At 41.4% G+C, this 144,179-nt stretch overlaps 2 protein-coding genes across 2 annotated transcripts; both read right to left on the reverse strand.

The window, feature by feature from the left end:
• Positions 1-287: 287 nt before the first annotated feature.
• Positions 288-64,262, reverse strand: TAPT1 (transmembrane anterior posterior transformation 1). Its single transcript, XM_032632817.1, is given in 17 exon segments — positions 288-2,522; positions 5,393-5,553; positions 8,298-8,374; positions 11,925-11,993; positions 12,377-12,436; positions 13,858-13,967; positions 16,393-16,473; positions 22,431-22,500; positions 22,684-22,781; positions 24,326-24,349; positions 24,352-24,394; positions 24,396-24,461; positions 26,855-27,017; positions 37,199-37,317; positions 51,193-51,323; positions 64,066-64,231; positions 64,233-64,262. Coding segments are annotated over 17 exon segments (1,686 nt in total). The 3' UTR covers positions 288-2,304.
• A 78-nt stretch (positions 64,263-64,340) lies between these two features.
• LOC116753929 (translation initiation factor IF-2-like) lies at positions 64,341-64,853 on the reverse strand (the record flags this gene model as incomplete). Its single annotated transcript, XM_032631969.1, has 1 exon — positions 64,341-64,853. A coding segment is annotated over exon 1 (513 nt), but the record flags the coding sequence as incomplete, so codon positions are not given.
• Between the last annotated feature and the right edge of the window lie 79,326 nt (positions 64,854-144,179).

The raw sequence follows: 144,179 nt of genomic DNA on the forward strand, positions 1-144,179 counted from the left end.
TTAAACTTGACTCCCAGATGTGAAAAACACATGGTGTGACATTCAAATAGCTGCAAAATGAAGTACCTTAATTTGCTGAGAGATATTAAATGGTCTATGATCAAGACCCAGCCTATTTTTTTCCTCCAAAGACAAAAATCAAACATTTTTCTCCCATTAAAACCAAAAGAATAATTCAAATTAGACAGTCCTGTCACTTGTGAATTGGAAGTAAATTCTTATTATAGAGTGGGAAATTCACTCCACTGAATACAGTAATAAATATTATTAAAATAAATTCAGTGACCTTTTTAAAAAAGATTATAAAATTGAATTTATTGAGTTTCACACAAGATGCACTTATAAAATTAGTACTGAATGCCATTTTAACAGAAGAAATGAACATTATTCCAAACTCCCAATATATTCTGCCAAAAAAAGATCTTTCAAAAATGACAGCACAGTAACAGAGTAATTCAAGCTGAACTGAAAGATATACCCAAATCATATTTTTGCTCTGATCAGGGCTATGTTTGGCAAAGTTATCCCCAAACTGTTCCCATTCCTCACAGACACTGTTCCTTATGTTGGTGAAGAGAAGATGGAAAAAAGAATAATAATCCTAAAACGGGCCTTCATTGAAACATACACAAAACAATTTAAAGTCTTTCATCTTTAAGTTAAAATAGTTCCTGATTTCACAAAAGCGTTTCTGTACAATTTTCTTTTTTACCCTACATAAACGTTAATTTCAATTTCTTTAGCTTTAATGTGAAACACTAAAATCCACTTTTGTTTTTCAGAGGAACAAGCCAAAGCATTAAAGCTTGCTTTTTCACATTTCACCCAGGAAACAGACAAACCAGCTACAATTTACCTTCTGCACGTCATGTGCTGGAAATATCAGCACAAGAGCTGAACTTTAAAATGAAACCATCAAAGGAAGTTAACAGTTAACGGTTAACACCTGGACATTCTGAAATTAGACCCCGTAAAATTTTCACAGAAGTGCAGAAAGGTTCCTCAAGGTAAAATGTGGTGGAAAATAACCTGTCCTATGACGTGGGCCACAAACCAGTAATTAAGCAGAAATGGAATACTGATCTCAAACAAAACCAAAAAGCACCTTTTGGCCGCTGTTCCCAACATCCCCGCACAAACACCTGTCCACACCCAGGCAGCCAGCTGAACGCCCCGAACACCCCACTTCCCTTCCCCCACACAGCCTGCCCAGCCCGGCACAGGTGCACGTGACAGCCACACCTCCCCACACAACGCAGGCCCGCCCAGGCGCAGGCACACAGACAGACCCACCCATGCACTCCAGAAGCCGGAGCAAGATGCTGCCCCATCCGCTAGAAGATGGACTTCAAAACTGTTGCTTGGAAAACCCACTTGAAGTCGACACCTTTGAATTTTGTATACTGACAGTTCTTCAGCCTGTTCGACACCAAATCCTTTTAACTGTAACAGTTTAGGAAGCAATTAATTAGTTTAAAGTGAAACCAGTTAACTATAGTTAAAGTTAACACTGCTCCGCTTTCTCAGCATAGGAAGTGCCTTTCTGTAAGGGAATTCCTATTTTATCCACTGCAATGAAACAACACACAGCTCACGTTTGCTGTAAAGGGTAAACTGAAAAATTATGAAACATTTTCTCAGTGATGCATAACCTTCATTAATTAATATTTTTAAAATAAACTGGCTTAGGGTCTTTTATTTTTTCTCTATAAAGTGCTACTATTCATCATGTCTTATTTAAGGTAGCTTTTTATTCTGATTAATTCAGGTACATCTTCAAAGATTATTCTGGTGGTAAGAACACTTGACTTAAGTTTAATTATTATTATTATTTTTAATGGTTTGGCAGATGAAGTGACGTTTGAAAACTGTGGAAACAGAGTGAGGCTGGAAAGGGAGCATCGTGCTAAGAGCTTCACAGTTTTCCAGGTATATCCTTATACTGAAGAGGACTCACATCAAAATCCGATCTTCTGGAAGCACAGACTGACAAAGCAAAAGTGATGTCCGTGTTGCTCCTGTCGGGCCCAGAGAGATTCTGCTGCTTTGCCAAGCAGGAGGAACTTTTCCTAATCCGTCAAGTTTTCCAAGGAGTCAAGGCTGGAGGTCACTGTTGGCGGACTCACGTGACCTGACCTTCAGCCAGAGCACACCACTGGAAGAAGGACACTAAGATTTGCTTTCCATTAATAATTTAAGTTCTTAAATAAATATTTAAGTGCCATTTTCAGCATCTGTCCATCCTGGTAGCACAGCATCTGCTGCCCCGGGACTCTGTATCTTTGGCACACGCAGCTACAGAAATCAGTCAATTCGGTTTCCACAAATTGTGAACCTGTCTATCTCTAACAAATCTTTCTTTGAGGATCTGTGTTTTAATTCAGAGTTTTCTTGCGTTATGTCCTTCTCGTCACCATCTGGAGTTGTCAGGAACTGATCAGAATTGCTTGTCACAAGTAGTGGTATGACATTTTCCTTTTGATGAAGAGGCTGGCTGGTGACTGAAGCAGACAGGTTTTCTTCTGTGGAAAAACAGATTCATTTAATTAGAAGAGGGTTTCCCCCCAACTTATAATAACCACAAGCTTACCAATATAGTGGTACTGAAAAGAAATGCTGATTATCCATGCTTTTGAATAAAGCGAATAATAGCCAAATAGCATGCTGTATAAGCCCCAGAGTTTATAATGAAACTCAGAAGCTACACTATTTCTGTTTCCTCATCCAAAATTTTATATAAAAGCTATTACGTGGATCACGTCACACAAATAACACTGTTACCTGATTCTGGAAAGATCAGAACTCCTATGTAACAACCCTCCTCCTATAAAACCAATAATAAGATTGTTGCCAGAGCTGAAAAATTAACATTGTTCCCTAAACTCAGGACATCAGGGCTAAGTAGACTCTAATCCGTTCCACCTCTTATGTGTAGTCACATTAGACATAGTCAGCATTTCATGTCCAGGAAGTCCAAATCAGAAGTAAAAACAAATCAATGGACAAAACCTCTAATGTGTATTTTGGGCCATGGCGATCCTGAGCCTGGCCTGAGGAGCAGTGGTCTGGGGGCCTGGACCCACCAATCTCTGAATCATACATTCAGTCCTTATAAGAGCAGCTTCATCAAGGTAAGGATGACATACCACAAATGATACATATTTAAAATGGATAATCTGATGAGTGTTGACACATATATACACCTGTTGAAACCGTTGCCACGGTTGAGACGATGAATACATTCATCTCTCTTGGTCGTCCCTCCCTCGTGCTGTCCTTTGCTTCTTCTGGAACATGATAGACTCCATGCTGTCTTGACAGCCAGCCCCTCTGTTCATATGCAAATTGTGTCCGAGCTGCCCGACTTGCAATATCTTCCTGAATGGTCTCTGGCCAGTGGTCTCCTGACCTCCAAAACATCCTGACCAGACACAAAGGCACCCGCCCAAAATGCACTTCTTATTACAGGGCTCTGGAGCCAGTGAACTTGAACTGCAGTGTGTGCTACAGGTTTTATTCCCTCTTCAACTGGAGGCTTCTTGAAAGCAAGACTGATGGTTATTAGTTTCTTACTGTGTTGAAGGAGCCTAGCCTAACAGAACACATATGGACCCATTATGAACTACCCAAGTAGCTGAAACGAATGCAATCCCATATCACCAATGGTACTTATGTGTTCTTTAAAATTAAAAATTATTTTCAAGTTAATCACAAGTTTCTGTTCTACTTTAAAATAAAGCATACATGACGAGCATGGCTCTCTCTTCAGACTGGCCTCCGTCCCAGCTCTAGTCTCATCTCTTATTCCTTCCAGAACAAACTTGACGCCTGGAATACTGACCCACTAGTTCTCTTCTGTTTCAGGCCCACGCTGGTCCCTTTCCTAACGTGCCCCGGCTTCACCTGGGCCTATTTCTTCTCGCCCTTCAGGATTTAGTTCAGGCGTCACCACCTCCAGGAAGGGCCCCTCTTCTGTGCCCTCCACGCCCCTGTCTATAACCTCACTCACCAATTTGGATTATCCACTTTTGTTGTCTCCCCTGTCAGTCTGTGAGGCGCTAAAGCATGATTTATTTACCTTTGTATCTCCAGCATCTCATATACTACCTGTCACACACATTGCCCCAGTTCTTCCTCCAAATCTTCCAGGCCAGAAGCCCTGGAATCATCTTCAACTCCTCTCCCACGGCACAACCTCACTGGCAAGCCCTGGGCCCCTCCTAACCCACCCAGAATCTGGTCAGCCTGCCCGCTCACATGCTGACCCATGCACTGAGCCAGGCAGCTCCCCACTGGCCTCCACCTCTGGGCTCACCCTTCTTTTCTTTTTTTAAAAATAAATTTATTTTTGGCTGCATTGGGTCTTTGTTGCCGCACGCAGGCTTTCTCTAGTTGCGGTGAGCGGGGGCTACTCTTCCTTGCGGTGCATGGGCTTCTCACTGCGGTAGCCTCTCGTTGCGGAGCACAGGCTCTAGGCGCGTCGACTTCAGTAGCTGTGGCTCGTGGGCTCTAGAGTGCAGGCTCAGTAGTTGTGACACACGGGCTTAGCTGCTCCACAGCATGTGGGATCTTCCCAGACCAGGGCTCGAACCCGTGTCCCCTGCATTGGCAGGCGGATTCTTAACCACTGCACCACCAGGGAAGCTCTGGGCTCCCCCTTCTTGAGGTTAATTTCCACAAAGACTGAAAACAGTCCTTTTAAAATGTCTGCTGGATCGTGTCACTCCTCCGCTCCAAGCCCTGCAACAACCCCTTCACACAGGAAAAGCTGAGATCCTCACGAGAGCCCACAGGGCCCTGGGTGACCTGGAGCCCTGGGCAGCCTCTTGGACCCCCTTTCAGTCCCTCCCGATCTCGGGGGAGAGGCTATCCCTTGACACGCCAAGCATGTTCCTGCCTGGGGCCTCTGGATGCATGGCCTGTGCCTGGGAGGCTCCTCCCTGGAAGGCTCGGTCTCTGCCCAGATGCCGGCTCCTCACGGCTGGGGAGTGCCCCCAACTCCCACCACAGTCCCTCTCCTGAGTCTGCTTTAGTTTTCTCCACAGCACTTACAGCCACCTGCCATAGTGCACATCCACTCCCTCTCTCTCCCCGATGATCCAGCTCTGCCTGCCCCACTGCTGTATCCCTGGGCCTGTCAGGTAACAGGTGCCCAATAATCATCTACCGAACAACCAACGAAGGAGTGAAAAAGCTCGGAGCACTGCGTTAGGGGCACCTGTGATGAGATCCACAGCATAAACATTAAAAATCAACAGCTAAGCAAAGCGAAATCCAATCTTGAAAGCACTGCTAAACATCGACTGAACAGTGATTTTTTTATTAAGTGGAGTTCAGACAATTAATTCATTATAGAATGATTCATAGAAGTGATAAAAAGAAGCAAACCTACCTTGAGAGGGTTTACATTTATTTTGTGATTTACTGGACGGTTTGCTGGGAGCGCTGGTTGGGGGAGGGTTAAACAACTTTTCTTCCATTTTGGCTTCCTTCACGTACTGGCATGATTTTCCCAGCAGGACAATGCTGTTCAGTACTTTCAGAGAAATCAACCTAAAACCGGAAAGAAACGACCAACTACTGTTGGAGTCCCTCTCAGTCACTGGGCAGGTAGAGGGGAGGGGGAGAGAGGATCACCCAGGCGCCGCAGGGTCCAGTTCCTTATGCAAAACCCGAGTTTCTGGAGGTTTCTTTACCATGGGGGAACATTTTTGAAAAACTCCTTAGTTTTCTTTATAAGAAGAAATTATACTTAGAAGTCTCACCTGGTTCTAAATTGTTTGACATTTATTCTTTTATTACAAAACAAATACATTTAGCAAATGCAGATGAAAAACAACAAAAACTTATAATGCCACACTCCAGTGCAAATCACTGTGACATCTGGTATATTATCCTTCAGTCATTTTTGCTCTGAATGTACATCTATTCATACTTCTCACTGTCCAGAAATGGGGTCTCTTCAGAAGGCAGTAGGGGACTGGAGTTCAGAGCGAGTGCAGAGACTCCAGGGGCCAAGTGTTTGGGTTCGGATCCTGACTCCACTGCTCAGGACCTGTGTGGATCTGAGTGAATTTCCTAACAAGTTAATCCATAAAGAGGTGATTTCAGTAAGGTGCTCAGAACAGTGCTGAGCACACAGAAATGCCGACAAAATTTGTTATTTTATTACCATCGTTGCTGTTGACATGACAATACATCATGAATATTCTCCAGAACCGCTGGTGTTCCTTAATGACATTATCTTAATGGTCTCACAATGCTTCACTATATTGGTTATCATATAACAAAGCCCCTCAAAGCCCTTAATTTCTGGTTACTTAGGCTATTTCTAGTATTTTGCTTCTATTAAAAAGTTTCTGGTTAGGAAAACTTACGTTAAATCCGTGTTTCCTTAAGATAAATTCCAAAACACATAATTACAGAAGTGGGATTTCTGGGCCAAAAGGTATATAACCTTTTCAGGCATTTGAAACAAATCTGGCAAAAATTCTGAAAAAAACTCTTCACACTGGTATCGTCACACAAATAGGGGCCCTTAAATGGCACAACACCAAGGACCTCACGGTCAGTTCTACAGTGAGTGAAGACGGGGGTGGCTATTTCTTAGGCCTGATACGAAATCCTGGTAGTGACACGGAACTACGCTTCAGTGAGGGGAAGTCCGAAGAGGGACGTGGAAGGAGGTCAAACAAGAAGCAAACAGGCTTCCTTCACTCTCCCCGGCCTCCCCACTCCCTACTCCGGAGCACCGAGGGCCTCACATGGACCCAAGGCTGCAAGGACCTTCCGCGTGCACGCGCCACTCTTCCAGGTTTACCGCCGGCCCCAACTTCCCCCGCCCTCCTTACTCAGCCCTTCCACTGCTTCCTTGACACCACTAGGGGATGTCTAGTAGGATCTCAAGCTTACAAAACCCAAACAGGACTCTTGTGCTCACAAGACTCCAGTGGTTCACCTCCCTCAGAGCTGAAGCCCAGGCCCTTCCCGGGGTCTGCCGGACCGCCGGCCATCCTTGCCCACACTCTCTGCCTGGCAGGGTGGAGATAAACAAGGAATGATACTAAGAACTTCGGAGGGCAGTGTGAGCATCTGTGCCAGGGAAGGAGGATCTCACATTTTTTAATGGCAGTAACTGATGAAAGTTACCTTAATACAGTAAAGCATTTCTATGTTCATTCAAACAGTAAATGGTATGCAATCCGAGCAGAACCACATCTTGCTTTGGGCATCACTGACATTGGCCGCGTAGCCTGAACGCGGCACTGAGGGCGTAGAAGGTTTATTTGTAAGTCACATACTTGGTGGAGATGGTGAAAACTGACTGCTCCTGGGATCCTGCATCAGACACCTCTGGAGCACCTGCTGAGTCAGTTAGCAGGCAGACAGCAGTGTAGAAAACACACTCAAAACGTGGAACTGGAAATACCCAGATGTCTCTGGAAAGCGGACCTCATCCCAGGGGCAGATTCTGGGTGAATCTCTGGCTGAGGTCACTACCGCTACGCTTATCCTCTCCTCACTTTCTCCTCTCGAGATACTCAGTTCTGACTGCCGCCCAGAGCACGGCTCCTGATGCACCACCTGGTGCGCCACTGCACGTGAGCACAGGGACCAGGGATGGGGTCCCTTTCTTCTAAAGTAAGTGAACCTAAAGCTAGGCGGGGCTACTTTATCATAAATTCACATCATGAAAAAACTAGCAGTGGCAAAAAATGCCTCTTTATATTATTTTCTTCATACCGCTTACTACTATCTTAAAGTATTTTAGTTGTTAATTTGTTACCCTTTGTCTCTCCCAACAAGATATAAGCCGCATGAGACCAACAAATCTGCGGATAAAAGTTTAACCAGTCACAGGCAGAGAAATGATACACTTCTGCATCTCCTTTGGGTTTATATGACATAGGCCTAGAGCATGCTAAATAATCAGTATGGCAAACATAGTAGAAACAAAGATTTTTTTAAAACACAGAACAATATCTGATTACAATGGCAGATTTTATCATAAAACACGGGTGAAACTTAAGTCCTAGGCAGAAAGGGCTTTAAATGCTTTTACTAAAAGATTAAAATTAAATCTAAAGTGCTATTAATACTACTACCAAACAGCATATTTAATTTAACTAGAATTTAACTGAGTCACAAATACATTTGGAGATACATGCTGTCAAGGGAGACCCAAGACAGTTGGGATGGGTATATTGTTATGATTTAGCTGCTATTAGCTTCCATCACATCTTGCATTTATACTTTACTGTATAACCAAAAACATATTCAAGAATGGTTAATCTTACCCGAAATAGAAGAGTATGACACAGGCGTAAGACAGGATTCCTTGCACTTTAATTGAGCTTGTTACAACTCTGATGAGCTAGCCAGAAAGAAACCAAAACAACAAAACACATAAACAAAACATACAAACAGAGTTATCAGTTAATATTTAAATAAAGATTTCTCCATGTGGATTTTAACACTTTGGGCACATACCTGTGGCCTTTGTCTAAACTGAAGAAAGCAGTTCTAGTTTTGTTGATTCATATCAGAATCTGGCTGCTTGTGAAAGCTTCTGTGGTTGATTTGGATTCTTTAGACAAATCCAGGATGGCTGTGGCTAATGCCACGTTCAACTGCTGACTCTAAAGTCAGACACTATACCTAGTTCATGAATGACATGTTTACCTGTATGTTAATACATAGATGCAAATCAGCTGACTTTTAACATAAAAATTATTCTGGAAGATACAAATGAATTCATCTTGCTGCATGTGTCCCTACCAGAACTAGAAGCATTGAGTGGGCATTTCCCTCACTCCTGCTGTTTCTGTCCTTTTTTCTTTGACTCTCTAAGAACCCCCAATGACTTGCAGGGGGAGAGAGAAAAGGGAACCTTAGGGGGTTTGTACTGTTTAAAAAAACTAAATACTATTACAAAATTAATTACTTAAAGGCCAGAAACGTTCTGCCTCCTTTGGATAGTTACGATGAAACACCTATTTTCTTACTTATCTTACAGAAACATAGGAGTAACAGCACTATCCTTGGAAGTTTGCTGAATAAATCTGGTGGGATCTGTTGCTGGAAAATGTTTACACATTATAGGTTCAGCTTAATAATGAGCCCACATATTAGGGTATAGGGGGACTGCTTGGTGAAAATAGAAAATCAGGGAAAATAACTGACCTTATCTAGTAATGTTATCATCAAATGGAAGGGTCTCTAAATAAATATCATAAGATACATTTTAAATGACATTTTAAAAATGCTTTTAATAGGGCTTCCCTGGTGGCGCAGTGGTTGAGAGTCCGCCTGCCAATGCAGCGGACGTGGGTTCGTGCCCCGGTCCGGGAGGATCCCACATGCCTCGGAGTGGCTGGGCCCGTGGGCCTGCGCGCCCGGAGCCTGTGCTCCGCAACGGGAGGGGTCGCGGCGGTGAGAGGCCCGCGTACCGCCAAAAAAAAAAAAAAAAGCTTTTAATAAAAGAGCAATTGGGAGGAGATAGACAGAATGGACTGCCATATATTCAATAAAATTTCACGATGAGGAAAGATATGGAAGTCGTCATCTCTGTCACAGTCTCTAATGGGGAAATGACCTGTCGTACAAACATCTGTGATGGAAAGTAACATGGTTCTAGAATTTTATTCATTAATATGAAAGGCAAACCAACGATCACATTCCAGGCTTAAACGACTTCATTTTTACCCAGTATATTATTAGGCAACTTTAAGATACATGTGTCCCAAGTCCAATTTCCTTGAGACCTTAACATATGATTTATTTTACTTTTCTTGGATATGAATTCATTCTAGGACCAACGGTAACATTTACAAGGAAACACTGCCACTCTTGGCCTTAATTAAAGAATTATCTTAGTTACTGAGGCCTCAGCTTATTCTTCAGGGCCCCAAGATTTCTGCCAAAGCTAGGGTGTCGTTCTGGCGCTCTGTGAGAAAAGCGCTGCAAAAGAAAACCTGCTGGATCCTCGCATAACTACGTAATCCCCTTTGAAACTACAGGAGGTTTCCCAGAAGTGTTCTGCTAATCAATTATTAAACTTAAATCTTTTCATATAACAACCATAAAAACTTATTTAAAGAGTAAAACAAAGACTGAAGAAAAATCTAAAAAATCTACTAATTTAAAAAATTCATACTAATTATGAATCGAGTTTTCTGGCAAATAAGTTACTAGATAAATAATTATTATTTGGCAAAGCAGGGACACACTTAAATCCAACCACTTAACCAATCCTTTAAAAAAAAAAAAGTCAGGCAACCTAGGTTTATTCTCACACTGTTGTATCCTTTTTCCAGTTGTAGAAAACAAATGTAGAAAAATTTTAAATTCTATTTCATCAATCTCTTAAACCTTTAACAAATAACTTTACTCTTGAAAAATTTTCTGTTTTTCCAAAATTCTAGGAGCTCCTTTTCCCAAGCAAAAGAAAGCCGAATTAGTTAGTACATAATAAAAACAAGCTCCTAATACAACTGAAAACATTTAGGATGTGGTTATTAGAAGAGTCCTGCTGAAGTTTAAATAACATTAAATCTATTAATCATCCATCCTCTAAAAAAAAGTTACGCAAGCTGGTCAAAACTACAGTTAGTATAATCTACAACTTCTTTATACCTCTCTTAGTTAATTTCTATGGGACTCTGCATTATAAGAGAACTTCAGATGTCCTTTGACAAAAAGATGGCATTTGTTTTGATATGAGAATAGGTAGCCAAAAAGGAATATAGGGACTTCCTTGGTGGTGCAGTGGTTAAGAATCTGCCTGCCAGTGCAGGAGACACAGGTTCGAGCCCTGGTCTGGGAAGATCCCACATGCTGTGGAGCAGCTAAGCCCGTGTGTCACAACTACTGAGCCTGCGCTCTAGAGCCCGCGAGCCACAGCTACTGAAGCCCGTGTGCCACAACTACCGAAGCCCACACACCTAGAGCCCATGCTCTGCAACAAGAGAAGCCACTGCAGTGAGAAGCCCATGCACCCCAACTAAGAGTAGAGCCCCCACTTGCTGCAACTAGAGGAAGCCCGTGTGCAACAACGAAGACCCAACACAGCCAAAAATGTTTAAAAAAACAACAAAAAAACCCCCAAAACCCCCCCAGAAAAGAATATAATCATATATAAGTGCAGCCAGCAAATCTTCTTAATTAACATTATTACAGCCTTAATTAAATATTATAGTAACTATATGCAAGGCTGTTCTGAGCAATTCATTAAAATATCAGAAGTTGATGACTAATTTTTTTGGTTGATCTAGTAAATTTCAGTGCTATTATTTAAAAAATATATATGATGTTTCCTGTGTATAACAGTAGAAAATCTCCTTGTAAAAACTTCGGAAAAAATTTAAGAAGTAGTGCTTATAACGAACACAGAGTATTTCTTCATGTGTGCATACCAAATTTATCTATTTCATCTGTTGCCAAATTTTTACTCCTACAAATGCCACTGCAATGCATAACCTTGCCTATAAATCATCATGTGCCTTTTACAACTATTTTCTTAGGATAAATTCCTAGAACTGGAATTACTTCATCAAAGCATAATACCGTCACAGTGCCCTTTAGAAACGCTGGATCAACTTATACTTCCACCAATATGTGTTACAGTGGCCACATCGATGCCTATCACTAGGTATTTCCACTCTAAAAGAAAAATCGTTGCCAAATGAATGAGCTTCTCCTTGTCAGGAAAGCCATTACATAAAATAGAGCCGTAATAGCATTCACCTATTGGATGGCTCAAAATCCAAAAGGGAGATACTATAAAACAAAATTTCCTTCTAAGTCATGTACCTTTAATTTTTATATCAAGTCCTTTTAAAACAAACTTATTGATAATCCATTTGTTAATATTCTATAATGACAGTCATCTCGTCATAAAAAAGGGAAAAGAAGTATGGACTTACTAGAACAGCTAGTGGGAGAGGAATAAACCCCATCCTCCGTGCCACGGAATCACTGTAATCAGTATATGCCTAGACAGAGAAAGGAGAAAAGGATTTACGGGATTCAACAGCATTTAAAAAGTACAATTCACTCATCACCAGCAAATGTTATGAACAGGTGAGGCTGTGAGCGAGAACCTAGCACCTACAGTGTGACGTAGTAAAAAATGATGTGGCCATCTAAGTGTTCATAAGAAGTTTGAAATACAAAGTTGCATAACTGTTACAACACTGCAGAAACCATGCCCTACGTAACGTTACAGATTAGTATTATTTTTATTATTTTGTAAACACTTAGTGTCAAGAACAGAGATAAGTAGGAAGTTTACCTAGCTTTCCCTTAATTAATATCCCATGCTGAATTAAACCATTGTTCAGTTAACTTCAGACTATGTCTTCAATATAATACTCACATTTTTCTGTCGACTGCTAACAAGGTCAAAAGCAAGGCTGGCTCTATATTCACTGTAGACCTGAAGACAAGTAAGAAAGAAATATTACGTAATATAGTGCAAACATACAACGTGGAAAGATTTACCTTGTAGATAAGATGTTCAATAACTAGCCAGAAAGAAGGTGCTACTAACTAAGCGACATCTGGGTAGTTTTTTCTCTTATTTCGTTTTCCTACAATAAAGGTAAAACATAGCCTCAATTCTCCCAACTGGTAAGTTCACAGGCTTTGTAAAGGTTTCTCTTAAAGAGGGATAAATATTCAACGATTATGATCCTGAGAGTTTAGAATTTGGGGAGGAGTGGTTATATTTTAAGTAGTGTAAGGCACAGAAAATAATTCTGAAAATTTAAATTAAATGAACACTTTAAAAATTATTATTACTATATATCTAATGATAATGATGCCTTCTTAGAAAAATGAATGCTAAACATGATATAAAGCTGAGTTAGAGAATATAGTTATGAAGGCACTTGTATTCCACTAAAAACTGCACGAAGTATTAGAATCAAGCCTATTAGTTTTGACTTATGTTGCTGAGAAAATGATCCCATGAAAAGGGATTCTTGTTTGGAGGAAGCCAAGAGAGTAAAGGGTAAAATTACTTTATCACCGTTTATGCAAAAAAGTGCAAAATTATATTTTATTCAAGTATATTAAAACATTCAGAAACCCCATAATCCAATCATCACATTGTAGCAGCTGCAACTGCATTACATTTTAAGCCTTTGCCTTTTGAAATAAAATAAGCATCAGAGTTAAGACAAAGCACAACCAAACCAAATCTAGATAACTGGTGAAATTACTATTCATTTTGGGCCTGAGGTAGGAATGAGGACTGCACTAGAAAACTTGTCTACGTTTTGTTTACAACCAGCCTAAAGCCCCATTTCTATTTCTGGAAATTCTACAGAATACCTGGTTACAATATAAAACAAATCTCTCAAAGTTCCAGCAAATGCTTTCACTAGAAAAATATAAGGCTCTTGTCTTCTAGGACTTATCAGAAACCTATTCATAATCACAGAAAAAGAATCAATTTTTAAATATAAAATATTAAACATCTAGGCAGAGAGAGAAGTTTTGATATCTAATGTTTTAAATAGAAACAATGTGATTTTTAAACAGTTTAAGTAGACAGATTATTATGGTTATTAACAGTTTATAATGGTTTTGAGCTACTGACACCCTGATCTCAACTACTGGTCAATCTATACCTCTACCCAAATGTATGGAACCAGAACTGTTTAATATTGAAATAATGTACTTTCAGTAGTACAATTATTTTTAGAAATTTAAAATTATAATGCTAACTTTAAAGTAGTAGTACTTTTCTATTTTTCTTCATAAATGCAGTAAACTTAAAGTTGCTCTTCTACAACTTTATAATATTAACCAGAAGTCAACAGCAAACACTGAACTGCTTATTAAAATACATACATCTGCAGTAATGTCATTGAACTTTGTGATAAAGGCATGTTTTACAATATCCACAGCGATTTCTGATGTAACCACCATACAGACATCTGGAAACAACACCCAGAGATGATCTATAAAGTAGGGGAGAAGAGAGACAATTAAATCTCTTAATATGAAGAGAATCCATAATATCCTATCACAGGCTACCACAGAAACCTGCAATCTCCACAGGGCAAAACTATAACGTTTTCATTAAGTGATAATAGAGAGAGAACCAGCATTCAATTAATTATCAGAAGAGCCCTATTTTATCCAGAAAAAGGATAAGTCATTCAACAAGTATTTATTCTGTGCTTCCTCTGCGCCAACCCCTACTGAAGGGGGCACGGTGGTGAGCAGAGCCCCCGGCTTCCTTCCGGACCAGCACGGGAGGACTGGCGGGACGGCTAACTAAGCAGGCTCCTTGTAAAACTCTCTGGCTGCCTTAATGTGACAGTGAATAACTACTAGGAACATGTGCTGAAGTCAACTGAACAAATTGTTTTCCCTCCTTGATCACTAAGACTTAAAGATACTGATCAATCATTTATTTCACTGTCATACAGATGTTATTTGTCAGATTTGCTCACCTTTACCATATTTATTAGAATGTCAATTCAGTACCAAGTACCTGACAAAAAAATGCCAACAGATAACCTCCTTAGACCTTGAAGAAGGATATGAGTGGGACAGAGCAAGAAAAGGATCGGAATTGTTGGCAGGGACCTGTAGCAACCCAGCACTGGAAGCTGGAAGGTGGGGTGGAGAGAGCCCAGCTGGGGCTCTGCCTGCTGACAAGATAAGGCAGTCTTAGGGAGTTTCACATCCTGTTGAGGTTTGGGGAATCAGGGAACCTCGTTCAACAATAAACTCTGCCACTGACTGGCTAGATGATGCTGGCAATTACCTAAGTTCCAGTTTCCTCATCTACAAGATAGCAGTATCCACACTTCACCATTATGAGAATTAAATGAGACAATGATGTGAAGTGCATAGCAATGGGCCAGGCATACAGGAAAGCTTGTACTATTTCTATGTTATTCATCATCTTGGGAATTTAGGGTAAGCTTCCGTAAGTGGTATTTGGTTTAAAAAAAATTTTTTTTAAACCTAAAAAAAACAAAGAGTGAAAGAATGATGAATTTACCAACAAAGAAGTGCTCCCTTACCATACTCACAAAGAAAACGAAGACAACTTGTTGAAAATCAAGTACAAATGAGAACACGACTTTAAACATCCAGTTGTCAGCAGGTTTAGGGATTACTATCCTGGGGCGCAACAATACCGCTGTTTAGGGACTGCTGATCCCACGCGGGCTCTGCTGGGACCAGCCACACTCACCCGTTACTGCCTCTCATGGACATCTGTTAGCTGACTTAGTTATAAAGCAAGAATCCAGCTATGCAGAGAATCTAGGGGTGTGTGTGTGTGTGTGTGTGTGTGTGTGTGTGTGTGTGTGTGTGTGTGTGTGTGTGTGTAGGAGGGGCTTTGCTACCACAGGTCAAGTAGCCTTTGGATCTATTCAGATGAGACGTCAAGCCACTGTTAAGATATACCATTTGATTGTATGCTTTCTACAAGAAAATAACTTCTGGAAATATATTTCCAAGATCACATATCTCATTTTACATCTGTTTCTGATGTTTCACACACACCTGAAAACTAACAAGAAGTTATTAAATACCTAGAACATGCACGGCATTGGGGGTACTAAACTGCAAAACATGACCTCGATGCTTAAGAACAAGGTTATACAGAAATGTCAGACGTAAAAAGTTCTAAATTACTTGAGATACCTGATCATTTCCCACCAAGCTGACTTCAGCACCACCAGACTGCGTTATAATTACCTATCTATTTCCTCTATTAGCTTGTGATTCCTACGCACATCTTAGTCCTTCTTCCCTGTGCCAGTGCCCAGCACATAACATATACTTAGTGAATGTCTGCTAGCTGAATGACTGATGAAAATTCATGGAATCTCAACAACTTCCTTGCCAGCCTTGATTCAGAGAGTGTAAGGTAACAAAGTTTACTGCGTTACATTATATTTCTTTAATTTATCTTTATTCAAAATGCTAATTCATAGGCAGTGAATGAGTAAAAGATAAATTTTAGGAAAGAGTAAAAGTTCTTCTGGTGAAACCGTAAAATGAAAAAGATCTGACTGTATTTAGATAACCACAGCACACTACAGTTAGAAAAATCAGCAAAGAGGCTTGGAAGCTGCAGTGCTCGACAGGGTCCACTCACCCACTGGGTACACAGCTCTATAGAGATGCTGTGTGGCTCACAGGAAATGACGGGCCAAACACCACGGCACGTGGTCTGCCTCCCACCATACCACAGAAAGCACACTCAATCTGTCCTACTGGAACGGTTATTTCCAACACCCAAAGAGTTGAACAGCTAAACATTTTGAGTTTTCTGCAATATTCATTTTATTCCATGGAAGAGAATGATTTTTGGTTCAAGAGTAAAATTGGAAGGCACCGTATTTGTTAAGAGTTACTTACCTGGATTCCAAGAAAATTGTTCCATGTTTCTTAGACACACTATTAGCAAAAGCACATAATTTGTAAATCGTTCTTTAATATCTGAAAGAAAATTTAACAAATAGTAGATATATAACAAATTGTATATAAATAACAATTATACAGTATGTATCTAAAGTAACTTTCTTTTAGTCAGAGCATGATGAAATTATATATGTAAATGTGTGTAAAATTAATATATTATAAAATATATATAAAATGTCTGTAAAATTATATATAGGGTGGTGCTACGTTGGTAGGCCATCTACTTCTTTCACCAACATAATTCTAGTATGGAAATTCCGGTTTTCTACAGACTTCAAAAAATATTCAAGCCATCAATCTGCTCATACTGAGTCAGACTGCTCCAGTGGTCTTTGGGAACGTAAGAAAACTATTTTCATTTTATAGAAGAAGAAATAATAGAAGAGTGTAAAATGTAAGACTTTGGGTAACATAAAACCCCTGCTTCCCAGACTATTTCTGATCTGGTAAACAGTAAGCATACAAGTACCGACCTGATGAATCCTTCAGCTAAGAAAGTGCTAGTATTACAATAGCATTACTAAGGATATATGTGGAACTTAGGGGAATAAAACGAGCAAAAAATTAGGTTTCATGATATTTACCGTAAGTTACTAAGTATTCTGAGCTTAGTCTGAATGAATTTAATAAAAGCAAATAAGTAAATTCCTGCTAAAGGCTAGTTTACACATTTCACTTTTGAAGCTGTTATCTTCTTATCAGAGTCTAAGATACTATGTAACCAAAAAATGGAATGAAATAAATCTGTCTGTGGTAGGCTGGTACATCCACGTGTTGGGTCTATGCAATGGTAGGGCCGTGGCTAGAAGCCATCACGCATGTAGTGCCCATCTCAAAAGCCTGTACACATCTGTCATTTCCCTAATAAATCTAATATCTCAGGAATTCAACTGTGGGACCCCCTATAGCCCTCTGCGTTTCACTTTCACTCTGAAGTCCTTCCTGGGACAGCTTTGTCCTTCCTTTCTGATTTCCACCTTACCCTGTCAATCTAGAGCAAATGATTTGGACTTTTGTTCTACAGCTAAACCTTGGCCTCTGTAAGTGAGCTGGCGTTTTCCATGTGTCTTCTTCCCTAAATTCCTGAACTCTCTCTAGTTAGTAGCAGTACCTCTTTTCTAGGGTAGCTTGGCTCCTAGCCCCTATTTGTGAGGCGTCTGAGCTGTACCTTTACTTCTTCAAAGGCTAGGGGTCACAATTTGCTGTTCTATTATGAATCCATAGCGTTATTTCTTATGAAATGCCATGTTTTGGGGTATAAGCTCACAGCACAGTGAGTCTCCAGGTGAAGAGCACAGGCGTGCCCCCTCGAAGGGCACTGCAGAATTGCAAGGAAGCATACTGTGGAGTGTAAAGCACACATGTTGTGACTAGTTCTAGATCACATTTTCAAGTTATTCTGTGATTTCAAACGGGAGTATAGGTTAAAAGAAGCTGAGAAGGCTTCCCTGGTGGCGCAGTGCTTGAGGACTCCGCCTGCTGATGCAGCGGACAGCGGGCTCGTGCCCCGGTCTGGGAAGATCCCACATGCGGAGGAGCGGCTAGGCCCGTGAGCCATGGCCGCTGAGCCTGCGCGTCCGGAGCCTGTGCTCCGCAACGGGAGAGGCCACAAGAGTGAGAGGCCCGCGTACCGCAAAAAAAAAAAAAAAAAAAAAAAAAAAAGAAGTTGAGAAAAGCCTGTCCTAGAATAATTTCCATCATAATCTAAATAAAATGTATTCTCTGCTACTTATGTATAGTTAACTGTGGGACTTAATTTATGGGACTAATTAAATTTGTTCATGTACTTTCAGTTGGAATTCTGTACAGTTATTCACAGAGCTGCATCTATATGTGTGCTAAGCCCTTTGGATTTCTAATTTCCATTAACAAATTTAGCAAAGAAGTGTACTCATTTCTGACCTTTCTACTTTCCATGGTACTGACTTGGTTCACTGCAGAATTATCTGGAAAGAAACTGCCTTGTGAACATTTAAATAGTATTTGAGATAATCCAACATAATTTTTATGAAGTCTTATATAATAAAACAAAAACAAGAGCAGTGCTTAAATTAATCATATCTGATTCTTGGACACATGGTAGCTGCCGGCACAGAGGAAACCTATAATCATTTCAATTGTAAGAATACTGACAAAAGGGGAAAAACTCCTTTTTTTTTTTTTGCGTTATGCGGGCCTCTCACTGTTGTGGCCTCTCCCATTGCAGAGCACAGGCTCCAGATGCACAGGCTCAGCGGGCCACGGGCTCACGGGCCCAGCCGCTCCATGGCATGTGGGATCTTCCCGGACTGGGGCACGAACCAGTGTCCCCATGCATCGGCAGGCGGACTCTCAACCACTGCGCCACCAGGGAAGGCCCAAAACTCCATTTTATTAGGGAGATATTTAAGGTCAAATAGATTTTAGAAAAGCAGACTATTTCAAAATACTGTAGAGATTAATAAAAATTGAGAAATTCTGGTAGATAAATGCATTTTACACTATGAGGGACGTGAAAGGTGGTAAGTTTGAAGATTAAAACACAATAAAAAAAGCACTCATTTATCAATCTAACTATGAAAATGAGGGCTGCTATGTGGCTATTAAAAAATCCACTATGTTTCATTCTTGTACTTTCACAACTTTGTTTTTTGTACATTTAAATAATTTACAGATATGACTTTTAAAATTTGAGCATCACTAAAGTATACCGAAATTCTGACACAGTTCCTCTGCAATAAAATAAAATCTTACATAAAGAAGTAACATTTTTTAGAATAATAGATTCTGATAATGATAAGATGTAAATATGTTGCTGATTGAATGATTTATCTATTTACAATATTAATAATGCAACCCACAACGTATTTACATCATATCTCATCTTCAGAACAGTTTTGACTTGGATTGAACTCGCATTAATCAAAAAGTGAAACTCCTACCAAAATGGGAATGTTTTCTCTTAATCTTTATTAATGAGCTTAAAAAACACGGGTGATTAATGCTTTAAGACTATTTCTGATATTCAATTATTAAGCTCCTTTTTCCTCTTCTAAGTCACCACTAACAGGGATATACTTTAACATATTTACAGTCACAATTTAAATGTGCAGTGAGTGACTCTTTTATTTCCAACAGTCATTCAAATTAATGCAGGTACTCAGGCTTATGTTAAGAGAGTTAAACAGAATCCACCCTGAGCTGGAATCTTACTTCAGAGCAATGTAACTCCTGCAGGATCTTTCTGAACGTACAGTTCACATTGTCAGTGGGTTAACAGCTATGTAAGACATTTCATTTTAAGAACCCAGGTCAGAAAGGTCTAGGTTCCATACTCAGCTGGGGCATACAATGACATGATGTGGAAGAAAGGACAAAATGTTAAAAGTTGGGTTTTATTAACTAAACTCTATTTCGTGTGTCCTCAGGTAATTCCCCTAAAGACAATGTACAGTTAGGCAAGAACTGAAAGGGATAAAGTCACTCTAAAATTTCCAAACCAAGTTTTCAACGTTAAACTAGCATGAGGTACTAAATTTTGATTCCATGAACACGGCAGCTCAGTTTCCCAGTGGAAATTCACAGGGAAAGAAATAGCTGGTGTGTGACCGGCAGCATCCTGTGGACTGGCTCTCATTTCACAGCTGCTAATGCACGTGGAGGAGGCAATAAACCCAGTCACCACGTGAAAGGCAGGCGTTAGGGACTCCTTACCTATTCCTTTAATATCTGAGTACTGCCTGCAACATCAGCGAAATTGTCTACGACAGATTTTTCTTTTTCTTACTTGGGAACAGGTTTTAAATTCTACCTTAGGTAAAAATTAATTTCTTATAAAACTTGAAGGGAGACAGAAGGGGGTACAATGCAGATCACCCCGCATTGTAACGTGAATTATTTTACCTCTAACAAAAGCAAAACTTTTCATGCTGATTACTAATCATTTAAGCCAAAATATACTTCTGAATTCCATTATAGACTCACATGCATTGCTTTATTAATATGCTACTGTTTTCAGAGTTTCTTAGAGCTGAAATATTGAATTCCTTAACTTTCTAAGCTAAGAGGATTAAAATTGGGGGACTTGTTTATAAAAGAAAGGAAAAAGGGATATTAATTATATCAACATACTGGCGATAAGGTTGAAAATAGTTCACAATCTCCTCCTCACGACACATAAAGACTGAAAACCCTTATAACTTAAAGATCTGCACGTCTAGTTTAAAGCTCTACAAAGAGTGCCTACTCAAACCAGGTTATTAATTTAAATACAAATTATATGATTTCTGCTACAAGTGAAATTCTTATAGCTGAAGCAATATATTCTGGAGTTAACTCCTGAAGCTGAGAAGAGCACGCCCCTTCCCTCCTATCCCTCCCCTCCTCTTACATTTCAAATGTAAAAGAGCTTGGCAGCACACATTTGAAAGAATATTACTGCACAGAAGACACCGTGCCAACTGCCCTTCAAGCTCTGAGATCTAAGGTCTATCACTGCTCCACAGAATTATCTAAAGTTTTCATTAGTTCTTTCTGTCCCTCGCCTAGCTATCAAATCTCCTATAATTCTAAAACACTCCTTTGCTTTAATATATTCATATGCCAGTATTTTCTGTCTAATATACGTACAGCAAAATTTATGTACAGTGAAATTTTACTTTTAAGTGTACAATTTGATTGAGTTTTGATGAATGCATAAGCTATGCCACCATTCCCATCACTAAAATATGAACAGCTCCATCACTACAGTAAGTTTCCTTGCTCCCTTCCCCAGTCAACCACCACGGCCAGTCAGTAATCACTCTTTTATTTCTATCATCATAAATTAATTTTATTTGATCATAAACCTCATAAGTATGAAATCACACAGTAGGTACTTATTTGTGTCTGGCCTCTTTTCACTCAGCATGAGGCTTTTGAGATTCATCCATGTAGCTGAATATACGTAGTTCTAAACTGCTGAATAGTGTCCCACAGTGTAGATATACCAAAATTTATTTACCCACAGTGTAGATATACCAAAATTCATTTATCTGCTCTCTTCTTAATGGGAGGATTTGGGTTGTTCCCAGTTTCGGGCTATGAATAAAGCTGCCATTACAATTCTTACAAGTACAAGTCCTTTTGTGAAACTGTGTTCCCGCTGGTGAGTGACAGGGTAGGTCAATGTGTAACTGTGTAAGAAACCGCCAAAAGGTTTCCCAGAGCAGCTGCAGCAATTCACATCCACCATCAGTGCGGGGCACTCCCCAGCGTCACTGACACACACTGGCAGCCACAGGACCAGCCATTCCAGTGGGCGCGTGGTGATCTCTCACTGGCTTTTTCATCCCTGTTTTCCACCATAGTGCAAATGGCAACATGGTGAAAGAGAAAAGTAATGTCTTCATATTCTTATGAAAACAGTTTTGACTTTGCAGACTCCCTGGAAGGGTCTTGGGACTCCCCTCCAGGGTTCCATGGGCCACACCTTGAGAACCAAGACACTGTGCTGCTACGATTATCCTAACTATGTAAGATAAGGTTTCTGGGGATAAATTTTGTGCCCTCACACATCTTAGAATTAGAAAGGAGGCGGTAAGGCACAACTGAAAAAGTCTACAACTGAGAGCCAATCTGAGGTTTATCATCAGAATTCTCTTAGTAGCTAAGTGAGTGACCTCAGGGAAGTCAAATTACTCTCTGTTTCAACTTTCACATCTGTAAAATGGAATAATATCAGCTGCTCCTAAGAAATTTCTGGATCAATGAGAAGCTTCTGAAAGTATGGTAAGGTGAGATACAAATACCTGTAATTTTTTACTATCTTAAACATCCTGAGATTACAATAACCAAAATAATCAAAAAAATACTTAGTAAAGATGTTGAGAGAATAAAAGCAAGCACAGCTTAAGTCAAAGAAAACAGTGACCCATAGGAAAAGTGACATTAGAGTTTCAGAATGAGTTACAAAATAATACTGCATAAAGCTACAAGTAGAATCTGATTGTACATACCGCTATTTGACATTTGAAAAAGATTGTTCTTTTCAAACTTCTTGAAAACACTTCCTTTAATTTCAACAAACTGAAATAGTAAACACAAATATCATCTTCATCATTAACACAGTTTTAAAAATGGACATGCTACATATAAAACTTCTTAGGGAATAAATAACATTTAGAAAAAATAACTTTTTCCCATTCAGAATACTGCTGTTAAATACCATATAACCTCAAATGTAAATGTAAAATAAAATCTCATACTTACATTATTAGACATCATAATAGTAAGCAGGGACTTGTTGTGTGAGTTAAAAGCCACGTTGAGAGTTGTTGCCTGAACCATTATAAGGATCGCATGCAAAACTAGCAGTAAGTGATGTCAAGGAAAAAACTTAAGTTTGTTTTCAGTTTATATTAATAGATAATGCTATAAAATCTTGCAAGTTTATAATGGGGAAAAAATATGACTATGCTTTCTAAATCAAGTCTTAACGTAAGTATTTTATTATCTTTGTAATTCCCCTATTAGCTATAGTTGATATAAATTTGATGGGATAAGATGTATGCAACTCATATGAAACAAAACAAAAGCAGAAATGAATCCAGTCATTTAGACTGTGAGTCCTGGAAAACAGTTGTCTTGTTCTTTCTGGATCTTTGGCATTTGGTACAATGCTTGGGAAATAGGATCTCAGAAAAGTTTATTAAATAAATGGAATAAACTATGGTAAATACTGAAAGAAGAGACCTAGATATATACACTGTGAATTAAGATAATTTGCATTCTAAAATAGAAGAGAACACAAAGTAAAAGTTAGTCTGGAACTGATTTTCCTCTCTGGTTCTGCAGGGGGCAGGGAATATAAGACAATAAGAAATGTCTGATAATTAAGATTCTTCCTCAGATGTCATTTTTGAAGACATCCACAAGCTGCAGAATTATACTCATATTACATATGGAATAGTTTATTTAAATTAGAACAGCAACTTTTTACTTCATTATACTTGGAACAAGCTTTTACTCTCCACAGAAATTTTTCCTACAGTCCTTTAACTTCCCAAATATTAATCCAATTCTTTCAAGCATTGCTCTTTCAGAGACAGTACAGAAAAAAAAAAAATCACACGACACATTCCTTTGAATGAGTCCTGATCCCATATGGACCTTAAGTGTAGGTGTGCATGTGTGTGTATGTATATTTACACACACATGCACACTGTGCTATATAGTAAAGCATTTACTCTCCAAAAGAAAAGCTTTCAGGAGATGAAGGAGGGAGAAATAAAAGCTCAAAAATTCCTCCCTAACCAATTTCAAATTTTATTTCTAGATGAATTGTATACATTTTAAGCTGAGGGTTAAAACAAAGAATTCACAGGTTTAAAGATAACTTCAAAAAAATTCTAATATATGTATGAAAAAGTTATATAGATCTATATAAATCTAAAATATGTATAAACATACTATCCCTTTATTCTAAAATCCTTCCTTATAATCAGTTACACTGAGAACAGAACTATTTTCTAGCAGTTCAAAGGGTCATGTACACATGAGACTCTTTAATTCACAATTACAGTTTGACCCTTGAACACATGGGTTTGAAACGCATGAGCCCACTTATACGCATATATTTTTCAATAGTAAATACTACACTATTAAATGGTCCGTGGCTGCTTGAATCCTGGATACACAGGCTAATTGTAAGTTATACTTGAATTAGCCCCTGTGTTGTTCAAGGGTCAACTGTACTATTATAAGCAATTTCTCAAAAGAAAGCAGAGGGTTTCACATTAGTCTTCAGGATATGGACACACACACACATCTTAATCTGAGAAACAGCTAACCAAATAGAATAATGTAAAATATGCATTGATGGTTGGAATTTCCGAGAAGTCTAAAAGGATACAGACATAGAGAACGGCCATGAAAAGTGAGGAATCACCCCGATGTGGGCTCTTTTTCTTTCTTTGGGCTCCTGTTGCTGTCCAATAGAGAGCATCTAATATATCTTGTCCAAATGATGAAAACAGACGATCTGCTACCTAAAGAGAACAATTTTGTTAAGGTGTTTCTCAATATTCCATTTGAATATGTTACTAAAATTCAGGAGGTGAACTCAAATACTGGAAATCTCACTTTTTAAATCCTACTAGAAGCTAGGCTCCAAAAGAGAGCAGGATCTTTATTTACTTCTTCACTTACATTTCCTTATTCTCTGACACACAGCGAGTGCTCAAGTTTCGTGTTACCTGAATTAGACTTTGTCTAGTAAACTCTGTTTGTAACAAGAAAAGTTTTAGTAGCAAAAATAAAAGGGAGAGGATACATCAAAAATCACAGTTCCTCTGGTTTTAAAACTCTCTGAACTCAAATTCAGGATTCAAACTTAAATCCTTTAGGACAAATATATCATTTGACCCACTCTACTCACACCTGAAGCAGTAAATAACAATAGCTGTAATTTGTTTGAGGTTTATCATATAAGAATATAATAAGCAGATTTTGCTTCCTAAAGACATTTTCAAGTTCTGATCTCCATGAATACAGTATGATAAATAAAGAGAAGCACATAAAAAAAGAAAACAGAAGGGCTTATCATTCAGGATTCAGTCACATTCTAAGACAGGGACCTTCCCAGACCATCCAGTCTTTTGTGTTCCCGTGGTCTCTAACTATTACCGTATTCTTCTTCATCACGGGTTATGTTATTGTTTCCAAATACCTCCCTGTTGACTGCCTCTCTCCCACCTGTAGAATATAAGCTCCAGGGGATTAGGCTTTGTTCATCTCTGGATCTTCGGGATCTTGGCATGTAGGGAGTGTTGGCTGAATATGTGCCGAATGAAGGGATAAATCGCTACCATTTAGGGAGCTCCTACCACATGCCTGGTCTGTGCTAAGCCCCTCTACGGGCTGTCTCGTGTACTCCTGGTAATTCCCCTAGTATCTCCACTTCGCAGATGAGAAGCTGAAGGTTAGAGTCATTCAGCAACCGGCAGCCATGTGCAGGATAACCAGGATTGGACGTAGTTATCTCTATACTAGAGCCTGGACTCTTCTACACTATGCTGAAACCACTCATCAAACTCTAGTCTACAAAGGGAATCAGTACTTAAAGCCACTTTGATCAGCAATTCATGGATCCTTCTGCTTGCCCTGTTTCCTAGTAACGGTAATACCACCACCTTGTAGAGGGCTGTGTAAATCAGGCGGCGTCTGCCTTAAGTTTGGGAATAGGGAGAAGCCCGGTAACCTGCATCCCCGGAGGGAGGGCACGGAGGAGATTAGTGGGTGCTGGCACGGAGAGCCACCCACGCGGCCAGGGAAGAAAGGGGGGCCTGGGCTTTTCCTTCTGTGGGAGGGAGGCGAGAGCAGAAGATGGCTACTCTGCTTCACAACCACACCCCACACTTAACGGGGCAAAGCAAGTGTAGTGGCAACGAGCCTACAACCAGGAAGCTGGGGGTGTGGTTTTTAAATCATCCAGTCAATGAATTAAGGACTAACCAGGACGGCTAGAGTTCTGCGGCTTCTACGAAGAGATGGAAAGCCCCCAGCTGCCCGGGCAGCGCAGCTTCAGGGCAGAAGGCCAGCAGCCTCCACACCACCCCACATGTCTACGCCAGGACAAGCCCGCCTGTGACTACTGAAAAGACAGGTAGACCTTACTTGTGTCCCCAAAGAGTAGTATAGGAAAGTGCAAGTTGAGTCTCAGAGGTTAATTATATAACCCAGGTTGGCTTACCATCTATCTGACTTATTAAGTTTCTGCCTATAAAGCAAAGCACGTTTTCTTTGCTTTGTGTAACTGTTAATTTATGTAAATGCAGATTTTCATATGATGACTGCTTTAAAGCGCAGCGTACTTGGAAGACATATTGTATTCAAAATGTTAAGTACTTAGAGAAATCGGGAAATGGTTTAACTTGCTTGGTGTGAAAATTCAAAACCAACTTAAAATATAAATCTACTATAGCCAACATACACATAACCCTAAAAGTATCTTCATAAATTTAAAAATTCTAGCAAAAAGTATACATAGGTTTCCAATGAATTTGCAAAATAAATTTCTCTACCATTTGACAGTTTACATTCTCAAGGGAGCACTGACTCAGAAATGTCTAGGCAGCAGGTACCCCTCTTCCCTACTTGAGGACACTTTGTGCCCTGAGGACCTGCTACCCTCAGTGTGCCCCAGGGCCGGCAGCACAAGCACCATCTTGTTAGAAAGAGCCAGCCCAGGCCTACTAAATCAGAATGTGCACTTCAACAGGGTCGCCAATGACCGGAGGAAACACTGGAGGCCAGAAGCACCATTACCAGAGCCTGCAGGAAAGTGTTCTGTATTGGAAGGCTCGGAGCCGTGTGCCACCGGCCAGGCCTGTGCAGGCTGGGGCGCTGGACTGCCTGGAGGGTAATGAGGGCCCAGACTCACCTCGAGCATATTGTAGATGATGTAGAGCTTGATGACGGACTGGCCCCTAATCAGGTGATACATCATGGAGTAGTCCACATAGTGCATCATAAAATAGCAGATGACCAAAATGACACCCTTCAAGATGTCACACACCTGGGCAGGCTGAAGCAAACGTCTGTCCCTGAAATATATGAGAAGTAATGAAAATATGAGTTTTACCTTCTGTGTCCCTGAATAAATAATCTTTACTGGACATACAGTGGCAAACAAAGGTAATGGGACCTAGGTTGATCTTTCAAAACTTTCAAACTAACAAGGAAAGTTATGCTGACTACTCAACATTATGAAATTTTCTGCCCAAGGAGAGAATATAAATATTAAACCAGAATTACTGCTAGAAGTGGGGAACCTAAACAAGTGAACACCGAAGGCAGGCGGCTGCTGATAGAGTGCCTGGAAGCAACGGATTTCCACGAAGAAGACACAAGCCTCCCACCGTCATCGGGAAGCCCTGGAGGCCCCACTGGCTCAGCCCTTCTTACGCAGTGCTAGCACTCTACGCATGGTGTTTCTGCACTTTGCACTTTTTATTTAACAGCATAACAGATTTTTCCATATCAGTTCATAAGGAATTCATATTACATGACAGTGCAGTGCCCCACTGTGTGGATGTATCTAATTATGTAACATATCATTGACAGATTTCCAGCCTTCTGCAACTATAAACCACGATGCAATGTACATGTCATGCCATGTCAGTGAAAGTGCATCTATAGGATAAAGTCCTAAACCTGGAATCTCAGGGTTATGTTCACTTGACATTTTGATAATAGCAGCTGCGCTGCCCTCTGCAAGGTTTGTACCAATTTACACTTGCACTAGACACCTGTAAGCCCACGTGCATCAATTAGCATTTGATCAACTTTGGGATCTCTGCCAATGCCACTGGTGAAAAAATTGAATCTAGTAGTTTCAATGTTAATTTCTCTCATTAGGAGACTGACATCTTCTTTATATATTTAAGTTATTTATACTGTGTGTGAATTCTCTCCTCACATCTTTCTCTTACTGGTTTGTAGGACAGCTTTTATATTACAAAAGTTAGCCGTCTATGACATGAGTCGAAAATACAGTTGCTCCTTAAACAACATGGGTTTGAACTGCACGGGTCCACTTATATGTGGATTTTTCAATAAATATGTACTTCAGTACTACGTGCTCTGCGATTGGTTGAGTCCATGGATGAGCAACCATGGATACAGAGGAATCTCGGACACGGAGGGATCGTGTATACGGGGGGGCTGGCTATTGAGCACAGGGTTGGTGCCCTAACCCCCAGTCGCTCAAGTGTCAACTGTGGTTTTTTCATAATTAATACAAGCAGAATCATTCCTTACTTTTGAGATCAGAGTATAAGGAGCTAAACCTAAATTGTGAATGGAAATGTCTTCCTAAAGACACAGCAAAAAAATACATTAGAAAAGAAGAAATTTAAGACTTCTTTCACTGAACGTAAAATTCCTGTGACAAGAATGGGAAAGGTGTTTCTCTAAGTCAACTACAGGCTGATTCCTCAAGATAGAAAATGCTCAGTCTCCTGCTTTGGCAGCTTTTACATATGTATCATACAATCAATAAAAAGCCTGAATACTGGCATTAGGAGCCGCAGAGTCTCTTCATCGCTGCCTGTTGTGGACAACACTTTAGGACCTTCCTAAGGAGTGAGCTCCCTTTCCAGCGGCCTATTGGCGTCCTGAGCTCTCTACTTACTTGTTATTTCCTGGCTCCCTATTCTCTCTGGAGCGCCTTCTTAGCCCTTGTCCACATTCAGATCGGGGGCTCTTTTCTTCCAAAGATCCTTGTAGGGCTCAACAAGGAACCCGTAACTGCTACCCAGAACACTGTTCTATAAGATAACAGTGAGGCATGCAATGCCAATTCTGCCAGATGTGCTACAGAACCTCATACTTGTTTTCTACAATACATACTGCATTGTGTACTACATTGTAGTATGCAGAGGTTTTCAGTCAGGTGTGAATTTGACCTCTTCACAGAGAGAATAGGAAATCTGCAAAAATCCAGAAAAGAGACAAATTCTGAGAAGACTGGGTCCAGGGAGGGCTAGCAGAGGATGAGAAGACACTGGGCTGAACCAACTAGCTAGATGGAGAGACGGGTCAGAATAGTCCAAGTCACGCCACGTGTCCAAGTCATACCACCACGGCACAAGCCGAGGGGAGTTATTCTTAGTAGTTGAAGTTGAAATCTTGGGAAAAACTGCCTCAAGGACAAAGCTGATCAATGTCTATCATCATTTTTCTGTCCCTTTCTGTCTCCAGTGCTGTTCCTCTCTCTCCCTGTAGACTCTGGACCTTTTCCCCTCATGAAATCCAGAGTGAGCTGTGTTTCCCATATCCAAACACCTAGCCCAGAACACAGAACTCTGCCAAGGGCTGTTCAAATATCGAGGTAATTCGCTGCTGGACCCCAAGATAAAAAAATGGAAGCGGTATATTTGTCAAGAGCTGGAGGTAAACATATTTTTAAGTCAAACAATGAGAAGAGGAGACATTCGGAACACTCTTGGCTCCTGGCCCGTGTGCCTGTCTCCCCTGGGATGGCCAGGGTCAACCCGAAGCATCAGCCAGGAGCACACACCCACCTCCCCCTCAGAAGTGCTGCACAGCTGAGCATATGCTGAAAAGCACAGATCACCCATAGTCGGGGGCCTCTGTGTTTTAAGAACTAGAGGTCATGTTTTATGAACTAAAGAAAACGATAGGAACGAAAAGTAGGGTGGTATTAATGAATTTGCATTAATTTACCCAAAAGATTTAGATAACTAATTAAAGTAGAAATCTATACTTAAGAGCTTTTGGTACTAGACTGGCATCTACTTAGTTAAGTGATCTCAGTCAAAGCACTTTATTTAAGAGATAAAAGGATTTTTAATACCTATCTGTCCAATTTTGTTTCTTTATAACATTTACAACAAAGGAACAGTGTGTTAGTATATCTAAGAAGGAATATTATATTCGATACAAGCCATTGTTAGAAATTAGCTACCAAACATTGGAAAGCTGTCCTCCCCAAATAACGTAATACCACACATTTTAAACCAAGATGATAATAAATTTAAATTTTTAAATTTTAAATAAACAACTTTAATTTAGCTTTCTTTGCTTAGGATTAAACCAGGCTGTAAAAAATGGCGGAAGAGTTGAAGAAACACCTTATGCTACAATCCACAGGTCCTATGAGGCAGGCACCATTCTAGGCACTTGGCACGTATCTGTTCTAGTTTCCACGACAATCCTATGAGATCCTATGAGGAAGGTACATCACCATCCCAATTTCACAGATGACGCAAAGAGTATCAAGACGTGCCTGCAGCTGCATGGTCAGGAATCAGATGTGGGGGACCAGGGATCTGACCCTCTGCATCTGGCTCCAGAAGGCATGTTCTCACTCCCATCTACCGTCCTAGACTTTTCTTTAAAAGAACTTTTAAACTTACAGGAATCAGCAACTCGGTATCTTTTATCTTTTCAGCATAATTTAATACTGTATAATTTATCACTGTACTGTCATCTCATATGGAAAAATTATTGTGCTAAAAACCAAAAATAGCTGTAATTTTTCATTTCTAAAAAGAGGGAGAAAAGGACTATTTTCACTGGATCTGTGCACTGCTTTATGTGCACTCTCTGCTTTGGTGAAAATTTTCCATTGCTTACATCATAACTGTACAGAGATGACTCTGATTTTCTCCTTAATTTCAAAATAAGAGGATTTATTCAAATAAAAAAGAAAAAGCATAACTCTTAAGAAACAAGGGTCTTGTTTTCATATAAATTTCCCTGTAAATGAAAGAAGGAAAGTTGCAAAAATAATAAAATCATTTCTAAGGGGGCATCACAGCTTCTCTGAGTAAGAAAAAATCTAACCTCAAAATAAGTCCAGCTGATTAAAACAACTTGAACCAGTTCCAGCATTTGTTTTCCTTCTCTGCCAGGACATTTTTAGATATGATATATGATAAGTATTTCCAACTCCAGAAGAAGCTTCTCTACAGCCCTGCCAATCAACTCTGAATTGGTTTATGAACAATACTTTCAGGCTGAAGCTCTTCCTTATAAATGCCTGTTAAACAGTGGTTACTGGCAATTCGTTTTGCAAGCACTGAAAATCCCACACTAACACATAAACAAGTGGAGGAAGCTGCTGGACAAAGTGAAAAACCCACTAAATCTAATTTACAGCTGGCTGTGAGTTATCACAAGACAAGTAATATTAAACAAGATAGTCAACTTAAATTTTTTTTAATTTTCAAGTTAAGCCACTCTTACAGAAATTAAATTGTCTACATTTCTAAATTTTATCTTTTGGTCTTTCAAATACTTTCCCTGGATTTGCACAATTACCGAATAAAGTGACCCAGTTGTTTCAAGGGCACTTTTGGGGAACAGAATGATGTAGTAAACCAAGATGACCAGGTGTAGGCTTTTTCCGCACCCTGTTCAGCAGAAGGTACTATGCCAACTAAGATTACAGTAAAAACTGATAGTGAACAGAAAAAGATCAGGAAAGAAGAGGAGGCAACACAAATGACTAAGAGAACTGGGATAAGCCCTGCCTAGTTAATTTTCAAACTGGTGTTGAAACATGCCAAGGTACCAGCATGAGCTACTTCATTACAAAATACGCAGGTGGGATTTCTTTTTTTCTCTCTTTCTCTTTTAACAGTTTTAGCTATTTGTGGTATAAGTGAAAGAATGAAGATATATAAGCACTATTGAAAAAAACGTGAGCTATTAAAAATGGTCTCCATTTTTGAAAGAGAAGTCGTTTTATAATTTTAGAGTAAACTGGAATAAAGTATTAAGATTAAGATATTTTCCTTAATTAGGAGACTGAAAATTTTAAATCTTAAGTTTTTGTGACAGACAGTAGAAAAATAATTATAAAAGCTTAAACTGAATGACTAAAGCGTTCCTTGGGCTTTGAAAATAATTTCAAACTATACTAGGAAAAAACCACTGGTTTTATAAGCTATGTTTGGTGCCTGGAGGATGCAAAATAAAAACTGCTCACACTGAAGGGCTCAGCTGACTGATGTGGCATTGGGAATAAAGTACTTGATGTCAGGTCTAGTCCGACATGTATAATTAAAGATCATTTTATCAAGTGATTTTCTTATGTTAGATGAGATCACGGTGAAATCCTGCACAAATGTGGACAAAGCTCTATGACCAAGTAAGGACAGGGAACCACATTTTCTTCAGTATGTGTCCATCTCCAAATGGTTATGTCTATATTTTTTCATTATAATCAGTATTCGTTTGTACTGATGTCAATTTGGCCGAGAGTATAGAAGGAAAAATCAGGGTTTACTCACCACGAGGAGTCCCTGTGACACCACATTCCATTCTATAAAGGAAGTGAAAGTGCTCCTCCCTTCGGTCTGATTTACGAGAGAGAAAGAAAGAGAGAAGGTTGTAATGTTGCTACGCTACTTAGAGCGTCATGGTGAGGAAACAGCGGACAATAAAACTGAGGTTAGGAAGACTCTCTGACAAATATATTGCTCTCTACAAATCAGCCACGTAGACCAGCCCTGGTAAGAGGAAATGACAGACGTACTTGTTTCCCCAGAGAAAGTTACCAAGAGCTCTCCCTACATGCGCGACAGGGGTGGCACGAATCACTCAGGCCAAAAATAAGGCTTATATCTAAAAAGAGAAAAATCTATTATGTATATGTGTGTGTGTTCATATGTGTGCAGTTAATTTTAAGTAGAACTACCTTGGAGGAGGTAAGGCATACGGAAGAAACCCAATGGGTTAAGAAACTCTCAAGCATTGAAATTCATAATTCTTCGGGAGATGAGAGCTTTCTGTGGGGTAAATTCTCAAAAGAAAAAGACACCATTGCCTCTGAAAAACAAAAAAGTACATAAAGCCCAAGTAAGAGTTATGCCTAAAACCGAGGTGAGAAATCAGTAAAATTTACTTGCACATATTTTATTTGCTCCAATAGTAAAAGAAAATTACTCTAGCATTTATTACTTAAACCTACTCTACACTTATTACTGTCTAAAATATTTTAGCAAAGTTTTCAAAACTATCAGTTCCTGGCACCAGCTAGTACTGCTTTTCTCTACAATCTCCCTCAACTTTTAACTCAAATGTGACTGAGGCTTCTACAACACAAAATGAAGCCACAGGCAGGAGGAGGAAAAAGGATCCAGAAAAAATGCCAGGTGAATTAAAAACACACATACAACTGGTTATTATTTATTTATTCTATAAGTAAATTTGGAAAAAATAATGTTGGATACCTCTTTAGCATAATATAGAGCAGTCTACTTTTCTAAACAACAAAATACTTTCATTCTTCCAAGAAACAAAGACACTTCATATAATAAATCAAAACAATTCTGATTTTCATGTCCTCATCATTAAAAAAAATTATCCTAATTCAAGAAGTTTCTCAAATGTTTTTAAAAAATTATACTATCCTGAGAAAGAGGGAAGACATACATAAATCAGTTGGCTTTTAAAGAATCTGGGTGTATTTCTTTACTTTAGTCTACAACAAAATAGTTAAGGGCAAAGGCTTTTCAAGACTGTAAATTCATTAGCAATAGTTTTCACCTAAATATTCTTGAAATTACTAAGGACAGGTGTAAACTTTTTATGCAAGCAGTACACCCTTTGCAGATAACACACACACAACTACCGAGTCAAGAAAATTACCCTGCCAACATCTCAAAATGAAAAATATTTTAACAGGGTCAAAAGCTGGCAAAATGTCCACCAGGGGAGCAATCACGATAAAGGCTGGTTTCTTAAGGGCTGCAGATTTGCCCTGGCCCTCAGGCTTAGTGAAAGGCAGAAAGTCTATTTAGTTTGTCAGTACTGACAAACACCCCCAAACCAAAACCCACAGCAAGTCTGCAGAAGATTTAGAAGTAGGTTCAAAAAATCAATTCTAAAGCAGAAAACCCGGGAGGCTGTCAGCTTTCGGAAGCCTCTCACAAATGCTGTACCAGATACAACTCTGCACGTAGAGGAGGTGAGAACACCAATCCCATTTCTGAAAAGAGGGCAATAATAGTACTCTGCTATGATGTGACACTGAAACCACAGCACTAGAGCCTGCAAACTGTTGCTGTTTTCATGTCAGCATCTTGATTACTTTGACAAATATCCCTTCCCACCCCTCACCTGGCTTTTGGGGAATAATTTCAAACAACTAAGAGACTAGGAAGATATCAATAGTAACTTTCTTTTTTTTTTTTTTAATAGAAAGAAAACTAAAATACAGGAGAGTGAGAAAAAGAAAACAGAAAAAAGAATGCAATTAACCTCTTTGCTGGTCTCTTTAATTTCTTCTTACCTCGTTGAAAAAATAAAGTCAGACTGAAGGAAAGAGCACTTTTTGTTTGCTTAAGAAGATGGGACATGATACAGCTACAGGCAAGACAAATCAAATAATCTTGAATGGAAGTAGAGAATGCTGGAAGAAAAGCTGTGAGATGACAAAACTTGGCTGATTAATAATTTTGTAAAAATAAAATGTAGTTTTACATTCCTAAAATATCTGAAAGGTCTTAGACTTAATATTAACAATAGTTTTGCTAATTCTGATAAAGTATACTTAAGGCACTAAGACAGGAAGGCAGTATCTTCATATTCTGTATAATCTGCCTGTTACACTCACAGAGTATTTAAAGTGCTGAAGTTCTGTTATGTAATTTTAACTGCACTTCACGTTTTATATATACACATATTTATTAGTGATGGCATAAAATGTAATTTTTCAGTTGATCCAAACTGCAGAAATAGCAAGAACTGCTTGCCCAGGAAAACTTAGCGGAGTCTTCACTGTAGTGTGATGGGCTGCCCTCTAGTGTCAGTTTGGCCATAAAAACTTGAAAATAGAACGGACTTGAATTCTGTTTTAAAATGTTATTCAAATTAATTTAGATTGAAAAGTATTTTAAAGTAATATACGAAAGTTATCACCTTTACTTTTTATGCCAAAAAAAACCCCCTTAAAATACCTAGAAAAGGTTGGCTCTACGGACCACTGACCACTCACACTAAAGCCAACAAGGAGTAGAGGGATGAAGTCTTCCCAGCTCTCTGCAATATCTCTCCCAGTTTTTAGAACAAACACTGAAAGACTTCCCTAATGCTACTTTGGTGCCTTGCTCCCCAAGTGACAAGGGACACAGTTTAGATACCTGTGTAACAAGATGGCTCTTGTTGATTTTAGGTTACAATCCTTTTAATGCTATATCTCATAGTGCCAACAGCCACGGAGAACATGCTCTGTCTTTAAAAGCCATTCGCTTAAAGGCAGCTGGAGCACGAACTTGCCTCACATTGTTGATCAAAGAATAACTAAAAAATAATCTAGCTCATAGTGTAGACACGAGCTATTTTATGTCAGATAGCCTCACCTGGGCTTTATCCAACTTTCCATGCGTCTATTCTTGTTAGGCAATCACACATGAAGACTTCCATTTAGTAATGTCTTATATTTTTTTTCTTGGTCTTCTGAAAAGGTAACTGAAATAACCATGATTCTACTGAGCTCCCAACAGTGATAAAGGAATAGTGATAGTATACAAGGTTAGGCTTTCTGAATATTGGAGTACCATGCTACAAATGTCTGAAAAAAAAAGGTTTGCTGATACGAATAAAGTCTTCTTAAAAATTCTCCCAAAGGCATAAAGCACGTACTTGAATATCTTAAAGTTGATGGTAAACTCCTAAAAAAGATACTCCCGTTTGATTAACAAGAAATTAATAAAATATATAACATAATTCTTTCATTCTGGAAGGAGAGGAAGATTATAGAATATGAAGTATCACATATAACAATGATGTGACCTTAATTCTTATAATCTACCCCATGCCATCTTGCAAAGAAGAGCCTTTACTCTTATCACAATATGATCATCACGATCGATAAATCCTTCCAGTTTACACTGGAGGGATTTCTTCCGTATTAAGACTGATTAAGGCCATTTTTAAAAGGACTGTTATGTGTTATTCAGTACATACTAAATATCAAGTATATGCTTGTTTATTACTTTAAAAGAGACTCTTCCATGACTTTGGTCTTAAAAAAAAATCAACATATAATTCTGTATGTTGATCAATAATTTTATAAGTCAGTTTCCATGGTTACTGATGACAATGTTATTATTCATATATTTAATATACCATGGAAGAGTTACCTCTTTTATAGTTAAATAAAGTTTCACATATTATTGTCCATTTCAGTATTTTGTAACTTTTTCGGAATGAAACGTATTTAGAAAAATGACGCATGTGAGAAACGTAAATTGGGCAACTATGCTAAGAACACTGTAATGATGTTACAGAGAGTGACCACACAGAGCAGAGGCATGTTGATGTAACCACAGAGAAAAAAACTGTAAAATCCAAATTTCTAACTTCAAGACCAAAAAAGCAATAAGATTCACATAAGCTTTACATTTTCATCTTCCTGTTCCCAGTTTTGGAAGAGAAGGAAGGAAGGAAACTAGTATTTATTCCTGTCTACTACAAACCAGGCACTACACTAGGTATTCTTTGCACATCTCTCAGTCTTTGTGGTAAAAGATGCTGGCTCTAAACATCCCCTTTTTACTGATGGGGACACAAGCTTAGAGAAGTTAGTAGTTGCTCGTGACTCGTCGGTTAATCAATGCTGGGCCAGACTGTCTGATCCTTCCCACCAGGACAATGGTCTTCAAGAGCTTTCCCCTCTCACAAATCAGAGGGGGGTCTCACCTGTAAGCAGTAACTAAGGCTAGCTAGGCCATGAAGATAGAGACTCACAAATGAGACAGAGGAGGAACCCTGTACTAAGAGCTCCCTAGGAGATTCTGATGCCAGCCGCCACCTACCTCCCAGCCTAGCACCTGGTCCTCACTTTACAGATGATGCCCAGGAGGCCAAAGGACTTGAAGAAAATAAAAGTACAGGCTGAGCTAGCACAGTGGCAATGTGGTTGGTCCTTGACTCTCAGTGCTAGGCCTTTTCTATTCTTCTACACAGCCTCCTGCATTATTAACATTTGTTTACTGGCCAAAGCAAAGTTCTGGTCCAAAACCATTTGGAAAAAAAAAGTACATATAAAAAGTACAAATATTATATAAGCATATTATATAACATTCATTAAAAAGATAAACAGTATTCATTTATGCATTAAGGGCCAAAGTGTGAAAGAAACTTAATGATTATCCCTATTCTAAAAAATCTATGCAAGTGGTTATTTAGCTCAACTACAAGTAGTAAAAATAACTTAAATGTTTAAAATAGTTCATAATCTTAAACTTACCTTAAGCCATAGCAAGGCAGTGTGAAGAGCCTGAACAGCGCCAGGAAAACTCTTAAAGGAAGCAGGGTGAACACATACAGAAATGCATCCAGGCACAGAAAGATTCCAAAGACCATGAGCTGGATTTTAAAAGCAGAGAAGAACATAAAAAACAAAATGTAAAATAAATATTCTTTAAAATATTACAGATGAAAATTTCAAACAATCAAGGAATTTCTAAGCTTTGTAGGAAATTCATTTCTTATAACTTATCCATGGAATAACAAGTTAGTACTTCTCCTTGTGTATACAAGCCATATTCTAATGAAAAATCCCTTTTCAAAATGCAAGTTTGTAGTTCTTCTTCCAGAGTCTTTGGTTTACCACCTACACAAGTCAATTAAAACACAAGTTGCCCTTGACCACAGCATCTGATGTAGCTTTCTGGGTACTTCCTCAAACTTTAGATATTATAGAAAACCTTTCAGACAAAACTTGTAAAGTCTAACCTTACTCTTATGTAAAGAGATTACTAATTTTAACAAAATTTCATGTATACTTTAACTTGTTGTACAGAGAAGGCATTATTCTTAATTGGAGGAATAGCTGCTAATATCTGTAATGTTTCCCCCTTTCTTGTATACTTGCCACATAAGGAGGACAGAATCTTTTGATGGCTTAGAGAAGTAGCCATACCCAGGCTACTAAACTTCCCTATTTTAAGAGTGGTGACTTTCTGTATGTCTGACACACAAACATGGTATGATATATACACCCTCACACACAGCACTTGATGTATTCTTAGTCAGTAAACTGTCCTACATATATATATTAAGCAGTTAAAATCTACACTGTTACTGGTAGAATCGTATCCCTCCCCACCAAATTCAGATGTTGAAGGCCTAGCCCTTGGCACCTCAGAATGTGACCGTATTTGGAGATGAGAGTTAATTAAGTTAAAATGAGGTCATTAGGGTAGGCCCTAATGCAATATGACTGGTATGCTTATAAGAAGAGGAAATTTGGACACAGACAAGACACCGAGGGAAGACAACACAAAGACACAGGGAGAAGACAACCACCTACAAGCCAAGGAGAGAGGCCTCAGAAGAAACCAACTCTGCTGACACTTTGATCTTGGACTTTTAGCATCCAGAACTGTGAGAAAACAAATTTCTGTTGTTTAAGACACCCAGTTCATGGTACTTTGTTACTGCAACCCTAGCAAACTAACACACCTTTATAAGAAAGGACACATTTTATTAATTTTTTGCAAGAATGTCCCAAAGGAAAAAAATATATATATACACACACACACGTATGTGTATGTATACATATATGTGCCAGGTTTCTTAGTAGTTGGTCTGAGTCAGTCACCCTGTCGTCAGCAGTCACAGTTCTGTCTGTCCCCTTGTTTTACACACAAAGGAGTGCTATAAAAGACTGAGCAAGGTCCACCTAAAGCTAGTGGTCCTTACTCTCCTGTCACCAAGAATCCTTTCCCTGTTTGCTGGTGATCTGTTGTTTACACTCCAAAGGCAGAAAATGACAGAAACCTGACATTCCCAGAAGGTATTTTGCTGTGTCCGCGTAAGTGGCTGTCTTTCTCGTGACCTTACGCTGGGGATTAACACATCACTCATTCATCAGCATCTACTAAGCCGTTAATACGGGCCAAGTAAGATGCTCAGCCTGGCGGGCACAGAGCCTGGCAGGACCTCATGATGGGGTTCCTGCCCTCAGCAAGCTTATTCGCATTTTCACAGAGAGAGACACCAGCATGTAGATAAAGGAGGTCAATGCAGAGGTAACGGCTGCTATGGTAGAACTAAGTATACAAGGAACAGAGGAGCCCTGAGAAAGAATGGCCAACCCAACTTTGGGAGATTTAGAAAAAGCTCCATAGGAGGAGACTCTTAATGACATCTGAGATGAGGGCTACTGACACCTGGAGAGGGTAAACTGGGAGGGGGTGGAGGGGTGGGAACAGGGGAAGGAAGCTTTCCAGGGGAGGAAGAAGTGTGAACAAGAACACCGATGAGAAAAGTAATCATGACGAAAACTGTCTCTTAAAGAATCAAACCTTCTTTTAAAGAACAGTCACCTTTCTTAGGCTTAGAGGAATGTGTATTAGTATCATGGTAAACAACAGTAACAGAAGTCTAATGGGCCTTCCCTTCACTTTTTTTTTCAATTTTTCTTTTTATTGAAGTAGAGTTGATGTACAATGTTGTGTCAATCTCTGCTGTGCAGCAAAGTGACTCAGTTATACACATAGACATTTTTCATACTTTTTTTGTTGTTGTTAATTAATTAATTTATTTATTTATTTATTTTTGGCTGCTTTTGGTTCTTTGTTGCTGTGTGCAGCTTTCTCTAGTTGCGGCGAGCGGGGACTACTCTTCGTTCCGGCGCATGGGCTTCTCATTGCAGTGGCTTCTCTTGTTGCAGAGCACGGGTTCTAGGTGCGTGGGCTTCAGTAGTTGCGTCATGCGGGCTCAGTAGTTGTGGCTCGCGGGCTCTAGAGCGCAGGCTCAGTAGTTGTGGTGCACGGGATTAGTTGCTCCGTGGCATGTGGGATCTTCCTGGACCAGGGCTCAAACCCGTGTCCCCTGCATTGGCAGGCGGATTCTTAACCACTGCACCACCAGGGAAGCCCTCTTTTTTCATATTCTTTTCCATTATGGTTTATCACAGTCTTCTGAGTATAGTTCCCTGTGCTATACAGTAGGACCTTGTTGTGTATCCTCCCCTTCACATTTTAAACCAGCCCAGTAGACTCAGTGGGCAAGAAAAAATCTTCCCTGCACTGTGTGCTGACCACATAAAGACCACCTGGAGCTGTCAATATAACAGATCTCAATATTAAAATGGAAGGAGGGACTTCTCTGGCGGCACAGTTGTTTAAGAATCCGCCTGCCAATGCAGGGGACACGAGTTCGAGCCCTGGTCTGAGAAGATCCCACATGCCGCAGAACAACTAAGCCCGCGCGCCACAACTACTGAGCCTGCGCTCTAGAGCCCGCGAGCCACAACTACTGAGCCTGCATATCACAACTACTGAAGCCCGCGCACCTAGAGTCCATGCTCCACAACGAGAAGCCACCACAATGAGAAGCCTGTGCACCGCAACAAAGAGTAGCCCCCGCTCGCTGCAACTAGAGGAAGCCTGCGTGCAGCAATGAAGACCCAACGCAGCCAAAAATAAATTAATAAATAAAATTTAAAAAATAAAAAATAAAATGGAAGGAAAGCAAGTGGCTGTGATCTAAAGAAACTTCAGCTGGGCGGAAAGAAGGGATCCATCTATGTGAGAACATGCAATACACAAGTAAAGCAAAAGAGATGCCTTTCAGGGTTTAGAAACATGGAAAAGTGACCCAACTCCTCTATCTACTGTTCAGGTGTTAACTTTTTTCACAAAGCACAGCATTCTCTTAAATTCTTTACAAATGAAAATGAGAAAACTTCCAAAAAAAGTAAACAAGATGTAATCCTGAAAACATTCATCCTTGAGGGAGGTAAAGAAACCCCTGCTGGGCTGAGAGTGAGCCTGGCGCCCTACTGGGCGCTGGAGGGCATCTCATTTAATTTACCTGGTGATCCAGGAGTCTAAAGGAGATGTGCCAAGAGGGACTCCTGTGTCTTCCATCCTCCAGGCGAGTGGTGAGTGCTTACTACTTAATCCCCCATCAGCTCTTGAGCTAGCGATTTTCATCCCTGCTCAGCACACGAGGAAACCACAGCTCTGGCGGCTGAACACCTGCCCAAGGCTGTGGGTCAGAGTGAAGGAACTGGCCTTCATGCCTGGGTCTGTCTGCCTCAAGGCCCTACATGTTCTCTTTGAAGCAGTTTAAGCACAGAAAAAAGATCTTACTCCCTATTTTTGCTAGGCATAGGAGTTAACGTAATTTTCTTTGTGCTAACTTGTCTTTTGCCAATTTGCCTAGTGTCATAAAAAATGTAGAAATAAAAGGCATTTAATGAACCAAATTTACAAAAGGCATAAACATTTCACATATATATTTACTGCTAGCTTTGAAAATGTTATCTTAATAAAATTAAAAGGTCTGAGTATATATTATTCACAAGAATAATGTGTACTTTCACACCTTCAGTTAATTGGTATGGCATCTCCATAAAACAGGCAAGTACTATTTCCTCTTCATTTGGACCAAATAACCATAAAGCATTCAAGCAGTCTTAAGTAACAGCTAATGAAATCTGCCCTGAAATATACAAGGTGTGACTATAAAGCAATTAAATTGGTGTCATATGCCACCCTGTTTCCCTTTCAAGAAACACAAAAATCTCCTTTAAATGCCACTTGAAATTTCAAAATAAATACAATGTTGTGGCTAAAATCAAAGAAGCACCATGCTTCTGGAACATGCCTCTTTAAACCACGGGTGAACATCCGTCCTATCAGCTGACAGTCATGCCTTGCGCACTGGACCCTTGTTGCTCTCTCACCCCATTTCCCCATTTCTCTCCTCCTCTGGTACTGCTGCTCCAGTCCCACCTCACTTTATCCATCTTGAAGAAGGTGGTATCTTACTTTAGCTGCATCTCACCTTTACGAGGGGCAGGGTGGGGGAGGCCTTATAAATATGTCATCTCTTTGAACTGGCCACTACATGAATAACAGAATGCAGAAAACCAAAGCATAATGGAGAAACTTCAAGAAGAAACCCCACACTGGAGTTTTTGGCTTGTACCTCTTTTCCATTCCGTGTTATTTTCCCGGGGATGGAAGACAAAATGCTACAGAAGGTTTTGTGTGAAAACTTTCCAGAGCTAGCTCAGTCTTTGATTTGTTCCTCCTTCTCTCTCTTAACGAAACATGTATTGCATGCTCTAATGTTCCCTGGTCTTTCTGTCTGGCGGGAGATCTTGTGTGCAAAGGCTTCAGAAGCCTTTTACGGGTACTGGGCAATACGGCCAGGCACTGGCCAGGTGCTGTGCACAGGGCCTGAGGGCCTCCGTCCATCCTCACCTCCAACCCGAGCATGCCGCCCCTGCCGCGACTCTGCAGTGAAACTCGGGAGCTTGCCCAGTTCCTGAGCAGTAGAGGCAAGGCCAGTAGGTCTGCAGAAGACATGGCTTTGAAACTGAAGCACTATTTCTACTGAAGACACCTGTCACTCAGCCTCAACCTCGCCACTGGATTTGGCTTTATATGTTTAAAAAAAAAGATTTAACAGAAGTTTTAAATAATTGAACATCAATGTTAAAACTACAACAATTCTGTAACACTTCTGGTCAACAAAACATCACACGCTAGTGAAAATTTCCACAACCAGCTCTTACCACACTCATTTTGAACCTAACTCTATTGCTCTTAATCATATGAAAAATACTAGCCTCAAAAGAAATAAACAAATAAAATGCCAGCCTCTCTCTGTGGAGAGTGGAGCAAGGTTTCTTAACCTTTTAAAAATGCTTCCTTTTTTGACAAAAATCTCCTGCCTTCCTTTTAATGCCATTTGAAATTTCAATAAATGTTATGGCCAAAATTAAAGCACAGTGATTCTGGAATATGCCTCTTTGAGGTGCACAAACCATCTTCTGGCAATTCTGAATCTACCTCCTCCACCATGACCACAAAGTAGTGTCCAGAGCTGAGGGCGGCTGCTCTGGGGTGGGAGTTGGGAAGCAGTAGTAACGCAGGAAGGGTGTTTTCTTTCCTTCCCCTGGTCTCAGTTTATAAAGCTCTGGGTCTACTCCTGTCAGAGCAGAACCCGCGTCCTGCTTAATTCTACACGGGGGTTGAAAGGTCATTTAGGAAGGACATTTTCTCCAGGGAATTCAAATCTAGTGAGCAGGACACAGACTGCAGAGTAAGGGCCAGATGAAGGATGTGCTCTGGATGCGCTGAGATCAGGTCTGAGCAGCGAGCTGGGGGCGGGGGTGGTGGTGGTGGTGAACTTGGGATGGGCACCTGGGGGAGGGAGGAACAGCGTTAGCAAAGATCTCCCACCAGGAGACAAGATGGGTACTAGCTGCCGCCAGGCACAGAAAGGAGGAACAGCATTTCAAGCAAAGACAAGAGCGTGCTCAGGTGCAACGTGAGCGGGAGGCTGTGTGGCCAGAATGTAATCATCAGATGAGAGGGTCAGGAATCTGCTCAGTTGACCACTAAGGGGCACAAATCTTTATCCTGTGCTCTGGAAGTTCTCAACAAACTCACATGCGGCGATCAATTAAAAGGATGTCAAGGAGACTGGGTTATCAATAAGGAAGTTTACAAACGACTGACTTCGAAAGCAATTACTGCTTCAAGGTCATCCCTATAATAAAATAATTTTTATTCATCTGAATTCAAAAATTCATACCCCTGGGAAGTCTACACTCTAGGAGATGGTAAACAAAGCGATTACAAGGAGCCAAGTACTTTCATGACAGGTAAAGTCACATAAACACATGTGCGTACAGAAAACAAGGTAATTTTGATAAAAGGCTTCATAACAGTCAACTTATGCCTGACATATTTAACACAAGGAATACATTTCTTCGGAGGTAAATAAATATATTGAAGATTTTAATTTGTAGAAAGACTGCACATGCAAGATCTTGAGATTTTCCTACTTCTCTTATTTTTAATCATTGTTGAATACTGTAATATTCTAAGCACTTGACCTATATTAACTTACTTAGTCCTTACAACAACCCTTGCTTGAGGCAGGGGTCATTACTTGGTATTTTGCAAGGACAAACAGGGCTGTGATGTACAAGGCTGGGTGCGCCCTCAGGACCCTATGGCACATTTGCGAGGTCTTAGCAGCTGCTGCAGGCGACAATCACACACCTTCTAGGCTCAAATCTGCTTTTTTTAGGGGGCGACCAGCAGCACTGCAGCAGGCTGAGAGAAGCAGCACGAACAGTTACAAAGGAGAATACTAGTCTGAGGGAGACAGCACAGTGGCCTGATACAGCACAATGGAAAGAGAGAGGAAGAGCAAGAGTTTAGACTGTTTCCAAAGCTAACGTGACAGAAGTAAGTTACTGATCCAAAAAGATAAACATAGCCCCACAGTGCCAAGGTCACAAATTGTCTTCTAAACACATCAGTGAATGGGATGGAGGCCTGAAGTCTTTGGCTGGTTGCCCTAGAACCATCTGATGGGTCCTATGTGCCTAAGAGGTACAGGGCTGACACCAGGCCAAGGAAGCCCCGGATGCCTGGGCCATCCCCCATCACCTCCAAGACCTCCCTCTGAAGTGGGCTACTCGTGCCCCCGCCAAAATGGATCTGCACTCCCACCTGCCCCACGCCAAGAAGCGTTAGGAACGGTAAGACTGTCACACAAGACACGTGGAAGCTGCTGTCACCACTGCTGCAAGCCAGGGGCGACAAGCGTCAGAGAGGCCAGGAGGAACACCAGCCAAGGCTGCTGAGATGCTGAGATGAGCAGATACCCTAGGCTTTCTGGTGTCTTAGTAGTCATGTGGTGGGACGTCTTGAGTCAGGGTGTGTCACAAGCAAGAGCTGCACCATGAGAACAATTTCGGGGGATGATTCCCCACACGCTTTCATGAAAATCAGAAACCGAGTAGGATGCCCAAAAAATCACTGCCGTAAACAGATCTATGTACTCTCACAACAAAATCTCAGGACTGTTTTATTGAAATAAAGGTGAAACATTGGCTATAACTACATTTTCTTAATATATACTTACACTGTGAAACAACAAAAAAAGGCTTTATATATTTTCACTAAGTTCATTATTTTGAAAGGAACTTTTTGAATTATTTTTTCCTAAATGTTACTACCCCTTCCAACTCTCAAAAAAGCAGAACTAAGTTCCTCCACTAGAGATGTAAAATTTCCCTGCTGTGAACGTTTCCATTACTCCCATTTCCTCTGCCCCTCGTCAGCAAACTCATTCACACGGTCATGGACTACTCACCCTCCTGAGATGACCTAGTCCAAGTGCCTAGTCTTAGACGAAGAAAGTCAAAGCCAAAAGAACACCGTGATCAGGCTACTGGGCTCTTCCCTGCAGACCCGAGATGAGAAGCTAAGGTTGTTCACCTCGACCCCAAGACTCCCCTCTGTGACAGTAACCTCTCCCTTCCAATAATAACGAAGTCTATGCCCCAAACACAATATTCTATACCTATTGTATACTTATATCTTCAACCTGATGAACTTAAGTCGTTCTATTTAAGACTAAGCAGTTGAATTCGATTTTCTAAAAAAATATATTAAATAACTATAACATACAAAGCATGGTAATGATGAAATAAAAGATTGTCAAAAAACACAGAATTATAAGGTAAAGTCAAAAATGTATTTTCATTTTAGTTCTACCTCTTATGATATAGGCAAAATTACATAAGCATATGTAACTACAGAAAAGTAATTTTGATAAAAGGCTTCATAATAATCACATCCCACATATGACATGTATTTAACACGAGGAATAAATTTCTTAAGAAGTAAAATTAATCAATTGATTTTTTTTTTTTTTTTTCCGGTACGTGGGCCTCTCACTGTTGTGGCCTCTCCCATTGCGGAGCACAGGCTCCGGACGCACAGGCTCAGCGGCCATGGCTCACGGGTCCAGCCGCTCTGCGGCATGTGGGATCTTCCCGGACCGGGGCACGAACCTGTGTCCCCTGCATTGGCAGGTGGACTCTCAACGACTTCGCCACCAGGGAAGCCCTAATCAATTGATTTTAATCTGAAGAAAGAGCGTACTTATGGAGGGATCTTAAGCTCTCCCTGCTTCTCTTATTTCTAATCCACGTTGAACATTGGTATGTTTCAGAAGCAGAGCTCTGAGGGGTGGATAACCTGATTATCATTCTCAATCTGTTTCTCCCTTTGTTGGAAAAGCATGATATTCACTGGCCTAGTCTCCTGTGCAGCAGGGACGGCTGTGTGACTCAGTGGCTAATAAGACATAGTGGAAGGAAGCATGCTGGGGCACCTCTGGGAAAGCTTTAAATTCTTTATAAAAGGGACAGTGGAGAAGGTGGCACTGTCCATCTCCTCTTGTTTCTGATTATAATGCAGATGTAATGCCCAAGGTTGCAGCTGTCATCTTTCTATTAAAAGGAGGACTGAGAGCCAATTTGCCAGTGATGGTGAAACAGAAAGCTAAAAAGGACTTGAGTCCATGCTGGCCTCATTAATCCGCTGGAACAATTAAGATCTCCTTCCTCTTCACTTGTTAAAAATTTTTTCAGGGCTTCCCTGGTGGCGCAGTGGTTAAGAGTCTGCCTGCCGATGCAGGGGACGCGGGTTCGTGCCCTGGTCCGGGAAGATCCCACATGCCGCGGAGCGGCTGGGCTTGTGAGCCATGGCCGCTGAGCCTGTGCGTCTGGAGCCTGTGCTCCGCAGCAGGAGAGGCCCGTATACCTCAAAAAAAAAAAAAGAAAAATTTTTTCAAAAACCTTTTTGTTTAAGTCAGCATTAGGTATTCTGTTACCTATACAGCTAATTCTTGAGAAATAAATTTTAATTTCCTCCCAAAGCCAGTCTAAACTCCTTAGCCTAACCATTCAAAGTAACCTGGCTCCAGCCCAACCTTCCAGTGTACCTGTCCTTTCTTGTGTGTTCCTAACAATTTCCCACTTCTGGATCTCCCTAGTACAACCACCCCTGTCCCCGCCACACAGGCTGTAAAATGTACAGAAGTGACCTTTCTCCTCATCACCTTGCCATTACCTTCATGAGTCTTATGTTTATCTCTCTACTCCCACACTGTAAGAGTGCCTGGAACACAGTGAGCTCTCAAAACAAAGACAGAGGAAATTAATAAATAAATGCATGAGTGAGCTGTATCTCTCTAAATTAGTATTTAAATACATTAGGGAATTTTAGAAAATATGGAGCTGGCCAAAAAGTTCGTTCCGGTTTTTCTGTTAAGATGTTAAGGAAACGTGTAACACCTTACGGAAAAACCCGAACAAACTTTTTGGCCAACCCAATACTATGGTGAGCATTTCTTCACTACTTCTTGCAGTTTTGGATTCACTCAGATGACAAAACTAGCCCTTGGACAAGGGATGATTTTGTACATGGTGTGGGGTAAACTGTTCCTATGGGGTCAAAATGCAGAACACACACTAGCACATGCTTCAACCAAAACATGGGCTGAAGGTGAGATCTGTCTGGGCGTCTACATGGGACGGCAGAGTGCGGCAGGAAGAGGACACGGAACTTTCATGGTACTTATACCTCAGGAGGCTGCTGATGGGATTCAATGCTATTTCATTTCAGGTGCTCAGGACAGTGCTAAGCATCTAATCCTTATTTGATAAATGCTATTCGTTTTATTAGTAACACAGAAATGGATGCCAGCGATGGGATGTAACTGGCCAAGCCAAGTGGGGTAAGAAGCAGTGAAAATCACTCACCAGGAATTTCCTCTCTGGGAAACTGGTGATCCCCTGCCCTTGTTCCACCAGCACCTGATTAAAGCAACCATTGTCTATCCTAACTGTCAGCTCCAGCCCTGTGCCTGCTGAGGTCAGACTTGAGGGCTCAGCAGAAAATGTCAGGGTGTAAGGTATGTTATCTCTATGGCCATTAGCTAAATCCTCATGAAAGAGATAAGCTTTACCCTAAGACAGTCTGGCTAAAAAGAGGGAAGAAAACAGTTTTCCCTAAAGGCTCTTTCTGCAGGACGTCAGCAATCCAAGAGGGCTGAGAGTCAGAAAATCATGGCCCTTGCAGGGTTAGAAAAGTCGTTTATTAGCTAGCGAAGAAGGAAGATGAAAGTATAGCAGGAGATGAAAGAGGGACGCAGGAGAACCTTGAAAATCAGTCCTTTCCCAATCACTTCCTGCTGTACTCAGCCCAAGATGACAGCTACCTCTATTGCAAATGAGACTTCCACTGGAATGCAACCTGGGGACAAGAAACCTTTCAAATTTTTTCTTGTTCTCCCAGGGCAAGGCATTCCCAATTTGCTGAAGAGAGGCTTGTAAAGATTTTAAAACACTTACAGAAGGCTTACCACATAATTAACATAGAGATGAGAAAACCGAGGCACACGACAGAAGTAAATTAATCAAGGCCCCACAGTTAATAAACTGTGGAGCCAAGATTCAAGTGCAGGCAGACTGACTTTAGAGTTCATGCCCTTAACCCACGTTGCTATCCTGGCTCTCAGCTCGGGATGCACAGAAAGTACAGTTCAGCCTCCTCCTTGTAATGGAAGAGAAAAGCACAGCCCCCAAAGTGGACCACGTAGGCAGTTAGCAGCAGACCTAGGACGAGAACCCACGGGGTGTGTGTGGGCACAGGGGAAAAGGGATTGTGGAGGAAAAGAGGAAATGTTGCCCCAAAGCCAACAAAATGCTCCAAAATTTCATACGCTTACCTAAGATTGAAAAGTTCAAATGTAAAAAAGTGCTAATAATTGGAAATACTATTTTAAATATGTAAGCAATTCACCTTTATTAAATGTCAAGTATAATGTGTTTATCCACTGACACAAAACACATGGGATTTTTTTTTTTTTTTACAATCACTAAACAGGTTCGGTAAGAGATACTAAGCTGACCTTTCTCTTGACTTTAAAGTATAATATGCAGTAATTACATGCTTTATAGTATTTGCAATCCCTGTAGACGCAAAGTGCTCTTTAATTATCAACTTTCTCTTCCTGCAAAGGTTAGGTGAAAATATATTAGCATTTACCCAAAAAAACAAGAATAAAAAAAAAACGAATAAGGTATTACATATTAGAATAGACAAACACAAAGGAAACCAATAAAAAATAAATTAGATTAGCGTGAATATCTAGATAGCCTCTCACCTCTCACAATAAAAGTCTGAAGTGGGATCCCCACATATCAAATAAAGGCCTTAGAGAGAGCAGAGTGAATTCATGCTGTTTTGAGAGATATTTAAGCCTGGAATTAAACTGAAATCTAACTTTCCTCTGTGCTTCGCTTAGTCTTAGAAGAAGAAATTGCTCTAAACTGAAAAAAAAGACATTCTTTCGTACATTTTAAGCAGTAAAATTGCTAAAGTGTTGTTCTAAGAGACTAAATGAAAATTTCCTAAATAGGCCTAAAACTAAAAGCCTCTCTCATGGGAAACAGGATTAGAATAATTACAACTGTGCATGAGCAGTGCCCATTCAACTTTTCTGACGTTAATACGTTTTATACACATAGAAGTGAGACCTAAGTTTTAAGAAAAAATACTTACCCTTAGCACAGGCAATGAATGCAATCTGATACTTTTTCTATTCTTTAATTAAAAAAAAATAAATCCTAACTGATTAGTAACCGTATGGGTTACTCCACCTATCAGTGGTCCTGTAACGGACCACAGTTTGAAAAACAATGGTTTATACTGCAGTCCCAGAAAGACCTGCAGGGATTTCCCCCAGAAGACAATTTAATACAATAACAAACATGAAACGCTTACAAGTTTCTGTGAGAAATCTACCCAGAAACCTGTCTGTGATTTCAATGTTGCTAATAAAGAGAGAAGGATGGGTGTATTGAACCTGCCTCTGATGAGGTGACAGAATTATGAGAGGATGCTGCCATCACGCACTATTTCTGCCACAGGTGGGATGATAGAAGGGGTCAGATGGACACCTCTCCGTGTCGAACCAGCTTCCCGGGCGTGTCCATAAAGTCTGCCTGTGACTGCAGGCAAATCCCTCTGTGCTCTCCCAGAGCAAAATGGGAGTCCAGACAGGTGGGCAGACGAGGCCGGCACTGTCCCAGACAAGAGTCCAGGCCGCAGAGGTCCACGCCTCCAGCAGTGTCCTCACATTTCCAGCCATGGCTTATCATTGGTAGGAAATAGTGAACTTTGAAAAGCAGGTTAAAGTGTTTTAAGAAAGACACAAGACTTACCTTAAAAAAAATTTTTTTTTTCTCAAGCAAAAGAAACATCACCCCCTAGGTCCCTCCAGGACAAAATCTTAAAGCAACTCCAATACACAAAATAAGGTTGATGCTGCACCTGGGGAGGAGTGCTGTCGAGGGTGCCCCCCAGGCCTCCACCTCCCTCCTCACCTCCAGCCTCGGCTCCTCCACAGAACCCTAGAACTCCCCAGAAAAGCAGCAACACAACAATAGCTACGCATGTTTAATGATCCTGACCAAAGGCAACAAGCTGTTTCATTGTCTCAAAGGTCTGCTGGCTCCCTAATACAGAACTTTCCAAAGCTTCAGCACATGCTGCGCCACTAAGAACCTACTGAAAGCAACATCTCTCAAACCGGGCATCCTTCCTTTTCACTGTACCACACCTCTTGTTATTATAATACACTGAGAAAGCAAACCAACTAAACTCTTCTGATACCAACTCCAATAGTAAAGTATGATTCTACAGAAGTGACTGGAACATTACAAGTTTCACATTACTATAAAAGTACGAAAACGTGTTTCAGTATAGCTAAAGCTGAATTATTTCTTAATTCTTGCTCAGACTGGTCAACTCTATCAATGCAGACAGAAAGAGCGGCCTTGATTTCGTATCTGACTGGTCTTGATGCCCTGGGACACAATCAAGGGAGCGCCTGATGTGCAAAGATTTAGTGCTGCTATTACTATGTTTATCCTATGCTGAGATGTTTTCTGTGATGAAGGTGAAATGAATTGTCTTTTCTCTTTGAAGAAACTGTTTTTAAAAATGAGGGCTTTCTGAGAAACTGAAACCTTAAAAAAAAGGGTGCAATTAAATAATTTATATTATGCTGAATGGGAAAAAAACTGCTTCTAGTAAAACAAAACTGAAGAGAACTAAAGGAATAAGTAGAGAGCAATTCCTTGAAAAAGTTATTTGGGTGGGACACAAATGGGAATACGGTAAGTTTAATAAGCTGCAAAGTTAAAAATCACTGGATCTTACACTAAAAATACACTTTTTAAGACTCTTCCTGAATGGGAATTCCTACTCCCCCAATATATTTATTTATTTATGATCACGTTATTTCCAATATTTTAAAAACGCAACTCAAGCTGTTCACAATTTTTAAATAGAATTAACATATTGACATAATTTTCAAAACGACGAGTTAAAAAAAAAGTACCTTTTCCAATTCTCTTGGTATTCGCATACAAGTGTACACTCTTTCTCTTCTTTCTGTATACTTGGCCTCATTATGTTCAAGGAAGTACCCTCTGGTTAGTTCAGCACTGAGGAACCTCAACAATGAAAGCTCTACAGGAAAAATAAAAAATGACAAAACAAAAAGAACAGTATTTATCAAGGAACTTCCATGCTAGCTGGTGCTACAGGTAATGTATATGTAAAACAACAAGAGAATAAAACAAAGTAATCTACATTTCTGTGCCCAGAATTGAACTGCACACAAACCACCAGAAAAGATTGTTGAGAAAATTGCTGTTCTGTGTGATATAAACTGAAAAAGTCACAGGAATATAAAAGGGACGATTACTATGAGCCAGAATAGTTGGAAAAGTGTTCTGTGAGAGTCTAGTCCTGGGTCTTACAGGTGATATAGGACCTGGACTGACGGAGAGATGAAGGCAGGTAAAAAGAGTAGATACCAAGTACATACAAAATGGAGATACACACACACACACACACACACACACACACACACACACACACACACAAAATCAAAAGGGAGCCAAGTCACCTAACAGGCATTGCTTCAGCCCAAGAACTATCCTGGGTGAAGTATACAGACACTGGTGCAAATTCTTCCTTGTTCAGCCTCAGAGATCCTGCAAGTATCTAAATAATGCCACTTCCCCAGGTGAAGGCTTCCCAACATGATGGTAATTATAATAAGTCATACAAAACAGAACCTCAACCCGATCTGAAAAACCTCCCTTTCCTTGGATTTGTCCACCTGTTTCCTCGGTTCCTCTGAGGCAAATTCACCCACAGTCATCTCATCTAAGCTGAGGAAAGAAAGGCCAAAGGAGGTGGAATGCTTTCCACTTGGCTGTACCTGGAGGACTTGAGATGAGAAGGGTGTTAATGCCTGATCCCAATCTTCCCACTGGGTGACACTTCTCTGACAGCCCAGCACCTCGGTGACCTCTCAGTACCCAACTTCACAGACATCCCTACTTCTACTCTCTAGGAGGCCATCCTCTCTTCCAGAACTCAGCATACCAAAGGTTTCAAATTGCTGTCTTTGCTCTGAGCTGGCCTCGTGGTCCTTTTACCAAATACAGTATTGGTGTTCCCTCCAAAAAATGACAAAGAGAGGAGTTTGATTTCATTTACGAGTGATCGACCCTCATAGTTACGTCTTACGTGATGCTAGGATTTAAAGGTTGCAGGGATGGGGAAAAGTGTATAGTCCAAAATACCCTTGAAAAGCCCTTAGGAAGACTCAGAAGTGGACTTATTATCTCCCAGTGGGCCTAAAAACAGCTTACTTCCTCCAACACTGGGACAGATCGCTAGTTCTTTGAGCGTCAGGTGAAGTGGCTTGCTTATGTATAGAAGTTACAGCTTCCCCCCAAAAATTACACACATTTTTTAAAAATATAAGATTCATAATCCATTTGGAGAGTCAGTGATACCATGAAAGCTGTCTGAGAAACAGGAGACTGAAACAGATGGAGAGAAAACCCGACTTCCACCTACTGCAGCCCAGCGCAGGGGCAGGCCAAATCATCCAGTGCACCACGAGCACGGTACTCTCAGTACATTGATGGGTGAAGCCATGTACACAAGATGTAAACTTCACTGCATATATTAATAGATGTTCAGACTAAAAGGCCTTAGTATAGGGACTTCCCTGGAGGCACAGTGGTTAAGAATCCGCCTGCCAATGCAGGGGGCACCGGTTCGAGCCCTGGTCTGGGAAGATCCCACATGCTGTGCAGCAACTAAGCCCGTGCACCACAACTAATGAGCCTGCGCTCTAGAGCCTATGAGCCACAGGTACTGAGCCCGTGAGCTGCAACTGCTGAAGCCCGCACACCTAGAGCCCGTGCTCCGCAACAAGAGAAGCCACCGCAATGAGAAGCCTGATCACCACTAAGAAGAGTAGCCCCCGCTCGCTGCAACTAGAGAAAGCCCGCGCGCAGCAACGAAGGCCCAACGCAGCCAAAAATAAATAAATAAAATAAATAAATGAAAAGAAAAAAAAAAGGCCTTAGTATAACCAAATCTGTGTAGAGTAAAATTCCTGGCTAGGAACTTTCTAATATGCTGTTGGCTGGCTAGGTCCAGGACAAGATCTACCGTCTGAAGGAGAGAAAAAGTCTTTTGAGCTGCAAGCAAAACAGCTAAAACGGAAAAGAAAGATCAAACAGTTATACGTGCACATAGTTCAGTTTTCCAATTAGAAAGAAAGGGATGTTTTAATTAGCTAATATCTAAAATATCAGTTCTTTCCTGTGAAAACTGGGAAGCAACAGGACATTCAGAGAGCAGAAGAAACTGCACTTACACAAAGTTTCACTGGCGCCAGCGAGCTGAGTCATGAGCCCCAAAGGTCACTTCACCATAACTGCTGAGTGGCATCTGCCCCCAGCTTCACGTTCCTGCCTGTCACCCCCATCAGTGGCGCTCTGCTCTCGGAATCACCTTTGCTAACCTAAGTCTCTGAGGGGTGCCTCCTCCACCACCGGACCCTTAAGCATTTGCTGGTCAGTTCGGTGCTCTATTCACTACATCCGAACAAAGTACGGTTACAGTAAAATGCCAGCCATCCTTTAAGGCCACATTCTCTGATGTGTCATCAGCCACCTTCTCTTTTTCTTGTCTTTTTTTTTCCTACACATACTCTATTTGGGCCGTCTAAGGTCAAAACCATCATCTAAATCCTTAAGTCACCATACCTTCAGCTCTGACTCCTGAGCCTGAACCAATATTTCCAACTGCCACCTGGAAATCCCAAAGGCACCTTTAAACCAGCAAATCCAAACCTCACCTCTTCTCCACTAATCCCCCACCCCCCACCCCGACCTCCTGCAGCCCTGCTGTTAGCTCAGCGCTCACCAGTGATACAGAGGGTTCTACACTGGCGGCTCGGGGCCAATTCTGACCATCCCCTCCCTCCTCTCCCCAAGCCCTAATGACTCTTTCAGTTAATGTTTATTAACTGTGCCCTCTTCTTTCCGGGCTCAGCCTGCATTTGGTCCTCGTCCTCTCTCTCCACGTTACTGCAGAGGATTCCTGACCGGAGCCCTCCTTCCGATCCTTTGTCCCCTCGGTCCCACCTGGCCTGGCGCCTGTCCGTGTGCACACAGGCCAGCCATGGAAACCCTCTGGGGCTCGTGGGACCTCCAGGTGAGGTCAACACCTCAGCAGTGGCAACACCAGAGCCTTGCAGCCTTGGCCCCTGGCTATCTTTCCAGCAGTGCCGCACAACTGCCTCCCTGAACCTCAAGGTTATGATTTCCTAGTTACGTCACTTCTCACTGCTGGCAAATGTGTCAGTTGGATCACACTGTTCACTGGCCTGAGAACTCCCTTCCAGCCTCCACAGGTGAACACGTGCAGAGTCACCCGCCCCGTGAAGATTTCCCAGGTTCCCCGGGCAGAACAAGTCCTCCCCCAACTCAGCTCCATGCTTCCCGGAGCCACGGTACATGCATTTTCTTGTCTGGCGTTCTCCTCTACCTTTGCATCCTCGGGGTACAGCATGTAAGAGGTGCTCAACCAATGCTCGCTGAAAGAATGTGCGGATCAGAGAAGAGGAAGGGAAATCACAATGAAGAGTGTGGCAGAGAGAAAAACAGAATCAGAAATTAGAAGTGGCAAAAGCAGAGAGTAGCAGATTCTTGGGAAGAGAGCCCGTGACTGAGGCAGGTGTGTTCTGAGACTGGGGTGTTCTTAGCAGGGCAAGAACGCAAAGCTCCTGGTGTCTCACTGGACTCAGCAGTCGCCGGAGCTAAGGAGCCTCCAGTCCGTATGCATCCAAATGATGGAAAAGGTCCCCCAACAGGTACCTGTCCCTCCACCCCTAGGAGGACAGGGCACTGCAATGCAGTCACAGCTGGTGAGTGGCTGGGTGCATCGTCCCCAGTAAGTGCAGGAAGTTGGGGAGCGCACTAGTATCACAGTGTGTGAAGGAGATAAACAGGTTATTGTACAATTTTAAATTTTAAAAAGCAAATTAAGGGCTTCCCTGGTGGCTCAGTGGTTAAGAATCTGCCTGCCAATGCAGGGGACAAGGGTTCAAGCCCTGGTCCGGGAAGATCCCACATGCCGCGGAGCAACTAAGCCCGTGCGCCACAACTACTGAGCTCACGTGCCGCAACTACTTAAGCCCTTGCGCCTAGAGCCCATGCTCCGCAACAAGAGAAGCCATCACAATGAGAAGCCCGCGAACCGCAACGAAGAGCAGCCCCCACTCGCCGCAATTAGAGGAAGCCCGGGTGCAGCAGCAAGGGCCCAACGCAGGCAAAAATAAATAAATAAATAATTTTTTTAAAAAACTCAAATTAAATTAAAAGGTTGAGACAGCTGCATGTATGGTGAGGCCACTAAAGGTGGCTGTTCTCTTGCTCTCTGTACTTCCCCTGCCCAGCCAGTGCCTGCTTCACCTACATCTTAGGCACATGAGTGATCTTCCTATATACTTGCCTCAGGCCCCAGCTAGTGACTGTTCTTATCAAAGGGGTAGTGAGGGGTGTGCCCCCTACTGGTTTCCCTGGTAACTAATGAGCCTACCTGAGGTCAATTGCCCTATAACTGGTAATCTCCCACTCTCCCTGATAGCGAAGACTGCCACCATGTCCTGCCCGCTGTCAGCCACACATTGTGGGGTGTCACTCCAGGACCTTGCTTCAAGTGTGTAAGATCCCCCATCCATTAAACTACTGATGTCTCTGTTGCTGAGTCCAGGCTCTTTCTTCAGTCTTGAAGCTGGGCAAGCACAGGGCTTGTAGGCCTGCGGGGTACTACACAGCCCAACACTGTACCCTTGTTTACTTAGAAAATTATCCTCCATAATGGTGCCTTCCCTGGTGCCCACAAGATGACCGAGCTTCCACCGTAATAAGGGTTTTGTTATGATGCACAAAGAGAGCACAGGATTAGCAATTAGAAGAAGGAAGTTCTGGCACCAGTTCTGTCACTCATTAGTGCCGTGACCCCGCTCCACTCACAGATCTCAATTTTACAGAAGAGGAAACCAAGGCTTGGAGCAGTTTTACAACACCTGTTACCTGCTTGCCATCCACAAAGGATGTTCGAGGGACTGAGAGAGGATTTGAATGAAAGGATATGAAAACTGCAAAGCATGGCACAATGCTTGAACTACTGACTAGTAATTTCACATGATCTATAGTATTAACCAATTCTAGTTTGGTGGTTACCTAATGTTTATTGCTATTTCTGCAATCCTGTTTCCATGGATAAAAGGTAACACATCAAATAAGCATCTTTAACAAACTATATAACTTAAGTAACTAATTTTCCTTAAACAAGTTATAAAATATAAACCTATGAAAGTGTTTTAACTATATAGTAAATATGAAAAAGTGTCGTGTCAGGATTTTACCTCTAGAAATGCAAGAATTTTAGTTATAAACACCAATTTTGATTTTCCATAGAAAATTTAAAAGTAAACACTTAAAAATCAAATGATAAAACATGTTTTGAGTAGACACCTCTCATAACTATGAGACAGGTTTTATAATTATGCCCAATTTATAGATGACGAAACGAAGGCACAGAGAAGTTAAGGAGGTCTCCAAGGTCACAGAGCAAGCCAAATGGTAGAGCCAGCATTCAAATCAAGCAGTCTATCCTAAAGTGTGTGCTTTTTGGCACCAGATTGTTCTATCACTGTCTCAAGTGCTTTTGTAAACAGGCCATTGTGTTCTGGAAAACTGGGTCTCCCCCCACCCACCACCTCTGTGCTCCTGTAGCATTCTGGGTTTACTTCTATGAAGTTACACTGTTTACTAATCAGCTCCCTTACCAGCCTATGAGCTTTCTGAAAGCAAGCACCATGTATCCAGATCTTCTTCATGTCCGGCCAGCAGTGAGTTCTGAGTGTAAGGGCAGTGTTTGCCTACAGTTAACACCATACTAATGGCTGGGGAATGGTTTTTAAAGAAACATTAAAGCAATACTAACAACAAAAAAAAAAGCTTCATGGGGTGAAATATTTTGAAAGCTTTCTTACCTCCTCCTCCTCCTCCTCCTCCCCCACTCCTGGAGAACTGGCCTTACTTAAGGGATTAGGATCCTCCCACTAGATGGCCTGAGGTAGTTTACAAAGGTCCTGCTCACACTACTTCATGAAATTCTCACAATTCTGAGAGCTGAAGAACAGTTAACAGCATTCACATTTTGCAAATGAAGAATCTGAGGCTCACAGAGGTTAGGAGACTTGTCCATAGTTACTGAAAAGCTAAGGGGCAAGTTGGGAATAGAACCTGGATCTCTGAACTCCAAGTCCAGCGTGCTCTCTCCCCTGGACCATAATTATCACCCATCTATCTGACAATCGTACTAGAGAAGATGACCTAGCCCTGATCTGGCTTCAACCTGTCAGAAGGAGCCGTCTGATTCACGCTGAAGAATAAGATTCTGTTGCCCGGTGGCCTGAGCTCCTAAGGCATAGGGTAGCCTTGCCGCTCTGTCTGGTCTCCCCACCTCCAATCTTTTCCTGGCCATGGATATTGTCTGCAGGATGCTACTCAATCTTCTGTTCCAAAGTATAGCTGTGTTTCAGTGCTTTTGTTTGTTGCTGCCGTTGTTTTAAACGCTGTTCTCTAGCATTCTACAGACTTACCTGAACTCACTTGTCCTGTGATACTGGGTAGAGTGCCTGGCTAATGATTTAGGAAGGCTACTACTGTTCTTTGACCTGTGGGTGCCACTCTTCAAGAATTCTGCCAGCTAACTGAACCGTAACTTTTTCCATACCGTGGTGATATTTCATTCCTTCTTAGCAAGAGTCACTTTCATTTGTTATGCCAAACATCTTTCTTTATAGTTTAAGTGCAAATTATTTTCCAAAATAAAATAATCCAATTGTTTATTTTCTGAATACCGTTTGAACTCTTCAGATGTCAACCAATTTTAGTTCATTTATCCAGATCTCACCAAGAAGAAATATTCAGTAAAAGTCTTTTTAAAATAGAAGTATTTTACTATTTATCAACAATTATAATAGAAACGAGCTTCTACATTCGAATAAGTTAGTCTTGCCAATTATGAATATTTAACACTAGGAAAATAAGACTAATCATAAACCTGGATCAATTCTTCCAGATTATTTTTAATCAATATTCATCTACCACAGAATTGCCTTGTGATCCAGTATCTTAAATTGAGAAAAAGTACAGTATAAATGGTTCCTTCCTCATCCCTAAAAGAAGAAATATTGTTTAATTATCTTCTGAGAGAGCTTGTTTTAGAAATAAAAACCCAGTATAAAAAAGTATTAATTTGAAGTAATGAGTAATCATAAATATATTTACATGTTCAGTAATATGTCTAAATATATCTTTCTTAAAATACCATTGACCATCAAAAAAACTGTAAAGTAATATTGGTTAACTGCTAGGAAAATACTATGAAACATGCAAATCTCCACAGTCTTAAATAATGCAAAAATTTAATAGGCTTTACTAAAGTTACACTAAAATATTAGCTACACGTTTATTACACAAATACAAAGGCACACCCTTGTACAAGGCCAACTAGGAATCAATGACAGCAATTCTGCTTTCCTAAGTCAAATACAGTAAAGGTTCTAGTCGAACTTTTAAGGTCCTCAAACTGTTTATAAATAATCTCATTCAGGGAAGTAAAGAATAGGTAGAATATTCATAAATTTATAGATGGAAAACAGATACAAAAAGAGTACTGACTTTTTCCAAGGTCATAAGGTTACAAAGTAAAGGACTAAAAATGGGAACAAAATATCATTAACTTGACAGTCAATGATACAGTCTTTGCAAAGACCTCTTTCTCTTTTATGCAAGCATCCCCAAAGTGGGCTGGCTGCAAATGAGCTGCTAGGGCTGAATTCTGGAGGGTAAACTAGGTGGAAGGTAAACAACTTAAAAAGGTCAAGAACATTGAACCAAAGATCAAAATAAATAACTTTTCATTGCTTGTTCAGTTTACAAGTACTTGTTAAGTAAAGCAAGTGAGAATTTTCAAAGGAGAGCAATCATCTGTCAAAAGAGAAGAAGCTAATTTTACTTTATCTGCATCAGGGTTGTGTTCACTCCAAGTAATTTCTCAGGCATTTTTACAATTATTCTTATTTTCCTTTGTAAATGAGAAACTGATTTACTCTAGAGCATAATTTTCAGAATCACAGCCTTTAATCATCCATCAGGATAAGTTTGGGGCCATAAGGATAACTATGTAACATATTATAGAGGATCAGGACTGGTTAAATGATAATGTATTTTAATATTCAAAATGTTAGATTTTCAAATACACAATGGGACATAGTGAATACGAACAGTTAAAACCCTTGTCCCACTCAAAATATTTTGTGGGAGCTGCTAAAAAGGAGATCAGTTGGCTTTTCTGAGTTTTAGTCTTTCTTCCTGCCTCTGTTCATTCTCTTATGGAGGTAAAGCAAGAAGTTTAAAATGTAAAGAAAAAGAAGAGAAGCACAAGGGATGGATAACAAGTTTAAGCTCCAGAGTGATGAGTCACCGCCTAAAAAGGAACAAAATGGGCCCATGGCACTGCTACAGTCAAAAACCATACTGTTCACCCATACCTTACTTCAAGTTCTTTTGTTTTACAAGCAATACCTATCCCTATGCATACTCCAATACCTGCATTATATAGGTATTGTTTCATCCTCACCAGTAGGCGATGTATTTATTTTACAACAAGTCTTCTAGTGTTAAGATCCAGTCACTAGAGCCAACTTAGATACTTCAGATACTAAACTATTTAGTAGTGGAGTTATGAAACAGAGCCAAATGGATTAGGCAAGCATAGAGTCTACAAAGCAATTGAACAACCGAACCAAGCCAAGCACAGATTGCCTAATTCTTAGTCAAAAGTTGACTCGCTGGGCCTAGATTCCTAAATGGGAATATGGCTATACAGAAACTCTCCCACTTAGAATTTCTACAGACCTGTGAAGTGGGGCACAAACATGGAAATATAGTAATATGTACTTTTTTTTTTTTTTGGCCGTGCCCTGCAGCTTACAGGATCTTAGTTCCCTGACCAGGGATCAAACCTGAACAGAGAAAGCAAAAGCATGGAGTCCTAATCACTGGACCACCAGGGAAGTCCCAGTCATATGTACTTATTATCTGGTCTTATATCAAAAAGGACAATAGAAGTTGGTCATATTTTTAAGAAGAGGAAAAAAAGAAGACAGAAGAGATGAATCTGTGGTTCTTGATGACTACTATACCCAGAGTTCAAGACAGGTGACCACATAAGGCAACGGTGGAATACACAGTGACCATTATGAGTGAGAGAATGAAACCAGGAATGACGAGTGGGATATCCATCCCTATCTATTTTAAGGTTTAAGTACTAGAACCTGAGAAAAGTCTCAGCCCATTGCCAGGCTACATATAAGTCAGAGGGAGTTCAGTGAACAAAGTGATTAGAAGAGTTTGAAAAGACAAACAAAAAGAAAGCTTACCCTTGATGTAGCTGTATATATACAAACTAATATACATAAATATTCTACAAACCTATAAACGGGCTTCCCTGGTGGCGCAGTGGTTGAGAATCTGCCTGCTAATGCAGGGGACACGGGTTCGAGCCCTGGTCTGGGAGGATCCCACATGCTGCGGAGCAACTAGGCCCGTGAGCCACAACTACTGAGCCTGTGCTCCGCAACAAGAGAGGCCTCGATAGTGAGAGGCCCGCACACCGCGATGAAGAATGGCCCTCGCTTGCCACAACTAGAGAAAGCCCTCCCACAGAAACGAAGACCCAACACAGCAAAAATACATAAATTAATTAATAAACTCCTACCCCCAACATAAAAAAATAAACTATCAATGAACACAGACAGGTATAGAATAAAAACAGGAACCTCAAACATTACGTTTTGAATTATTTTACTTGGATTCAGAGGGTTTGGATAATCACCTAATCTGTATATTCATTTACGGGACCGTAGATGGTTAGGGCAGGCCAACAAACGTCCAATTTATAAGAGTCCTAAATTCCTTGGGAGAAATGATAACGGGGACTTTGGAACTAACTGATGGTTCACGCCACCAAGACACTAAAATTATGACTTTCAAAAGGAAAGACAGGGCTTCCCTGGTGGCACAGTGGTTGAGAGTCCGCCTGCTGATGCAGGGGATACTGGTTCGTGCCCTGGTCTGGGAAGATCCCACATGCCGCGGAGCAGCTGTGCCCATGAGCCATGACCGCTGAGCCTGTGCGTCCGGAGCCTGTGCTCCGCAACGGGAGAGGTCACAACAGTGAGAGGCCCGCATACCGCAAAAAAAAAAAAAAAAAAGTAAAGACAAAGGTTGCCCTGAATTGGCAGGGGATGGGGGGAAGACTAGAGTATCAGAGGCAGCACCAGAATATAAAAAATGGACATGTAACACCTTAAGTGCAAGCACCTAGGCTTGGAAGACATTTGATTCGGGAAGAAATATTTCTCACATGACACTAGGTGGTGCCACTCCAAGGCCCTCTGGCCCAGGGCAGCCCCTAGGTAAGAGTTTTCTAAATTCCGGACAGGAGAGGAAGGAAAGGATGCTGAGCAGTGGAAGGGAGCAATGCTGCAGGGTTAGGGTGAATGCAGAAGCCACTTAGCAGCCCAGGGCATTTCAGAGTGACTGAAAGAATTCTAATCTCCAGCGAGGATGCCCTGACCAGTGCGGCATCAGAGTTGGAGAGTGGGCACTGGCAAGGGCAAGAGCTGTGTAACTAGCGGAGAAGAGACAGACACCCGGCGGAAAGGACAAAGGGCCCATGTGCAGGCCCAGACACAACAACGCTAGCTGCTGACTCCAGCTGAAATACTCCTGGGATTCTCACCTAAGTCCTCATCCCCAAGAGCTGCCACCGTCATCTCTCCTCAACATAAGGTTCAGAATTGGGGAAACAATGACTACCCCAAAGACTAAAGCCGGAAGTGTGTCCCCGATAACGACTTCCTGCAACTCTGGGTTAAAAGTCCGGCTTCAAACATGTTAAGTAAACCACGCTCCGTAACCCATGATGATGAAGAATGCACAGGCGGCATGAAGTCAATGGAAGTCCACAGTACCAGGTATCCAGACCCCTGACCAGCAGGGCCACGGAAGGGGTGTTAAGGGTTACTCCAGAAGCCCAACATCTATGATCATCAAAAGGCACCTGACAACTTCATTTTTGTGCATGCAAACAATAACAAAGGCTTTTATAATGCTGGCTTTCCTAAAACTCATAAATATTTCAAAGAAATTATAGTGAAACCTGCTACATTTTTTTCTATTTGCACCAGAGTGCTTTTAATTTTTTTTTTTTTTTTTTTTTTTTAAAGGTCTATTTTGTTATTTTTTATTTTTTGCGGTATGTGGGCCTCTCACTATTGTGGCCTCTCCCGCTGCGGAGCACAGCCACTCTGCAGCATGTGGGATCTTCCCACACCGGGGCATGAACCCGTGTCCCCTGCATCAGCAGGCGGACTCTCAACCGCTGCGCCACCAGGGAAGCCCAGAGTGCTTTTAATTTTGAAGTCCAAGTAAGTAAACAGACAGCTAAGAGATTTAATACTTTGTCTTACTTAGATCTGACCAATTTAGAAAGTAAATACTCTCCCAAGCAAGTGTTTAACTGACAACTTAGGGTTGAGAATTTCTAAGTGGTTCATTGAAAAGACAAACAAGGCACAGTGTGTACTTAATTTTTCAAAGATAAACACCTCTTCAAAGTCTAACCTACCTCTACTTCTGATAATTAGCAAGTCAATCAGGATCTTACCTGATCAGCCTTAAGTTAGCATTTAAATACTCCCACATCTTCAATACCTGAGTGCAATCAATGATGCAGTAAGCCTTAGTACTTAAAACATTTATTTGCATGAACTGCAGGAAATAACGGCTAATGCAGCTCCTATTGTGTACCAGAAGCAAATTTTTAGTTGGAAGAAATTAATGTAGTTATGGGTCTGTTCCTGCTCAAAACTTATAAAAGAATAAAAGAATTATTTAAGAATTAAAATGCTGTTATCACCCTATATTCAATGAAACATACATCTCAGTCTTCCCCTTTTTTAAGCTTAATACACAACTGCAATATGAATACAAATGCAACTTTAAAAACTCTCTAAAAATAAGAATAAATTCCTATAGCTTAAAGAAACAACATTGTAACAACATGCTTAAAACCGGTCATTGAAAGTAGGATCCACAAGTGCATCTTACGCAGCCTTTTTCTTTTTTTTTCAAAGTGGCTTAAGTTTCGGTTAGGAAAGTTCACAGTAACATTTGCAGGAGTACTAAATATTTATGTCCTGAGCAAAATGACTGAACTTTACGGTCATTATTACCACCTTGTTATCTGCAGCAGAAGAACACAAATTTAGAGGGCAAGTTAACAGGTTTCGATGACTCAAGTTCGTTTAAAACACAGAACAAAAGTCACCTTGGCACACAGATAATGAAATCAGTCTTGCGTTTCTCAGTTCTGGGCTCCCTGAGACGTGGGCAGATGCTCGCCAACGTTATCGAGGTGTGAGGATACCAGGCGTTCTGTTTTGTTTTGAAAGACCTTTAAAAAGCAGGAAAGTGAGTGGGGACGAACTCCCCGGGCCGCAGCCCTCTCTCTCGGACGCACCTACCTGGCTGGGCGTTTGCCGCCGGGGCCTCGGCGCTTCGCGCGGACCCGCCCGAGGAGCTGTCAGCGGCCGCGGAGCCTCGGGAGCTGCGGCGGCTCCGCGCGCCCACACCACGGCGGCCCCGGAGGCAGCGGCGACACCGGAGCTCGCAGCCGGCAGTCCCACGGCGCCCCCCGCCGCCCTCCGCTCCCTCGCCGCGGCCTAGCGCCGCCAGCCCGCCCTTCTCACCTGCGCGGCTGCGGCGCCGCTCCCGCCGGCGGTCGCTCTCGTAGAAGCCCAGTGTCTCCGTGTGCTGAGGCGCCGGCGGGGGCCCGTGACCGCCGCCGCCCGGCTGCTCCGCCTCTCCGCGGTCTTCCCTCTCCGGGATGTCGGCGCCGCCGCCGCCGCCTTCCTCTCTGGGCGGTCGCGTCGCCGACGCCCGCCATGTTCCGAGCACAACAAACCTTCCCCACCGCCTCCCTGCAGCCTCCCGCCCGGCCTCCGCCTCCAGCCGGCCCCCTTCCCGCCTCGCCCCGCCCCTCGGTGGAGCCCGGGCCGCCGCTGCCACCACTATCCGCGGTCCGCCGGCCGGCGCGCGCCATTAGCGTCAGCTGCGCGTGAGAGGCCGCAGCCGTCACGGCCGCCGCCATCTTCTTCCTGCCGTCGCCGTAGCGCGCGCTGGATTCCCGCGCCGTGCCGGGCTCGGCCGTCTTGGACCCAGCGGCGGGCTCCATGCAGCCGGGTCGCGCGGCCGGGGAGAGCGAGCGCCTTCGGGGCTCGGGTCGAGGTCTCGGCGGGAGCGGGGCAAGAGCGGAGGCGGCGGCGGCCGGAGGGTTGGCCGAGGCGCCCCGGGGCGGCGGCCGCTGCGCCTGCTGCCCGCTGTCTGCGAGGTGGCCGGCCGCTCGCCCGGGGCCCGTTTTGCAGGCTCGGTGCCCGGAGTGCGCCGGCGCCGCCCGCCCGGTCTTGGCACAGCTCGCGTGGCCGCGGCGCTGAGGGCCCGGCTCCAGATCCCCGACCCCCGCGAGGCCCGGCCCCATAGGTCTGCTATCTGGGCTCCATCTCCTCTGCATAGTTATGATCACCTGTCACATTCCCTGGCCTCTAGGTTTTGTTGACAGTTTCCAAAGCACTTGGGCAAGGAGGAGCCCGGAGATGCTACCCAACAGGTGGGGGCGCGGAGGAGAAGCGATGGGCTCAGGGACTCAGCCCGAGGAGCAGTGTGCTGTATACGTTTTCCCGCGCCCGCGGACAAACTAGATTGTCTTTCGGCATTAGGGTTCGGATACAGCTCTTGGCCGTCGTGGTGCCCTTGCTCCATCACCTGGGCGACCTCTTTACTTGGGGTGACTGTCCTTTGCAGCTCAGGCGTGTGACTTCGCACCGAGGGCGGTGCCGAGACCACCTACGCCGCAGGGCTCCTGGAAATGAAGATGCCCGGGGCTCGGGGGAGGGGCCGGGCACTCCATTTAGGGGGGCCGTGACAGGTCGAGTTCTCTTCTGCCAACTTCACCTGTACCTCTGGTACCCTTTTGATTCGAAAACGGAGATCTGTAATTTTTCCCTTAGCATTAAGCTGTCTGGAAATTACCCTAGACCTAAACTTGAGAGCCAGATATAAACGGGTGTGAATAGAGGAAAGTCGACCTCGTGTTGATTCACCAAAGACCTTGAGTGTTCTGTTGTCACTAGTGAGTACCTACCTGGTTGCAGACTCACAGTGGGCTATTTTGGGCACCGTGCTGAGGGCAGCCGCCTAACAGTCTAACAGCAGGGTAAGAGACGGGCGAGAGACCAAGGTGGACCAAAAAGGCCACGAAGCTGGGAACTGACCCTCGGCCGCCAGGGAAAGGAGGAACTGATGCCTTTGGAACATCCTTATTCCCCTTAATAAAACGGAACAGTTCAGAGGATGACATTTCTAAACATTCCTGTGACCATGAAATTTTCTGTTTTGGTTATATTTGGTCAAAACTGAGTCTTAATTAATCAATCAAAAACAAGTGCTCTGGTCAAATCTTCAGAATCATTTTGAAAATCAAAAGGTACTGAAAATTGTATGGCCTCTAAGATTCCTTTACAGCTCAAATTCTATTATCTCTGATCTTTTATAGTGTAAAACCATCCCATTCTATTATGCACTGATTGTGAAGGAGGAAGTAGGCTTTTATTGCTTGTTTATGTCAGTTCCCAAGTGCTGTCTCACCACATTTATTGGCTATGGCCCTGCTTTTAACTCAACAGGAGCTGGAAGGGAAGGAATCTAAAATTCTGTTTCCTAAGGCAGCCAGTTGTAAGAATGGATTTCTCTCATTTTCTGTAATAGCCTGAGGAAGAACATGGTGTTCCAAGGCCTGTCTCTGTCCTTTAAAATAGTCAGCAAAGAGAGGGAGGGAGCAGTGTGTCCAGGCCAGGTCTGAAGGTGTTACAGCAGAGGAGCAAAGCAGAAATGGGAAAACTGAAGCTCTTGTAGCTTTTCATCAATTGGGTCTTTTCACTGAGCTGCATTATTTATCTGACGTTTTGTGAAACTGCACAATTTCAAACACATAAGTCTAATATACTAAAAAAGCATTTTTGAAATGAACATTAATATAAATAATTTTTTCAATTAACACTATTCTTTCCTTGTCTAGGTATGGATAATTAGATAATCAAGTATCTTACTGTATATGAACATTTTTCTCTGACTTAATTCAACCCATTGGCAAATTTTCAGAATCCAGGAAAAGGGTATTATGAAATATGTATTCTAAATCATCAAAACTTAAGTTACACATAATCTCAAGAAATAGTTACAAAGCATAGAAAACCAACAGTTCTCTGAGAACAATAAATAGAACTTAAAATATAATGTTCTTGATATCAGTTGTAGAACAAAAGATATAAGCTTAGATTCATAATGCCATCGTTAGGAAATAATAGGAGTAGTTCAAAAACATGATAACCCTCGCCATTAAGAGACATCAAATAACATTCTGAATTAAATTATAAGTTAAAAGCAGAATTTGTATAACATGAGCTACAGGAATTGAACTTAAAACATTAATTCAGCAGACAGTAGGATGGTGTGCTGTTAACATGTCACTATATTAGTTGCTAGTGAAAGAGATAATTCATTGGTGGGTAATAGTTTCAAGTAGAGGAAAGTGATGAGCAAGAATGAGAAGCGGAGAAGAGTCTTACATGTAAACAGTACTGAAGGAAAAAAACTCAATGAGTGAAGAAACTTCTTAAATAATAAGGGATTTATATATTCAAATTATATTTTAATATATATGCATAATAACTATGATTATATAAATTCAATTAAGAGTTTGTAAAATTGCTACACGTATTCTTAACTGTATTCTTTTTTAATTTTAAAATTTATTTTTTATACAGCAGGTTCTTATCCATTTTATACATATTAGTGTACATATGTCAATCTCAATTAACTGTATTCTTTACCTAATGGTGGTCATATCTACCATGTAGCTGTTGTATTTTGAAAATAGCAAAACGCAAAATGTTGTTTTTAAAAAGAATGAAAATTGGTGAGTAGTGTACACAATTAAAACAACAAATAGCCTATTTTAGTAAAGATTTAATGATTGTGATTTTGTGACTAAACAAAATACATTGAACACATTGTGTAGGAACCATGGATTCAAGCTCCAGAAAATTATCTTATGTAGCCTATAAACTCTGGTTCTCAGTATCTTTCGCTGGTAAATGGGGCAATACCTATACTACAGTAGGAGCTGAAAAAATAAGATTTCCCTTTTTCTTCCTCCTCAGTGCTAACTTCGAATGCTTCCTTTTGTTTAGACTGAGTAGGTTTTACTTTTCAACTACAAAGCAATTTATCTCTTGATAACATTTCTGGTATATTTCGCCTAAAATATGTTTGGAATTAGTTTCATCTACTTTTCCTGAGTAACGGGAACATCAGGCACTTTGATGACTTGAAGGGGCGCTGAATCAAGAGAAGGCCTGGACACTCTGGCTGTCCAGTCAAAGAGTCTTTTGATCTAAGGTGACACATGTGACCTCTCTATGCTTCATTTTCTCCACTGTAGAGTATTACACCAGATTACCCTGATGGCCTCTTCTAAAATTTTCTGATAAAACCCTCCCAAACCCTTTTCAGATTCTTGGTCCCCTGGGTTATAAAGAGCTAGATATTTGCCTATACTCTGAAGATTCGTAGAAAAGTATGAAATCCTTAATTATAGAGTGACTTTGTAATTGGGTCTAAAATTTGAATGCAGGGAATTCAAATGCAGTAACTTTATTGATAACACATCCAAGGTTTGTCATCTTTAATGTCCCAACTTTATGAGCTAAGCATTAGCTCTTCATCCCTTTGTGTGAGGAGAACTGGTGGTTCCCGCTGACCTTTCCACTTCTCACCCCAAGACTCAGGGTTTCTGTACTTTTTACAAGTTTTCCGTACTGGACACATGCATAACTCTTAAGAACACCGCTTGGGGCTTCCCTGGTGGCGCAGTGATTGAGAGTCCGCCTGCCGATGCAGGGGACACGGGTTCGTGCCCCGGTCTGGGAAGATCCCACATGCCGCGGAGCGGCTGGGCCCGTGAGCCATGGCCGCTGAGCCTGCGCATCCGAAGCCTGTGCTCCGCAACGGGAGAGGCCACAACAGTGAGAGGCCCGCGTACCGCCAAAAAAAAAAAAAAAAAAAGAAAGAACACCGCTTTAAGGTAGCATTTAACAGCAACTGAAGAGGTATTTGAGATGATTACTATTGTACCACTCGTTTTGGTAGTATAGATTCAACCACTGAATAGAATACAGTTTAAAATAATTCTGTATTTCCCGATTGAAAATTTATTTTAGCAGTACATGACTTCTATTCTCTAAACCATAAATACCACACACCTAATTCACAAAACGTAGTACTGAATTTAATTCATTCACCCTTGTCTTTCCAAGAGAAAAGTATGAATTGATGTTTTCAGAAAATCCGAGCAGCATTGCAAATGGTGTTCTAAAGAAATAAAATATACTGAGGGCCCCAGAGCAAGGCTTTGCAGTAAATTTATGTGAGTTTAATTGAATCTCTGAGTTTCAGTAATAATACTTTCTGTCTTCGGCAATCATTTTTTTTGGACTGATACTTATTATGTTTTATCCTGTCTGGGCTTTATTCCATGGATTTCTTTTTTTTTTTTTTTATTCCATGGATTTCTAAAGGACATCAACTCAGTTTGTTTCTGGAAGATCTAGCACAAATTGAATAATGTGCCTTTGATTCTAATGTACCTGTTACAACTTAACTAAAACGGTCATGAGCAAAATCTTTTTTCTAAAAGCAGTTCTCTGGCACAAGAATATAGGACTGAAAACATTTTAAACAGGACCTATTGAAAACTGTATTTTGTTACAAGAGATATTTTATAAAAGATAGTCTGTTCTGAAGACCTAAAAGTAGATTCTGTTTATGTAATAAAAGTATATGAACGTAAATCCATGCTTTATTGGCTAATGAGACCCTTTATTCAAGATCAGATATAAGGTTTGTTTCATATTAAATTTTAAATTTCTGGAAAATTCCAAAATACTGATGAGAGAGAACATGGCGATGGCTTAGCAAGCTTTCCAGTCCAGATTTCTCTCTTTGAGGAGAAAAAAACATTGTTTATTTATTTATTTTAAAAATAAATTTATTTATTTATTTTTGGCTGGGTTGGGTCTTTGTTGCTGCACGTGGGCTTTCTCTAGTTGCGGTGAGCGGGGGCTACTCTTCGTTGCAGTGCGCGGGCTTCTCATTGTGTTGGCTTCTCTTGTTGCGGAGTACGGGCTCTAGGTGCGCGGGCTTCAGTAGTTGTGGCACATGGGATCAGTAGTTGTGGCTTGTGGGCTCTAGAGCGCAAGCTCAGTAGTTGTGGTGCACGGGCTTAGTTGCTTTGCGGCATGTGGGATCTTCCTGGACCAGGGCTTGAACCCATGTACCCTGCATTGGCAGGTGGATTCTTAAGCGCTGCACCACCAGGGAAGTTCCCAGTGTTCTCTTTTATGGAGAGTAGTATAATTGGCTTCTCCCTTGAAAGAAACTAATTTTCTTTGTATTTGTAAGGATGTGTTTTTAAAAACAACATATCAGCAAGGATTTTTTTCTTCTGAGTTTGTAATTTTTTAACTAAATTTTCAGAGGCAGTGTCCTGTTAATTCTTAAGGGACCTATATAAACACACAGGTGGATTCACCCATGCAAGCATTTATTTCTAGCTAACGGATGGTTTTCTCAAAACAGTCTGATTGTTTTGCTTCTTTGGCCAAACTGTGTGGCATATTTGTTTGGGGCTGGACTCTGCAATCTAATATCAAGTGATGGCAGTAGACTAGAAAAGGTCTTCAGATAGAGAGACAGCAGATTAAATGGGGAAAGCTATAAACTCGGAGTCAGGAGGCCTGGGTTAGGATTCTGTGCTGCCACTTACTGGTCATGATACTTAGGATGAGCTAGGGCCTTAGTTCCCGGATCCATACAGCAGAGGATTGGCTATATTGTCTTGAAGTTTCCTTTAAGTTCTAGACTTAAGAGATTTTAGGTACCTCTTGGGGTATTTAGGCTGAATTTAAATGTTGACTTGGCATAAGCTTGTAATATTATTTTTCTTCTGATGAACTCAAATTCCCTATTCTAAATTATAATGTTTACCTTAAATTGCTTACCTTTACTTAACAGACTTAGCATTTCTTATTCAGCAAACATTTGTTGAATGTTTTTTATGTCAGTTACTACACAAAGCCCTAGAGTAACAACGAAAATGACATGTAGTTCTTTGTCCGCAAGAATTACATTGCAGTGTGATAAGTATTACAGTAGACGAATGAATGAAGTGCCATGGTAGTTCAAAGGGGAGACCGAGTAATTCTGTTCGGGGGAGCCTGGACAGCTTAGAAGGAAGTGGCATTTGAACAGGTCTTGAAGATGTGTTGTCAGGTAGAAAATGGGGCAGAGACGGGTAGCTAAAAGGCCTTACAGGCAGATGGAGCAGCGTGTACCGAGGGAGCCGGGTAGGAAGATGCAGAGTGTTTGAGTAGAGCTTCGAGACTGGGTTTGTTTCCAGGGCTAAACCAGGAAAAAATGGTGGGAGAGGCAGGGCATTGACTAGACAGAAGAATGGGCAAAAATGGTCTGGAAGTAGAATGAGGAATTAGGGGATTAAAGGTTGCTAACACTACCTCTGGGCCTTCTTGACAAGAATAATTCATCGTTTTTTTGAGCCTCATATATAGTGAGATTTGCTTGCACTTCTACCCATAGTTGTTAAGTAGAACAATTAGAAAGTCGATCTGTGGTTTATGGGGCATTTACTGTGTATTAAGTCTTATTCTCAATGTCCAAGTCCCTAAGAACTTTTACCAACATCTTTTTAACTGAGAATTTATCTCTGTATAAAATTTGTAAAACAAACATTTTAAAAAATTGTTTTGTTTGGCTATAAGACAAAGGGTTAGGTTTTTGACAAGGAATCACAGATGCAGTTTAACCGTAAGCGATGTATTCTTCACGTATAGAATATCATATTTCACCTCAAAATCGCAAATCAAATCATTTTAGTCTATTGAAAGGGTAAAATGGGATGACGGCTTGGAAGCTGCTTTTTGGAAACTTTAAAGTTCTAGATTATTTTGATTAATTATAAATATCAGAAGGAATACACTGTTAAATTTTATGTCTGAGTTTCAGCCCTCTCCCCAACAATTATAGCGTGGGGTAAGAACTGTACGTCAGCTTGGAATCAGGCTGTTTTGAGCCATTTAATTTAGACACATTGTTTTAATATAAGCACTTTTCCTTTGGCAGGCAACATACAATTTTAATTAGCACTTGGAACACAGAAGAATAGGTTGACGAGGTACCAGACACGAAGAAATGTGTTCATAATGGCCTGCCTGAGGACTCTGGCAGCATCAGGAAAGACGCTTCCAGCATAATGCCCAATGCTTCTGAGAAATCATCTTCACTGGCACTTACACTCATATATTTAATCACTTTAGTGTTTTGAAATGTCAAAATATTGGCATTAGCTGCTTTGTCATCGAAACTACACTCAGAGAGAATATTAATTTCTTAAGCTTATTGTGTTGCAGCAACTGTATATGAGAAAACTAAACTCATTTCTACATCTGTCCGGGATTCACTTCCCAACTTTGCCGGTCAAGCTCTTACTCATCCTTTAAGCCCTAGTTGGAGTATACCCCTTCCCAGTCTTCCCTAACCTCCCTTTCCCCCATGGCTAGTCTCTTTTCTGTATATACCCATTGTCCGTGCGCCTACAACTACATGACCACACTCTGTTGTTATTTTTTAATGCCTTATTCTCCCTGTTGACTCTCAATGCCATATTTGTAAGAACTGTGTCTCCATATCTGTATTGGGTTGCATCTAATTAAAAGACACTGCATGGTGGAATAAAAAGAACATGCGCCTTATAGTTAAACTGTTATAGGGTTAATCTTAACTGCTACTTACTTTCTATGGGAACTTGCACAAGTTACCTAACTTCTTTGTGCTTCTTTCAGTGAGGGTAGTAATGCCTGCTGTGCAGGATTGCTGTGAAGATTAAATACGATCCATCCATCTGTTTAACAAATACATAGAGAGGTCCTATTTCATGTCAGCCACTGTGCTTCGTACTAAGAATATAATGGTGAATAAGGCATGATCCTTCCCTGAGAACTTTATAATTTCTTGGGAGAGACAGATAAGGAAACAGACAATTGCAACATAATTCTTTTTTTGTTAATAAATTTATTTATTTTATTTATTTTTTGCTGCATTGGGTCTTCATTGCTGCACCCGGGCTTTCTCTAGTTGCGGCGAGCAGGGTCTACTCTTCACTGTGGTGCACGGGCTTCTCATTGCGGTGGCTTCTCTTGCTGTGGAGCACGGGCTCTAGGCGGGCGGGCTTCAGTAGCTGTGGTGCATGGGCTTCAGTAGTTGTGGCTCGCGGGCTCTAGAGGGCAGGCTCAGTAGTTGTGGCGCACGGGCTTAGTTGCTCCGCGGCATGTGAGATCTTCGCGGACCAGGGCTTGAACCTGTGTCCCCTGCATTGGCAGGCAAATTCTTAACCACTACGCCACCAGGGAAGTCCCTGTAATATAATTCTTGAAGGAATAGCACAGGGATTCTTGGGGTTGGATGAAGGGCAGCAGGATTTGGGGTGGTAGGGGAAGCACATGGATAGGATGCTCTTGAGCAGAGAGAAGGCAGCAAGTCAGGAGGCAGAGAGAGACATTGTCTAGCAGTGGCCGTGGGGTTGAGGCTGGAGATGTAAGTACCATGAGAGGCCTTGCATACCAGGCATGAGGCAGAGGGAACCTGTGAAGAATGTATGATCAGATTTGAGATTCAGAAAGATCTCCCTCCTTGGCAGTGTGTGGGTAGTTTTGCAATATTCAAGGGAACCAGCACGACCAGTTAAGAGGCTGTTGCCCAGAGGTCATGGTGGCCTCCACAGCAGGAACCACATTGGGAACGGGATGATAAGAACATATTGAGAGATATTTAGGAGCCAGAAAAGGCAGGATGGGATCAGATGTGATGGTGGGGAAAAGGTGGTAAGGAGGGGAGAGGAGTCATGGAGAGGAAACAGAGAAGTGATTTGGGATGTAGGTAGGGAAGGAAAAGTGAGTCCGGTTTGGAAATTGTAGGGTTTGAAGTACCTGTGGGGAGTGTGGGACATTTTGACGTCATCATTTTGAGCACTTGTATATTTTGGCCCTGCTGGCTTTTGTTCTGGAATGTAAACATTTCTGCTAGGTTGATATCAACACGGATGAATTCTGTGGCAAAGATTTATTCCAGAGTGAACTCCATTGAGACAATTTAATGCCCTGATCCATTTCCTATATAGCCTATTAAAACTGTTTCCAATTGTTTTCACTTCCATTTTTTTTTTTACCAACATTATTTCCATCAGGATAAATCTTTCTCATGTACCTTTTACAAGGAAGCCTTGATTGTTCAACTTCTTTTCTCATCTTTGTCAAATTTTTATAGGTTATAGCTTTTACTATGGCAAGTTTCCTTTTAGGTCCACTATTTTTACCATGTCAAATTTTATACATGGAAACTTTTATCAAATCTTTTCTGATTTTTCATTAATCTGTGAGCACTAAAAGTTTTTTACCATTTGCTGTTTGGGCTATTGTCCACTGTAGTTTACTTTGCTTTTTTAACCTAGCCCAATATTTTCTGAAAGAATTTTTGTAGTTTTTAAATTTAGCAATGATATTTGATCCTCAAGTCAGCCTTTCATCTGTAACAAATTTTACTATGTCTCATTTTGGCCCCTGCCAGTTTCATTTAAGTCCTTAATATCAGGAGTCCCCATTCCCCGGGCCATGGACTGACAAGGGTCTGCGGCCTGTTAGGACCGGGGCCGCACAGCAGGAGGTGAGTGGCGCGAAGCTTCACCTGCCTCTCCCCATCGGTCACATTACTGCCTGGACCATCCCTCACCCCCACCCCGGTCCGTGGAAAAACTGTCTTCCACGAAACGGGTCCCTGGTGCCCAAAAGGTTGGGGACCGTTGCTTAAGATCCAACTGCCTCCATTGAGAGAATCAAAATGACATATTTCAGCCCACTGATAGCCAAGGGGAGGTGTCCAGGAAATAGGATATGGATGCAGATATAGTGATTTGGAGAGAAATCAGGGTCCAATACAGATATGGGTGTCATTTGCATCTGGGTGTTGAGGACAAGGGGATGGGTGACATCTACCAGGAGGGTATATAGCATGAGAGAAGAGCACCCAGGAAAAGTAGAGGAGCACCAACATTCCAGAAAGACTTAGCCTGAGGAGGAGTCCATGAAAGAGAGGCAAGAGGCAGGAAGAAACCCACCGGAGGGTATTATCACGGAAGTCAGGTCAAGGAAGAGCAGGGTCCAATGATGACGGATGCAGCAGAGGGCATGTAGGAGACACATGAAGCATGTCCTCTAGAGTTAACAGCAATGACACCATCACTGTCCTTAGTGCCAGCCACCTCATGCGTGGGAGAGAAACACTCAGCTGGGGAGACAAACAGGAGGAGTGAGAAGGAAGTAAAGACATGGAGACAGGGCTTCCCAGGTGGCACAGTGGTTCAGAATCCGCCTGCCAATGCAGGGGACATGGGTTTGAGCCCTGGTTCCGGAAGATGCCACATGCCACGGAGCAACTAAGCCCGTGAGCCTCAACTACTGAGCCTGTGCTCTAGAGCCTGTGAGCCGCAACTACTGAGCCCACGTGCCACAGCTACTGAAGCCCGCGCACCTAGAGCCCATGCTCCACGACAAAAGAAGCCACCGCAGTGAGAAGCCCGCGCACCACAATGAAGAGTAGCCCCCGCTCACCGCAACTAGAGAAAGCCCACGTGCAGCAACAAAGACCCAACACAGCCAAAAATAAATAAATAAATAAAATAAATAAATGTATTAGAAAAAAAAGAACCAGTTAGTCTAGGTAAGTAGGGACTGGTAGATGGCCTTAATTATTATTGTTTTTTTGTTTTTTTTGTTTTTTTTTTTTAGTAGAATCTATACCAATCTTATGAGGGCAATAGAACATATGAAATGCACTCTTCTTATCCTATTGTAATCATTTCACCTGCCAGTCTGCCAGTTCACACAGCTCCAAAGGTTAACTTTGTTTTAGGAAGTGGGACAGGTTTCAGTACTGCGATTACCTTCAAGTAAACTTTTCTCCGTCCGTAACAACTGACATCAGCTACTGGACCTTCAGGACATTGAACAAACTCCATTCTCTCTGAATCCTTTATATTTATAGCTAGCATCCCCTTCCACCCTGTCCCTGTTCTGACCCTTTTTTCGTTTTGTTTTTTTTGTTTGTTTTTGCCTTCAGGACAAAGTGCAGGACACTTTTGTTGGCTGTTCTTGAGTCTAGCGTATTTGTTTGACCTCTGTGGAATTTAGTTCTGGGCACATGAATTAAATAAAGGTGGACTGAGCAGTCATGATTCCTCCCTGACAAGTTCCCCAAGCTTCCGTCTTTGCGTTGCTATTTCCCTATGCCACAGACATGTCATTGCCTCTGGGCTCCGGCACTGGCACCCTGTGTAGGTGGGACACTGCAGTGGGACAGCACGGGGCTGGGGGAGCCCAGGGAAAATCAGAGATGCCCTTCTTCTGTTTCCCTGCACCAAGCCACAATTCTGCTTGGAGTATAAGTGTGTCTAATTAGGTTGAGAAAGAATCAGAGATATTGGGCATATATTTCATCCCCCAAATTGAAATGTGCAATAAACACTGCATGAAAGTGATCTGTAGACCAATTTAATACTAACTTTAGACTCACATCATAGTAGGCTGCTGGAAAAAAGGAAAGAAGAGGAAATCCTCACCCTGTCCCAGGGCTGGCTCTCTTCCTGACATGTGTCACAGTTCCGGATATTGTCCCCGGCCAGAGAATGGGTGGGGTTGGATCTGGGCTTTGTTCACTGTCCATCTTTATAGGTTTGTCTCTGCATAGTCCTTTCACACCATGTGGGTCTCACTCTGCCTCCCTGCCTTGCCTGGAGCACAGGTCTCAGGCCGGGCTCTGCCTGGAGGGTCCCGGCCACATGGCCGTGAGTCTCCCTGTCCGTGCCCGGAATATTAGATGGATCCTCTCATTCTCAGTATGCCAGACATCATGCTCTCGTTCTTCTTCCCTCTTTCCTGGTGGGTGGGGCAGTGAAAGTTGGACAGACAGGCCTTTGTGTTCTACCCTCCACATCTGTTCCCCAGGCACCTCCCTGCTCCGATGGGGGCAGGACAGCAGAGAGAAAAGAAGGGTCAGACCTGGAGAAAAAAAGACACAGTTTAGTATTTTAAATTAGTATCATCCTGCCCCACAAGCAAATAATGCTAATAGGGAAGATGGTCTCCCCTAAATATTTAGAAAAAATATTTCTAAAAAGTTTTGGCGAATGACGAAGATCTGTGGCAAGATTGAGGGAGAAGCTTCTGCAGGCTGGGGGAGGAGGCCGTTTGGGGAAGTGATGTCTTGCTAATGCTGCTTCTCCCTTCCTGTTCTCCTGTCACTTCCTCTGGACCACTCTCCTCCTGAGCCATATTGTCCCCTTTCTCCATCCATCCCCGTCTTTCCCCGCCATTGTCCTCCTCTGTTGGGAGCCAAGAAGTTTTCGCCATTAGAAGATGGCCGACATCCTGCTTCTCTTCCTGCTTAATGAGATAAAAGCCCGCGCCTAAAAACAAAAGCCCGCGCCTAAAACGAAAACCCGCGCACGCAGCACCAATGATAATTTGCCAAATACTTCCCTTATTCTGGATCCCGCCCCCCTTTCTCTGTACTGTATAAATACAGCTACTGCAGCAATAAAGGTTTGAGGCTTGATCAGGATTTTGTCTTGCCTCCATTCTTTCGCGTCTCCTGCCCCTTCTTCTCTTTTCAACCCCTACAGGTTCCTCCTCGGACTCACAAGGATTTGTCCTGCTGGTCGGGACTCCCGGGGACGCCCGGGGCCGAGCACAATTGGCGCCCAACGTGGGGCCCGAGGAACGGATCCTAACGGAGGTAGCACGCTTACGAACGCCTGGCCAGGCACCCACTGAGCCGCCGCGAGAGTGAACTCGAAAGTGCGGCTCGATTAGGTCCCCGGAGGACTAGCCGCCCTTCGGCAGTTGTGACCGGTAGAGAGTAAGGTAAGTGGAGCTTAAAAATGGGACAGGAATTGAGTTCCCACGAACTCTTTCTTCAGGGGATCGAGGATTCCCTCAAGATGCGAAAGATTAAGGCTAGAAAAAAAGATTTGCGTGATTTTTTTATATTTTTGTCTGATGTTTGTCCATGGTTCCCACAAGAAGGGACGATAGATAAAAAATGTTGGAATCGTGTAGGAGATTGTTTAAATGATTATTAATAAGGCTTTTGGGCCTTCTAAAGTACCTGTGACTGCATTTTCATATTGGAATTTAATTAGAGAGATTCTTATGGGTCATTTTTTTGACCCCGATATCCAAAAGGTTGTTGAGACCGGAGAAACAATTCTTAAAGCAGCCCCTATGATTCCAATGAGGCTCAGGCTGCTTTTCCCCCTGGTCTGTTGGCTCAAATACAAAATGCTGGCCTTAAGGCCTGGCCTTCCGCCTAAGGGTTCGGCCACAACTTCTTTGGCGAAAATTCGCCAGGGACCAGAAGAGCCTTATTGTGAGTTTATTAGCCGCCTCACGGACGCCACCGAACGTCTGGTGGGCGACAGTGAAACTGATAACGCCTTTGTTAAACATTTAGCTTATGAAAATGCTAATCCAGCCTGCCAGGCTGCCCTTCGGGCTCATCGTGGTGGTAGCCTTGCTGATTATATTAAATTGTGTTCCGGAATTGGTCCCTCCCATTTTGTTGGTCTTGCAATAGGAGCCGCCCTAAAAGATTTTATTAAAGACACATCCGCCCTAGACAAACAACAAAAAACTTGCTATAATTGCAAACAACCTGGACACTTTGCCCGGGATTGTCCACTATATAGACAAGGACAGTCATCAAAGGCTAACCCACAACAACCCCAACATCAATCCCGAGCTCCTCCCACCACCGTTTGTCCTCGCTGTAAAAGAGGCAAACATTGGTCTTCGGAATGTTATTCAAAAACGGACATAAATGGCCAAAAAACAGGGAAACTTTTCACGGGGCCAGCCCCTGGCCCCTTCCTTGGAACCGAACCAAGGGGCGATTCGGTTTGTTCCTCAAAAATCTGGACAAGTTCCCCTCACCCAGACGTTGGCTCCCTCTGCCGAGCCACCCCCGGAAGCGCAGGATTGGACCTCTGTGCCTCCACCGACTCTATTAGTCCCAGAACAAGGAGTGCAACCGATTCCCACAGAAGTTTATGGCCCCCTGCCCCCAAATACTTATGGCTTAATTTTAGGAAGAGGTAGCTCTGCTTTGGCTGGCCTCCAAATTATACCTGGTGTTATCGACAATGATTATTCGGGTCAAATTACCCTTTTGGCATCTGCTTTACAAGGCCCTATATCGATCCCTAGAGGTCAAAGGATAGCACAGTTAGTATTGTTACCCCTAAATTCTTTGAATAAGAGCCACACTAGTTACCCTAGAGCAGATGCTGCTTTTGGTTCCTCAGATGTCTATTGGGTCCAACAAATTACTCCTGAAAGGCCGCTCTTAACCCTGTGGTTAGATGGAAAGAAATTTGAAGGTTTAGTCGATACAGGAGCCGATGCAACAGTTATTTCGGAGAAATATTGGCCCTCCTCTTGGCCTTGTACAGTATCTATAACTCATTTACAAGGCATAGGACATTCTACCAATCCTAAACGGAGTTCCAAGGTTCTTACATGGACAGATGCTGAAGGTAATACTGGACAGGTGCAACCTTACATTTTGCCACACATCCCATTAAACCTTTGGGGACGTGACATCTTGTCACAATTAAAGTTAATCATGGCCAGCCCCAACGAGGTGGTGACCCAACAAATGCTGAATCAAGGGTTTCTACCAGGCTTAGGTTTAGGAAAAAATAATCAAGGAATCAGACAACCTATTTCCCTGACATCTAATATAAGTCGCCAGGGCCTAGGTAGTTCGCCTTTTTCTTAGCGGCCGTTGACCTTCCTGTGCCCCATGCGGACAAAATACGATGGAAAACTGATGACCCCGTTTGGGTGGACCAATGGCCTTTAACAGAAGAAAAACTCACAGCTGCCACAAAGTTAGTACAGGAACAATTGGCCGCTGGACATTTGGAAGCCACCACTTCTCCATGGAATACCCCTATATTCGTGATAAAAAAGAGGACTGGCTCATGGCGACTCCTCCAAGACCTTAGGGAAATTAATAAAACGATGTTTACTATGGGAGCTTTACAGCCTGGCTTGCCCTCTCCTATTGCCATTCCAGCTGGTTATTTTAAAATTATTATTGATCTTAAAGATTGCTTTTTTACTATCCCTCTTCATCCTCAAGATAGAGAACGTTTTGCGTTCAGTCTCCCAGTAATTAATTTTAAAGGCCCAATGCCACGTTTTCAATGGAAGGTCCTCCCACAGGGTATGGCAAATAGCCCCACCTTATGTCAGAAATTTGTTGCACAAGCTATAGATCCTCTTAGGGCTCGTTGGCCTGATATTTATATCATTCATTACATGGATGATATTCTTTTGGCTGGAAGATTAACTGACGAGCTCCTTAATTGTTATCAAGATTTAAAGGATAATCTTGCTTCCTTTGGCCTTCAAATTGCTTCGAATAAGGTACAATTAAAAGATCCATACTATTATCTTGGTTTTGAATTAAATGGGAATATAATTACCACTCAAAAGATACACATACAGGTATCACATTTACAAACCCTTAATGATTTTCAAAAATTTTTGGGAGATATTAATTGGCTACGACCATATCTTAAACTTACTACGGGAGAGTTAAAACCTTTATTTGAAATTTTACAAGGGCCATCAGATCCCTTGTCACCCCGTAGGCTGACTAAAGAGGCTAAAAATTCTCTTCAATTAGAAAAGGCCATTAGATGTCAGCAGATTACCTTTTTAGATTATGGTCGTCCCTTTAGTCTTATTGTCTGTGCCACTGCACATACACCCACTGGAGTTCTATGGCAAGATCATCCCCTTTTGTGGATACATTTGTCCGTTTCTCCTAACAAAGTGCTTAAGACCTACCCTTCCTTAGTAGCAAAGGTTCTTACTTTAGGCAGGGAAAAAAGCCGTCAATTTTTTGGCAGAGATCCTGATCATTTGATTCTCCCCTATACCAAAGAAGAACTTAATTGGTTACTGCAAACTGATGATAAATGGCTTGTTTCCTTATCCTCCTTTCAGGGTAATATTGATAATCATTATCCTCCTGATAAGCTCCTTCAGTTTGCTAGAAAACATCTCTTTATATTTCCCAAAATTACTTCTGCTGTTCCTTTGGTAGATGCTGCCTTAGTATTTACTGATGGATCATCATCCGGTGTTGCTGTATATGTTATAAACAATCAGTCCTATAGGGTACAATCCCCCTTTTTGTCAGCACAGCTTGTTGAGCTTTTTGCCATTCTTCAGGTTTTTGAAATATTACAAGAAACCCCCTTTAATTTATATACGGATAGCTCATATATAGCCTTGTCCGTCCCCCTTTTAGAAACTGTTCCATATATTAAACCCTCTTCCAATGCTGTTCCCCTTTTTCAACAGCTTCAGAGTCTTATACTCCAGAGACAAGTGCCTTTTTTTATTGATCATCTTAGGGCTCATACAGATCTCCCTGGACCCCTTTCTCAGGGCAATGATTTAGCTGATAAAAATGCCCGCCTAATGTGCACCATAACCTCTGATCCTATTTCTCAGGCTACTCAATTTCATCAGCTACATCATGTTAATGCACATACTCTTCGCTTGTTGTTCAAGCTCACTCGAGAGCAGGCAAGACAAATTGTAAAAAATTGTCCAGGGTGCGTTACACTTTTACCTCTTCCACATCTTGGAGTAAACCCAAGAGGTTTATTACCTAATGAAATTTGGCAAATGGATGTCACCCATCTTGCTGAATTTGGAAAATTAAAATTTATTCATGTGTCCATTGACACTTTTAGCGGCTTTATATATGCCTCCCTCCAGGGAGGAGAAGCCACAAGAAACATTATTTCACATGTGCTCCAATGTTTTACAGTTTTAGGCAAGCCTCAAATAATTAAAACAGATAATGGGCCTGGGTATACTTCCCAGGCTTTCCAAGATTTTTGCACCCGGTTTCAAATAAAACATCTTACGGGAATTCCCTATAACCCCCCGGGTCAAGGCATAGTAGAAAGAGCCCATCAAACTCTTAAAAATACCATTTCCAAACTTAAAAATAATGATTTAACTGCTACAAAAAATTCCCCAAAAAATATTCTTAGTCATGCCCTATTTGTTATTAATTTTTTACAATTAGATATTAATGGTAGATCTGCCGCCGATCGTCTTTGGCATCAAGAAACTAAAAATCAATATGCACAAGTTATGTGGAAAGACCCTTTGACCTTTAAGTGGCATGGGCCCGATCCACTCCTCATCTGGGGGAGGGGGTCTGCATGTGTATACAATACCAAGGAAGGCCGAGCACACTCCTCTCATCCTATACCCATCCGCCGAAAGCCGTTTAGAGAGGACCGGCCAGGGCCTAGTAGGTCCCCCTACTTTGAGGGTTTGTCCAGAGGGCCATACACCATGGTTTGACTTCTCCCTGTGGATTACTTCTGTAAAATATCCCCTTTTAATTTCTGCATGAGCTATTTTCCTTGTTTTTTTACATTTAATTTTACTTTTTGAACATAAGATCTGTATGATTCCAAAGTCAACATTAAATGGTTATACCCAGGGCCCTGTTGCTTTCATCCTGTACCCTCCACCCTGTTTGCCTCTGCTGTCTGCAGGTAACTAATGTTGTTTCTGAAAATAGTCTTTATGCAAATATAAAAAAATATATAGGAAAGGTGGCATATGACTTGCCAGTTTGCACCTTGCTTTTTGCACATAATTTATCTCAGTATCCATATTGATATGTATGGAATCTTCCTCATTTTTCCTCAAGGCTGAATTACAGAATTATGGGAACCTATCATAGTTTCTAAGTCCCGTATGGATAGGCATTTGGATCGTGTCCAATCCTCTGCTATTATAAATTATGACACAATGAATAGCCTTTTGCATTTGTTGATGACTTTATTTAAGTAAAAACAACTAGGAGGGAGGACAGGAGGGCAGGAGAGAGAGGGAAGGAGGAAGAGATGAAGAAGTAGAGAGAGATGCTTGATTTCTTAAAAATATGGTGCTTTGGACAAGAACATTTTTGAAAGAAGACCTGTATGCTCTTGGGAATTAGTTGAGATTCCAGTGTTCTCTCTTCCCAACGGCTTTTGTGTCCTGTGAGAGAACCCCGAGAACTACCCCAGTCTGTCCACAGCCATTGAATTAATGGGAGACCCTGATCTATTTGGAAGTTTGAATTGGTCGTGGCGGGTGGGACTTACTGTCCTCTTCTTAAGGAGGTCAATTTCTCCATGGTGCCAGGAAGCCTCCTCTCCAGCATATTATCTTGATTTTTACTGACTCCTTCGATAGGAATAAGCCTCTCATTTATGATTAGAGTTGCCCAGGAAGAGAGAACTTACTGGCCTTAGTGTGTCAATGGCCTCTGTCCCAGGCAGTTTCTTGAGAAGACATTTGCCCCGGACGCACAGGGTCAGCGGCCATGGCTCATGGGCCCAGCCACTCCGCGGCACGTGGGATCCTCCCGGACCGGGGCACAAACCCACGTCCCCTGCATCGGCAGGCGGACTCCCAACCACTGCGCCACCAGGGAAGCCCCGAGAAGACATTTTGATAGAGCAAAGGACAGTGCAAATGTGATGATGCGAGTTGGGGAGGATGGCAGAGGGAGGAAGGGGAGGGGAGGAGTAAGACATTTTTGAACGTTTTACCAGGATATCTCCTAATCCCTGCAAACTTCGCATCTCATGCAGAGATGGTATTTCACCCCTGGAGCTGCTATTCCCCATCTTATTAATGCGAAAGTCCATGCCTTCGTTCACTGAAACTAGAAACCTCAGTTATTTGTACTGATCTCTTTGTCTCACCTACTCACCCTGCAAATGTCATTCGTCTTGTTCCCTCTTCTCTATTCCAGCAATTATTGCCCTTGGACAGACCTTCAACATTTCTCCCCTGGAGGATTACAGAATAGGGGAGCAGAACAGCCTGCCAACTCTGGAGCCAGACTCCCAGGTTTAAGTCACTGCTCTGTGCTTACTAGCTTTGACCCCCTAGACCACTTATTTAGCCTCCTGTGTCTCAGTTTCCTCCTGCCATTTGAGATGCACGATAGTATTTGTCCCATTCAGCCCTTGTGAGGATTAAGTGAAATAAAATGTGGAAAATACTTGGAACAGTGCCCGGCATGTCATAAGTATGCAGTAAGCACTAGAGATCATTTCAAAAGCCTCCTAACTGGTTTCACTGCCTTCTCACCTCTCTCTCTCTATTTCTCTCTAGTCTATTCCCCACTGGGTGGGCAGACTGGTCTTTATCATCCATATGAACAAAGTGGTTCCCACTGGAATCACTTCCATGATCCTCTGGACCTTCTCAAGCTGATTCCAAGCTATCATCCCAGTCTCATCTCCTGCCACAGCCCTGCAGGATTCCCTGGTCCTACCACTGCGGGATTCTCTGGGTTCACATCTCTGCAGCTTGGGGCTCTCAACTGGGATTTCCTCCTTTCTGCTTTTCTCCTTGGTAATCCACTTCCTATCCTTCCAGGCATAGATCAGATGTCCTAAGCTCAGTGAAAAGTTTGCTGACCTTCACCTCCTGATCACCAAGTCATGTTGACGGCTTTCGTTTCTGCAGTCCCCGGCAATCTATCTATCCCTCCAACTTAGCCCACCTGCTGCAGCAGGGAGAATGCATATGCACCCCATGTTACCCTTGCTCCATGGAGAGGAAGCCATGCCCTTCCTGCACATCTCGGTTCCCACAGGATTTCCTTGTGCCCAGATCACCTTCAACCTTTCCTCAAACCGTCACACACCCCTCATTGTAGCACTTGCCACACTCCCTAAAGGAATGGAGGGAAGTGTGCTTTATTTTGTGCATAAAAGTGGTTGAGAAAGAAAATGAGAGGAATGAGGGACCTTCAAGATGGCAGAGGAGTAAGACATGGAGATCACCTTCCTCCCCACAAGTATATCAGAAATACATCTACATGTGGATCAACTCCTACAGAACACCTACTGAACGCTGGCAGAAGACCTCAGACGTCCCAAAAGGCAAGAAACTCCCCAAGTACCTGGATAGGGAAAAAGAAAAAAACAACAGAGACAAAAGAATAGGGACAGGACCTGCGCCAGCGGGACTGAGCTGTGAAGGAGGAAAGGTTTCCACACACTGGAAAGCCCCTTCACTCGTGGAGACGGGGGCATGGCAGAGGGGAAGCTTTGGAGCCATGGAGGAGAATGCAGCCACAGGGGTGTGGAGGGCAAAGCGGAGAGATTCCCGCAAAGAGGATTGGTGCCGACCAGCACTCACCAGCCCAAGAGGCCTGTCTGCTTACCCGACGGGGCGGTGGGGGCTGGGAGCTGAGGCTCCGGCTTCGGAGGTCGGGTCGCAGGGAGAGGACTGGGGTTGGCTGCGTGAATACAGCCTGAAGGGAGCTAGTGCACCATGGCTAGCCGGGAGGGAGTCCAAAAGTCTGGACCTGCTGAAGAGGCAAGAGACTTTTTCTTCCCTCTTTGTTTCCTGGTGCGCAAGGAGAGGGTATTAAGAGCGCTGCTTAAAGGAGCTCCAGAGAAGGGCGCGAACCGCGGCTAAAAGTGCGGACCCCAGAGACGGGCATGGGATGCTAAAGCTGCTGCTGCTGCTGCCACCAAGAAGCCTGTGTGCGAGCACAGGTCACTATCCACAACTCCCTCCCGGGGAGCCTGTGCAGCCCGCCACAGCCAGGGTCCCGGAATCCAGGGACAGCTTCCCCGGGAGAACGCACGGCACGCCTCCGTCTGGTGCAACATCACTCTGGCCTCTGCCGCTGCAGGCTTGCCCTGCATCCATACCCCTCCCTTCCCACGGCCTGAGTGAGCAGAGCCCCTGAATCAGCTGCTCCTTTAACCTCGTCCTGTCTGAGCGAAGAACAGACGCCCTCAGGCGACCTACATGCAGAGGCGGGGCCAGATCCAAAGCTGAACCCGGGAGCTGTGCGAACAAAGAAGAGAAAGGGAAATCTCTCCCAGCAGCCTCAGGAGCAGCAGATTAAATCTCCACAATCAATTTGATGTACCCTGCATCTGTGGAATTCCTGAATGGACAATGAATCATCCCAAACTTGAGGCAGTGGATTTTCGGAGCAGCTGTAGCCTTGGGGTTTGCTGTCTGAGACTGATTTGTTTCTGATTTTTATGTTTATCTTAGTTTTGTTTTTAGTGCTTGAATCGTTGGTGGATTTGTTTATTGGTTTGGTTGCTCTCTTCTTTTATTATTATTATTTTAATAATTTTTTTTACTTATCATTTTTTAAAAATCTTTTTTCTTTCTTTTTTTCTCCCTATTCTGCAGAGCCGTGTGGCTGACAGGGTCTTGGTGCTCTGGCCAGGTGTCAGGCCTGAGCTTCTGAGGTGGGAGAGCCGAGTTCAGGACATTGGACCACCAGAGACCTCCCGGCCCCACGTAATATCATTTGGCGAGAGCTTTCCCAGAGATCTCCGTCTCAACGCTAAGACCCAGCTCCACCCAATGGTCAGCAAGCTCCAGTGCTGGATGCCCCATGCCAAACAACTAGTAAGACAGGAACACAGCACCACCCATTAGCAGAGAGGCTGCCTAAAATCATACCAAGTTCACAGACACCCCAAAACACACCACCTAATGCGGTCCTGCCCACCAGAAAGACAAGATCCAGCACCACTCACCAGAACACAGGCACCAGTCCTCTCCACCAGAGAGCCTAAACAACCCACTGAACCAACCTCACCCACTGGGGGCAGACACCAAAAACAATGGGAACTATGAACCTGCAGCCTGTGAAAAGGAAACCCCCAACATGGTAAGTTAAGCAAAATGAGAAGACAGAGGGCTTCCCTGGTGGCGCAGTGGTTGGGAGTCCGCCTGCCGATGCAGGGGCCGCGGGTTCGTGCCCCGGTCCGGGGGGGTCCCACATGCCGCGGAGCGGCTGGGCCCGTGGGCCATGGCCGCTGAGCCTGCGCGTCCGGAGCCTGTGCTCCGCAACGGGAGAGGCCGCGACAGTGAGAGGCCCGCGTACCGCAAAAAAAAAAAAAAAAAAAAAAAAAAAAAAAAAATGAGAAGACAGAGAAATACCCAGCAGATGAAGGAGCAAAGTAAAACCCCACCAGACCAAACAAATGAAGAGGAAATAGGGAGTCCACCTGAAAAGGAATTCAGAGTAATTAAAGATGATCCAAAGTCTTGGAAATAGAATGGAGAAAATACAAGAGATGTTTAACAAGGATCTAGAAGAACTAAAGAGCAAACAATGATGAACAACACAATAAATGAAATAAAAAATTCTCTAGAAGGCATCAATAGAAGAATAACTGAGGCAGAAGAATGGATAAGTGACCTGGAAGGTAAAATAGTGGAAATAACTGTCACAGAGCAGAATAAAGAAAAAAAGCTTGAAAAGAATTGAAGACAGTCTCAAAAACCACTGGGACAACATTAAACACACCAACCTTTGAGTTATAGGGATCCCAGAAGAAGAAGAGAAAAAGAAAGGGTCTGAGAAAATATTTGAATATATTATAGTTGAAAACTTCTCTAACATGGGAAAGGAAATAGTCAATCAACTCCAGGAAGCTCAGAAGAGTCCCACACAAGGATAAGCTCCAAGGAGAAACACACTACGACACATATTAATCAAACTATCAAAAGTTACATACAAAGAAAAAATATTAAAAGCAGAAAGGGAAAATCAACAAATAACATACAAAGGGAATCCCCATAAGGTTAACAGCTGATCCTTCAGCAGAAACTCTGCAAACCAGAAAGGAGTGGCAGGACATATTTTCAAGTGATGAAGGGAAAAACCTATAACCAAGATTTCTCTACCCGGCAAGGATCTCATTCATATTCAATGGAGAAATTAGAACCTTTACAGACAAGCAAAAGTTGAGAAAATTCAGTACCACTAAATCAGCTTACAACAATACTAAAGGAACTTCTCCAAGCAGGAAACACAAGAGAAGGAAAAGACCTACAATAACAAACCAAAAACAATTAAGAAAATGGTAATAGGAAAATACATATTGGATAATTACCTAAATGTAAATGGAATAAATGCTCCCACCAAAAGAAACAGACTGGCTGAATGGACACAAAGTAAGACGTATATTGCTGTCTACAAAAGACCCACTTCAGACCTAGGACCACATACAGACTGATAGTGAGGGGATGGAAAAAGATATTCCATGCAAATGGAGATCAAAATAAAGCTGGAGTAGCAATACTCATATCAGATAAAATAGACTATAAAATAAAGACTATTACTAGAGACAAAGAAGGACACTACATAATGATCAAGGAATCAATCCAAGAATATATAACAATTGTAAATATTTATGCACCTAACATAGGAGCACCTCAATACATAAGGCAAATGCTAACAGCCATAAAAGGGGAAATTGACTGTAACACAATCATAGTAGGGGACTTTACATCACACTTTCACCAATGGACAGATCATCCAAAATGAATAAATATGGAAACACAAGCTTTAAATGATACATTAAGCAAGATGGACTTAATTGATATTTACAGGGCATTTCATCCAAAAACAACAGAATATACTTTCTTCTCAAGTGCTCGTGGAACATTCTCCAGGATAGATCATATCTTGGGTCACAAATCAAGCCTTGGTAAATTTAAGAACATTGAAATCATATCAAGTATCTTTTCCGAACACAACGCTATGAGACTAGATATCAATTACAGGAAAAAATCTGTAAAAAAATACAAACACATGGAGGCTAAACAATACACTACTAAATAACCAAGAGATCACTGAAGAAATCAAAGAGGAAATCAAAAAATACCTAGAAACAAATGACAATGAAAACACGACGACCCAAACCTATGGGATGCAGCAAAAGCAGTTCTAAGAGAGAGTTTATAGCAGTACTATCCTACCTAAGGAAACAAGAAAAATCTCAAATAAACAACCTAAACTTACACCTTCAGCAATTATAGAAAGAAGAACGACGAAAACCCAAAGTTAGCAGAAGGAAAGGAATCATAAAGATCAGGTCTGAAATAAATGGAAAAGAAATGAAGAAGAAACAGCAGCAAAGATCAATAAAACTAAAAGCTGGTTTCTTGAGAAGGGTAAACAAAAGTTGATAAACCATTAGCCAGACTTATCAAGAAAATAAGGGAGAAGACTAAAATCAACAGAATTAGAAATGAAAAAGGAGAAGTAACAACTGACACTGCAGAAATACAAAGGGTCATGAGAGATTACTACAAGCAACTCTATGCCAATAAAATGGACAACCTGGAAGAAATGGACAAATTCCTTAGAAAAGCACAAACTTCCAAGACTGAACCAGGAAGAAAGAGGAAAATATAAACAGAGCAATCACAAGCACTGAAATTGAGACTGTGATTAAAAATCTTCCAACGAACAAAAGCCCAGGACCAGATTGCTTCACAGGAGCATTCAAATCAAACACTTAGAGAAGAGTTAACACCTATCCTTCTCAAACTCTTCCAAAATATAGCAGAGGGAGGAACACTCCCCAACTCATTCTATGAGGCCACCATCACCCTGATACCAAAACCAGACAAAGGTGTCTCAAAGAAACAAAACTACAGGCCAATATCACTGATGAACGTAGATGCAAAAACCCTGAACAAAATACTAGCAAACAGAATCCAACAGCACATTAAAAGGATTATACACCATGAATCAAGTGGGGTTTATCCCAGGAATGCAATAATTCAATATACATAAATCAATCAATGTGATAAACCATAGTAACAAATTGAAGGAGAAAACCATATGATCACCTCAATAGATGTAGAAAAAGCTTTCAACAAAATTCCACACCCATTTACGATGAAAACTCTCCAGAAAGTAGGCACAGAGGGAACTTACCTTAATATAATAAAGGCCATATATGACAAACCCACAGCCAACATCATTCTCAGTGGTGAAAAACTGAAATCATTTCCTCTAAGATCAGGACAAGACAAGGTTGTTCACTCTCACCACTATTATTTAACATAGTTATGGACGTTTTAGAGAAGAAAAATAAATAAAAGGAATCCAAATCAGAAAAGAAAAAGTAAAGCTGTCACAGTTTGCAGATGACATGATGCTATACATAGAGAATCCTAAAGATGCAACCAGAAAACTACTAGAGCTAATCAATGAATTTGGTAAAGTAGCAGGATACAAAAGTAATGCACAGACATCTCTTGCATTCCTATACATTAATGATGAAAGATCTGAAAGAGAAATTAAGGAAACACTCCCATTTACCATTGCAACAAAAAGAATAAAATACCTAGGAATAAACCTACCTAAGGAGACAAAAGACCTGTATGCAGAAAACTATAAGACACTGATGAAAGAAATTAAAGATGATACAAACAGATGGAGAGATATACCATGTTCTTGGACTGGAAGAATCAACATTGTGAAAATGGCTATACTACCCAAAGCAATCTACAGATTCAGTGCAATCCTTATCAAATTACCAATGGCATTTTTCACAGAACTAGAATAAAAAATTTCACAATTTGTATGGAAACACAAAAGACCCTGAATAGCCAGTGCAATCTTGAGAAAGAAAAACGGAGCTGGAGGAATCAGGCTCCCTGACTTCAAGACTATACTACAAAGCTACAGTGATCAAGACAGTATGGTAGTGGTACAAAACAGAAATATAGATCAATGGAACAGGAATAGAAAGCTCAGAGATAAACCATGCACATATGGTCACCCTATCTCTGCTAAAGGAGGCAAGATATACAATGGAGAAAAGACAGCCTCTTCAATAAGTGGTGCTGGGAAAACTGGACAGCTACATGTAAAAGAATGAAATTAGGAAACACTGTGTAACAACCATATACAAAAATAAACTCAAAATGGATTAAAGACCTAAATGTAAGGCCAGACACTATAAAATTCTTAAAGGAAAACATAGGCAGAACGCTCTATGACATAAATCACAACAAGATCCTTTTTGACCCATCTCCTAAAGAAATGGAAATAAAAATAAACAACAGAACCTGATGAAACTTAAAAGCTCTTCCACAGCAGAGGAAACTACAAACAAGACACAAAAAACAACCCTCAGAATGGGAGAAAATATTGCAAATGAAGCAACTGACAAAGGGTTAATCTCCAAAATATACAAGCAGCACATGCAGCTCAATATCAAAAATCAAACAACCCAATCCAAACATGGGCAGAAGAACTTAAATACACATTTCTCCAAAGAAGATATTGCCAACAAACATATGAAAGGATGCTCAACATCACTAATCATTAGAGAAATGCAAATTAAAACTACAATGAGGTATCACCTCACACCAGTCAGAATGGCCATCATCAAAAATCTACAAACAATAATGCCGGAGAGGGTGTGGAGGAAAGGGAACCCTCTTTCACTGTTGGTGGGAATGTAAATTGATACAGCTACTATGGAGAACAGTATGGAGGTTCCTTAAAAAACTAAGAATATTGGAGATTAATCCTTTGTCAGTTGCGTCATTTGCAAATATTGTCTCCCATTCTGTGGGTTGTCTTTTCATCTTGTTTGTTTTCCTTTGCTGTGCAAAAGCTTTAAGCTTCATTAGGTCCCATTTGTTTATTTTTGTTTTATTTCCATTTCTCTAGGAGATGGGTCAAAAAGGATCTTGCTGTGATTTATGTCATAGAGTGTTCTGCCTATCTTTTCTTCTATGAGTTTTATACTGTCTGGCCTTATATTTAGGTCTTTAATCCATTTTGAGTTTATTTTTGTGTATGGGGTTTAGGGAGTGTTCTAATTTCATTCTTTTACATGTAGCTGTCCAGTTTTCCCAGCACCACTTATTGAAGAGGCTGTCTTTTCTCCTTAGTATATTCTTGCCTTCCTTTATCAAAAATAAGGTGACCATATGTGCGTGGGTTCATCTCTGGGCTTTCTATCCTGTTCCACTGATAAACAAACAACCCAATCCAAAAATGGGCAGAAGACCTAAATAGACATTTCTCCAAATGAAGATATGCAGATTGCCAACATCTGCACATGAAAGGATACTCAACATCACTAAATCATTAGAGAAATGCAAATCAAAAACTACAGTGAGGTATCACCTCACACCAGTCAGAATGACCATCATTTAAAAATCTACAAAACAATAAATCCTGGAGAGGGTGTGGAAAAAAGGGGACCCTCTTGCACTGTTGGTGTGAATGTAAATTGATACAGCTACTCTGGAGAACAGTATGGAAGTTCCTTAAAATACTACAAATAGACCTACCATACAACCCAGCAATCCCACTACTGGGCATATATCCTGGAAAACATAATTCAAAAAGAGTCATGTGCCACATGTTCATTGCAGCTCTATTTACAATAGCCAGGGCATGGAATCAACCTAAATGTCCACTGACAGATGAATGGATAAAGAAGATGTGGCACATATATACAATGGAATATTACTCAGCCATAAAAGGAAACAAAATTGAGTTATTTGTAGTGAGGTGGATGGACCTAGAATCTGTCATACAGAGTGAAGTAAGTCAAGAAGAGAAAAACAAATACCGTATGCTAACACATATATATGGTATCTAAAAAAAAAATTGTTCTGAAGAACTTAGCGGCATGACAGGAATAAAGACGCAGATGTAGAGAATGGACTTGAGGACACGGGGAGGGGGAAGGGTAAGCTGGGATGAAGTGAGAGAGCAGCATGGACATATATACACTACCAAATGTAAAATAGATAGCTAGTGAGAAGCAGCTGCATCGCAAAGGGAGATCAGCTTGGTGCTTTGTGACCACCTAGAGGGGTTGGGATAGGGAGGGTGGGAGGGGAGATGCCAGAGGGAGGGGATATGGGGATATATGTATACATATAGCTGATTCCCTTTGTTATATCATGGAAACTAACACAACTTTGTAAAGCAATTATACTCCAATAAAGATGTTAAAAAAAACCCATAATCTGGTAATAGCAAGAAGTATAAAACAAAAGAAAAGAAAATGAGAGGAATGAGTCTGGGGAAGGGCAGATTTATAAGAGCTAAATAGTCTGGTTGCCACGCCTCGTGTCTGCTTCCACAGCTCTCAGAAACTTCTTATAATACAAGTGTCAAACTCTGTGAAGTAACTACGCCAAGAATTTGCTGCCCTCTTGTTCTTGTGCTCACCTCCTTCTGGGGAGGCAGTTTAGAGAAGACAGAATAAAAGCCTTTGAAACCATGAAAGTAGTTATGATTTTGTCCTGTTGTTGCATTCTCTACCCTGCCGCGGTTCACGCTGGGGCTCCTTGGTTTAGCAATGTAGCACGGAACCCAGATCTGAATCCTTGCTGTTCTGTGTTGAGTTCTCAGTCCCCTTCTGGAAAAAAATCTTATAAATCCAACTGTGTTAGGTCTGGTTCCCAGAAGCAGAACCTGGGTCAGGGATTGTTGTGACAGTGATGTTTTGAGGCAGTGCTTGGAGAAGGGGAGTGGGAGAACAAGAGCAGGGAAGGAGAGGAAAGCCCCTCATGGATGTGACCTTGGCAGGGGCTGACTTGGATCTGACCCCTCGGTGAGCTCTGGAGCATGAATTCCACCATGGAGCTGGTCTCCTCTTGAGTCAAAGGGATGGTTTTTCAAACCATCGGTCAGTGTGTCGGTCAGTCATTGTCTCCCATCTTCTCTGAAGGCCGGGCAGCTCCTTTTGGTTGAGCGCCCACAGAGTCCACTATGCCAACAATCTTTGAGCAAAGAAGTGGAAAGAGGTAGCTCAGAGCACATACCGACGACTAGAAACATAACCCCTTGGGGTGCCTTGGAGAGACTGAAACGGGATAGGCTAAGTGTGTGCATATAGTTCCTGCATGCATGTGTCTGTGCCTGGATTTCCCAAGGCACGTGGTACGGGGCCCAGGCAATTTCATTAGGATGTTGAAGGGATGATGTCCTCTGAAGATTCAAGGACTTAGCAAAAGTGAAATAACAGACATTCGTTTTTTGATAATCCATGGTCTATTTAAAAGACCAGAGCTATGCCATGTCTGTATCTAGGTCTAGCAGCAATTGACTATGGCGATGTGCTACTCTTTCTACTTAATTTAACTAATTTATTTAGAGTTTCTACCCTGGCTTTGTAGAGTTTAACCCATATAAACAAGGCGACTCTGAAAGGGAGGAGGATGCTGCCAAACCTTTAGTTGAGGAGTTACTACAGGGAGCTCTGAGCACTAAGCCAAAATGGGATAAGTGTTGGGTTTTAAGGGTCTATTATTTGGGGAAAACGAGGAACTATAATGTGAAGAAAGACACAAAGCTTTATTTACCTCCCCTAACCATCTCAAACCGAATAGGTGGGACTCTTGCATGACTTGGATAGCCTTATTCCTGGCCAGGTAGCTCAGACAGCTCCAAACGTGACTCCCAGAGGTTCTAGCGCTGCCTAGTGTCCTTAAATAAGTTCATTGTCTGCTTCAACTTGTACATGTAAGAATGGATGAACTCAGAAAGCTGGAGGACTTGAAGACATCCACGTGGCCAACTCTGTATTTTTATATATTTAAGGATCTTTAAAAAGACCACAGCATGCTAGTTGACTGTATGTCTGTGGGTCCTGCTAATATTTTTACTGATGTCAGAAGGTCCAGCCTTGTATTTCTAAAGTTTTTCCCTTCAAGTCTTCAATGGACATTCCTACCTCTGCAGTCACTATTTGATAGAGGCCTGAGAAGCTCTTCCACGAGGCAGGGTTATCATTGGTGAAAGAGCTTTAATAGGCCAAGTTTGAAAACCTTGCCTTCCCAAGAGCCACTTGATCCTAAGAACTGTAGATACTGCATTTTTCTGTGTGAATGTGTGATTGAGGTCTATAGAGGCTGATGCTGTCTCAACAGCTCCTGTAAATGGTCTCTGACAAATCTGTAATTATTAGCTTCTTGCCTTCTTTCTTTTAGAAGTCTGGAGCAAAAGAAGTGATTAACAGTTGATTGAGATGGTTCATTCATTTGGGTTTTGGTTAAAGTCAAGAAGGCTCTAATCTTAGTGCTATTGACTCTAGAAAATGATCTGTCAGATCACCTATAAAATATCAATAATATTACTAAAGGAAGTTTTCAGAAAAGTAATTTTCTAAGCAGACATAAAAAGAATTAAGATATACGTCTGTGCTTATACCTGTGATGAGCACCTGGTGTGGTGGAATTTTTATTTAGAGACAACATAGAAAGTCACATCGGAGTTGCATCCTCTATATAAATATAAGAATTGAGGTATGTCGACTTTGGAAAATGGCATACTGTTAACTTTTTTTTTTTTTTTTTAATGCTGTTGTTTTAGCCAAGACTTCTCCTCAATCTGCAAAGGTTTGGGGAGAAGGTGGATGTATTTGCATAAGGATCCTAAAAGCTTCTGAAAGGGAAAAAGTGAGGTACCAACCCTCTCCACCAAATCTTAAAATTAGGAAAACCTGCTACAGTGGGCAGTGGCAGTCCTGACCACTGTTCAGTGACAGAAGAGGACACTCTGGTTCCTTGTGGTGAGGGAAACTCACCACAAGAGAAAGTGGAGTTTGGCAGTGATCTGAGCTCCACACCATAGCCCCAAATCAAGGTGAAATCTTCATCTCATACACCACGAGCCTGAGTTCAGAAGATCCACAGGTAGGAGCCAAGAAACCAGCCATCTTGGATGCTATGATAAAAAGCTTAAACATTCCAGGCTGAAGGGTGTTAAGCAAGGCAGTGGCCTGGATTTTGTATTAGAGAGTTCATTCCAGTGACCAATGCAGAGGCTATGCCTAAGAGGAACAAGAGTAGAGTCTGGGAGGCTATTGTCACGGTCCAGGGAGTGGAATGGGGTCCGAATGAGCCAGAGATAGAAGGGAAAGATTCAAGCAGTGGGAGGTAAAGCTGTCATGTTGTTAATTGATTAGCTCAATGGGAGCAGTATTTAATTTGTTTGCTATTTGTGCTGTGTATTGCTATTATAAATGGTGGGAATTGGAATAAGTGGCCAATTATTCTTTTCCTGATTCCACTTGTTTCAGCTGTTGGTCACTAAGAAGAAAACTATGACAATGGGGCTTTGATTAGCTTCACTCATTTTCACAATGACTGTGGTTATCATTCCCAGTTTCTTGAGTGGAGTCATTGTTTTAATTTGCATAAGTGGCTTTTGGATATGCAGAGATCCAATTAATTAAAAGCAAGATATCAATGGATATAGAAGAACAATTATCTCGATATGGCCAGACGTTAAAGAGAACGAGTGTCTGACTGGAGAGTTTGCCAGCATTTCCACTGAGTTAATTCTAGCTGCCAAAGATTGATGGGAGGAGAACATAAAGAAAAGAAGAAATATAGATGGTCTTGGCCAAATGGTACTTCTGCAGCTTAGAAGCATGGTGGGGGAGGCGTGTCATGTTTTTATTTTTTAACCAAAATGTTTAAAACTAGAAAACCAACAGATTTTTGTTGTAAAGCAACAACAACCTAAAACAATAAAATGGTGCATATGGTAGAAATGAAAAAACATCTCCTGTCCCCGCAACCTCCTAGTTGCCTGGACCCAGTTAGTAACCACTGTTCATAGATTAGTGTGAATTCTTCCAGGTCAAAGATGTCCTTAATGAGATTCTATTCATTTTACAGAATCGATGACAGCACATGTTTCATCAAGGTAAACCTTGCCCTATTTGTTATCTGATAAAGTCTACTTGATGATTCAGTTCATAGCTTGCTGGCTGGCTGAATGCTAGGATTGTTGTTGGCAGGAGATGCTGTCTTGTTGGGAAGTAGACAGTGGGAATAAGAGAGGCAGGACAGAAAGCCAGGAAAAAAGGGTCAAGTGAAGGTTGAATACAAACGGCAGATGCCAGGTGTGAAACTAGGACAGGCTTGGCATTCGAGGCTTGGAAGTCCCCCTTCTCTGCCTTCACTTTGTCACTCCAATCCTAGTCACTCTAACCCCTGGCTGCTGAGTTTCACCCCCAGGCTTCTAAATTACTCTCCCAAAGGTCACCAAGGGACCATTTGGTCACCACATTGGATGACATTCCCTCAAATTTCACCTTCCTTAACCTCACTGAGTATATGACATTGCCACCAACAGTCCCCTTCACACACCTTCCTCTGTCCTTGGCTACAGTGACGATGTATTCTTCCAGTTCTTAACCTTCCCTGACTGTTCGGGCCCTGATTTCCATCCTGACTCTGCTCCTCTACCAGTTCTCCAATTGTGGGCATTGCCTACAGCTCTGTTCCTTTCCTGCTCCTCTTTTCTCTGCATTTCCTGTTTCTTGGATGTTTAATTCATGTCTATGTCTTCAACAATGATCTCTGTGAGGGAGATGCTGAAATATTATAAATATAGCTAGAAATAAAAAGAGGAATTTGGCCCCAATGTTCACTGGAGTTCTGATCTTCTGTTTTTCGTTACCTTCTCGACATGTACCATGTCTATCTCAAACTCAGCAATTCTAAGACTAAACTTGTCCTCTTCTCCATCTGGCAGACTCCTCAGCATGGCCTAGAGGGGTCTGCATGATCTATCCCTGCCCACCTGTCTAGTCTCATCTTTTGCCGCCCTCCTACAAGCATCCTCTTTTCCAGTCATACCGAAATAACCACAGATGCCTGACCATGCCATGCTAACCTGGGCCTCTATGTTATAAATTATGTTCCCTCCACCTGAATTGCCATTCTTCCTGGGCCTGGATCTTTTCCCCCAAGACAACACTTCTTCAATTCTCAAAACTTCTCTTGAGTATCACCTTCTTAAGGAAGACTTCCTTGAATTCTGGATCTGCTGCCCCTCTGCAGTCTCCTGTATCACCCCTGGAAACTCCTGCTATAGAACTTATCATACTATAGTGTGATTGGTTTCTTTGCTTGTATTCCTGAAAACCTGTGAGCCCTTTGAAGGTAAGGACTATGTCTTTGGCCTCTGCACCCCCAGGGCCTAGAGAAATCCTTTACACATACTAAGTACTTAATACATACTGGATAAGTATGAGAACAGCTTCCCCCTCCTGGCTCCTCTATTTTTGGTGATGGTAAAGCCATCTGACATTGAGATCTCTAACCCAGACATCTCCCCCCAACTCCAGAATCGTATCCTTCCTTTGCAACGTCTCTGCTTGAATGTTTAGCAGGTTGATCAAAGATAACAGGTTCAAAACAAAGCTCTTGATACCTTTGCCCACTATTCCCCATCTCAGAAGGGCACAACTATTTACTGAACCACTCAGAGCAAAACCCTTGGAAGCATTCTGATTTCTCTCTTTTTCTTCCACGCTACATCAAAATCCAAGAAAAAGATCCTGTAAGCCTTATCTTATCATATATTGGGAATCTGGCTGGTTTTTGTATTCTCTAAAAATATCACATTAGTCCAAGGCATCATCATCTCTTGCCTGAACCCCTGTAGTACCCTCTTGCTGGTCTCTGTATGTCCACTTTTGTTCCTCTATGAATGATTCTTCCACACAATGACTTAGCCTGGCTTATGAGACCCTTCTAAATCTGGTCTTTTGTTATCCCTCTGTCCTGGCCAGATGCCTCCAGATGCCTCTGTCCTGGCCACTTCCAGAAAGAGGACTCTGAATACACTAAAAAAGAACCTCCTGGCTTCCCTGGTGGCACAGTGGTCGAGAGTCCGCCTGCCGATGCAGGGGACATGGGTTCGTGCCCCGGTCCGGGAAGATCCCACATGCTGTGGAGCAGCTGGGCCCGTGAGCCATGACCGCTGGGCCTGCGCGTCTGGAGCCTGTGCTCTGCAACGGGAGAGGCCACAACAGTGAGAGGTCCGCGTACCGCAAAAAAAAAAAAACAAAACCTCCTGACCCTCCATCCCCTCACCTTGATTTTTTTCTCTTTACCCCATGATATTTTATATTTCTTTATATATCTATTGATGAACTCTTATCCCTAGTATGTAAGCTCCCTGAGGGTAAGGTCTTTGTCCGTTAAATTCTTTGCTACAGCCCAGCATCTGGAACAGTTCCTGGCATTATAGTAAGAGCTCAATAAGTGTTTGACGAACGAACGAGTTATTCTAGTTTGAAGGCTATGAGTCATCTTTGCTTTCACTGCCTTCCTTCCTGTGTATAGTCACCAACTCCTTTAGAGTATTCCTGATTTAATTCAATTAACATTTATTGATGCAAACTGATTGCCTTGCATTGTGTCTATCATTGAGAGACTTACTTCCCACAATTGCCGTATCAACTGAAGTACTTGATGGGAAAAGAACTTTGTAAACTCTGAAGCACCACACATGTCGTTTGCCTTCCAGCTCCCCTGTGATGACACTAATTAACATTACTTCCACTTGAACCTCTAACTGATCTTTCTGTTTCCAAAATCTCCCCAGAAAATATATTCCAAACACTGCTGTCGACTTAATTTTCTTAAAGCATTGTTATAATTATGTTCCTTTCCTACTCAAAAACTTTGACTGTCTTCCAACATCTGACCAAATAATACACAAACTCCATGGCTTGTAACCAAGATCCCCCCCAACCTGGCTCCAGATGGCCTTTTCACCCTCTCCCTCTATTCCCCCATTGAAGCTGCTGGTGTTCAAGTCCATCTAGACCACTCAGTTCTCTCCGAGGACAGCTGCCTTTCCCCCTCTTCTTCACTCACAGTCTCCCTCTGGCAGGAACTCTTCCTACACACCTTTCCCTGAAAAATTCGCACCTGGCAGGGTCAGAGCAAATGAACCTCATCATGCTCCCCTCCCAGTGTTTTTCCACTTCTAGGTGATTTTTCTCTACTCTCTAATGTTAATAGCATTTAGATCTTCCTATTGAGGGAGCACTCTTACTTCCAGAGATTTTAAACAGGCTAGAATATTCTTTAACAGGCTAGTTTTCCATTCTGAGTGTGTGTGTCCGTGTGCGCACATGAGCGCATTTCTATTTAAAAGTGAACACTCCACATGTATCACAAAATTCCAAACCTGGAAAAATCCTCCAATATAGCCTAATCTATAACTGTTTACATTTGAGGAAACTATGAACTACTTCGGTTAAGTGAGATATTCCAAGGTACACACTAGCTGGCCGAAGAGCTTGGGCGAGAAACTTGGTTTCCTGATTTCCAAATTAGTTCTCTTTCTACTACTCTACTTCATAACACATTGCCAAGTTAGTACTAAAAATTCAATTTGACAAATACTTATAAACTATTTCCGTACATGCCCAGCACTCGCTTAGTGCTCTGGGATACAAAAGAAGTGTAAGAGAAGAGTCCTGCCCATGAAAAACTTTTGAGCTCACTGAACGAACAAGGCGCACCCACATGAAACAAATATATTCTATCTTACATTGTTATGTAATTATACAGAGTGAAACAGAGCTGATAAATCTTCCTGTAATGACAGAATGATTCTTTATCTTTGCTGTTCAGTGGCCAGTAGAGCCAAGTGTGGCTGCTGAGCACTTAAAATGTGGCTAGTGTTACTGTTACCAACCTGGGTTCTTGGACTACATTTCCTTAAAGGAGGAAGGAAGGAAAAGGATGCAAGGAATGCTTTAAGTATCTCTCTCACCATTCTTATTTGGGAGGTAGGGAAAGTTGGACGTCCACTTGTCCAAGCTTCTCTGATTCTCGCTCCCTTTCAAATGGGTCATGTGACTGTCTCTCTGGGATCTGCCTTTCAACAATCAGCATGCATACGTGGCTCCCGCTTCTATACGGTAGACTTGAAAGACAGGTTTTCATCTTGCGGGATGCAGTGGCCTGCCTTTCTGAGTTGGCAGTGGGCGGAAGCCTCCATATGCTACAGGATGAGCTCCATTCTCCAATGTAGCCTTGCTGAATTATAAATCTAATGTTTTGGCCTCTGTGCATTGGACTCTATTTCTTAATTGGTTCTGGACTCTGAAGAGAAAGAGCAATTAATTATCATCCTCCCTTAAACTCAAACATCATCCAGATGGGCTTTTTCATGCACTCCTCTATAGTACAAATTTTATAATCTCATTCAGATTAGTAACCCAAGATCATAAGCACATAGAAAGAAGAGGCAATATTCTATACTGTTATTCTTCCTAAATCTCTTTAGACTTCAGGTTCATGGGCCAGTATTTATTTGCATGGAGGTTGTAATGGGCTAATAAATCAGACGTTAAGAAAAACATTAAAAATAAAATACATATGATGAGAAATCCCTGCAGGAATTCTGGCTGAAACTCAAAGCTAGTTAAAATGTGTGACAAATTCCCTATGTTATAAAGAGCAATGCTAGACACATTTCTGTAGGACTTACTGAGAGGTGAAGAAATGGATTCTTCAACTGTCCAGAGCTTCATCAACTCCATCAACCACCTTCAACTGTATAAGAAAAAGCTGGAGGATGATTTAGATGGGATTCATAGGTGTAAGAGCATCATGGCATCCTCCTGATCTTCAATCTGGGGTAAGAAAGGAGGGCTATGCCCTTAAGCCAGGTTAGGGTGGTCCTAAAGGCAGACCTAGAAAAGAGGAAAGTCTTCGAGGAGGGAATATCGACATCCTACCCCATGAGACTGGGGCCTTCCCCTTGCCTGGGGGGTCCTGAGCGTGGGAGTCTGGCTGGAGCTGTCTGAGACGGCAGCTGAAGACTGGGGGCGGGGATGACTGGCCAGGACTTCAAGAGGTTGATAGAGAAGCATGTCTGAGTAACCCCACAGAAGGCATTCAGTTGCCTTAAGACAGTCATACCCAGAGTGATTATGAAGGCAATTATGTGAGAAAAATATAAGCTAGTTCCATTAACACTCATGAAGTGCTTATCTAGTTCCAGGGTACGGATCATTTTATTAATGCTCACAACAACCCTGAGAAGTGGTACTTTAACTCCTATTTTATAGATGAGAAAATGGAGGCACGAAGAAGTTGTTATTGAACATGATTCTGACTAGTGTTGAAAGAAGCAGATCTTTGTATATATTACTTGGTTTTCATACCATCTGTCTCCGATGCAGGGGACGCGGGTTCGTGCCCCGGTCCGGGAGGATCCCACATGCCGCGGAGCGGCGAGCCCCGTGAGCTATGGCCGCTGAACCTGCGCGTCCGGAGCCTGTGCTCCGCAACGGGACAGGTCACAACAGTGAGAGGCCCGCATACCGCAAAAAAATAAATAAATAAAATAAAAAATAAATAAAATTTCCAGCTCTAATCTCTCTCTCTCTCTCTCTCTCTCTCTCTCTCTCTCTCTCTCTCTCCCCTGAACTCAAGGCTTGTATATCCAACTGCTTATGTGATAGCCCCATTTGGGTATTTAATAGGCAATGGAAAATAATATATACAAAACGAAAACTCTTGATTGAAACCTGTCCCTATCTCACTCTTTCCCATCTCAGCTGCTTCAGCCAGATCCTTTCCATCCCCCTCCCTTATTGAGTGTAGAACTCGAATCCACTGACTTCTTTCCATTTCTTCTGCCACTTTCCTAGTCCAAGCCACTATCACCTCCTGCCTTTACTCTTTCCTCCTTAGTCCACAGGAGACAGAAAATTCTCATTTCCTTCACTGGTCTTGCATTTGTCTGAGAATAAAAGTCACACTCTGTACTATGGAGCCCTGCAAGGCCTGGCTTCTCCTGCTCTCACACTTTCCCCATTTCTCACTGGACTTCAGCAGCACCACCTCCGTTCTGCTCCCCAGGAGCCCAGGCATTTGCACATGCTCTTCTTTCTGCCTAGAATGCTATTGTCCCATCGTTTCTTTGTTTTTGTTTTGTTTGTTTTTTTAACGTCTTTATTGGAGTATAACTGCTTTACAATGGTGTGTCAGTTTCTGCTTTATAACAAAGTGAGTTATACATATACATATGTTCCCATATCTCTTCCCTCTTGTGTCTCCCTCCCTCCCACCCTCCCTATCCCATCCCCCTAGGTGGTCACAAAGCACCGAGCTGATCTCCCTGTGCTATGCGGCTGCTTCCCACTAGCTATCTGTTTTACGTTTGGTAGTGTAGATATGTCCATGCCACTCTCTCACTTTGTCCCAGCTTACCCTTCCCCCTCCGCATATCCTCAAGTCCATGCTCTAGTAGGTCTGTGTCTTTATTCTTGTCTTACCCCTAGGTACTTCATGACCTTTTTTTTCTTAGATTCCATATATATGTGTTAGCGTGCGGTATTTGTTTTTCTCTTTCTGACTTACTTCACTCTGTATGACAGACTGTAGGTGTGGGTAGATCATCCTCCTCTTTAGAGCTCAACTCAAAGGTCATCTACTCATTGCTGTTCCTGGTCACTCACTCCATCTCTCTTCCCTGTTTATTTTTTCATAGTCCTCCAAACAATTGGTAATTATTTTGTGCATTCTTTTTTTGAGTTGTTTTTTGGAGGCATTCATTTCCACCTCCTCCCTACAACTAGAAAGTAAGCCGCCTGAAGAAGGGACCTTGCTTAACTTCTTCTTCATCATTGTATTCCCAGAATCTGGCATATCACCTCATGTGTAATAGGTGCTCAAAAAATGCCAGTTAAGTAAAGGAATGAAAATTTCAGTAAACATTTGTTGTATGAAAGAATAAAGAGAGAACCATGTATCGGATGCCATATATGGTGCCATATATGTATATGGTGGAGAACCATGTATCGGATGCCATATATGGTGCCATATATGTATATGGTGGAGTTCTGACCTGGTGGGAGTGGGAGGTATGTTGGCGGAGCACATAGTCATCATGATTAGGACCATTGTCTCTTTTGGAGGCAATGAAAAAGCACCACCACTCACCTATACTTATTCCTGTGTTCAGACAATATTTATTATTTTCTCATGTTCTAAGCACGAGTTTAGTGGCCAAGGATACAATGACATAGGCGCAGTCCCTGCCCCCACAACTTATGGTGTAGCATCCTACAATACACGAGAGCAGGGAAAAGTGGGGAAGGGGCAGGAATGGAGCAAGTCTCCAGTAACTCCTTGACTCTATAATGTCCCCAGGAAGTTGAACGCTCAGTTTTTTTCATCTCAAATACAGTGTAAAAGAAAAACACAGAAAGAGTCTGTAAGGGATAGCAAAATGCCCACCTTTTAAAGACAAGAATGACCACTGAGAAACTGGAGCAGAACTTCATCTAGATATCCGTTAGATTAGTTGTTATGAGCGTGATACTTCTCTAACATGAAATCTGTAAGTTGTCAATCCTAAAGCTGAAAGTTAGAGCTCAAGATACTTTGAGCTATTTGAAATTACAACTGCCCTATTATTCAAGACTTCTGCCAACGTCCACTCCTAATACAAGGGAACAAGGAACAATGGAGAAGGCTGTGGAAAAGTTGGAACTGAAAACCATGGATGAGAGTTCTTGCTTTGTTCCTGCCAGCTCATTCGCCTTAAGGATGTTTCTTAATTTTTTTCCAGTCTCAGTTGACTCATCTATATATTGGGGATGAAAAAGACATATATCTTATGATATTGTTGTAGATTAAATGAGCTAAACCATGTAAAGTGCTTACCACAGTGCCGGTCACCTAGCACACAGAGTAATGTTAGGTAATATTAACATGATTTGGGGGGAAATTATTATAGTAGCACCTAAGTCACAGGGTTGTCATTAGGAGTAAATGATGTGTGTGTGTGTGTGTGCGTGTGTGTGTGTGTGTGTGTGTGTGTGTGTGTATGTAAATACCTATCACAGTGCTTGGAACATGGTAAGACCCAATAAATAGTTGTTGAAGAGGATAAAGTATTGGAAAAGCTATGAAGTATAGATTGCTATAAAAATGCTTCTGCTTTTTATTTTACTATTTATTTTCTCAACAAAAATAGACTGAGTAACTAAAAGCCTTTGTATGAAAACAAATGCTCAAAACTTCCCCATCCAACTAGGTATGATATTTAGAATATTTAGCAGTCAGGAGGGCACGCACGCTGACCAATCAGAATGCGTGCTGGCAGTAGCTACAGAGAGCGGGATGCCAAGGCACTGTCCCTTTAACTGGAAACTGTGAGAAGGCCTTGGAGGAGCCCCATGGATGGACCAGAGGGAAAGAAGAGGGGTCTGGGGTGGAGAGGTTTGCATAGGGTAGTAGCCATTTTCTAACAAGTACAAAACAATTTTGCGATGGACCTAGAGGGTATTATGCTTAGTGAAGCAAGTTGAACAGAGGAAACAAAAATACTGCATGTTATCACTTATATGTGGAATCCAAAAGATAAGACAAACAGAAAGAGACTCAGAGATATAGAGAACAGACTCTGGATACCAAGTGGGGAGAGGGAAGGAGGAGAGGTAAACTAGGAGTAGAGGAATAAGAGGCACAACTTACTATGTATAAAATAGATGAGCAACAAGGATATATTGTACACATAGGGAAATATAGCCATTATTTTGTCATAATTTTAAAGAGAGTATAATCTATAAAAATATTGATTCACTATGCTATACATCTAAAACTAATATAATATTGTCAATCAACTATATTTCAATAAAAAATTTCACTTATTTAATATCTGAATCGGCTGTGTTTGTGCCTACATTCGGATGCAGCTCTGCCCCCTAAACTACACCCTTTGTGAACTGGAGTTGAAAGGAGAGAGAATACATCCTATGTATACTGTTCTCCCATTCACTTCCCATCCTAAACTAGGGTTTGTTTGCTTGTAAGTAATGTTCTGCTAAAGAGCTGGGTCAAAGAAAAGACTCCGAGCACCCAGCATCAGGAAAAGGGTGTGAGTGTTCTGTTAGGGCTCTGTAAAAGGCAGTCTGTTTTTGGTAACACGTGGGTGAGCTGCCAGTTGCATCATCCCTAGCCGTTGCTGCTCTCGATAATACATTATTAGTCATCTTTATTCCAACAAAATCCTCATCACTCTCTATAGATTTGATGTTGAATTTCAAATCCACTTTAGTAATGATATTTATAACTGGTACGGGGCTTCCCTGGTGGCGCAGTGGTTGAGAGTCCGCCTGCCGATGCAGGGGACGTGGGTTCGTGCCCCGGTCCGGGAAGATCCCACATGCCGCGGAGCGGCTGGGCCCGTGAGCCATGGCCGCTGAGCCTGCGCGTCCGGAGCCTGTGCTCCGCAGCGGGAGAGGCCACAACAGAGAGAAGCCCGCGTACCGCAAAAAAAAAAAAAATATATAATATAACTGGTACGCTAGAAACTCTGCATTATTTGAAGAAAGGCCACTTATTTGAAGATCAGAGGGAAGGGTTGGGGAATAAACTAACTTCAAGTCACTCATTTTTTAAGTGTTACTAAGGAATTGAGCCTTCACGTTCCTCTGTATAGCTCTTTTTTAAAACATTAATTAATTAATTAATTAAATTTTGGGTTGCATTGGGTCTTTGTTGCTGTGCACAGGCTTTCTCTAGTTGCGGCGAGAGGGAGCTACTCTTCGTGGCGGTGCGCGGACTTCTCACTGCGGTGGCTTCTCTTGTTGTGGAGCACGTGCTCTAGGCGTGCAGGCTTCAGTAGTTGCGGATCCCGGGCGGGCTCTAGAGCGCAGGCTCAGTAGTTGTGGTGCACGGGCTTAGTTGCTCTGAAGCATGTGGGATCTTCCCAGACCAGGCATTGAGCCCGTGTCCCCTGCATTGGCAGGAGGGTTCTTAACCACTGTGCTACTGGGGAAGCCCTGTATAACTCTTTTAAGATCTATATTGATGTATCAGACATCATGAAAAGTCTGTGGCCTTTGTTTTGGAGTTTGGAAAATATAGTTAGTGAGAGAGATGGAGGAGGGACCACAAATCTTTATGTTCCTTTCCAAGTGAAAGACGTTTGAAAAGGCTGTATAAGCTGATTAGCACAAATGACTTCCATAATTCACCTACTGGAGAGCTTATGTGAAAGCACTTTTTATAAAGTGTATTAGCCAGGATTCTCCAGAGAAATAAAACCAACGGGATGTTTCTGCCTCTATCTCAATCTCTATATCTAACTTTATATCTATCTATCTACCTTATCTACCTATCTATCTATCATCTATCTAAGAGATTTATTTTAAGGAATTGGCTTATGCAACTGTGGAGGCTTGAGGTGTGTAAATTCTGATGCAGTAGACCAGCAGGCTGGACACCCAGGGAAGCATTGCAGTTTGAGTTCAAATGCACTCTGCTGGCAGAACTCCTTCTTTCATGGGTGAGACCAGTCTTTTTCTATTAAGATGTTCAACTTATTGGATGAGGCCCATCCACATTATGGAGGGCAATTTGCTTTACCCCAAGTCCACCCATTTACCTGTTAATGTCATCCAAAAAAATACCTTTGCAGAAACATCAAAAATAATGTTTGACCAAATATCTGGGAATTGTGACCCAGCTAAGTTGATGCATAAAATTAACCATCACATAATGTACTGTGAAGAATGACTAACTTTTTTGTTGTTATTTATCTATTTGTAAGAGAGAGGTGCCAAGATGGCAAAACAACAGCTATCTGAGGAGTAGCTGCAGGTTGAGATGTTAAACCAGAAAGAAGAAGACTTAGGGACATATGTATAATAATACAAAGACAGTAACACATTGGTGTTCTCACAACCCAGAGATATACAATGTGTGGATAAGATATATATATATCCTATATACCTTGTGCATTTTCAAAATACTCAAATGCCTGCATGTGAATGGCAAAGAGCAGAACCAGGACTCTCAAAGGAGATGAATTTTGACTCAAGACTAATTGGAACCATTAATAAATGATGACTTCTGATCATAGCTGGTCACTCATTCCTGACCTTCTGTGGCGAGTTTACTTTCAATTCTTCCCAGTGGCTGTCACAAAATTTTCTCTTTTCTTTCCCTCACCCCAGTCCACTTTATTTCCCTCAATGCAGAGATAAAAGCCCACCAATTCTGTAGCATTCTTCTCAAACACCCTTATTTTTAGATCTTCTTTATTTATATCTCATTGAATGGGTTTTCTGGATTTTTCCCAAGGCCAGTTTACCTGCTTGTGTGCTTGGCCCTATCCTTTCCACCTTCTCCAGGTCTTTGCTCATTTGGTGAATATACAACTCTTTAGAAATAAATATGTGATGTGCTCTGCACTTAACATTTTGTAGCAGGTAGGCTCTTTTGTCTCAATGTCTGCTATGCTAGGCTTATGGCTAACAGAATTTATATGTAAACCAGATGAGTGAGATTATCTATCTGTCTATCTATCTATCTATGTATGTATCTATCTATATTTTTTTAAACAAACAATTTTTATTGAAGTATAGTTGATTTACAATGTTGTCAGTTTCTGGTGTACAGCAAAGTGATTCAGATATATATGTAATATATATATATACATATATTTTCAGATTCTTTTCCATTATAGGTTATTACAAGATATTGAATATAGTTCCCTGTGCCATACAGTAGGTTCTTGTTGTTTATCAATTTTTTTCCTTACAAATTCTTTTTTTTTTGGCTGCGCTGCGTGGCTTGTGGGATCTTAGTTCCCTGACCACGGATTGAACCCAGGCAACAGCAGTGAAAGCCCAGAATCTTAACCACTAGGACACCAGGGAACTCCCCCTATCTATCTATGTTTATATGTTTGGACTAGTGCGAGAGTGAGGATGACAGAAGGAAAAGCAGATGTATAAAAATACAGAACAATAAAGTATGAAACATTTGTAGGTGAAGAACCTGAGAATACTTTGCTATTAGTACTATTAGTATTGAATATTCAATGCATTCTAGTACAGAAAGCATGGAGTCTGGTGACCGGAATGCACTTATCATGCATTAAAGGCAAGTTGCAGACAATAGTTACATTGACACAATGACTAGGCCTCCTCCCTGCCATATCTACCTGCCCCCACAGCTGGGCCTGCTATCTTGTTTATCTTAAGGTATAACTTATGTAAAAGAATACCCCCCTTTTAAATGCACAATTTGAGGAGCTTTGAAATATGTATACAGTTATGTAACCACTAGCATACTCAAGATATAGTTTTGATTCCATCACCCCAAAAAGTTCCCTCATGTTCCTTTGCATTCAATGTCCCCTCCTCCCAATCCCAGGAAGCCACTGATCTGGTTTCTCTTAGTGTTATGGACTACATGTTTGTGTCTCCCCAAAATGGGTATGTTGGAACCCTAATAGGTGGGGCCTCTGGGAGATAATTAGGTCTTGAGGGTGAGGCCCACATGATGGAATTAGTGCCCTTATTAGCAAGCTGTCTTCTCTCTCTACCATGTAAGGATGGTAAGAAGATGTATTTCTGTAAGCCAGCAAGGGGGCTCTCACCAGACAGCAGATCTGCCTGTGCCTTGATCTCGGACTTGCCAGGCTCAGAAACTATGAGAAATAATGTTTGTTGTTTAAGCCACCTCTTCTATGGTATTTTTGTTACAGTAGCCTGAGCTGATTAAGACACTTAGTATAGACTAGTGTTGCATATTCTAGTATGGAATCACATATTAGTTTTGACTGCTTAAATAAATGGTGCCATACAGTATTACTGTTTTATGTCTGACTTCTTTTCCTCAACATAGTATTTTTGAGATTCATCTATGTTGTTACACGTATCAGTAGTTTGTTCCTTTTTATTCCTTAGCGGTATTTTATTGTATAAATATACCAAAATCTGTTTATCCAATCAAATCACGCGTTTGGGTTGTTTCCAATGTTTGGCTCTTATGAATAAAGCTACTACGAACATACATGTGTATGGACATATATTTTAATAATATTTGGGGTGGGATACATAATCAGGAGTGAGAAGACAAGTATATGTTTAACTTTATAAGAAATTGACAAACTGCTTTCCACTGGCAATATTGCTTCATATCTTCTTGCCAGTCTTAAAATTTATCCATTCTAATAGATGTATAGTTGTATTTTATTTTGCCTTTAATTTTTTGCATCATCCTAATGATTAATGATGTTGCTTGTCTTTTCATGCGTTTATTGGGTATTCATACATCATTTTATTTCGTGAAGTGTCTGTTTAAACCTTTGCACATTTTAATTTTATTCATCTTTTATTATTCAGTTGTAAGAATTCTTGATATATTCTGAATTCAAGTACTGTGTCAGATACATTCATTTCAAATATTTTCTCCCAATCTGTGGCTTGTCTTTACATTGTCTTAATAGTGCCTTTTGAAGACAAGTTTTTAATTTTATTAAAGTCAAATTTATCGATTTTTCTATTATAATGCATACTTCTGTGTTCTACCTAAGAGATCTTTTCCTATCCCCAAAGTTGCGAAGATTTTCTTTTATGCTTTCTTATAGAAGTTTTTATAGTTGTAGCTTTTATGTTTACATCTCATCTATTTTGAACCAGTTTTTATGTATGCTGTGAGCTAAGACCTGAGGTTAATGTTTTGTGTATGGATATTCAGTTGTCCAGCACCATTTATTGAAAAGACTATTCCTATTGACTTATCTTAGCATTTTCAGCAAAAATCAATGGACCGTATATGTTTGCATCTCTTTCTTAACTCTCTATTCTGTTCCATTGATTTCTGTGTCTATCTTTGCACCACTATCCCACTGTCTTGGTCACTGATGCTTTAGAGTAAGTTTGAAATTAGGTAATGTCAGTTCTCCAGCTTTGTTCTTTTGTTTCAAAATGGTTTTGGCAATTCTAAGTCATTTAGATTTACAAATAAACTGTAGAATCAGCTTGTAAGTCTTTAAAAAATCTGCCTGCTGCAATTCTGATTGGGTAGAATTGACACCTTAACAATACTGAGTCTTCTAATCTGTGAATATGAATCTCCATTAATTTAGCTGTCCTTTAATTTCTCCCATCAATATTTTGTATTTTTCAAGGTATAGATCTTATATATACATATATTTAAATTTGTTATTAACTAGTTTGTGTCTTTTGATGTTATTATAAATGGCTTATTTTGGAAGTTTCAGTTTCTATGTGTTTTTTGCTAATGCAAAGAAATACGATTGTACACTGGCCTTTTCTAAAACCTTGCTAACTCCATTTAATTAGTTCTGTCAGTTTGGGCATGTTTTTTTAGATTCCTCAGAGTTCTCTATGTATGATTCCCTTTAAAATCAGCTCCATATCCCTGAATGCCTTCCTTTGAGAGCTGGACTACTATCCTATTTCTTCGAATCTGTTGTCTCTCTCTGTCCTCTGTGTCTGGACCTTGGCCATTTTCTTTTAGCCTCTAACTTCACCAGTTCCTCTGAGGTTGCAGTCTGTCGTTGTCTTGGTGGGAATGCCTTACTCTCACTCAACTCTAGCGCTAACCTCAAGAATCCTAACTTCCTTCCTGGACACTTTTGGAATGGGGGATCATTCCACATTCCTTAGGATCATAACCTCTAAAAACGTGGAATATGGAAGATGATTATAGGGTGATACAGAGGTGGAACAATTAAAGAAGAAAAGAATCGCTGGAGGGAGACCAGCACTGTTCACCAAGCACTGTTTACAAAGAGTTTTACCAATGTGCCGCCTACTGAAAAAAAATGCACAACATAAAAGTTGTGAGTTACGTTTTATTCGGCAGATTTTCTGCAGACTTCAATCCCCAGAGGCAGGACTCTCAGATTGCTCTGAGGGACTGCCCCAAAGATGTAAGGGAGGAGCCAGAATATAGAGGAGTTTGCAACAAAAACCAGGTGGTTGGAACATCAAAAGATGACTGTTAATTAAAGAAAGCCAGACATCGCAAGTTAATGAATTTAGTGCTTTTCTGTGTGTGGGAAGATGCAAAAGTTTGGGCTCATTGAAATCATTCCTTTGATATGCACCTCAGCTATCTAGGGCCAGTATCCTGTTTTTTTCCATCCTAAGTTTCCTCAGGGTGCATCCTTGCGGGTAGCTGCGGTGGCTGAGGGTTTGATGGCAGGCATCCTATTTCCATCCTGAGATGGCTTGACGGCTGCAACATCCTCTGTTTATTGATGTGGCAGATGTGATTCTTGGTTCACAGTGCAATGCAGTGGATTGAAATATAGTGCTGATAGAGCTATGTATGGTCCAGTTACGCCATGTAATAAGCAAATAAATCCTTAGTGCAATCTACACTAAGAGTATGTTTCCCATGCATCTGGACTAAGCTGGCTGATCTAAGCTGGCCATGGCTGGTGCAGCTGGTGGGGTGTAGCTCTACTCCACATGTCTCTCTTCTTCCAACAGGCCAGCCTGGGCACACGCTCACGGTGATGACAGAGGCACAAGAGAGAGCAAGCCCCAGTGTGCAACCCCTTTTCAAGCCCCTGCTTGTGTCACAGCTGCTAACATCCACAGGTGAAATTACTCGGTTAAGCCCAAGGTCAAGGGGGTACAGCAGAGCACCCTGCTCCTGTAGGAGGGCACTTCAAAGTCACATGTCAAAGAGTGTGGGTGCAGGGAAGGGTTAATAATGGGGCTAAAGGAAACCACTACATTGCCAGAAACTCACTGGGTATTATTCGTAGATGCATTTGAGTATGCTCATATCTGTGCTTGAATAAACCACATGAATTCTCAATCAATGGTACGTGTTCAGATATCTTCAAAAAATCTGGAGTCAATCACGCTTGTTTTATGAAGTTCTGACTTAGCCCCTTCAGAGGTTATTTTCGATATCTGAAATTAGTAAACACTAATTAACTGGTACTTACCATTTTGCTACCCAGAGCCAAAAAACCAACTATCTTCCACAGAGACATCAGAGTAGTTAAATAAATCCACACGTGAAGTACTTAAGGCACTGTCTGATCTTTTGGTCCGTAAGTGTTGGTTATCTGTATTATCATTTTCTGAAACTTAAATATTATCATGACACTTCCCTGCTAATCCTTCCTGTGGCTTCATCTTGCCTGAAACTCTGGTTCTCGATCTTCAGTTTGCCTCATGATCACCCGGGCAACTTGAGAAACATGCGTAATTCTGCATTCCATTCCTATAGATTCTGACTCAGTAGATCTGGGATGGGCTCAGAAATCTTTATTTCCACAAGTGCATAGATCATCAGGATGAAAGTGGTACTTGTATCACACTTGGTGGCACCCACAGGAAAAAAACTCCAGGCTCTTAAGCATTGCACACAAGTTCCTCTTCTGAAGCCTTATCTCCAACTTCATAAAGCTTTAACATTTACTAAATGAATGAAAGGTGGGAATGACACAGCAGTTCTTTGTTTTCTGAAGAAACCATCTTTCAAGTTACCTTATGAGTGCCGTCTCAATTTTAAGCATCCCTAGGAAGGGGCACGTTATCTTTTTTTTTCTTGTTTAGGTATATAAATGTCATCAGTCCCATTGTCCTTCATTCCTCCAAGCTGTTTTGCAACACAGGAAGCTACATTTCCCAGGCTCCTTTGCCCTCTGGTTTCCTGAAGTTTTGGCCCATGGGAAACATTGGTGGAAACTGGAAGATGGAAAGGGGAGAATAGCCAGGTATTTCTCCCCTTTTTCTTCAGCTCCCCTACCAAACGTGGTAGCTCTACTACCTGCAATGCCTCTTCCGGGGTCCCAGCGCTTACCAGGCAGTTACCATCATGCTTCCCCACCATTTGGACTCTAGGATACCATGTCATTCCGATGTTCCCCCAACCCAAGCGCTGCTGTGGATTCTTGCTATCAATAATGTAATAGTCAGTCTTCTGCGTCAATCAGGCTATAGTACCCAGTTATTCATCAAACACTAATCTAGGTGTTTTGGGGAAGGCATTTTATAGATGTGATTAACATCTACAATCAGTTGACTTTAAGTGATGTAGGTGGGCCTGATCCAAGGTCCTTCAGGAGAAAGAGCTTAAGAACAGAACTGAGGTTTCCCTGAGGAAGAAGACATTTTGCCTGTGGTCCTGTGGACTGCAGTATCACCTCCTGCCCAAGTGTCTCCAGGCTATGCTTGTTGAGCTGGCCTTATGGATTTTGGAATTGCCTGGCCAACCTCCACAGCAACATGAGCTGATTCCTTATAATACATAACATATGTTATATTATCTCTTCATCTATCTATCCATCTAATATGCTGGTTCTGTTTCTCTGGCAGAGCCCTGACTGATACAGATCATCTCTGGGTTATCTTTCCACTCTCTGAGCCCTCCCTGATACAGCATATTTGAAAGAAGCGTTTTGAAAGGCATTGTTTAGAGACTATGCCAGTATTACCTTAAAAATTGATGTGTGTCATGGATCAATATAACAGAATAGAGAGTCCAGAATTAAACCCATATGTTTATGTTCAATTAATCTGTGACAAAGGAGGCAAGAATATACAATGAGGAAAAGGCAGCCTCTTCAATAAGTGGTGTGGGGAAAACTGCATAGCTACATGTAAAAGAATGAAATTGGAACGTGTTCTCATCCCATACACAAAAATAAATTCAAAATGGATTAAAGACCTAAATGTAAGACCAGAAACCATAAAACTCCTGAAAGAAAACATAGGCATAACACTTTTTGACATAAATTGTAGCAATCTTTTTTGGAATCTGTCTTTTAAATTAAAATAAATAAAATCAAAAATAAACAAATGTGACCTAATTAGGCTTGAAAGCTTTTGCACAGGAGAGGAAACTATAACAAAGTCAAAAGACAACCTACAGAATGGGAGAAAATATTTGCTAATGATATGACTGATAAGGGGATTAATTTCCAAAGCATGTAAATAGCTCATACAATTCAACATCAATAAAACAGACAGCCCTATTTAAAATGGTAAGAAGACCTGAACAGACATTTTTCAAAAGAAGACGTGGCCAACAGGCACATAACAAGATTCTCAATATCATCAGGGAAATGCAAATTAAAACCACAATGAGATGCCACCTCACACCTGTCAGAATGGCCGTCATCAAAAAGAACACAAATAACAAATGTTGGCAAAGATGCAGAGAAAAGGGAACCCTCCTACACTGTTGATGGGCATGTAAATTGGTGCAGCCACTGTGGAAATAGTATGCTGGTTTCTCATAAAACTAAAAATAGAACTACCATATGACCCAGCAATTCCATTCCTGGACATAAATTCTGAAAAAAATGAAAATACTAACTCAAAATGATACATGCATCCCTATGTTTATAGCAGCACTATTTACAATAGCCAAGACATGGAATCAACCTTATTGTCCATCGACAGATGAATGAATAAAGAATATATCATATATATACACAATGGAATACTACTCAGCCATGAAAAGTGAATGAAATGTTGCCATTTGCAACAACAGGATGGACTTGGAGGGTATTATGCTAAGTGAAATAAGTCAGACAGACAAAGACAAATACTGTATGATATCACTTAAATGTGGAATCTAAAAAATAAAACAAACTAATGAATATAACAATAAGGAAACAGACTCACAGATATAGAGGACAAACTAGTAGTTACAAGTGAGGAGAGGGAAGGCGGAAGGGCAAGATAAGCGTAGGGCATTAAGAGGTATAAACTATTACGTATAAAATACATAAGCTACAAGGATACATAGTACAACCCAGGAGTATAGTCAATATTTTATAATAAGTATAAATGGAGTATAACCTTTAAAAATTGTGAATCACAACTTGAAAAAACGTTTAAAAATTGTGAATCACTATGTTTTACACCTGTAACATATAATATTGTACAGCAGCTATATCTCAATAAAAAATTGATGTGTGTATATAATTAATGTTAGAGGGAAATTTTATGATTTATAAAGTACTAACACAAGTTATATCATATAATCATCGCTCCCCCCTTTATATCCCAGTGAGTTACATATTATAATGCTACATCTCAAGGAAGACAATGAATCTCAGAAAGGTTAAATAATTTGACCCATGTCATGTATCTGGGAGACGGAGGACTTGTGGTTTGAGCTCTGGTCCCTGACACCAAATCATGTACAATTTCCAGCACTCCTTGTGGCCCCATGAATGTTGGTGACATGAATGACCACAGAGTGCGGTATTTGAGAACATTGACTATCTGTGTAGATGTGGGCAACTTATTTACATTCTCTGGGCCTGGTTTTCATACCTATAAAATAATAGTAGAATCTATTTCACAAGTAGATTCTGAGGACCAGAGGAGATAATATATATAAAGAGCTAGAAAAATACTTGGCGGTGGCATGTAATAATTCCACAAGAAAACTTAGCTATTATAACTTTAGCAATATATGTTATTTGATGCTATATGTCATTTGCACTGAAAACATGCTTGATGAATGGTTATTATTAGCTTTGTGTGGTTAGGGGTGTGGTAGCTGCCCATGAACAATCTCTAACAAGGTAAAATTTGGAAACTTTTATAGCAATTTTACAGTCTCTAACAAGGTAAAATTTAGAAACTTTTATAGCAATTTTACATTGCTCCAGTATCTGAGAACCTAATTGGTGAACTCATTTTATTTCTATGGTATTTAAAAAATATATCAGTCTGTGACGGGTTGGGGAAGGAAGTTTCTTCATCCCAGATAGTTTGAGAAGCAGTGGTAAAAGGAAGCACAGTCTCTCAGCTCGGGGAACCCCAAAGATTGAAGCTCATGAAGTCAAGAGGAAAGGGAGAAGTAGAACTGGGGAGCCAGGAGTCACATGAGAGGCAGTGGAGAGGCGCTTCATTTGTCTTCAGGGGACACAGATATCCGGTATGGTTTAAAGCAGGGCCACAAACTGAAACTCCCAGTTGGGCAACAAAGATGAGTCATGGGGCCTGAGCCTAAAAAAAAGTCCACTTTGGGGCTTCCCTGGTGGCGCAGTGGTTGAGAGTCTGCCTGCCGATGCAGGGAACACGGGTTCGTGCCCCGGTCCGGGAGGATCCCACATGCCGCGGAGCAGCTGGGCCCGTGAGCCATGGCCACTGGGCCTGCGTGTCCAGAGCCTGTGCTCCGCAGCGGGAGAGACCACAACAGTGAGAGGCCCACGTACCGCAAAAAAAAAAAAAAAAAAAAAGTCCACCTCATTTTGATAGTAAACATGTAGGAACATTTTTCTTATTGTTCTCAAGCTATATGGCCTTTCCACTTTTCATTGTCTCAATTTTTGATAGAAACGTGTCATAGAAATAGTTCATTTTCAACTCTATTCTGAAAAAAAAAAAAGTGCAAGTTTGATAATGAATGATAAACGAACCTAGACAATTGTGGCAGACAGGATTCTAAGATTCCCACCTCATGTTGTGCATGCCCTGCATAGTCCCTGGGACTGGGACTGTGATGGGACGTCACCCCCATGAGTAGCTTATATCACATAGCAGACTTGGCTTTAAGGACGGAAGAATAGCTTGGGTGGGCCATCCCTAATCAGGTGAGTCCTTAAAGGGGACTGGGCTGGAGAGATATCTGGGGCATGAGTGGGGTTTGGTACACGATAAGTGCTCCACTTCTGGCTTTGGACATGGAGGGGGCACGTAGTAAGGAATGCAGGCAGCCAACAGGAATTGACAGTGTCCCTGCTCAGAACCAATAAACAAACAGGGAACACAGGTCTACAACCACACAGGACTGAATTAGAGCACAACCACGTGGCTTGGAAGGCGATGGGAAAGCAGGCTGGCTGACACATGGACGGTAGCTTTGTAAGATCGTGAGCAGAAAACGCAGTCGTGCTGTGCCCGGGCTTCTGACCACAGAGCTGTGAGCTGACATACGGGTGCTGTTTTAAGCTTCTAAGTTTGTGCTCATTGTTGCGCGGCAATAGAAAACTAACATAGTTAGGAAGCAGACACCAGAGTCAGAGTAAATGGGAGACACTGGAGGGCTCTAGTTTGGCCACCACTTGATGCCAACTTCTTGTTGCATGTGAAAATAGGGACTCAGTGTTGGCAGATCTGTATGCTCTAGAGAAGCCAGGAATCTGGATTTCCGTATGAAACATCTCGAATTTTAATATGGGCAGTTCTTCACACACACACACACACACACACACACACACACACACACATGCATGCACTTCAGGTCAAGAAAACCATATTCATGCCCTGAATCTGTAGAATCCCAGTTTGCTACCTATGCCCTTAAATTTCTCATTTGTGCTGATAGGTTTCCTTAGAGTTAAAATTTCGATTTTCTTTTCTAGATCATTAATTGCCAAGTAAAATTCAAGATGTGACTTTGAGAAAAGCTTCGTTATTACTTCCCGTTGGTATCCATTGACAGCTCTCTTTGCTTAGAGGTGCGTTTTTATTTCCTTTGATTAAATGTTAATGAAGAAAAGATGTCTCAGATGTCTCCAACCCTTCTCTCCATCATACTTTAGTTTCAAGAATTTTTACCTGAAACGGAATGTGTGAATGTGGAGTACAATAATGCCTCTAAATGATCCACTGTCCTTTCAAATTAACCTGAAAAAGCCCTGAAGTTCCTTCTGTTTTAGAATCTTTGTGAGGCTGACATTTGTTATTAAAGTAGCTTTTCACAGTTTTATTGTTTACTACTTGTAAATAATGTGCTTTACTTGTAATATCATTATTTATTATTATATGCTGCCACCTAGTGAAATAGCAGAAGGGCTGTGCTGGTGATTTCAGATTTTGTGCTTTTTGTATCTGAATTTTGGTGAGTATTGTGATTTCCCAAATTATAGAACGCTTTAGAGTGAAAACACTGGTATAGGTTAGACTTCCCAGGAAACAGAGGGTCTATATAATATGTACATTCTTGGTCTTTTTTTTTAAAACAGATATAATTACTCAGATTCTTGGAGGTCAAAAATAAAATTCAAAGGCATGTTATATGTTTACAATGTTTTATCCTTATGTATAAGTTGCTATGTTTTGAGAGTTGTCATGTTTCATTTCTTAGAGATGTAAAGTTCACAAAAAAAGGGGAATTTCCTGGGAAAACAAGTCATCGTTCATTTTGAGTGTTTGTTTAAAGAAAACTGTTCCTGCTCCACCAGGCTCCACCCTAGTAAGTAAATTCTCACGTCCCTGCCCCTCCCATCATCCCCCTTCATTGCACCATCTTCTGCCCAGTTCTGGGGATTTGTCTGTTTACTTTCTCGGCAAAGAGCTTAACATTTGAAATGTCCAACATGTGAAAAGTGGGTCACCTATCGCAATAAGATTCACAGGTTCATAGCATTCCGTCTGCTAGAAATGACCTCAGACTTAAAAAAAAAAATGTACCTCCCTCTCTTTATAGACAAAACACCCACCCAGATGGGCCGTGTGGTTTTCTCTGGGCTCAGAGCTTCTCCACGGTGGAGCTGAGATGAGGCTGAAGTGTCTTAATGGCCACTGAGTGTCCTAAACACTAAGACGTGCTCTTTGTCCTGATGAGATGCTCGATAGGGCTGAGCTGGGATGGAGAGGAGATGCCGTTCAATAGCAGGGGCGGGGGGACCCCAGTCAGAAGAGGGAGCCTCAGCTCTGGAGCGTGTGGGATGGTCTGCAGCCAATGAAGAAGTGTTATCAGCAAACTCTTATTCACCCAGCCTGTGGGGCCTCACCCCGTGCCTGTTCAGGTCATGCAGGGCAAGGAGAGACAAGACCGAGATGATTGGTGTGCGTCTACCCTCCCTCATCAGAGGGGCTGGCGGAAGCAGAGGAGTGTCTCAGGGGCAGACAGCTGGCTTGAATGGGGTCGAGTCAATCCTCCTTGACTCTCCAAGCACCGTTTTCTATATACTCCAAGAGAAAAAAAAAGCTGCTCTAGCAATATTATTATACTATCACTAGTCATTAACGATTGCTCATTATTAATCAACCTAATTATTACTAGTATTGTTAATCATCGATATTAGCTTAATTGCATGTTAATGATTAGTATACTATTACTAGTTATTAACTGTTACTAATTAATTATTAATTAGCCTAATTATTATTAATAATTATTAATTATTAATATTGGCTTAACTGTATGTTAATAATTAGTATTAGCTTTTTCGTAGCAGTAAAATCAATGTTAGAGACGAGGAAGATCACCACATAAACAAAAACAACCCACCAGGAAAACTGAGCAGTTCTGAACTCATCTGCGTCTAACAGCATTGTTTTCAAAATATTTTTAAAAACCTTTTAAGGAGAACTGGGTATATTTCTACTAATGGCAAGAAAGCATATCTTTTTCAGAATTTGCTAAGTAAGGCAGACAGTATTTTTTAAAAGGATTTAGAAAATCTGAACAATACAACAAAATGGGCATAATAGAATCACCCATTCCCATCAGTTAGAGAATAAATACATACAGAGCCACAGAAATGTCTCAGCAAACACCTGAAAACAAATATACTATAGATAATGTTGTCCTGCTAAAATGTACTCAAATTAGCACCCATACTACAAATAATCCCCATAGTTTTAAAAACTAAAAAAACCCCACAGTGATCAATTAACAAAATGTATCTTAAAAAGGAAGTATAATAAAAATTCTAAAATATTTAGAACTGAATAACAATAAAAACCCTACAGATAAAGATAATGGGGTTTAGTGACTGCAATATTTTAAATTTATGGAGTTAATGCATTATTAGACAAAAGAAGATGTAAAATTACAAAAAAACCCGATTGAATTCAAGAAATTAGAAAAAGAATGACAAAGTAAACTCAAAGCAAGAGCAAAAGGTAGTACTAAAGATAAGAGCAGAAATAAATTAAATAGGAAGCAGAAAATAATAATCAGCAAGCATTAAAACTAGTTCTTTGAAAAGGCTGACAAAATAGATAAACTTTCAGCAATGGTGATTGATATTAATATCGAGGTAAATGAATTATTACGAGGAATGAAAAAGAAATCACAACTACAGATACAGAAGAGATTACAAATATTTCAAGAGAATATTGTGAACAATTTTCTGCCAATAAACTTGGAACTAGTTTATTAAACATGTAGAAAAGTGAAGAGTACCAAAAATGACTCAAGAGGACGTGGAAAACCAGAAAAGTCCTCTTAACTTTGAAGAAATTTAATCAATGTTCACACACACACACATGTGCGCGTGTGCACGCACGCATGTATGCACACACGTGTGCCCTCCATCACACACCTGGATCAGGCTAGTTTCAAGATTCAGTCAGTCAGATTGTGAAGGAAGTCTATCCACTAGCTTATGCAAGTTGTTCCGGTGATTGAGAAAGACAGAAAGCTTGTAAGTTCATTTTACAAAGCTGTTTTCCCCTCAAAACAAAACAAGGACAATAGGAGAAATAAAAATATAGAGCGATCTTCTTTAAGAATATATACTTTTAAAGTTTGAAATAAAGCATTAATACATGTAATTCAGCATTGTATACATGTGAGCAAATTCGGTAGTTAAGGAAGGAGAAAGTATAAAAAGCTAGGAAATAAAAACTGCTAATTTGTACCAGTTTAAATTTAGCAACATTGCTGAAGACATGATCACTGAGATGGATTTCTTTTTCTTGTCTTATCCTCCTTTTCCATCTTTTAGGAAACTTTTTATTCATAAACGTTATTAATCTTGAATTTGTCTCTGTTCATCATTTCACTATCATAGAGGATAGATCTCCCATTCATTCATTCAACAAACATAAGTTTTCTCCTAAGTTCCAGGCACTGTGTTGGCTCCAAATAGCTTCCCCCATCCTCTCCATCTATTGAAACCACCCATTCTTTAAGGTCCAGCTCAAATCTCAAATTTTACCAATATGAAGTAGATTAAAAGTGAGTAAGAGGCAATATTTTCCTTCCATGAACTTCTGCATAGCTGGAGGGCAGGGAGAGACAAGTCGAATTTTTAAAATTTTACAATAAAAAAGGAAAGTAAAGAACTCCTAGGGCTTCCCTGGTGGCGCAGTGGTTGAGAGTCCGCCTGCCGATGCAGGGGACGCGGGTTTGTGCCCCGGTCCGGGAAGATCCCACATGCCGCGGAGCGGCTGGGCCCGTGAGCCATGGCCGCTGGGCCTGCGTGTCCGGAGCCTGTGCTCCGTCCGCAATGGGAGAGGCCACAACAGTGAGAGGCCCGCGTACCGCGAAGAAAAAAAAAGAACACCTATAAGAGAAATACAGTCCTTGAGGACTGAGGGAATTTTTTTGTGTGTGTATATTTCTGCATTACTTTTCTTTTTATATTATTTAAAAACTCAAACCCAAAGAGCAGAAAGCAAAAAATCCAAACAACCAAACCAAATGGTACCATGGGGATTTGGTGATTCAGATAAGGGGCAGATTTTACTTTGGGGACAAGGAGGCATAGGGAAAAGCTTGGAATGGGTTTTGTTTGATGTGGGCCTTTTTAGGTTGGATAAAATGAGAATAGATAAAAGATTACCATGGCCATATATTCCTGCTTACCTCTGAACATGGCAAGGTTTCTTTTCCACGGAGCTCAACAAACATCTAATCATGTTCTGTTTTGGTTCATTTTTTAACTATACATTTAATCTCTGTGAATAGATTAGAGAAAAAATTATGGGAGAAAAAGAAGGGAGAAGGGGGATCACGATTGCCACCGTGTTTCAACTGAGAAGCAGACAGAGTAGTAGGACTGAAAGAAAACTTCTATCTCCTGTAATCTCCCTCTGAAGACTTAAAAATTTTTTTGGAGCTGTTCCTGAACAAGTATTTATCCAGCCCCTATTGAATGGGAGGCACTGCCCTGGGTGCTGGAGCTAAAGTGATGAATTGGAGATCTTGTCCCTGTCTTCAGAAGAAGGAAGGCCAGATTGGCACCCTACAATATCTAAATTTCCTCCTGCTCAAGCCCTAAATTAACCTCTGCCCCATCCCTCTCAGCTGGGAAGGTGATGGTGATTTCATTCTACAGAAATAACCCTGCTCGGTAAGCGTTTTAAGGAGAGATGTCATTATCCCTCCCCTTATTCCAATATGGCAGCGCTGAGACTTCAGAATGTCGGCTACCTGGCATCTTTTGCTAGCAGGGTGTGAGGTGCTCAGTGCTAAAATTGTGGAGGAAGACCCACGCCAACCACTGAAACTCATTGGGCACAGCCTGGTAAGTGCTGCCAAGTCTCTCCAGAGCCTTGTGCTGGTGGGAAGTGTCTCTAATCCAGAAGCTCCTTGTGAATGGGCTTCATCCATGCTTGTCTGCCTCAATTTCAGGGACTACTTCCCTGCCCCAGCAGAGATTTCCCTCCTGGAAGCTTGTCATGGCACAGCCTCAATGGTGGCCCTGTTTCTGAGCAGCCCTGGCTTCGGCTGAGAGGTGTCACCATCCTCTATTCCCAAGTCTCTTCTCACTCAGTGCGCTGTACTTAAATTCCATGGCACAGGCTAGCATCAGAGACAACTTATCTCTGAGGCTGTGGGGAACTAACGAGCTTTCATCTAAGGGCCTAACCAGAGTCTTTTCGGGGACTGCATCGCTGGTGAGCCAGCAGCCAATCACCTAAGATTAGGGACGGCTGGGGAATGACACCACCACTTGTGTTCTCTACAGGACTTGGTGACTGGACCACCAGTCAGATGGGGATCAGAATATGACTGTGCAAGGCCAGCCTCTATTCACCCACCACTGTTTCTCTGACTCAGATATGCCCTGAAAGATGCCTGTGCCTTGATTATCTCCACCACCATCACAGCTCAAGCAAGACATCTCTAGGCAGCAGGAAGTTCTGAAGGCAAAGCACAGTGTATGATGGAGTCTGGGATTGAGATCCATAGACTTTTTGATTTCCTGTTCTTATTGGCAGCTGGGAGCTCAAGCATCTCATTCAGAGTACGGATTGTCCCACTATTTTCGAATCCAGAACTGTGTAGAGGGTTAAACTTAGTATGACACTGGTGGCCTGTCAAATACCTAGTGGATCCAGCTCCTGGGAGCTGGTTCAAGTTAACGCGCATCCGATTGGCTGCCTTTGGAGAGCCTAACAAAGCGCTCTAGATGGAGCTGGGGAGTAATCCCATCCCAGTCCTGGGGAAGGGCCAGGAGCAGAGCAGCGGAAGCAGGTACTGATCAAGGTCTTCTAGGAGAAGTGGAGAATGAGGGGGAGAGGTAAGAACATCTCCTTGGACTGAGGGTTCCTTGGAAGCCATCTAAGAAGCCCATCAGGGACCATGGGGAGACTTGGGGTCCTGGACTGGGGACTTTGCTGTCAGGCAAGCACTTGCTTGTTTCCCAGGACTTGCTTTCCTGAGCCAGTGGGGCCTGTGAGAGCAAAGATTCATAATTCCTCACCTCTGCAATTTAAATTTTTGGCAGGGCGTGAGTGACCACCTGGAGGAATGGTCAGACATAGCCTGGATACTCTCATAGCTACTATCTTTTGGTATTTAGTAAGTGAATCCCTTTCTAACTGTAACAAAGGCAATCAAACCTATCTACAATACATATGGCAGGCTCTAAAGGAGAAATTCTGGGAATAAAACCCCCCAACTTGAATAATGGCAATATCGTGGGAATATTTGTAGCCCCAGGGGGACTTCTTTGGATGCTACATAACTCCTTGTACACAGATGTCAAGTCAGTGTATTGAATCACAATTTTTAAAATCTGACTTGCTTACCCACATAAGCTCTTTTTCAGAAGTCTTCATAATCACATTCTACATGCTTACAATGCTTGCTGGGCTCAGGCTCTGCTCTATACATTCCACACATATAATTCATTCATTCTCCTAGCAATCCTGGGAGGAATGCATTCCTGCTCTCTGAATTTTCCTTGTAAGCAATTTGCCCAAGGTCATGCAGCTATGAAGTGGAGGAAGTGAGGTTCACACCCACATGGTCTGGGTTTGGAGCTTGGTTATTAACCACCACCTCCACTTCTGATGATGATGTCATCTACTCACAGGATATTTCCAAATTTAAACTGACCACAAGGAGTCTTAAGAAACAGCGCCAATTTACTGCATAATCTTTACCTTCTTCCCCACTGCCGTCCATTGGATGCTGTGAAGATTTGACTTAGATTTCTTAGGATAAGTGTATCTGTTAGGGTTCTTTTTTGGCTAAGATCATATAAAAGGAGAATTTGTTAGAGGGATGTTGTGTGGATCAGGGAATGAGAGGGAAGCTGGAGAATCTGGCCTAAAAACAGGATGTGGGGGGAGCCACAAACAGAAATCCTGTCTGCTGTGGAGGACAGTGCTGCTGGAATAATGGACTCCATTGTTATGAGTCTTGGGAAAAGGAATGAATTGTCCAAGCTTGGGTTCTGTGCCCTCCCAGTGAGTGTACAGAATGGGGAGAGAAAGGTTTTGATGGAAGGAGTCTTTGGGTACGTCCACCCCGAGGTAGAAAGTGTGGGACTTTAGTTGTGGCAGGAAGGAGCTTCTGCTTCCCTAGAGCATGAAATGGGCAAGGGTAAGTATGAATGGGGCAGAGGATGAAGTGAGAAGGTGACATATTTGAAAATGATTATAACCGGACAAGTAGGTGGTAATGTAAGACTTAAACTTGGGTAGCAAAAGAGAGACTGGGGAGAAAAAAATAGATTTAAGAGGATGACTTACCAGCAGTTTTCTTCCTCGTTGTCCTCTTTTTTTCTTCATGTTCTGAGCCATCACCTCCTGCCCCAAGTATATTTAGACAACTCTGAGAATTCAAGCTTGTCTATTTCCACGTCTATCTTCTGGCCTGAAAACCTTCAACTGAGGACCATTTTTCTTAAGTCCTAAATCTCATCTTAGTATGATTTTGTTCCCCAGGATTTTCAATCCCAAGTCATTGTGCTTTTACTAGAGACTGCAGCAAGTATAGTTTATCTTTTGAACAGAAATGTAGTTTCAGAAGCGTACCATTCTCCTTGATTATAAGCAAAATCAAACTTAATATTAGTTTGGATTTATTTTACTGTTAATATTATTTACTTTCTGAAAACAGACTAACCCCAATTAGCATTGTGAATTGTCTGCCCTGTAATGACAAGAGATTCCATTCTATTACATTACTGAAATCATTTGCATAGTAATTATGGCTTAGCTATATTGGTAAGTGGAATTGTTTCCCTTCTGGTAATGTTGTATGATGGTCTCTCATCAATCACACGGAAAACCTTACCAGATGGCAGAATTAAGGAAGTATAGTAATATACTCCCACTAAACTCATGGTCATTTGTGGTTCAAAATCAATGTTTCAGTCTGCTCCACTGTCTTCCCTCTAATGTGTTTTAGTTTCTAAACCACTCAGGCAACAGAAAAACAAATTAAGTTGCAAATGTGATTGGCTAGGGAAATTTTAAAAATTCAATAGTGCAAATTACCCATCTTGTCCTCACCTCTCTGTATTTCTCCCTCCTCCATTATTATAAATGAAGCCTGAAAGCAAATCTCACAGGCTATCAAGGCAATTGAGACATATTTGTCCATGTGTGTATATCTATGTCTCTGTGTGTGTGTGTATGTATGTGTATAATCTGCATAACAAAACGAAACAAAACTGGGACTTAGTCTTCACCTTACAAAATGATTCATTTAAAAAATGTCTTTGAATCCGAAGTGTCCTGGGTACAATTAAAATATTATTTAATCTCTAGAGTTTTACATTTTTTAGAAAGATTAATTCTACAAAACAATCTAAATTGATGTACACACACGACATGCATGTGCACACATGCACTCACGGATGCATATACATCACCTAAACATTATCTGGGGCAAGATGGTATAATAGAAAGAAAGCAGGCAAGGAGCCCGGCAGAGCTGGTCCGTTCTTGGCTATGATTGCATGGAAGTCATTCTATTTGAGCACTAGTTTCCTCATTTGTGAAACAGCAGTAATAATAACATATCCGTATAACTTGGGATACAGGTTGAACATCTTAGCAGAGATCCCAACATAAGACAGAGGGATGTTATACCCCTCACATTAACAGGCAAAGTCAGTGACTCAGATTCCTTCATCTTGCTGCTCCCCATTTCTGTGGAGGGGGGAGGTACCCTTGTCTACAAGGTCCAAGATAGGTCACCACCACATCTACATTCCAGCCTGTAGGAAAAGGAAAAAGGGAAGGTGAGAGTCTTCCCCTAGCTCTTAAGAGCCTGCCTGGAAGTTGCACAATAACTTTTGTTCACACCCATTGGACACAACTTAGTTACGTAACCTCATCTAGATGCAAGGGGAGTGGGGCATTAGCATCTTTACTTTGGTTTTCCATGTGCTAGGGAGGGTTCTGCTACTTAAGGAAGAAGCGGGAATGGATATTGGGGGATGACTAGCAGTCTGCCATCCCATGTCACATGATAACCAGGAAAATCAAATGAGATCATAATACCCAGAAAAATCCACATCCACAAATAATAAATCCCTTTGTACACCTGTATTTATAATAGCACTGTTACAATAGCAGAAATGTGGAAGCAACCCAAGTGTCCATTAATGAGTGAATGGATAAATAAAACACGGTAAATAAATGCAATAGAATATTATTCAGCCTTAAGAAGGTAGGTCATTCTGACAGATGCTGCAATATGGAAGAGCGCCGAGGACATTATGCTAAATGAATTGTTAGTCACAAAAAGAAAAATACTGTATGACTCCACTTATGTGAGTTACTTAGAATAGTCAAAATCCTAGAGATGGAAAATAGCATGGTGGTTGCTAGTTTTGTAAAGTTTCAGTTTTGCAAGATGAGTCCAGCAGGCAAATTATCAGCCCCCACTACACATCAAGAAGTGTCCTTTCTTTACAGGGGGGAAATAGGGACAATACTTTCTCTTGTAATAATTTAAATGAGATAGTACATGTAAAGTGCACTGTGTAGTACCTGGGATATAGTACGTTCTCAATGCAAATTAGCTATCTTTAATATTATTATGAATGGGCTTTTTGCAGCCTTGTCCAAATCCACCAGAGTCATATCATCCTTGTTTTACCGATCTCTGGCCACTTGAAGACTTTAGACCACTGCCAGTCTTGGAAATGTGCATTAGTCAGCTCAGGCTGCCATAACAAAATTCCACAGACTGGGTGGCTTATCCAGAAATCTATGTTCTCATAGTTCTGGAGGCTAGAAGTTCAATATCGGGGTGATAGTCGGGCTGGTTTCTGGTGAGGCCTCTCTTCCTGGCTTGCAGACAGCCACTGTCTTGCTGTGTCCTCCCATGACCTTTCTTCTTGGAGAGAGAGAGAGAGATCGCTGGTGTCACTTCCTCTTCTTACAGAAAACCAGTCCTTTTGGAGTAAGGTCCCACCCTTATGATCTTGTTTAAGTTTAATTATCTCCTTAAAGGCTCTATCATTAAAGAGAGTCACATTGGGGATTAGGGATTCAACATATGAATTTGCATGTGTGTGTGTGTGTGTGTGTGTGTGTGTGTGTGTGTGTGTGTGTGTGTGTGTTGCAGAGATGCAGGACACAGTTCAGTCCATAACAAGAGGCCTACTCAGACTTCCAGGTATATTTCCTTCTTGTTCAAGCCAGTTCCAGTTGGAGCCTACTGCTACTTGCAGCCAAAACCCTCCTAAGTGATACAACTATCACATTAAAAAGACCTTTTCCTGGGGGTTAATATAACCCCCTAAAATTGTATGCAGATTTTTGTGCTTATGTACATTTTCAGAGCTACCATCAGATTATAAATGGACCTCTGATCCTCAAAAGAGTAAAAGCTGCTGATAGACTGTTACAAACTTGCTGAGCAAGTATGTAGTCACCTATTTCACTTTGATCCATCCACACCAGGGCCTGTGATCTCCCTTGAGGCGCAGGCAAGGAATGTAAATGAGTGAAGCCAGCAAAATGTGAAGCAAAATGCAGTGATGATGATATTTGGAACCTGGAGAGCTCATGCCCCCTCTACATCCAACGACAGAATCACTCCTCAAATCCAGACAAGTGTCCCATATGGAAGGCAGTAATTTGGATTATTGTACAAAATTCTCCAATTATTTAAAATATTGTTTGGGCAAACAAATGGTCATAGTGCTTAAACGTAATCCTTGGGCTTTCCCATTTCAAACACTGGTGTAAACATTTTTAGAGGAACTTTGGGACCAGGTAATGATAAGTCCTTAGATAAAAGTCACAGAATGTGGCCATATTAATGAATCACTGTAGAAACTCCTTGTCTTAATCTTCTTGTGCCCCAGCAACCAGAGTGGTGTTTGACTTAGAGTGTATGCCCAGAAAGGTTTTCTTAACGAATGAATCAATTAGTGAATCCCTAAGTACTCAAAAGTCAAGGCATTATTTGTATTCATTATCCCCAGTGCTGTTTCTTATTTGTTTTTTAGGGAGCTCACAAAATAAAAACATAACTGTAACAATCTAACTCCTTATCTGTGGATGGCACTTTACAGTTTATAAAGCACTCCTGGATATAGTGTTTCAGTCAGGAGAGGTGGTTCCTGCAAGAAAAAAATGGCAGCATCTTGTAAGCACAAAGGGAATAAGCATTAGGAAGAAGAATTTGTTGAAATCTGTGGAGTGGAGACATGGCAAGATCCCTGGTCCTTAATCACATCACTGAGCCACTGAGTGTACTATAGCTCAGTTCTTCGCCTGTCCATGGACCTCCATGTATATTTCCGTCTTACTTAAAGCAGTTGAGTTTGGTCCTTAGCTATTTACAGCTAAACCCCTCCTAAGTTTCTGTCACAACCACTCAACTCTGCTATTGTAGTGACAGCAGCCATGACAGTATGTAAATAAATGGATGCGCTGTAATCCCTATATATGTCAAAGATGAAATAAGAATTCCAGTTCCAAGTCTCTTTGTTTTCTTTGGCCTATTATTCAACAATAATTTTGAAAATGATATTTATATATATTCCTTTAGACTGGAAGTTAGGAATCTTAGCTTCTTGTCCTGGATTTCTGACAATCTGTCTTGTGATCTTGGACAAGTCTTTTTGCCTCTCAAGACCTCAGTTTCTGTACCTGCAAATTGAATGAGTTGCAAAAGAAGACCTCAGAGATTCTTTCTAATACCCAATCCCTGTTTATTTATTTTCTCTTCTTCACTAGAGAGTGAGTTCATGGAGGGCAGAGACCACACCTGCCTTGTTCACTATTTTATCCCAACAATGAGTACCAGTGGCATAGAACCCAGCAGGCACCCAGCTAAATCTTGTTTAAGGCATAAATGAACTTCAACTCCAGGTCTGTTTGCTACAGTGGCTGTTTTTTCCTCATCAACTAGTCTCTAAATTCCCTTCATTCTTTTGTTTCCATGGTATTCCTACAGAATAATGATGGAGCCAGAATTGGTGTCAGAATTGGTTCTTTTCTATTTATAGCTTGGATAACTACTCTGAGCCTCAGTTTTCTTATCTCCAAATTAATGAAACTCTTTCCACTTCATAGAGTTATAATATTGAGTCAGTTTAATAGTGAATATGAAAATGCTTTAGTAAACTGAAAAAATATATAGAAATATGAGTTATGGTTATAATGATATTGATTAATGTAAAATTCTTGGCGTGAGCAGTGAGTTCGAGGTTTAATTTAATTTTATATCTATTCATAATAAGCATCTTGAATTATTACTGAGAGGTAATGATGGCAACAATCTTCCTTAAATAAAAAATGGTTGCTGCTCAGGCAAAATGTGAACACTTAAGGCTATAAATAAATTATTCGTTTTTACAGTCATAAAATATTAAGGAGAATCACTAATAATATTTTTAATTCAGAACAATTGAAAGACAATGAAAAATTCTAGGCTAGGTTCTGGAAAATTAAAGAGAAAGAAAAATCAGTTATGTTACAACAAGAGAAGTAATAGTACAAAATTAAACATTATGAAAAACTTAGTATATTTTAAAAGCCATTGGCAATAATTCAATTCAATTGATAAATAATGATGTAAGTGATAGGGCATACCACCCTTCACAGGAGGTCCTGCTAATGTTTCAGATATAAAAAAAAAATCTATAGAAGGATATGTATATATTATTAACAAATGAAAAGACAGAAGGAAAAAAATAGTAAATCTAAAAATTCTTTTAGATAAGATTGTGAACTTCACAAAATGCAGAGAATAATGTCATTAAACTGTAAAAAGAAAAGATTTGAATACAGGTGTACAAATTTGGGCTGTATCACAGAGATATTTGTTTAAGCCAAAAGAGGGAGAAAATGTAGCTTGACTTATTAAGATGACTTTTACCATCAGGATGTCCTTTATTACAAAGGAAGAAATGATCTACACACATTTTATTTACATATAATTGCAAATGGAGGGGCATCAAGGTTGGGTATATCCAGATAATAAACTAGGTTATCTGTGAAAGGTTCATAAAATGAAATTTCTTTATGTTGAATCTCATTTTCAGTGCTCTCCATTATATAAGTGGAGACTCATTTTGACTTAAAGGACAATAGTTTCCTCAACAAATATTTATTCGTTTTCCCACAGTTTGCTGGGAACAGTCCTAGATATAGGGATACAACAGCAAGCAAGATGGAGGGGGACTTGCTTTCCTACAGCATCTTGTCTCATTTATTTATTCATTTGGCCAATTCACATTGGATGCCTAGTCTTTCCCCAGGCCCTGAGGTTCAAAGGAGAAAAAGTCAGCCACAGTCCTAGCCTTCTTGACACTTAACAGATTAGTGAGAGCCAGCTGTAGCCATTCAACTATACTCACTTCCACCAGGCAGTATGTGCCAGGCACTATGTGAAATAATTACTTTTATAATTCTCACAATACTGTGATGTTGATATCATGTGACAGATGAGGAAACCAAGGCTCAGAAGTGGTGAAACAACTTGCCAAGGTCATATAGCCAATAAGTGACAAACCTCGGGTTTGAACCCAGATCTCATTGACTCAAAGTGTACACTCTTATCTACTCTGCTATCCCACTTGTTGTTGCTGGAACTATTTCTGGGAAACAACAAGAAGAATGGAGAACCATGGTGGCTGATGTAATTGTTGTCTAAGATGTAATTCAGTAAATTGACAGGGGAAGAAGTGAGAGGGAAGGCAAAGAATTTGTCTTCGGGGTCTAACATTTATTGAACATCTGTTAGCTTCAGAGTGATTTACATACAGGATCTGGTTTAATTCTTTCAATATCCTTATGAATCGGGTAATCTCATTTATAGATATGGAATTGATTGTTTCAGGTAGAAATGCTTTTAACTAAAGAATTCTGAAAAACTGCCTGTTGTTGATGAAACTAATAGGGGTTTGTTTTCCTCTCATAAGTTTGGTATTGACTCAAGAGTTCAACAGTGTCAGGATGGCATCTGTGCTGTTCTTTTGTCCTTTTCCTCATGAGTGCAAGATGGCTGCCATAGCTGCATTCAAGGCAAGAGGAAGGACAAAGAGGTGGTGGTAGGTTCATTGTTTTTTTTTTAATTGGAGGAGTAGAATATTCTCCAGAAGTCCCCACCCTCCCAGCCCCAGAAGACTTCTATTTACATGCCAGAACATTCTCAGGTGGCTACATCAAGCCGCAAGGTAAGTTAGGAAAGTGAGCACTTAGCTTTCCAACCTTTGCATTGAAAGATGAAAAAAGAGGAGATGAAAATAAACACTGAATTGTCTAGAGAAGAGGGTTTGCCAGAGTGTACCAGAGAGGCTGAGTAACTTATGCAATGTCACACAGCCATTCAAACTCCTGCTGACATCCAAAGTGTATGCTTTCACCTAATCACTGATCCTGGTCAGACTCTCCTAACAATTCATGGCAATGCCTTATGGGGAAATTAATAGACAAGACAAACCCAATAGCCATTCATTCCATAGCCGTGGACTTGCCTTTACGAAGTTCTCCATGAAGCGACCATGAGAGGAGGTGTAGCACCTGGTTTTAGACACAAGAAGCACCTGGCATGGGAACATCCACCTCTCCAAGGTGTCTACCCCTCATGAAGTTCTCCCTGGTCAGTAACTGGTTTTCCAAGCCAAGATGTTAGACTAGAGAAGAGAGGAAGCTTAGGTAGAAAAGAATAGCTAACACTTATAGAGCACTTAGCATAGGGCACTATTCTAAGAGTTTTACATTGTGTCTCATTTAATCCTGATAGAAACTGTCATTATTCCATTTTTTAGAAAAGGGAAAAGAGACACAGACCTCTCAGAGTCAGACAGCCGTACATGGTGGAGCTGAAATTCCAACCCACCATCTTAGCCACTGTGATTTAATTGCTGGATGTTGCCCAGACGGGATAGTGGCAGAGCATCTGAGAAACTGTACCTGTCATGGAGACTGTCTCCTCCAGCTTCTAACCAGGTCCCGAACCTCCTTCAACAGCAGACAAATCTGGTCATGTCCCAGTTGTAATAAGTTATATTCCCTTTTAGTTAATTAAATTTATTTAATTCTCAAGGCAACCCTAGAAGTAGGTCTGACAGGAGTCATGATCATCTGAGTAAAATTAAGTCAGTTTTACAGGATCACACAGGTAAGCACTGAGAGAGGATGGAAACTCAGGTCACGTGATTCTAGGTCCAGTGCAAGTTGTTCTCAGCACAGCAGTCAATGGTTCTAAAGATTAAAGGCAAATGCACATGTGGAAAGTCACTGCAGACAAGTAAAAGTGATCCATATCAAAGCAGGAGTGAGGGAAAGACTGGACACCAAGTCTAAGAAAGAGAAGGGAAATAAGGTGGCAGAGGGAGGGATGCTGGGGATGCCAAAGACAGACTTTCCCAGTTTCTAAGTTTGGCTGGAAAAAAATATCAACAGTTGCCTGGATGGGGATTGGTACGTGTGTCCCACCACCTTCCACCTTGCATATGCATGGCAGACATAATCAATCGATAGTGCCGGGATCCCAGTATTGTTCTTGACACGATGCTTCAGGCAACCACTACCATTTAAATGTCCTCGAATGAAATCACACCTAGATGCCATCCATGCTTTGAAGAGTCAAAAACTAAATTCTGCAGGTTCTTGGTCAAGAAAAGAAGCAGAATGATAGAAATCTTGGTTAAGAACCAGGTATATCCTGAGAGTATTTGAGCATTTTACTAAAATATCGAAGCCTCAGTTTCCTCATTTATAAAATGAGGATAATTGGACTTACTTCAGAGGGCTGTTGAAGGATTTAAAACCATAATCCCTACCCAGCATTTGGTGGGTTTCTGTTTTTTATCAGTTCTAGTTGAGGGGTGACTACTGCCTCCTTGCAAAATCTGTAAGTACCAGTATAAGGAAAAGACAGAACCTAGTCTCTAATTTGGTTCTCAACACAGAACTAAATTGATTGATTGACTGATTGATTCATTCAAGAGTTACTGAGTTCATGCAGTGTCACAGTCGTCTTGCTAAACATGGGAAATGCAACTGTGAACAGACAGTGAGGTTTGACATCTTTCCTACAGTCAACGTCTTGAGGGATGTAACTGTGTAGCAGTACTGATTGGGGTTTTTCTTTACCCTCTATGGTTGGTGACTAGGACCCAAGGCTGAACACAAAGAGGTACAGAGTATATACCTCGTTCTAAAGAGAGCTGCCAACGATCGATGGGGTTTGACGACTCCTGCCAGGGGTTATGTAGAGGTGGGCAAAACTGGCCTTACCACTATTAGCTATGCTTCACCCCTTCACCTAAGTCAAGGGCTGTTGGTCTTGTAGGGAGGAGAGGGATACTTCCTTTCTCCAGAATCCCAGCCAGGGAATGTTCCTGGAAAGCCTCGTGTAGGGATCAGAGATGTCTGCAGTAAGGGCAGATTGCCATCTTGCTCTCCTGCTGGTAGCTTGCTGAGGGCAACAGAACCCTGGTGCTGCTGTCTGAGTGGAGTGGAGAGTGGTGTAGAGACACAAATGATCAAAGATTCTATTAATTGCTTTTTGCTTCTACATTCCTAAAGGCAGGAGGCTTGCTGGAGCCCTTTGTTTCATCAGGACAAGTACTTGGGAAGAAAAGAAGGAGAAGAATCCCTGACCGCATTTCTTCAGGGGTGACCCAGAGGTTGTAGAAGTGATACCCACAGCTCTTCAGGCTCCACGTGAGGGAAACAGAAGTTAGAGGATGAGACAGGACAGAGGGGTTCACTAAGTGGTCACTAAGGGGAGCCCTCACTCGGAAAGGGGGCTGGGCATCTGGACACAACTCCCTTCAAAAGTGTCTCTCTTCCTCACTTTCCACTCACCTGGCAAGAGCAAGACCAAAAGGAGGGAGGGGAAGGCGCTTTGTGTTTTATGGCTGACCACATTTCTCCTTCCACTTCCAGGGGTGTGAGGAAAGAGTGGACTATGCCCCCAACTTCTATCCTCATCCCTTATGCCTGAGATGGATGGTGGTGAGGAGGGCGTAGAGAGGAGATAGGATTTAAAGAGCGTTTGAAGTTAGAAACTGGTTTAGAATTTAAATAACTGAATATGCCTAGAAAGTTATGGAATCTGTCCAAGATGTCCCTAAAAGATTTCAAAGGGCAATCTAATCAGTATAACCGAAGGCAATGATTGTAGAAAAGCAGATGTTTCAGGTTTCCACGTTTACAGCCCATGGAAAGGCTACTTTTGGTAACTGGTGTATGTTGAGTTGCTGCAAAACCAAGCATCACCTGTCAGTGGAGCTGTACACCATTTTCAGAACCGTATCATTTTGAGTTGAGAGGAACCTTGGAGCAGTGGATGCATCTCTTTGCTTTTGTGGATTATCTGGAACATTGTAAAAATATGGCTTCCTGGGTACCAGAATCTCAGAGGTTCCAATTCGGGAGGTCTGCGTGGGTCCCGATGTTGGACATACAGTCAGTGTTAGGCTGTGTTTGAGAATTGCTGTCCTCAGAAGGCTTCTAGTTCACCTGGGGTGGCCAGTGAGAGATCTGCCACCAACTCTACCTGATGAGTTTACTATTCTCTTGGAGAGGCAGAATTTGTTAGTTATGTCTCTTCATGAGACCAACGCCATCCTCAAAAACTTGATGTGCTCATTTTTAGGTTCCTGTAAGTTGGGGCTACCTCTTTTGATGAAACCATAACTTTAGTGTTTTGGATAATAACAAAAGAAAATGCAAGACTCTAGAGACTGAAAACAGCCAAGGAATTTTGTCCTTTTAGTCCTTGTTAAATAAAACTTTTGACTCTGTTTTGTCTCTTCCTTCTCCACATGATGGTGTAAGACAGACCAGCAGATGTTTTTGTTTCTACCTGGCTAGGGCTTTCAGGGCAAAGAAATCTAGGTCCTTGGTTGAAACCTAGAAGCCCTCTGAAGACAGCCTGGGAAGTTAAAAGATGGTTGAAAAACCAGAGACCTCAGGAGGCTTATCTCTCCCCGTGTTTACATCTCCTCTATCCCCTGGAGACATTTATTTAAATTCTAAAGGGTAAAAATCCAGGAGCTTTCCCCTTCTTCTCCCAAAGGGAATACATATACATTAAGGAAACAGGTTTCTCTCCCTCTGTCTAGAATGTAGGGGGCAATATGCATATACACTCCCAGATTCATATTTCAGGCTTCCTCCCCTGTGGTTGAGCACCTCCCTTTATTTGTGCTGGTGAGGCTCTCATTGCGTCACCCCAGAAGGGGGAAGGATGAGGAATGGACGCAGTTATTGCTATAAGTAAATAATAATGATTGCCTTGACCGGAAACTTCATGTTTGCATTCAGGATAACATAAAGAAAAATAGGTATTAAAAACTTCTCAGCTGGAATTCTGAAGAGTGGTATATTTCACTCATTGATGGGGGCAAACAGCAGATGTACAGCTGAGCCGTTTTGTACACAGTGATGTAGTGTCTGATGTAAGGATGAGATGGCAGAGCGAGGACATCTTCCTACTTTGTTTTCTGTTTCAATCAACAAAGAAATAAAGGGCCCATAATGATATCTTATCATTATTGTCTCTTGCATTTTGGGGGGAGCATTTTATGTTTATTTGTCACATAGACCATATAGGGGTGTGTTGGTGTTTAACAACCAGCTCTCAAGACCCCGGCGGGGTCTTGATTTGTAGTGTTTGCCAATATCTGTGGTGTAAATACTCCCACTATATTGATTGCAGGCTGTCAACGTATGTCAACCACCTTGCAAAATTCCTGAAAATGTAACAATAGGCTTTCCCAAGCTGGTATGAGCCAACTGTTCATTATCACTGGCATATGACTAAAACAAAACAAAACAGCAAAACAAAACAAAATGGAATGAAACCTATACATCAAAAGAGCAAGCAAGAAAGGAGAATTCCAAATAATATGTGTAGATGGTCCCCCTTCAAGAGTTAGAGTTTAATTGCTACACACTGTCCTCCCACCTCCCCCACCATTGAGAGTGGGCTACACTCAGTGACTCTTTGTAAAGAACAGCATAGGGCAAGGGAATAACAGCAACTTTACAATGGAGAAACCTGGCAAACACTTAACCAAAACATGTCATGTGATATGATGTCATGTGAATGTCCTGCACCCTTTTATTTGTTGTAATGAGAAGAGTAATTCATGACCTGTATGTTTGTTCAAAAAACCCCATACTCTGGCTAATCATGAGAAAAAAACACCAGCCAACCTCAGGTTACGGGATATTCTATAGGATATCTGAATTTTTTAAGACTCTCAAGGTCATGACCACCAAGGAAAGACTGAGAAATTGTCACAAATCAGAGGAGATGAGGAAGATGTGACAACTAAATGCAATATGGCACCCTGAGTTGGATCTGGGAACAATAAAGGATATTAATGAAAAAATGATGAAATCAAACAAAGTCTGGAGTTTAGTTAACAGCAAGGTACCAATGTCAACGTCTTGGTTTTGATGAATGTACCATGAAAATGTAAGGTGTTTCCAGTGAGTGAAACTGGCTGAAGGGTATACAGGAACTCTGTAGTATCTTTGCAACTTTTCTGAATATCTAAAATTATTGCAAAATCAAAAGGTTTATTGAGATTTAAAAAAATGCAAGCATTAGAGAGGAGGGAGGGATGAATAGGCAGAGCACAGAGGATTTTTAGGGCAGTGAAACTATTCTGTATGATACTATAATGAAAGATAAATGTCATTATACATGTGTCCAAACCCACAGAACATACAGCATTAAGAGTGAATCCTGGGACTTCCCTGGTGGTGCAGTGGATGAAACTCTGTGCTTCCAAAGCAGAAGGCCCAGGCTAGATCCCTGGTCAGGGAAGTAGATTCCTCATGCATGCCATAACTAAGAGTTTGCACACCACAACTAAGGAGGCTGCCTGTGGCAACTGAGACCCAGTACAACAAAATAAATAAATAAATAAAAATCTAGAAGGAGATATCCAACATTTAAAAAAAAGAGTGAATCCTAATGTAAACTACGGACTTTGGGTGTTAATGATGTATCCGCAAAGGTTAATGGATTGTAACAAATGTGCCCCTCTGCAGGGGATGCTGAGAGTGGGGGCGGCTGTGCGGAGGGCAAGGGGCATATGGAAACTCTCTACTTTCTGCTCGATTTTTCTGTGAGACTAAAATTTCTCTAAAGATTAAAGTCTATTAAAAACAACCACAACGACAACCAGGCAAGCATGATTCCTAAATTGAAAGAGAGCTGAAGAGCCTTCTATGTATCCTTTCCTTATTGTTGATAGATGGTCTATCTGTCAGAAAGGACCAGTGTTCTCGGTGTCCCTTTCCTGAGGCATGGTTTTTATTCTTTTTTTTTTTTGTTTTTCTTTTTTTTTTGCTTTGCTTTTTCCCTTGAGAAGAGAAAACCGTGCTTCTCAGAGCTCTCAGGCCATAGATAGAAACTGTTTTTGGAGGCCTTTTACCACCCCTTCATTTTTTTGAAGTATAGTTGATGTACAATATTATACAAGTTACAGGTGTACAATGTAGTGATTCACAATTTTTAAAGCTTATACTCCATTTATAGTTATTATAAAATATTGGTTATATTCCCTGGGTTGTACAATATATCCTTATAGCTAATTTTATACCTAATAGTTTGTACTCCTTAATCCCCTACCCCTGTTTTGCCCCTCCCCCTTCCCTCTCCCCACTGGTGACCATTAGTTTGTTCTCTGTATCTGTGAGTCTGTAACCCCTTCATTGTTTGAAGTCAACTCTTCAAATCAGAAGAGCACTTGCTTCTTGCATTCTTTCAGATGTTTTGAGAACACGTTCATTCTTTATCCAAGTAGAAACGTAGACATTAGGGCCGAATTGTGTGCTCACAATAAATCTCATGTTTCCATCAGATATATAAAACCAGCTTGATTTCAATCATTTCCAATAGGTAACCTCATCTCTCTGTGAGCTACATAAATGTGAGAGAAAATCGGAGCAAAATTTCTTGGAGATTTAGCTCCTTTAAGTTTTCAGAGAAGCTAACAAAAATACAATGCACACTCATCTTCACTCCATGACAAGGAAACACTGTTTCATGTTAAATTTGGTGAGAACTTCAACAATCCAACCCCTTGCTGGACAGGAAGACTGAGGCCCTGTGACCCGCTCAAGGTGGCCTGTTAGTGACAAAGGTAAGGCTCTGAGCATCTTGCCTCCTACCCCAGGGCCCCTGCCATTACAGCAGCTGTGCAAAGTGCATTAGAAGAGGAGGAGGAGCAACGAAGTATCAACTGAATAAAGGCTGAAAAGAAAAACAAGTGTATCGATGGCCTCTTGCAAGCATCCTTTTATTTGCAACAATAACTGTGTCTGGAAAACCATCATTTATCAACGTCTTAACTTTTCTATAGCTGCTTAGTCTTTCTTGAGCAAAAATCTTTAAGATATGTTTTAAAACTTTGGTTTTAGCTTTAACTACCTATCCATGTGCTACCATTGTGAGAATTGTGAAAGCTCCTTTTTTTTTCTTTCCTAAATCAGAAATAACTGATGAACTGATGGCTGGGCTGGGCTGTCCATTGAGGTATCCAGAGAATAGCTCCAGGAAAAGGATGATTCTGACTAGATGGCAAATCAACATAGACTGTGTCTCTCTCCCTTGAAAGCATCCTTTGAAATGGATGAAGCAATAAAGAAGGTGGTGGGTCCGAGAATGTGAGTAAAACCGATCGACTCCCACAGAAAAAACAGTGGCTGGGTCACAATGTGGAAGAAAACCACAGCTCGGAATACAGAGAGTGGTCACTGGAGATGGAGGACACTCTCTTGTGTTCGTTTCTTTCTTCTCTGTTTTCTGCCGGTGGGAACCAGGAACACAGTAGTACAAGCTCAGCCCTGCCTGGAGACCACAGAGAATGTCACTCACGTGCAGTTGGGGTGAGAAGCAAATGACAGGTGAGGGCGAAACCTCCTCTTTCATTCCCCTCTACATATCTGGAGGAGATGATTAGATTATAAATTGTAGCACTCAGAGCAGGGGTCCAGGAAGGTTCTTGAAGGCTGAAGTATGTCTCTTAAAATTCATATGTTGTCCTAACCCTTAGCACCTCAGGATGTGACCTTATTTGGAAATAGGGTCATTGCAGATTCAATTAGTTTAGATGGGTGAATGTTAAGATGGATCAGTTAACAGTTAGTTAGGATGGATGGAGCAGAGTGTGCCCCTAACCCTGTATGGCAGGTGTCCTCATAAAGAGGAGAAATTGGGTACAGGCGCACACAGGGAGAATGCCATGTGAAGGTGAAGGCAGCGAGGGGCGTGAGGCTTCTACAAGCCAAGAGCCATCAAAGATTGCCAGCAAACCACCAGAAGCTAAGGGAGAGGCATAGAGCAGATTCTCCCTCATAGGTCTCAGAGGGAACCAAACCTGCTGATACCTTGATCATGGACTTCTAGCCTCTGGAACTGTGAGGCAATAAATTTCTGTTGCTTCGCCCACCCCACTGTGGTCCTTTGTTGAGGCAACCCTGGGAAATTAATACAGAGGCCAGTGTTGCCTGGTGAGGAGGCCAGTGGAAGAGATTGAGAGCAACATGTAATACCAGAGGCTCAGCAGCATGAGGCATGGTCCCCTCTCCTCCTTCAACTCACTAGGAGGCAACTAGAGACTGGACTTGAGCCTCTCCTCCTGTACAGATGACCTAGGGAGGATGCTAAGACTATCCACATAACAACTCAAACAGAGTCACCAACTGTTGGAATTAATGAGAGAGGTTAGTAATGTTAGCGGAAGCTATTCAGTTTCCATATCCCTCTATACCACTGATAAAAGCTAGAAAAGAAAGCAGAAAATAACACAACTTTCACAATAGTAATAAGTCTATAACATCTCTAAGAGTTTACTTAACAAGGAATGCACAAAAACTCTACAGAGAGTAATTTAAAGCTTTCTTTAAAAACATAGATAAACTCCTGAAAATGTCACTAGACCATTATGTTCACGAGTGGCATGCTTTAAAATTGTAATGGAGCCAAAACTTCTAAAATTAATTTACAAAGTAAATGCAATTAAGACAATTTCAGCATTATTTTTTGATAAAGTCGACAGACTCTCAAATTTGCGGCTACTATTAAAAGCCCATGTGTAGCCAAGTCAATTTTTAAAAAGAAGAGCCAATAAGGGGGAATTCCTTAGCTGATATGAAGACATACTGCCAACACATGGTAAAAAAAAAGAGTACTGGTGCAGGAATAGCCATCTACAACAATGAAGTGAAATAGAAAGTTTATAAGCATATATATATATATATATATATATATATATATATATATATATATATATAGGGTTAGCCAAAATTTTCGTTCGGGTTTTTCCATAACATTTTATGTAAAAACCCGAACAAACTTTTTGGCCAACCCAATATCTAGGAACTTGATGTATGAAAGAGGTGGCAAGACAAATTAAAGGAGAAAGGACAGGTTCTTAAGAAGGTGTTATTGGGAAATGGATTAATATTATAGAGAAAAATAAAGTGGGATCTCTACCTCACACCATACACAAAGGGGGAACTTTTAGATAATTTGAGACTTAAACATGAAACATAAACTGTAAGGTAATGAAACAATAGGAGAATTTTTGAGTGGAATTAGTATCTAGAATATACAAAATGCTCCTGCAAATCAACAAGAAAAAGGCACAAATATGAACACAATTGTCAAAGAGTAGCGGATTCAGAATAGGAATCTCAAGGGGCTTACAAGTAAAGAAGAGTTCAGCCTCACTCATAATCATATAAATGCCCAATTTAAACAGCAGTGAGACATGGAAACAACCTAAATGTCCATCGACAGATGAATGGATAAAGAAGATGTGATACATATATGCAATGGAATACTACTCAGCCATAAAAAAGAACAAAATAATGTCATTTGCAGCAACATGGATGCAACTAGACATTACCTTACTAAGTGAAGTAAGTCAGACAGAGAAAGACATATACTATATGACATCACTTATGTGTGGAATCTAAACTATGACACAAATGAACCTATCTATGAAACAGAAACAGACTCATGGACATAAAGAAAAGACTGGTGGTTACCAACGGGGAGGAGGTTAGGGGTGGGATGTAGTGGGAGGTTGGGTTTAGCAGATGTAAACTTTTATATACAGAATGGATAAACAACAAGTTCCTACTGTATAGCACAGATAACTATATCCAACATGCTGTAATAAACCATAATGGAAAAGAATATATAAAAAAGGAATGTGTATATATGTATAACTGAATCACTTTGCTGTACAGCAGTAATTAACACATTGCAAATCAACTATATTTCAATAAAAAAAAATAAACAGCAATGAGATATCACATTACACCTATCAGGTGGATTAAAATCAGATTGTTAGAGAACATTCAGTCGGACAAGGATGGCAAGGATGTGGGGAAACAGGTGGGAGTGGATCAACATTCTGGGAAGTGATCTGGCAAGTAAGATGACAGAACTCAAGAAGATATCTTTTAGGTTGCAAACAGATTTTTAATTAGAAATATGAAATTCTAAATGGATTTTTAAAATAAATTTATTTATTTATTATTTATTTTTGGCTGTGTTGGGTCTACATTGCTGTGCACGGGCTTTCTCTAGTTGCGGTGAGCGGGGGCTACTCTTCGTTGTGGTGCGTGGGTTTCTCATTGTGGTGGCTTCTCTTCATTGCGGAGTATGGGCTCTAGGTGCTCAAGCTTCAGTAGTTGTGGCACGGGGGCTCAGTAGTTGTGGCACTCAGGCTCAGTAGTTGTAGCTCGTGGGCTCTAGAGCACAGGAGCAGTAGTTGTGACGCACGGGCTTAGTTGCTCTGTGGCATGTGGGATCTTCCTGGCCAGGAATCGAGCCCGTGTCCCCTGCATTGGCAGGTGAATTCTTAACCACTGCGCCACCAGGGAAGTCAAAAATAGATTTTTTTCACACAAAATATTATGCCAGAAGATATCAAAGAATTTATATCAACAGCTGTGGCACCTCAATGAATGACGGAAGTCTCGGTTTATTCTCTGGGGAATGTGGTTTGGAGGAAAGGACATGTCCTTTGGAGTTAGACCCTCCACCTCCAACTTGAGTGCTCTTTCTACTCTTCCATGGACTACTTGCAGGTGCTGTTGAAACTATTGTTGCCATGAGAATGAAGCCAGCCACAGCAGACGACTCTTGCTAATTGTCAGCTCAGAGTGAAAAGCCAGATGCACAGTCCTAAATAAAATAGTGCTTTAAAAAGTTACTTTCGTAAGTGAGATTAATACACTAATGCCTCCTTGGCATAATCAACACAGTATTGATTGAGAGGTTTCAAAGACTGGACCTTTTGGGGCAACATGCGGGCTCATCTTTGTATCTCTGGTACCTGGCTCAATTTGTAACATTTATGGACTTCTTAATCACTTTAACTGAAAGAAGAGACAAGCTATTTATTTCCAAAATCATAGGAAGATTTTTTTTTTCTTTTTGGAGACAGTGACCTCAACTCCTTTTTCTTGTTCAAGGATCTTTTCATTCAATAAACATATTTTGATCAACTGTGTGCCAGGAAATGTACCAAGTGCACTACAGGTACCACCTTGTTGAGCCCTCCCAAGGACCCACTTGTAGAAGCTCTCAGATCCCTGTATACAGAAGAGCCAAGGCTTGGAGAGCCTAACTGCCTTGTTCATGGTCACATAGTCAGGTGTACAATAAGAATGAAACGAAGAACTTCCCTGGTGCGCAAGTGGTTGAGAGTTCGCCTGCCGATGCAGGGGACATGGGTTCGTGCCCCGGTCCGGGAAGATCCCACATGCCGTGGAGCGGCTGGGCCCATGAGCCATGGCCGCTGAGCCTGCACGTCCGGAGCCTGTGCTCCGCAACGGGAGAGGCCACGGCGGTGAGAGGCCCGCGTACCGCAAAAAAAAAAAAAAAAAAAAAAAGAAATGAAACCAAGTCTCCCAACTTCACCGATATTAAAGGAATAGCTACAAAGTAAGATCCTCCCTCTATTATTACACAAGATGCAAAGATAAATAGGAAATTCTTTCCTCAAGAACTTTACCACCTATTCAATCAGTTATAAACTGTAGGAAGCCTGCAATTATTTTAGGTAAAGGTTAAAAAATGGTGTAAGAGATCACAAAGGGAAAGTTTAATTCTTTCTAATTATGGGGTTGGCTTCCCAAAGATGGTGGCATATGAACTGGACTTTGAATGGTGACCCGAATTTGAAGAGGCATTTTATAAGAGGGGCCAGTTTGTTTTAAGGCAGCAATAGAAAGGGTGGGATGTTTCAATCAGGAATAGTGAAGCTGGAAATGAAAGACTGAATATAGGACTACCCTGATGGTGCAGTGTTTACGAATCTGCCTGCCAATTGCAGGGGACATGAGTTCGATGCCTGGGTCCAGGAAGGATCCACGTGCCACGAAGCAACTAAACCCGTGCACCACAACTAACTGAGCCTGCACCCTAGAGCCTGTGAGCTACAACTACTGAGCCCATGTGCCACAACTACTGAAGCCTGTGTGCCCTAGAGCACACGTGCCGCAACTACTGAGCTTGCGTGCTGCAACTACTGAAGCCTGTGGGCCTAGAGCCCGTGCTTTCTCAACAAGAGAAGCCACTGCAATGAGAAGCCCGCGGCACCGCAACGAAGAGCAGTCCCCTCGCTGCAACTAGAGAAAGCCCGAGTGCAGCGATGAGAAGACCCAACGCAACCAAAAAAGGACTGAATATAAAAGGCAAGTGGGAATCTGAGATGCATCCTTCCTAGAATGTGA

Source organism: Phocoena sinus, chromosome 5, assembly GCF_008692025.1.
Source record: "Phocoena sinus isolate mPhoSin1 chromosome 5, mPhoSin1.pri, whole genome shotgun sequence".
Lineage (NCBI taxonomy): Eukaryota > Metazoa > Chordata > Mammalia > Artiodactyla > Phocoenidae > Phocoena > Phocoena sinus.